Source organism: Palaemon carinicauda, chromosome 19, assembly GCF_036898095.1.
Source record: "Palaemon carinicauda isolate YSFRI2023 chromosome 19, ASM3689809v2, whole genome shotgun sequence".
Classification (NCBI taxonomy): Eukaryota; Metazoa; Arthropoda; class Malacostraca; order Decapoda; family Palaemonidae; genus Palaemon; species Palaemon carinicauda.
The window spans coordinates 17362166-17506344 of record NC_090743.1 but is presented as its reverse complement, the minus strand read 5'-3'; the positions used below and the strand labels follow the sequence as shown (position 1 = coordinate 17506344).

General features: G+C 43.7%; 2 protein-coding genes across 2 annotated transcripts; one reads left to right on the top strand and one right to left on the bottom strand.

Annotated features, from left to right (window-relative positions):
• Positions 1 to 30342: 30342 nt before the first annotated feature.
• On the bottom strand, positions 30343 to 110216 carry LOC137658486 (S-methyl-5'-thioadenosine phosphorylase-like). The gene is made up of 8 exons (XM_068393237.1): positions 110058 to 110216; positions 97393 to 97538; positions 80811 to 80978; positions 68124 to 68275; positions 60761 to 60864; positions 41777 to 41895; positions 41183 to 41273; positions 30343 to 30985 (listed from the first exon to the last, which is right to left on the bottom strand). Exons 1-8 carry the CDS (start codon positions 110070 to 110072, stop codon positions 30944 to 30946), a joined length of 837 nt encoding a protein of 278 aa, XP_068249338.1. The 5' UTR covers positions 110073 to 110216; the 3' UTR covers positions 30343 to 30943.
• A 6202-nt stretch (positions 110217 to 116418) lies between these two features.
• On the top strand, positions 116419 to 130654 carry LOC137658485 (prefoldin subunit 3-like). Its single transcript, XM_068393236.1, has 5 exons — positions 116419 to 116575; positions 127030 to 127157; positions 128340 to 128505; positions 128972 to 129084; positions 129406 to 130654. Exons 1-5 carry the CDS (start codon positions 116507 to 116509, stop codon positions 129503 to 129505), a joined length of 576 nt encoding a protein of 191 aa, XP_068249337.1. The 5' UTR covers positions 116419 to 116506; the 3' UTR covers positions 129506 to 130654.
• Positions 130655 to 144179: the final 13525 nt, after the last annotated feature.

Sequence of the window (144179 nt, the reverse complement as noted above, 5' to 3'; positions counted from 1 at the left end):
AATTATTTAACAGAAATTCCCTAGGGAGGAACTGCGAAGGGGAACCCCAAGGGAACAACATAAAATAAGTATTGCGCCGACAAAAAATTAATTATTTAACAAATTCCCCAGGAGGAACTCCGAAGAGGGGAAAGCATAAAATTAAGTATTGCGCCCATCCTTCCCCAGATGACATCCACGGGAGAAGGGGGGAGCGGAGTAACTGTAATAAAAACAGAATTACAATTATTTAAATCTGCTAAGAATATTCACTAATAGTGAGAACCACTGACCCTCCGAAGGAAGTGTCCCCACGGAGAAAGCTGAAAAATTAAAATACAATTATTTTCACTAAAAATAATTGAGACAAACAATCGGAAGAGCAACCTAACCCGTGCACGGGAAAGGAGCTTCCCCAATAGTACGCTGTTGTTGTTAAGGTGAACGACCTCGAGAAGAGGGAGACCGTAGTCAATCTTTGAAAGGCCACATTCCCTTCGCTCAGAATCCATGTTTCCCATAGGAAAGAAGGAAAATGCAAAGTCAATAGTTGAATGAAGAGGGTCCAGGCAATGACAATTCCCCTGCGGCGGCCGAGTTGACGGTTATATGCCGACGGGAAGACCGATGGACCAGAGAGGGAGAGGTCGTTCCCCACGAAGTGGAACTGTGCTGGCCTTGCTACTATGCAAGTGTCGTTGTCGTATATGTATCACACACACAGCACAAGCACTGAAAAGGAAACTTACCCCATTTCAATACACATATATATACATAAACATTAAGAATGTTTTCATATATATACAAGTATAAGAAAAAGTTAAAAAAAAAATTAATGGCAGTCCAGAATAGGCGAGGGGGGAGAGAGGAAACAACCGCTCTCGATCCGAGCCAAAAGTAAAGTGACTAAATCACAGGTGTGTGAACGGGAGTGGTAGCAAGCTCACCCTCCCCCTACCCCCGCTAACTAGCGGTGTGGGTAGTTAACCCTCGCTAAATTTTAATGGCTCTTCATTTCAGATCCGCCGAAAGTATAACCCCTAATAAATAGCGTGGTTTGTTTTCCCGTTACAGAACAAAGTGTGTTTCATAACATTCAACCCACAAAGCTTTCTTAGACACAAACCATCCATTATTTCAATGCCTGCACATAGAACGGCCACCATAAGTAGAACAACAAAGACATCCTGAAAATAGAAAAAAGAAAGATTAAAGCCACCCATATAAACAGGCTCAAATCCCATCAGTAATACTCAGCAGGAATAGTCGGTGGCTGCTCAGTGCACTGTGGGGAGCACACGGTATAAATTAAAATTCCATATTTTTTAAATCCTATTGCTATAAAATGATGTACTATATGTTAGTATTCTTGCTGGAACAACTAAAAAGTATGAGAAAATTGATCGGCCTTAAATGCGATGCAACAGAACAGGTGTTCTTTGCAGCCAAAGACAAAAGTGAAGTCTTGATAGAGTAGCTTTGCCCATACTTACCACCTGTTTTCAACTACCTCACTAAACTTCAATAGTTGTTCCAGCTCTGCCGATGACTCATTATCTTAAAGGGAAAAAGGTTTGTATGCGTAGGTTGGACAATCCTTTCAAAATAACAACATTTCACAGTCATTATCTTAAAGGACAAAAGGTTTGTATACACGTAGGTTGGACAATACTTTCAAAATAACATTCCACAGTAGTTATATCTTAAAACAATATATGGTCTATTTTACAAGTCTAGGATGGGTCAAACAAATTAATTGGAAATTAGTTATTTCAAAGCACAACTGAATAACAAATCCATATTAGTGCTACATGCTTGCGTTACATTAAAGGAACTGAAATCCTTTAATATGTACCACCGCCAGGTTTCCACATGTAGAAGCCACCAATTAGGAGAGAAACTGTACAGTATTATTAGAGAAAAAGATTAAAATATAAACTAGCCAAGGCTTTATTACAGTAAAAGTACAGTACACCAACTAATTCAAGTTTCTCTCCCCCCAGGGCAACACCATTACGGAATGTCTGGAGTGTGAATCTAAAAATTAATTCTAAAGATCTCAAAAAGGAGTACGGTAATTTAGTGGTAGCAGTCTTTATGCCACTCTAAACATCCTGTAAACTATTCCAAACATATCCTGTAAACTGTAGTCTCAAAATATCCTGTAAACTGTAGCTTCAACATATCCTGTAAACTGTAGCTTCAACATATCCTGTAAACTGTAGCTTCAACATATCCTGTAAACTGTAGTCTCAACATATCCCGTAAACTGTAGTCTCAACATATCCTGCAAACTGTAGCTTCAACATATCCCGTAAACTGTAGCTTCAACATATCCTGTAAACTGTAGCTTCAACATATCCTGTAAACTGTAGCTTCAACATATCCTGTAAACTGTAGTCTCAAAATATCCTGCAAACTGTAGCTTCAACATATCCCGTAAACTGTGTCTGTTTTAACTCCAAAGACATTCCATCTGAAAAGGATGAAGGTAAACAATTTAAACAAGAGTTTTGGTTATGAGAATGGTTGTGTTCAAGTAAAATAAGAATTTAAAATCTAAGCTACAAACAAGAAAAAGGCTGTACTTGCAAAATGTTTAAAACAGAAGGCAGTGGTAAAAAAAAAAAAAAATGGAGAGACTCCAGCCTAAAATTTAAACGGCCCAAATATTTTTAAGTAGTAGACATTGTGTTTTACACAATGTAGCCTTTATAGTTGGTTGGGATGGAGCGGGTCAGTAAAACTCTTTAACACAAACACCAATGAACCTGACCTAACATAGGAGCCGTATCCTTAGCTACTTACCTTGAAAGTGGGGCTATGACCCCCTGCAAAACCCCCTAGACTAGCGTATCTTTAACTTATCCAAAGACAAAGTCAACTGGGCGTTGCTTCCCAACCAGATTAACTCCTGGCAAGGGAACTTAATCACATTTTGTAAATTATAAAACTAGCTTCATATAGCTCAGACTAGGATAAATGTTTACCCCATAAAGAAACTTTATTTGATAATTACAGTAGATCTTATGAGAAAATTTACACCTGTAAAAACCAACGTCATACACCCACAATGACAAAAATAAATGAAATAAAATGACAAATTCGGAGATAATTTGTATTTGTCCCCAATACAAATCTGGAGTTATTTATGTGGCTTATCTTTCCGCAGCAGCTGGACGTAGCCATTAGACTTTTAATTGTGGGGTGGCAACCCTGCCTAACCACTTGAGCGGGTAGGCTGGGAGGTACCCAGCCGCCTCTATATAGACTCTCACAGCAGTGAGACATCACTTTATTGCAGGCAGGACTTCTAGGGGACAAATGATGGGGCCAATTTATCTCCAGGTTTGTATTATTTAGGGAAAAATAAATTTGTAAGTAATTTGTATTTTTCCTAGTATAAAAACCTGGAGCTATTTATAGGGGTATACTTTCGGCGTAGCTGAAAGACGAGCCATGATAATTTTAGTGAGGGATAACTACCCCATCCGCTAGTTAGCAGGGGGGGGTGGGGTAGACTGGCTACCCCGCTCACTCAAACCTCTCGGCTGAGTAACCACTTTGCTTTATGGCAGAACTTCTCTGGGGACATGGTGGCAGGCCAATTTGTATAAATAGCTCCAGGTTTGTATACTAGGAAAAAAGGGATTTTGACGAAGGAAAAATCTATTTCTGGGGAGATACCTGTGACGCCCGGTGAAAAGGGTCCTTCTTATCTCTTTTCTGATATAAATACTTCCAAATATACCAGAGAAAGTTAAAGCATGGAATGCAGAGGTTACTACCCTCGAGCGAGCACCCAAAGGGCGTCGTGTATAAAGAAAGGGCGTATGATAACCACTATTCACAGGTCGTCTTCCATTTAGATCAATCCTTCATCAAAAGGGGGAGCCGCCCTAACGGCACCAACAGAACCCACCTGATCCACTCAGCGACGCCTGCCTCGAGCGCCCTCTACACATCCTTCTACAAAAGAAGGCTTGGAAAGGAAAGGGTCGGGAAAATAACCAGGGAAGGGTTTCACCGGGCGTCACAGGTATCTCCCCAGAAATAGATTTTTCCTCCGTCAAAATCCCTTTTCTGGGTCGACCTGTGACGCCCGGTGAAAATGTACCAGAGAATGCCTTCCAAGCCCACAAAGCAGCAGATTAAATAAAAAAACTGGAGATACTATATTAAGGCACGTAATGTGACAGACATAAACATCAAACCTCATCAAAAATAAAGGTAAAGTAAAAATATATATGAAACTGGAGGTAAAGTATAATAAGTAACAAACTTCCCCAGACAAAACAACAATTCCTTAATAACTAAACAATGCCATGTAGGCACAAGTAAAGTAAATGTACATAACTCCAGAACGTCATAATAGACCAACCAAAAACATAGGTAGCAATGGAATAAAAAATGGCATGAGGCAAAACATAATAAAATGGGTACAAAGACAAGGTAAACTGTACAATACCCTAGGATACCAAAAATTTTATACAATCCAATATTAAGAGCTACCAGCATGAGTAAGTCAACATGACATAAAATAAAAGTGGGCTAATCCACCGACATAACACATCAATGAGGCAAAAACACCGACCAAGATGAGAGGCAACGTGGTGGGAGTGGCAGGGGGGAGGGAGAAGGTTGAGAGGAGGACGAAAAGAAGAAAGGCAAGAAATTAATCGGGGGAGATGATACTCCCAGCTGCAATAGTAGGGAACTTAAGGGCCTGCAAGTTCTTCAAATAGTGGCGTTTGAAAACCATCGGGGATTTCCAACCAGTGTACTGTACTTCTTAAGGTCATCAAAATCCATATTCTGAAACTAATTGATGGAGGTGGCTACCGCCCGGATATCATGTGCATGTGGAAAAGATTCCGGGTTAGCTTGTTTGATAAAATAAAGGATGCCTTGGATGGAAATAGTACCCCCTTGTTCTCTGACAAATAAGGGTCCAGATGAGCGTGACGCAGTCCTCGCTAAAAATGCCCGAAGAGTAGCAACAGGACACAAAGAAGCATCTTGGGGAAGAGGAATAATTTTCCAAGGGGACCACCTATTTTGTGGGTCCTCATTCTTGGCTAAGAAAGCTCTATCTGGAGAGAGTAGAACTTCTCCTGACGGAAGGAAATGTAGGTTTTCAGGATTACGGGAGAGAGCTGCTAATTCCGAAATTCTAGCACCTGAGGCCATGGCCGTGAGAAATAAGGTCTTCCTGAGAAGCGATATGTAAGAGCAGGATTCGTTAACAGTGTCTGACGCGAGCTTGAGGACGTCGGTCAGAAACCACGAGACCTTTTGTGGACGAACAGAAGGTCGAAGCCTAGCACAGGCTTTTGGAATGGATGAAAAATAGGAATCTGCGAGGTCAATATTGAAACCTACATAGAAGATATTTTTCAAAGCTGATTTGATCGTGGTGATAGTACTAGCTGCGAGGCCCTTGTCAAAAAGGGCCCGAAAGAACGAAATGGCCAGGTTCGGGGTCATTCGAGTTTCATCTGAAGATTTTAGAAATTCCGCTAGCTTTTTAACTGCCGAATCATACTGCTTAATCGTGGAGTCTCTCTTGTCCGATTCAATAAAGAGGACATTCTCCGGGTCAATATTTGCATCCTTATGGGCTGCAAACTTCATGAAATCCACAAAGTTAAGGTTTGCGCTATCCTTGAGGAATCTGACACAGTCCGTGTTTGGACCACTTGGGTCAGCTTGGGGAATGGGATCCAGAACGGGCGAAGTTTCAACTCTAGGAGGAGAGGAAACCAGCTGCTTTTTGGCCACTGAGGTGCTACCAAAGCCACCTTTCCGTGGAAGGAGCGTAGCTTCGGTAAAACTTTCATCAGAAGATTCACCGGAGGGAATAGGTAAATCTTCCTCCAACGGTTCCAATCCAGGGTTAGTGCGTCCATAGCACAAGCCTGACGGTCCAGGTTCTGGGCCACGTAACAGGGAAGTTTGTGGTTGAGCTGTGTCACGAACAAGTCTACCTGGAGACCTGGAACCAGTCTGGAGATCCACCGGAATGAATTTACGTCTAGGGACCATTCTGATTCTAGTGGCTTTGTCCTGGATAGTGAGTCCGCTATCACGTTCTGGACTCCTCCGAGGTGAGTAGCTGACAGGAACCAGTTCTTTTCGTTTGCCAAGGTAAAGATTGTGACCAGGACTTGATTGAGATTGGGAGATTTCGACCCGCCTCTGTTTAAGCAGTGAACTACCGCCGTGCTGTCGGAGACTATCCTGATGTGGGTGGAGCATGGAGGGGATAGTCGTTTTAAGGTTAGTAACACTGCCATGGCCTCCAACACGTTGATGTGGAACTGTTTCATCGCAGGGGACCAAGAGCCCTGAAACATCTGGTGTTGATAATAGCCCCCCAACCACTGCGAGACGCGCCTGTGTGAATCGTCACACATGGAGGAGGGAATTGCAGAGGAACCGATTTGGAGAGGTTCTCTGGTTTTGACCATGGTCGGAGGCGACGAACTAAGACTGAGGGGATCTTCGATATCTTGTCTCGTAATCGGGTTGTAGCTCTCTTTCTCCAAACTCGGTTGATGTCTTTGAGTTTGGCCTTCAATAAGAGGTCTGTCACTGAAGCGAATTGGAGTAAGCCTAGAACTCTTTCTAAGGCTCTTCGTGAAATATGCTTGTTCTTGATGAAGTGTCTTGTCTTCGAAGCTATCTCTTTGACCTTTTTGGGAGGAAGAGACAGTTCGTGACTTGTGAGCTATCTCTTTGACCTTTTTGGGAGGAAGAGACAGTTCGTGACTTGTGAGGTTCCAGCGGATGCCTAACCATTCGAATTTGCTTGCTGGTTGTAGGCGAGATTTCTGTAAGTTGACTTGGAATCCTACCTTGTGCAGAAACTGAACCACTTTGGTTGTAGCCTTGTGGCAGTCTTGAATCGTCCGTGCCCAGATGAGCCAGTCGTCCAGATAAGCGATCACCATGATCCCCTGGCTCCTGAGCTGTTCTAGCACCATCTCCCCTAGCTTTGTAAATATCCTGGGAGCAATGTTGAGACCGAACGGCATCACTTTGAACGCATAAGATTTCTTGCCTAGGCGGAAGCCGAGGTAAGGAGAGAAGTTTCTTGCTACTGGGACGTGATAATAGGCGTCTGTAAGATCGATAGAGGTGGTGACGGCCCCACGGGGAAGTAAGGTCCGTACCTGAGAGATAGTCAGCATGCGGAACCTGTCGCAAAGAATGTAAAAATTCAGTTTGGACAGGTCCAGGACCACTCTCAACGCCGATGAATTCTTTTTGGGAACCGTGAACAGACGGCCTTGAAATTTCAGTGACCGTACCCTCTTTACTGCCTTTATCTTCAAGAGGTCCTTGGTGTACTCCTCTAGGATGGGAGTGGGCTTCTGGAAGGAGGAGACTATCGGAGGTGGAGAACCTAGTGCCCATTTCCAGCCCAGGCCTTTTGAGACTATACTGTGGGCCCAAGGACTGAAGGTCCACTGGTCAAGAAACTGGTACAGTCTCCCCCCTACCGGATTCGCTTCATTGCGTGGGGTTGAACTTAGCCCCACGTCCTCCTCGGGAACCTCTGGCTTTAAGTCCGCCTCGCTGGCGGAACTGACCTCTACCCCTGGTGCCGCCTCTAGGGTATCCTCGAAAGGAACCCGAGGTCTCGTACGCCTGATTGAAGGCAGGGGAGGTCATCCAAGATGTTGCCGAAGTCGGTTCGGAACCTTAAGGAGCCGGGAGGAAGACAATTTGTTGAGGAGGGGCGGCTTTAGATGTAGAGGGAGTTGAAGAGTGAGGGCCTGCAGAATGATGAAGTTGGCCCCTACCCGTCTTGTATGGAACATAAGACCTCTGTTTTTTCTTTGAAAAGGGTTGACGAGGCATGTTCTCAAATTTGCGTTTATATGAGAGGCCCCATCTAACCTGAAGGTTCTGATTAGCCCTTGCTGCGTCCTGAAGAACCTTATCGACTTCTTCCTGGGGGAACAGAGTTTTACCCCCAGCAAGAGGAGGCGATGAGTCTGTTGGGCTCATGCCGAATAGAGGCTTCAGCGAGAACATGCTTCCAACTGAGACACAAAACAAAGCAATCGTCGTTAGCACAAGTCCAACAGAAGGATGTGTAGAGGGCGCTCGAGGCAGGCGTCGATGAGTGGATCAGGTGGGTTCGGTTGGTGCCGTTAGGGCGGCTCCCCCTTTTGATGAAGGATTGATCTAAATGGAAGACGACCTGTGAATAGTGGTTATCACACGCCCTTTCTTTATACACGACGCCCTTAGGGTGCTCGCGCGAGGGTAGTAACCTCTGCATTCCATGCTTTAACTTTCTCTGGTATATTTAGAAGTATTTATATCAGAAAAGAGATAAGAAGGACCCTTTTCACCGGAAGTCACAGGTCGGCCCAGAAATACATATTGCTTACAAATTTGTTATTTATTCCAGCATAGATACAAACCCTCCGCTATTTATAGGAGTGACTTACTCTTATGAGGGAGGAAGTCCTCATCAACTGGCCTTGGTCATGACCCGGGGTCCTCTATTTCGATCTGAGATCGATAGTAGACGGGACACTACCCTCGCTAAAATCAAGTGCCAATATGAGGTAATGCACTGATAGTGGCCTGTAAAAGCTTGTGTTTGAGTGGAACTAACAGTGTGCCTTGTCTTTAACATAGGAACTCGAGTACAAAACCCATTGTTATTAAGACTTACCCAATACCCTCCCTCAATAAGGTATTGGGGACGTTACAAAGTATTCTTCTATACTTAGGCGGCACAAGGGAAATGAGTCTTACCTGCAGCAAGGTGAGGTCAGCTATGCGGAGGCTTGCAGAGCTGTTTTCCCCAGAGGGGAGAAGGTGAAAGGAAGAAAGGAGCCAGTCCTTTTTACACATTCACCCCAGACTAATCCGGGTAACTTCAGCCCTCAACCCTCTGCTACTTGTCCATCAAGGAGCCTGAGGTGTTTAGACATTTGTTGTGCAACCACCACAGGACCGATGGAAAAGGTCTCCATATTCTTGTGGGTTACGTCTTTGCAGGTAGTGGGCCGTGGAGGTCGATTGACGCTTCCACAAGCCCACTTACAGTATCTGCGCCACAGTAGTTTCTTGAACGCCAGGGACGTAGCAACGCCGCTGACGTTACGAGCTCTGGGTCTTGGGATGGAGGAGTGTCTAGATTGAGAGCAACCTCAATAGCCTTCCGATCCTAGAGGGCAATTAAACCCTTGAGATCCTCCTCTTGACCTTCCCTGTGCTGGTCAACATGTGATGCCCTTCTTACAATCTCCAATGCTGTACAGAAATCCCTTGATTGTGGTCAGGAAGTTCGTATGATTGGCCCTCATTTTAGTGCTGCCTTAGACGTGTTAATCATGAGGCCCTTATTTTCAAACTCAAACAGTTGGGAGTGGGTGGGTCATTTCTTAGCATTATTATTGATTTTTTAAAGTTTTAAAGTTGGGAAAGGTCTATCGATGAGAGGATGTCCCTTTCTTTCAGTTTGAAGGTGAAGGATCAAGGTTGAGTGATCATCTTTACCAGTCGAAAACTGAATAGGGCATCTTTTCCTCTTGTATATGCTCGAGGATTCCGCTATTGCTGGAATAGAGGTATCAAGTGGAGAGAGACACTTTCACATGACACCAACCGCACAAGACGTTATACTGCCTGGTAGACTGATGCTGAGGAATTCCTCAGATATCTAGACAACCTTTTCGCAAAAGAGGTACTGGGTAGTCTCCAGGCGTACAATCATAGCAAACCTATAGCTTGTGGTAGGTGTCGAAGTGGGTTGTCTGTGATGTGGAGAGGGTTCTCTTGGAAAGACTATCAGGAGCTGCAAAAGGTTTGGAAACCGTTCTGCGTAATGCCATAGCGGAGCTAGGAGAGTCCTTGAGAGGCTGACCGATGTTCTAGCCTTCTTGAGTGCCCTTCTCCAGACAAAACAGGGACAAGACGTAAACGTCATTGTTGTACCTACCGTTGTTGCCCGAGAGCCTTGGGTCTAAGGCTTGGGAGCAACGGCAGCCTGAGATTCAGGAGCATTGCAAACAGATTCCTAGTTGGAGGACCCCGTAAAGTCGGGGCGCGCGCGCAGAAGACTGTCGGCGCGCATGCGCGCACGGAAGACTGATGGCGCGCGCGCGGATGTAATGGTGCGCATGATAATGCTGGCAGGAGGGAGCTGCTGTTCCTCATTAGAGTCCAGAACCAAAGTCCAAGGACTAACTGTAGCGTAAGGTAGAGCTAGTAGGTAGGCAGGTCAGCTGGCAGGACGACCAGATACTGGGATGAGCCCTTTAGAAGGGCAAACATCCATGATGGAAACTGTAAAAGGTCCACGGAAGAGTCCAGGACCGAAGTCCAAGGACTAACAGCGGTGTAAGGTTGCGTTGGTAGATCGGCAGGTCAGCTGGCAGGACGATAAGGAACTGGGATGTGCCCTTTGGAAGGGCAAACATCCACCGATGGGGACTTTAAAAGGTCCACAGAAGAGTCAAGGACCGAAGTCCACAGACTAAGTTGCAGTGCAAGGTTGCACTGGTAGGTCTGCTGGGAGGATGATCAGGAACTGATGAGCAGAGTGATCCTCCGAAGAGGGGTGTCTATGAGTGGCCTCTCTCGCGAACGAGAGAGGTGAACACTTCGTAGAAGAGACTTGACGACGCCCATGAGGGCCGGTGGATCAGATAGCTGACCTTAAACAGTAGCGATCCTCCGAAGAGGTGTTTCTATGAGTGGCCTCTCTCGCGAACGAGAGGGGTGAACACTTCGTAGAAGAGACTTGACGACGCCCATGATGACGCCCATGAGGGCCGGTGGATCAGAAAGCTGACCTTTAACAGTAGCGATCCTCCGAAGAGGTGTTTCTATGAGTGGCCTCTCTCGCGAACGCGAGAGGTGAACACTTCGTAGAAGAGACTTGACGACGCCCATGATGACGCCCATGAGGGCCGGTGGATCAGATAGCTGACCTTAAACAGTAGCGATCCTCCGAAGAGGTGTTTCTATAAGTGGCCTCTCTCGCGAACGCGAGAGGTGAACACTTCGTAGAAGAGACTTGACGACGCCCATGAGGGCCGGTGGATCAGATAGCTGACCTTAAACAGTAGCGATCCTCTGAAGAGGTGTTTCTATGAGTGGCCTCTCTCGCGAACGAGAGAGGTGAACACTTCGTAGAAGTGACTTGCCTAAGACTGTGCTCCGCCCCTGAAGGAAGAGAGACTCAGCAAGGGGGGAGAGAAGTCTGGGCGAAGGCAGAAACAGCAGTCGGAGACGATGAATTTATTAAGAAGTGGGAAATTTTCTCTCGGAAGTGAAAAACAACCTCACACCTGGGAAGGAAACTTTCCCTCGGAAGGAAAGTTGTCCAACCCCTGGAGGCGAACCTCCTGCTTAGCATTCTTAGATGATCTGAAGTGCTGGTCACGTTGTCACGGGAGTACTTTTAAGAGAAGGGATGACGCCCATGACAACGTCCTCTGAGGGATGGCAGTGACAGCAGATTCCCCAAGCATGAACAGAACACCTCTGCTTCGTCGGCACTCTTAGTCGAACAAAGAAAAAACTGCATAGTTAACTGGGGAAAAAAAAAATTTATTATTCAACAGAAAATTCCCTAGGGAGGAACTCCGAAGAGGAACCCCAAGGGAACAACGTAAAAATAAGTATTGTGACCTTCCTTCCCCAGTCAACATCCACGGGAGAAGGGAGCGGAGTAACTGTAATAAAAACAATTACAATCATTTAAATCAGCTAAGAATATTCACTAATAGTGAGAACCACTGATCCTCCGAAGGGAAATGTTCCCCACGGCGAAAAGCTGAAAAGTTAAAATTACAATTATAATTTCACTAAAAATAATTGAGACAAACAATCGGAAGCGCAACCTAACCCGCGAACAGGAAAGGAGCTCTTCCCAATAGTACACTGTTGTTGAAAGGTGAACGACCTTGAGAAGAGAAAGACCATAGTCAATCTCTAAGAGGCCACATTCCCTTCGCTCGGTAATCCACGTTTCCCGTGGGAAAAGGCGAAGACAATAGTTGAATGAAGAGGGTCCAGGCAATGACGATTCCCCTGCGGCGGCCGACTCACCGGTTATATGCCAACGGGAAGACCGATGGACCAGAGAGAGAGGTCGTTCCCCACGAAGTGGAACTCTGCTGGCCTTGTTCCGGTGCTAATGTACGCAAGTGTCGTCGTATATGTATCACACGCACAGCACAAACACTGAAAAGGAAACTTATCACATTTCTATACACATATATACATACACATTAAGAATGTTTTCATATATATACATGTATAAGAAAAAGTACGTTAAAAGACAAAAATTAATGGCAGTCCAGAATAGGCGAGGAGGAAGAGCAGAAACAACCGCTCTCCATCCGAGCCAAAAGTAAAGTAAAGTGACTAAATCACAGGTGTGTGAACGGGAGTGGTAGCAAGCTACCCCCCCTACCCACGCTAACTAGCGGTGTAGGTAGTTAACCCTCGCTAAATTTTAATGGCTCGTCATTTCAGCTCCACCAAAAGTATAACCCCTAATAAATAGCATAGTTTGTATTCCAGTTACGAAACAAATCAAACAATAAGTGAAAAAAATGTACCCGAGTATGAATAAGTATATTTTTGAGTTATAAGCTTCCAAAGATTTTCTGTAATTTTTTTTTTTTTTTTTTTAAAGATCAAGATATTATTATGAACGGGAAAGGTAATACCCCCACGGAGTAGTCTGCCGGCCACCCACAAGTGAGCGGCAATGACCTTCAGAAAGAGCAAAACCTAAGTCCAGCTTCGAAAGGGCCACACTCCCTCCCCCCAGCAGAACATGTAGAGGGGAAAGGCGACGATAACAGCCGAACAGAGGAGTATCCAAACAATGATTATCGCCCTGCTGCGGCAGCCCGATTGCATGGAAGGCCATTCGCCAACGGGATGACCAATGTCCAAGGGAGAAAGGTCAGAAGGGAATGTTTTCCATCCTTGAGAACCTGCCGTACTACGTTGTCTCGCATACACCACACACTGAAAAGAAAACTTACAACATATAACATCAAGTATGTTTTCATATATATAGAAGAAAATATTTAAAAAGACAAAGATTAATGGCAGTCCAAAATAAATGAGGAGGAATAGTAGTAACAACCACTCTCCAAACAAGCAAAAGCAAAGTGAAGCACAATCACTACGACCCACTAACTAGCAGGATGGGTAGTTAACCCTCGCTAAATTTTAATAGCTCATCCTTTCAGCTTTGCCGAAAGTAATGCAGTACCTCTATCAATAGCGTTGTTTTGTATTCCAGTTATGGAAATAATAAAAAAAAAAACACGCACAGAAACTTGCAGTTACTGAAAATTAATTGATGTACAGTACTTAAAAGGAAATCATGTTAACAATAGTAAATCGATACACACTTTTATGCCCAAGCCCCTATAATTCATAAGTAAAATGCCAAAATAGCAAGCAAGTGTCCATTTCTCATATCTTATTCCATACAGTATTATAAACTAAAGCATCATTAACCCAGGATACTCTAGGTAAGGCCACTGCTTCCCAAGTTTGGTTAGGTGATTAACTATGTTAAGTAGTATACAGTTTGGCTTTTCAGGCATGAAAATGTTTGTAATTGCAAATGGAGGCCTGGTTCTAGTGTTTAAGACCGGAAAACTAATAAAAACAATTCAAGGTTATGATTAGAGTGTCAAATTTGGTGTTATTAGAAATTAAAGAATCGTAGGTAAATTATATAATCAGTTTGTAGAAAAGAAGACTGACAATTTTGATAATGATTCCATAGTTACTGTGTTGAGCTAAGGTAGGTTGGCTACCATAACTGAAAAGATAGGGCTTTGAGCTACATATCATCCTTAATTACATTCAAAATACCTTAAAATATAGTGTACTGTACTTGTCTATTTGTGTTGATATTTGAGTAATTTTAAACTGTTTCAGTCAGTAATACAAAACAGTTACCATAATCAAAATGGAGTAACTAATGAAACTGTCAAAACACTAGAGCTTTTGTTTACCAGGACTTCCTGGCGCATAAAAAATGCAGGTTTTCATCCCGTTTTCTATGGAGTCGTTCGTAGCATTGTTCATCATATTACATATACTTTACTTTCTTAATTGAGCTAATAATTTTTTGGATTTTGCTCTGCCCTATGCTTGCTTCGCTCACAATTAAACATTATCTCACTGCTACATTCCGGCAAGTGGACCTTTCATTAAGCTTGTTAGCACTGTGGGTTGGTATTTGTAAGTAAATTACTGTATCAATTATGCAAACTTAAAGTAATTATATAAACAAAGTAAAGAATACACAATTAACAAATGAGCGTATTAAAGCTTCATGCTCCAGGTTCTGTTCGAACATGGACTTCGCTTCCATTTCTAACGATCAGACAAAACATATCAAACATGTTTCTACCCTAACCTTTTATGATTAACATGATCAATAAAATAAGAGCTATGATTATTTTGCATATTCCAGTATTGAAAATGCATAAAGTTTATAAAACAAAACGGACCCTTTATTCTGAGCGAACTAGTTACGGTAAAATTATAGAATGGCGCAACAAACGGTGTGTAGAAAATAGACTGGTATGTAATGTATTCTTGGGGGTTTTGAACGTTTTTGATAACTATTCTTGTCGGAAATCGATAGTTACTGTATTGAGTGAGCTACAGCGGTTCGACTAACGTAACTGAAAAGCTATGGCTTTACACTAGATATCATCTTTAATTACAGTACATTCAAAACACCTTGAAATATAGTGCACCATACTAGTCTAATTGTTATTTAAATAATTTTTCCAAACTTGGTTTCCGTCAGCCATCATCATAAAAATGTCATCATAATGAAAAACCAGTTACCGTAATCAAAACCGAGCAACAACAATAAAACTCATCCAAAAGCTTTTGTTTAGGAGAACTCCAGGAAGAATAGAAAAATGGAGTTTCCATCACACTTTTATGGCATCGTTGATAGCAGTGTTCATCGTATTACTGTACAAAAAATTCCTTACTTGGGCTAATGATTAATTGGTTTTTGCTCTGCCGTAGGCTCGTTTCGCTCGCAATTAAACATTATCTCACTGCTATGTTCTGGCAAGCAGACTATTGTTTTGCTATGCATATTAGCCCTGTGGGCTAGTATTTGTGCGTTAATTTTCAATTCCACAAACTCAAAGGGGTGAATACTCACTTGACATGGGGCGAGTTGTAGCCTCACTCTCCAGGATCTGTTCGAACATGGATTTGGATTCTATTTTCAATGATCAGATGGCAAATATATTTTTCCTACTCACTATATTGTGTTAGTATATGCATTTTTTACCATGATACCCCAGTGGGGAACTGGGATTTTTTTGGGGGATGAGGAGGTGCAAAAAAAAAAAAAAAAAAAGTGATTTGCAGCAATAATAATAGTCAGAAATACAAAAACAGTTAACAACTACAGTAGTTGGAAAAATATATGGCTCTGTAAGTGGCTCAAAATTAAAGTATCACTTCACCACCTTTAGATTTTGCTCCACCGTGCGCTCGCTTTGCTCGCGGAGAAAAAAAAAAATTCAAGCTCCGTATGTACTTGCAAGCAGTGATGTTGAGCTGCGCTCACAATCCTTACAGATCATTATTTCACGGTAAGAGTTCCCAGGTCACAAAACACATATCTTTTGAGGAAGAACTTACCTATATACGGAAGATGTCGAAACTTGCGGGTCACGGGAGGGTGAGACTGATGACAACTACTTTTTCCCAAAAATGTACCTTTATAAGAAGTAACGGCTTATAAAGGTACATTTCTGGGCTCAGGCCATGTCGTTCTGATGGAAGTTCCTTCTTAGTAGCTTCCTAGGTTATATTTCTGGGTCGACCTGTGACGGCCGGAAAAACATAGATTTCCTCCCTTCAGCCGAAGTACTCCCTTTTACAGACAAAGCTTTCCTAGCTAAAAAATGAGGATCCGCAAAATAGGTGCTCCCCTCGGAAGATGATTATTCTTCCCCAGGATCTTTTCTCCGTGTACAGTCACTACTCTCAAGGCCTTTTTAGCTAGAACTGCCACCCGCCCGTCTGGCCCCCTTGGTTATCAGGGAACAAGGAGGTACTATTTCCATTCACGGTATCAGGCAACAAATCCTCTACTTCATTAAACATACTAATCCGGAATCATTTCCCCAGGCTCATGATATACGGACAGAAGATACCTCCAACAATGTCTTCCAGAACAGGGACTTTGATGATTTTAAAAAATATACGGGTTGGAAATCCACTATGGTTGTCAAACGCCACTATCTAAAGATCTTACAGGCCCTTTAATACCCGACGATGGCAGCGGGGAGCCTTATCCCTCCCCATTGATCTCTTCTTCTTCCTTTCTTCCATCTCTTCTCTTCTCTTCTCCCTCCTACCCGCCACTCACACCACGTCGCCACTCTCCTGGGTAGTTCGTTAGCCCTATGATATTTGCCATGTTTAATTCCTATGGTTTAACTGTTATTGTAGTTACCGTTCCTTTAATGTTTAGATATGCTTAGACATGTAAGGTTTGATGCCTTTTGCGATTCGACACTCAGTTGGTTCCTTGTCATAATTATTTAGCCTTAAGTTCCCTATGTCATTTGGCTAGTTGGTAATTGGACGGTTACTTACATTATTATATCATATTACTGTCGTACATGGTGATTGTATTCTCCTCATTATATTATTACTTTATTGGGCTTGGAAGGCATTCTCTGGTACATTTTCACCGGCCGTGCCAGGGCGACCCAGAAAAGGGATTTTGAGGAAGGAAAAATCTATTTCTGGGGAGAGACCTGTGACGCCCGGTGAAACCCTTCCCGGTTAAGAAATAGATTTTTCAGGCAAATCTAGACTGGGGTGTTTCCGTACCTTTCCCTCAACCACTGAGTCGGTTTTGAGTTTAGGACGGGACATCAGAGTATTCGTCTGTGATCGGTAACCGCCTGACTTGGTGACCTGACTTCCAAGTCAGGTTAGGCTACCAATGCAGGAGGCTAGACCTCCCTAAGCCATCCCCTGGAGGCGTTTTATGATAATGCCTTCTCCCCGTGGCATAGCAGACAGTCCTGTGCCGACAGATCCTAAGCCGAAGAATTGAATTCTTCCCTTGCTTAAGGTCTCCGACACTAGATTCTGTTCCTCCATTGAGACAGCGGCCTGGGTGCCGCCTTCTCACTATCAGAATAACCCAATCTAGGGAAATGAATTCCCTGCCCCCTAAAGTTGTCTTTGCTCTGGATCAGAATCTTTTAGGTTAGGTAGGACCTACCAGGTACTACCTCACCTAGAGGACCCTTGCCCCTCCCCTGCTGTCCTTTAGTGTTGGCATAGCCTTCACACATCCTGGCCATCATTCCACAATCGACCCTAAGGGTAGATTGCGGGATTGGCTCGGGTTCTCTGTCAGCCGTCTTCAGAGTCGGCTGCCGGCAGGGATCCACCTATCTTTTAAGTGTTCTTCAGTCCTCCCTTGGACTGCCTTCCATGGCCCTACTAACTGATATTGAGGGGCTATGGTTGGATGGAAGCCAGAATATAATTCCCCCTTCCATATGAACCCTCATTCCGGATGGAGGTCTGCAAGGCTGAGCCTTAGCTTCCCCTTCCATCCATGCTCTCTCTCTGTCTTACCATCTACCCGGGCCAGCTGCCGGCACCTTAGAGCCGCCGCCGGCCAACTCAGACGACGGTCCGGCATCAGGTTGCTCTGCCGCCGCTTGCCATGGATTACCGTTGATCGGTGACCCAACGGCAGCCGGCACATAACGACCGGCTGCCGGCAACTATGCTGACTGCCGACAGCCGGTTGACCAACTGTCTGAGGACATATCCTTTCGCCGGCCGCCAGCGGGTCCGCCTTTATAGACGGATCCCCGGCGGCCGGTGGCCCGCCGCCCTTTACCTAAGAAGACAGTATACCTTCAATAGCCCAGGGTAATACCGGCGTATGCCAGCAGGCGCTACAGTGCTGGCTGCGGAGTGGTCATAGTCACTGCGATATTGATTATTCCGCACGACATATACCGCTGTGCCGTCTGTGCTGTAGCCCATACATTTTTCCAGCCTACAAGGTGCTTCATAGGCAGCCTATTGTGAGGCCACCACACCAAGAGAGCGATTCTCTCTGGCTTGGATAATGATCAATGATCATTTTATTCAATCCCCAATATTGAACCTTAGAAGATGGTGTTTAAATTACACTTTATATCCAAAGGATATCTTCTCCTATAATTCGACTAGAATTTAGTGTTCAATATTAAGGAGGTCATAGCAATGGGCCGGACAGGAAACACATGTGGGTGTCTTTCCTCTTTCCCTCCTAGCTTACCTATCATAAGCTAAACTATATAACATTGTATGATGAAATTAAGAGATATTTCATTGAATACTCATCTGCTTTTCTTTCTTTGCAGGAGCATCATCCCGAGAGCGGGAACCACTTCTGCAAGGTCCGCAGTAAGAGCTTCTGCGGCCATTATATGTACAGGACCCACGCGCGCTGCACAACTACGAAGGCATCTCTGAAGTATTGGACCCCCAAGTATGTGACGTTTGTTCAAAACTGGTTACTGAGGCTTTTGATGATCAAAAGTCTACTAAGTCGAGGGATGCAGCAAGAGAGACGCTGCAAAAATGGGTTAGGGGCTTCCAGAAGAACACCACTGGCCTTTACCTTCCTAATGAAAGGATGAGGGCTTGTTTGTTCCCTAGAGCATCTTCGGATGCAGTTATGCCTCAAGCTCAGCCTGAAATTCCCCTCATACAGATTCCGATAGAATCTGATGTTTCTGATGCCTTGAAGGACATCCAACTGGAGGACGACATGTCGGTAGTTTCCGAGGAGACGGAACGGAGTCTTCTAGTTGAAGAGCTGGATCAGGAGACTGTTTGACCTCCTGAAGGCGACGAAGAGAAAGCCGAAATTGTTTCGGTTTCATCGGCTACGGTGGCTGAGCCTGTCCCGTCGACGACTTCTGCCCCCCCAACTAGACACGATTAGCCATACGCTTCATTCTCTTCTGTCCATGTTCCAGGACATGAAGAAGCAATAGTCCGAGAAGGCGGCTTCACTTCGGACGGAGATGCACCAACTCGTGTCTTCACATTTAGCCCCCAAGAAGCTAAACGTCAAGGAACTTCCCGCCTTTTCTGACATTAATCCTTGGAGGTATGCCGAGCACATGCCCATGTCAGGGGGGAAGATCTTCCTCTCCGACAAACTGGGCACTGTCCCAGTTGATGTTGAGTTTTGGCCCAGCAAGGAGGCCTACACGGATTGTTACGTCCCCTTGAGGACGGAACCCCCCTCTAAAGAGGAAACAGAGCCGAAAGAGGTCATCATACTAGACCTCCCCAAGGCCCAGGCCTTGTTCATAAAAACCTTGAAGGAGAGGGCCTTCACTAGTTCCAAGGTGCCGGCTCTCAGTAAGAAGCACCCATCTTTCATTGCTGCTTCTTCCCGTTTATGGAGAAAGGATTTAAGGCAGCCTTAAAGGCAGTCGAGACAGGAAAACCTTGCCGTACACTTGAAGAGTGTAGACCCTTTCCCCTCGCCCTACCATCTGATGATGCGGACTGGAAGGATGTTTATAACACCTTCTCAGTCGGGAAGCTGGAGGCCGACATTGCCGGACGTCAGTTCGGAGAAGACCTCCCAAAGTTGTCAGACTTCCACCTGCGCAGGGAGCAGGAAACAAAGGAGAGACTTGCCGCCTCTATGTCCTTGCAAACCGGATTAGAGACGATGGCAAGCGTCCCCGAAACCCCAGATATGTATATGGTCTTTGCCAAAGCACATTTGGCAATGGTCACCAAAGACTTATACAACTTCATCAAAGCCAGACGGGCTTGCAGAGAGTTCGTGTTCGCCTCGGCTGCGGTGAGGTACGAACCAAGGAAGCTGATAGCCTCCAACATCTGGGGAAAAGACCTCTTCCCGAGTGAAGTGGTCAAAGAGGTCGTTGATAAAGCCGCAACGGAGAACAGGAATCTCCTCCATAAATGGGGCTTGTCCTCTAAGAGGAAGTCTTCCACTGAAGAGGGTCCCCAACCAAAACGGAAGACCAAACGACCCAGAGTGCCCTCTCACCCTCCACGACAACAACAGCTTCCCGTGGCCACGGTGTGGCACAACCACCTACTACGTTCCAGCTGGTGCCCCAACAGGTGGCGACTCAGTCGCCTGTCTTTACCCCAGCCTTTGAAAGACAATCGACAACCTTTCGGCCGAAGTCTCGAGGTTCCTTTCGAGGTTCCTCTAGACGCCCCTCCAGAGGTAGGGGCAACAAAGGTGAACGTGGCCAAGGAGGCAAGGCCTCCAACCAGCACTCCAAGTGAGATGCCACCGGTAGGAGGGAGACTTCTCCTCTTCCGGGATCGCTGGACCTTCGATCCCTGGGCCCACAGCCTAATCAAGATCGGACTGGGGTGGAGTTGGAATGCAACTCCACCAAATTTTCCTCAGTTCTTCCAACACTCAACCCCCATATTGGAAGAATACGTTCAGGAACTCCTAGACAAGAGAGTTGACGGAGGGCAAAGTCCATCAAATTCCAAGGAAGGCTGTTCTGTGTTCCGAAGAAAGACTCAGAAAAGCTCAGAGTAATTCTGGACTTACCACCACTCAAGTTCATAGTCAACAACAAGGCATACACAGTCTCCCTAGACATGGCGGACGCATACTGGCATGTTCCGATCAACCGCCAAGTTTCCCCCTACCTAGGATTCAAACTGCAAAAAAGACAGTAAGTCTTCAGAGCCATGCCCTTCGGACTAAACATAGCCCCAAGGGTATTCACAACGATTGCGAACGCAGTCATTCGTCAACTACGCCTAAAGGGAGTTCAGGTGATTGCCTACCTAGAAGACTGGCTGGTATGGGCAGCATCCGAAGAAGAATGCACACAAGCCTCCAAGGAAGTGATCCAGCTCCTGGAACACCTAGGATTCAAGATCAACTTGGAAAAGTCTCGACTATCTCCAGCTCAGAAGTTCCAATGGCTGGGTGTCTACTGGAACTTACAGTCACACTGCCTCTCAATTCCATCAAAGAAGAGGAGAGAGATAGCGGGATCTGTCAAGAGACTCCTTCAATCCGACATGATATCAAGAAGGCAACAGGAGAGTGTGTTGGGGTCCCTCCAGTTCGCCTCAGTGACAGACCCAGTATTGAGAGCTCAATTAAAAGATACATCAGGAGTTTGGAGAAAATATGCATCAACCACTCGAAGAAATCTGAAAAGACCGATACCAACTCGTCTGCGATCCCTCCTCAAGCCATGGTCGGAGGCCAAGTACCTAAAGAAGAAGGTACCCTTACAACCGCCTCCACCTTCGGTCACCGTTCACACGGATGCCTCAAAGGAAGGGTGGGGAGGCCACTCTCACCATCGGAAAATCCAAGGAACCTGATCCTCCCTCTTCAAGACCTTCCACATCAACATTCTGGAAGCCATGTCAGTTTTTCTCTCACTGAAAAAACTGAAACTTCGCTGCTCAATCCACATCCGACTAGTACTAGACAGCGAGGTTATAATGAGATGCCTCAATCAACAGGGCTCGAGATCACCTCAAATCAACCAAGTGATATTGGCCATTTTCCGCCTGGCGGAGAAGAGATGGCACTTATCAGCAGTCCACCTTCAAGGGTTCCGCAATGTGACGGCGGACGATCTATCCAGGCTCAACCCGAGTGTCAGCATGGTCCCTAGATGAAAGATCATTCTCCTTCATCTTACGCAAAGTCCCAGGACTGCAGATAGACCTCTTTGCAACGAGCGACAACAAGAAACTACCCCGGTATGTAGCCCCGTACGAGGACCCTCTAGCGGAAGCAACGGACACGATGTCCTTAGACTGGAACAGATGGTCCAAGATCTACCTGTTCCCTCCAACCAACCTCCTGCTGAAAGTCCTCAACAAACTGAGATCCTTTCAAGGGACGGCAGCAATAGTGGCTCACAAGTGGCCCAACAGCGTCTGGTTCCCCCTGATAACGGAAATACGACAAACTGATTCCGTTGCCGGATCCAGTTCTGACTCAGCAAGTGCAGAAGTCGACTGTCTCAGCTTCAACACAGAAAACCCGGAACTTTCATCTTATGATTTTCTCACCTTAGCAGTCAAGAAAAGGTTCGGGATTTCGAAGGACAGTAGTAACCTTTTAGAAGGATACAAGTCGAAATCAACGAGAAGATAATACGAGTTTTCCTGGAAGAAATGGGTTGCCTTTGTCAAGGCAAAGAAACCAAAGGAGATTTCAATGGAATTTTGTTTATCCTTCTTTATCCATCTCCATGAACAAGGTTTAGCAGCCAACACGATTGCTACGTGTAAATCTGCCCTGACCAGACCCTTGCTGTACACCTTCCAGGTGGACTTCTCCAATGAAATCTTCAACAAGATTCCAAAAGCCTGCGCTAGACTTCGGCCCGCAGCTCCTCCGAGGCCCATTTCATAGTCCTTGGATAAGGTTCTTCACTTAGCATCAACCTTGAACAACGAAGATTGCTCTCTGAAAAACTTGACTTAAAAGGTGATATTCTTATTTGCACTAGCCTCAGGAGCCAGAGTTAGCGAAATAGTGGCCCTTTCGAGGGATGATGGCCACATTCAGTTCAAAGACTGTGGAGAACAACCTATTTCCAGACCCAGCGTTTCTCGCCAAGAACGAGCTGCCCACTAAAAGGAGGGGTCCCTGGAGAATCTGCCCTCTGAAGGAAGAAGCATCTCTATGTCCAGTAGAGTGCCTAAAGGTCTATCTTCGTAGAACTTCAGACTTTAAGGGAGGTCAGCTTTTCAGGGGAGAAACATCAGGTTCAACATTGACCTTGAAGCAACTAAGGGCGAAGATCACCTATTTCATTCGCAGAGCGGATCCAGACAGTACACCCGCAGGACATGATCCGAGAAAGGTCACTTCGTCTCTGAACTTTTTCCAAAACGTGTTTTGAGAGCCTTCGCACCTACACTGGATGGAAGTCATCCAGGGTCTTCTTTAAACATTACGCAAAACAAGTACAAGAGATAAAGCACTACGTGGTGGCAGCATGTAGTGCACTAAAACCTGCCACTTGATTTCTGCAAAGAACAGTGCACTAATTGGAACTTTAGTGAAGGGTGTGCATGATGGACTCCTACGGTGTATCATGTTTAGTGATGTGTCTAGTACATGACACTATAGACTGTTCTAAAAACACAGGTGACTTGAGCATAAAAGACTGACACGTGCCATGCGTATTCATATGCAAGTGTTCCTTTCGTAACAACAGAAACAATACTGAAATATTACTATATTTCCCATAGTGGCACTTGTGTTTCCTTTTCAGATGAAACTTTTAATATTTTCTGTTATTACCAATTATTAAGCTTTCACACATTACAGTATTTCCAAAGAAAATTTTTCTTTAATTGTATATGTTACAACCCTTGATTTCTATGCTCTATCTGTTAATAAACACAGTTAGGAATCTTTGCGTCTCATTTCGCCCTCAATATTCTAATACACAAATAAAGGGTGTCAAGAGCTATATTTACCCTCTTATTTTGGGCAAATATTCAGAATAAATGCTATTTCTGTTCAAAAAATTGTTATACTATTAAGTTCAGCCCCTGGTAATGACTGACTATACCAATATGTTTACCTTACTGACTTTACAGTTTCCTACATATACGTAAACCTGTCTAACTTGTCTTCAACGCACAAGCAGACTAAGGGAGGTGTCTGTAACCTACACACATTGGTTCCTTTCAGAATACAAACTATGCTTTATATATATGATGACACTAATATACAACTTGTTTGCTAGATCATTCCTTGAACTCACAATCCTTGGGTTTTTTCCTTGAGTCTCCCACGACTCTTCCCTGTAGGGGGCAGGAAGCACTGACATAGTCCATGATCAGTTGAAAGGTGTATGATGGTAACACCAGGTGTCTCTAGGTCTAGATGACCAAGGAAAATTTTATCTCGAGGTGACAGGCACTATTGAATATCCACAGATACATTAATGCTCTGGTAAACTTCCCTCAGGCCGACATGGCCTGAGCCCAAAAAACGGATTTTGAGCAAAGCAAAAAATTTATTTTTGGGTGAGGTTGCCATGTCGTCCTGATGGACCCACCCTCCTTCGTCGAAGGATAAATGAATCCCTCCCTAATGTACTGTATCTGTAGCACCTCATTAACGCTACAAAGAATAACTAGATGGTGCCACACGGCGTCGTGCTGGCGCTCAATCACAGTACGTGTAGGAGGTTGCCTTAATAACGGCTCTCCTACCATTCTTGCCACCTTCCCCTCTCGAAGCGTAAACGCTATTTATAGGGGGTGTAGATAGCAATGTGGCATGTCAAGAATACGTCCTCTGATCTTATGTGATATCCCTACAAGATAATACAAGGGATACTCGTGCCAGGAGTTAGAATTCTGGATACCTTTAGTAAAATTCTCTGGGATATATCACTGTAGTTAAATATAACCTAGTAAGCTACTAAGAAGGAACTTCCATCTGGACGACATGGCTACCTCACCCAAAAATAGATTTTTCGCTTCACTCAAAATCCTTTTTTGGGGAAAAAGTAGTTAAGTCGTCAGTCACACCCTCCTGTAACCCGGAAGTTTCGACGTCTTCTGCATATAGGCAAGTCATTTTTCAAAAGTCATTGTGTGTTTTGTGACCTGGGAACTCCTAGGTAGGTTAGGCAGGTTTGTTAGGTTCTGTACCCTTTTTGTACTTTTTATATAGAGTAAAACTTATATGGAAAAATTATTTAAAATACATACGGAAATATCTAGCATTACTACCGCTAGTAATGTCACTGTACCGTTGGTAACTCTGTATCATTCGTAACATGGAGAATTTCACCGTTCTCAGTAAATACCCGAGGTTTGTGACCTGTCATACTTCTAGGTTAGGTTAGGTGGATTTGTAAGGTTCTGTAACCATTTTGTACTTATATATTGTGTAAAAATTATTTAAAATTCGTATGGAAATATCTAACATTGCTGTCGCTAGTAATGTCACCGTACCGTTAGTAACCATCATTCGTAGCATGGAGAATTTTACGGTTCTCAGTAAATACCAGAGGTTTGTGACTGTCATACTACTAGGTTAGGTGGGTTTGTTCTGTACCCTTTTTGTACTTTTAATATATTGTGTAACCGGTAATATTACCGTAACATTTGCAACGAGAACAATCACAGTCATCGTTGGTAACACTGTATCATTGGTAACGTTGCTAATGTTAGCGTTCGCAGTAATGAAGTGACACCGTTGAACAAGCGCTTATATTTAAATATTTTAACACAACATATATGACAACAGTGATATTTAACCATTTCAACAAAAAATATATGTTTTCCTGTAGGAAATAACGTGATTTAACCAGTTTTCACCTTCATTTCATCCGTAATAACAGCAACCAATTCGGCAACTTAAAGTTAGCCGAATTGGTTGATCTATTAGTTTGCTGTTGAAATGAAGGTGAAATTCGGTTAAATCACGTTATTTACTATAGGAAAACATATTTTCTGTTCGAAATCACACCCTGTAATACAATACAACTTTACCTTAGTTCCAAGTATTTTAGTGAGGAAACCGAGATCATTTTCTTATAACCCCTTCCTCAACATGTGCTAATTACAGCTTTCCCAGAATTCAAATAACCTAATTACTGTGCAAGAAGATGAGAACTGCAGGATTGCATTATTTTAGAGTAAATGGAGTGTGTTGTAAACAATTACCCAAATTTCAATTGTTAAATAACATTTTGGCCTGTTTTTAGGCCACTTACATGAACCATATATTTTTCCAACTGGTTATTGTGTGCTTATTTTGCATTACTGACCATCAGCATTGCTGCAAATCACTTAATACATCTACCCACCCCCACCCCCCACACCCCAAAAAACCGGTTTCCCATTGGGGTCCCCCCATAACTGTCTTTATATAAGGGGGTCCAAAAACTCATGAACAGGTGGTTTGCCCAAATAATCATGGTCAGAAGTGCATTAAACACAGGATAACACTAGGATAAATATATAGTTCATGTATTTCGCTAGAAATTAAAGTATCATGTTTACTATCGGTGAAATCTGACAAAATGATACAATACCTTCAAAATTCAAGGTAAAACTGTCCAAAACGTGTTTTATTTATGGAAGACTTGGGTAATAACAACAAGCTCATAATACATTACAAAAGATAACTATAATCAATACTGACAAAATAAACAGGAAATATTTTTGTTGACAAAATCATAACGTCTTACCAGAGATACGCATGGCGCCGATTTGTTGATTGTCTTTGACAAGCCATCAATTAACTCCCAAGGATCTGAAGAAACAAGAGAGGAGACTTTCCAGCCAATGATCATTTAGTGCTTGTGGCTATGGCGGCAGCAAAGGCAGTGTTGCCAGGTGAGATGGGTTAGTCTAAAATTCCCCCAAACTCGTGATAAAAAATCTCCAAAACAACCCAAATATCCCCATTTCCACAAATAAATATTCTTCTGATCATGTAGGCTTTACTAATATAAAAAATTATTCACTATACCTCATATAAGTGCAAGAAAACTAATATAATCCATATAAAGGGTTAATCATCTTTGTTTCTTCTTCATAGAGAGGTGTACAAAATATCCCCATCGGACACCCAATATCCCCAAATCTAGAGACAAATTCCCGAATCTAGGGATAAATTCCCATACCTGCCAACAATATCTGGCGGGATGGCCTTGTACTATTTTGATCTCCAGCGAATGACGTAATAACCAGCCTAAAGTTTTTCTTTTTTTTTCAATTTCTGATATCTATTTCTCAGTAAATACGTTTTCAATGCGTAGGAAAATATTTTGAGTAATATCTTATACATCAAGAAGCGAAGGGATTTATCTAGACGTTTTTAATTTGAGGAAAATGTACTTGCGCTAAAAAATATTTGGAAACTTTTAAAACAAACAACTAAACACGAATGGAATCCTTTCAAAGAACACCAAACTCGAGAAATCTATCACTAATGCAATGTAATACCGAACATTTTTTTTTTCGATATACAAAGCAAAAGGGGAATCTGGATAATATTTTTCTTTTTATATCTAGAAGACTTGACATACTAAATAGTAAGAGTGCCAAATTCATAAAAGGAAAAAAAGAAAATTCAAAGAATTCTATTAGACATGCCTCAGTATATTTCTGTTGATCCATTTTCAAGTATCAAACAAAATAAGAGTAAATAAAACTCACTTCAGAACATATGCAGCTCGTTCACAATCTTAAATAATGAAAAGGATGTCATATGGTATCCTACTTGTTATTAATGATTGCCTAGAATAATAACGTGACTGGGTTTCAATAGGCCTTGTGCGAATTAAAGACATAACCCAAGACAGCAAAATGGCTTAATATCAAGCCCTTGAAGACTATGTAATACATATGGAAGAGATAATAGAATATACCATAAAATTCTTGGTTAAACATGGCTCCCAATTGAACAAAGAAACCAAATGCGCCATATCAAATGCACATTATATTGAACTTACCTAAGAAGCTTATAATGATTTATACAATACAATCCACAATTAAGTATAGACTACATGCATATATATATATATATATATATATATATATATATATATATATATATATATATATATATATATGCATAGCTTTTAATTCAATACTTCTCCATTCATCCTCTCCTACTTCGCACTTCATAGTCCTCAGCCATGTAGGCCTGGGTCTTCCAACTCTTCTAGTGCCTTGTGGAGCCCAACTGAACATTTGCTGAACTAATCTCTCTTGGGGAGTGCAAAGAGCATACCCAAACCATTTCCATCTACCCCTCATCCTGATCATCCACATATAGCACACGAGTAATCTCTCTTATAGTTTCATTTCTAATCCTTTCCTGCCATTTAACTTCCAATATCCTTCTGGGGGCTTTGCTCTCAAATCTACTAGCAATTGGAGATTGTTTCATTGTCATAACATGACCCATGTCCATAGAGTGACACCGATCTCACTAAACTGATGTAGACCTATAGTCTGATTTTTTTTTTTAAGTAATTTCGGGCAATTTGATTTCCAAATTTTACTTATCTTACCCATTGTCTGATTTTTTTTTTTATCTTTTACTAAACTCTAATTCTAAAGACCCTGTATTGGAGATCATAGTTCCTAAATACTTACATGATTCTACCTCATTAATCCTTTCTTCTTCCAATGATATTTCATCTTCCATTGCATACTCTGTTCTCATCATCTCTGTTTTTCTCCTATTTATCTTTATCTCAACCTCGTGTGATATTTCATGCATTCTGGTAAGAAAGTATTGCAAATCCTGTGGTGTTCTGCTAACAAGGACAGCCTCATCAGCATACTTTAGGTTTGCTAAATTCCTATCACCAATCCAGTCCAATCCTTCTCGACCATCTCTGACTGTTCTACGCATTACAAAATTCATGAGGTGGATAAACCACAGATGACAACACATTCCCTTAGAGTACTCGGATGTTCACTGTTCTTCATTTTCTTATGGTTTCTGAATTCCTTTGAAGAAAGTTGGTGAGCAGAGGTAAATCTTTAGCTTCTGTTTTACTATTCATTTAAATTTCACAAACTTTTCTTATTCTGTTAAGGGGCTTTAACTGAAAGGTTCCTTATTTTAGTTTTGTGGTTAGTGATCCATTTTAATGTTTGGACTAAAGTATTCCCCATTTGCTTACTCCTGGCTTCCTTTAATCCTAACTTTGGTGACGGTAGTAATTTTGCTATGGGCATTTAAGTCACCCACACTTGAAAATAGGTTTTCGTATAGTTCATTGGGTCTTGTCACTTTCAATTGAAATGCTAATCATGTTTTCCCTTCCGAGTGCGAGGGTACCTCTGGTTACAATCTTCACATGAAATAGAATTTTCATCGTAGGAGAGATGCAAGTTCTTCTATACTCAATAAGAATATTGGTTACCATTATTAAGTGCTATATTCATTGGCCAGTTTTTACCTTCTTATATTTTCAACCTGCTGTTTTTGTTACTCTTGACTTTAATAATTTACCATTTTTATGAAGTCATCCAGCATTTGCTTTCAGCCAGCAGTTTTTTCCTTCAGTATTTTCACTATACATGCCCACACATATATTGGAACAGATCAATCCTTATCCAGGATACATCTGATTTATTGCAAAACTCATGTCTCTAAACTTCAAGTAAAAAGCATCTTAAATATTTCCCACTTTTAAGTATTAGTACCAAAAGCTGTCTGTGAACCCCTGTAACTCTAAAAGAATGTAGATGATTTGCTGTAGTCAATGTTCTTAGAGTGTTCAGCACATCCCATTCTCCAGAAGCCTTATAACTTGTTTTTGTTCTAGGAGATCCCTGGTTGCTGTTAGTAGATTATGGGATCTTGCCTTGAAGGTGTTGTTTATCCAGGACTATAGTTAGTTATACAATGTTGCATTTACATTATTGACATATGCTGTTAGAATCAAATTATAAAGTAGCTTTTTGTGGTTCAGTTGTATTATCTTAATGCCTACGAACTTTATATCCTCAGAATATGTTTTAACTTTTATCTTTTACTCTTGTTCTTTGATGAGGAAGAGATACAAAACTTTACCAAACGCATTAATACTATATTCCACACAGCCTTTCAGGTCTTACCATTTAAGCTCAAGGTTAGATGGCTGGAATTAAGGAAACTTTTCCTTCCTCAATTGATCAAGAAAGGAAAATTCCTCTCTCCTATCTTGCACCTTTTCAGCAACCATAGTCACATTATGTGTATACTGCACCTAAAAGAGAATGAAAGATTCTCATCAAAGGATTAGCCTGCGAAGGATTCAAGCTTGAAACAATTAAGATTCATATGAAAAAAATTGCATGAATCGTTGTGCTTGAAATTTATTAATTAAGAATGATATGCAATGATAGGTTATATTTTCAATTGTTTAGACTTACTAATGACGGAAATTCCCCTACTACTTGTCCTTCTATAATAAATGGAAAGGGTTGGGCAAACCTTTAAAATGTAACACGGAAAAAAAACCCCAATATAATGTATGCATACAGTATTTGTATCCCACTCTTACTGTAACCAGTTGAGAACCCAACTTAACACTGCAATACTCAATTGGCACAGGGATCAACAGCCATCAAGCAATTTGTTTCTATACTTTTCTGCCTGTTGTGATATTTGTTTTAGGTGATTTATATCTTAATTTTTTCACATTGATTGACTAGTCCTAACTATTTAAATTCTACAAAACGTAAATATTACAATATGTAAATCATATGTATTTTAGTTTATAAAATAAAAGGTCAATTATTACAAAAACCATTTTCAAAACTTTATTTGGTAGTATACATATATTGTATGTACTGTATATTATAGTGGATAGTACAAAAGTCAGCATATTAACAGTAGATTAAATTTTCAACTTAAACCTGCATCTTAAAATTGCTGAAATCGAAGATCTGAAAACACTAAACAGGTAACAAAATAATTATTTTCAATCAAAACAATCTATTGCTAAACCTGAGGTCTTTGTGAAACTAAACTTGCCAATGATCATCATAATACTGTTAATAAAATAATCAACTTTAAAGAAGAAGCAACAATAAACTTGCTAATCACTAAAGAATTACCATTGTCAAACCATATACTGTATATGGCAATACAACTTTGGACTTCAATATATATCACAGCTAAAAGATAATTCTATAATACACAAGGCTAAATGTAACTATCAAACAAAAACAAAAGCTATCATGGAATAGGTCTTCAAAAACTAATTACCCATGATAATACTTACTAAAGTCAATACTCTTTGTAAATACATCTTTTACAGAAAAAGCAACGATGTAATGGCACTGACGTGTCTACCACAATTCATCCCGTGGTTGTTAAGACCATACCAATTTATCTTGACAGTTAGTGCTAAAGAGGAATAGGTAACATGACATTCATTTCAACACTTTCCTGAAAAAAAAAATAGTGATTAGTGATATTTTTTCTCTGTAATATGGCTGAAGGAATGGCTCAATATAATATATAAACCTTTTCAAACCCTTACCTCTTTAAACACGTTTATTGTCTTGCTTATAAATATTGATAAGGTACAGTCAACATTGCATACATGTAATAAAAGTTAATATAGTTCAACATATGTAGAATATAAATATATAATGTTGCTGCAGGGCATAACAACAATTGGAATAGCACGAAAGTATCCTTGCGTGTCGTTAGAAGCAACTGGGAATCCCCTCTCCTGTGTAGTTATTTCTTGTGAGATATCAAAGAGGAGGAGCTGGGGGAGAGTGACTGATCCCCGCAATCTACTTTTGGGGTGTCTGAATATGCGTGGATGTAGTACGATAGAGTAAAAGATGTGAGATAGGAAATATGTTTTGAAATAGAAGGATGGATGTGTTGGCCTTGTGTGAGACAAAGATAAAAGGGAAGGATGAAGTGACAGGTATTGTGTCTGGGATTGGAAGAGGAAGAGCAAGAGAGGGTGTGGCTTTATTGCTAAGAAAATAGATGACAGGTAAAGTAGTAAAATGGAAGGAGGTATCATTTAGGTTAATGAGTGTAAGGGATAGGCTGGGTACAGAATGTTGGGCTATTGTTAGTGTATGGGCCAGGTTGTGAAAAAAGTGAAGAAGACCAGAAAGAATTCTGGCATGAATTGACTAGGTGTGTTGAAGGACTAGGTAGAAGGAATTATGTACTTGTGATGGGTAATATAAATGCAAAAGTGGGTGGTGGAGAAGTAAAAAGTGTCACTGGGATGTATAAAGTACCAGGTGAAAATTGAGTGGTGAGAGTGGTAGATATGTGTGTTGAACAAGAGCTGGTGATAAGTGGTAGTTTTTCAAAAAGAAAGACAATAACAGGCATACATGGGTAAGAGTGGCAAATGGAAGAGTGGTAGAAAGGCCATTAATGGAATATATGTTGATAAGAAGAATGTTTGTAAGATAGAAAGATGTGCACTTGTTTAAAGGTATGGCTAACGGTATGTCTGATTATATTTTTGGTTGAAGGGAAATTAGTTGTAGCAAAAGAATGGGGAAATAGATTGGGGGAGGTAAAAGGGTGGTAGTGAAGGTTGAAGATTGAAAAACCAGATGTACATACATACATATACCAAGGCACTTCCCACAATTTTGGGGGGTAGCCGACATCAAACAAAAAGGGGGACCCCTCCTTTCTATGTTCATCCCAGCCTGACAAGGGACTCAACCAAGTTCGGCTGGTACTGCTAGGGTGCCACAACCCACCCTCCCCTATTATCCACCACAGGTGAAGCTTCATAATGCTGAATCCCCTACTGCTGCTACCTCCGCGGTCATCCAAGGCACCGGAGGAAGCAGCAGGGCCTACTGGAACTGCGTCACAATCGCTCGCCATTCATTCCTATTTCTAGCACGCTCTCTTGCCTCTCTCACATCTATCCTCCTATCACCCAGAGCTTCCTTCACTCCATCCATCCACCCAAACCTTGGCCTTTCACTTGTACTTCTCTCATCAACTCATGCATTCATCACCTTCTTTAACAGACAGCCATTTTCCATTCTCTCAACATGGCTAAACCACCTCAACACATTCATATCCACTCTAGCTGCTAACTCATTTCTTACACCCGTTCTCACCCTCACTACTTCGTTCCTAACCCTATCTACTTGAGATACACCAGCCATACTCCTTAGACACTTCATCTCAAACACATTCAATTTTTGTCTCTCCATCACTTTCATTCCCCACAACTCCGATCCATACATCACAGTTGGTAAAATCACTTTCTTATACAGAAGTCTCTTTACATTCTACAAAAACTGTACCAGCAGCAACCATAACTGCATCACTACAATAACCTGTTGCAGCATAAGATGCAAGAGCCATGTCAACAGCACCTGCAACAAGTCTTACAGCAGCAGTCACAATAGCATTAATGTTATCACTAATGACTACCTGTTGCGGTATGTTTCAAAAGACATTAGCAACAAGTCTTAGAACAGTAGCTAAAATAACATCCAAACTGATGACCTGCACCAACATCAGTTGCAGGAACCATGTTAACTCTTCCTGCAGCAAGCTTGAGAGGAAGCCAATAAATCTGAGGAATATTAGCAGGAGCATTGCCAACACTGCCTAAAACAACACAAGCAGAAGCAAAAGCTATGCCAACAGTGCCTGTAACAAGCCTTGCAGCAGGAAGCTTGTGAAGATGCCAATAAAACTCAAATAGCTCCTACACCAAATCTTGCAGCAACAAGCTTGTGAAGAAGCCAACAATTATAATTATTATTAATATTATTATTACAAGTTGGAAAAGCAAGATGGTATAAGACCACAGGCTCCAATAGGGAAAATAGCCCAATGAGGAAAGGAAATAAGGAGACAGATAGAATAGTGTGCCTGAGTGTACTCTCAATCAAAAGAACTCTAACCCAAGATAATGGAAGGCCAAGGTACACAGGCTATAGCACTACCTAAGACTAGAGAACAATGGTTTGATTTTGGAGTGTCCTTTTCCTAGAAGAGCTGCTTACCACAGATTAAATTATGTTAAACCATAATTATAGGCAATGTCTCCTAAATTTTAAATCTCCCTGACATCTCCAAGATAAGGTTAACAATTGTTTTGTATTTTATCACTAGAAAAGTAACTCACTTCGTCTGCTCCTGCAGTAACCAAAATAACATCACTGCAATTACTACTGATAAACGACCGATTGCAACAGAAGCAACAGGAGATATGTCAACAGCAGCTGTGACAAATTTTACAACAGCAGCCTTGCCAACACCTACCTACAACTCTAGTATGAGCAGGAATAATTGCCATTTTAACTGCTCCTGCAACAAGTCTTGAAGCAGCAGCCTTGCCAAAAGTGTCCACAACAATTCTACTAGCAACAGTAACACTAACATAACTGTCCTCACTACTGACTACCTGCCGCAGCTATCAGTTGCATGAGCAATGGATGAATGCTGTATCCTGTCTAAAATAATCCAATCTACCATTTGTATTCATTTTCTTATAACGACAGAGTTGCATCAGCATTTTCCTGCATTTATGAGTGTACAAAAATTTACATAGATTTTGTAGCATATTCAAAAATAAAAGTTTTCAATATTAAACTTACCCGATAATCATGTAGCTGTCAACTCCGTTGCCCGACAGAATTCTATGGAGGGATACGCCAGCTATCACAATACTAGAAGGGGGTGTATTTACCAGCGCCACCTGTGGCCAGGTACTCAAGTACTTCTTGTTGACACCTCCTCAATTATTCCTCTGTCGTGCTTCCGGCAAGACGTTCTGGGATACGCTTATGTTCTTGGAGTATTTTCACGACTTTGGTGAAGTATTTCTCTTTGATTTCGGCTGTCGCTTTACTGGAAACTTCTATATTAGCTTAGTTAGCTTTTGGAATTAATTTGATTAATTTTGGTGACGAGAGAGTATGAACTCTCGTTCACTTTTCAATGGCCGACCCTTCCCTTAGACGGAAGTGTTGGTGTCTAAGAGAGTATAGACTCTCTTTCTTAATTTTGCTTAACAAAAGTTATAGATTTATTTTATATCTCTCCGCCTCTTATAGGCCTCTTCGATTAACTTCCTTTTATTATAAACTCATTAAAATTAATTTTTATATTTGTTTATATTCGACCTTCCTAATAGTAGGCGGTCTTTTACCGAAGTTAATAAACTTTGAGCCCGTCATTTCGGTTTTACCTGTTAACATATTATGCTATTTCCGCCACAGAGTTTGAAAGATTTTCTTTGACAGTCTCGTACTGTTTTCAAAGCTGAACTAACGTTTTGTTTTGTCTCTGCAGTTGTTGACGTTCAGAACGTTCAACTTGCACTCTATCGTTACGATAGAGAAAGAATGTTCACGGTTTCACGTTGCAGTAAGAATAACCGTGTCTAGCGTTTTGTTTATTCTTTCTTAACTTAATGGTTTTGATCCTAATAAAGGAACTTTTCAGTTTTTTTCCTTTAACAATAATATGTTTTAACGATATATATGATTGGGCTCTTCTCTCAGGTTCTAAGTCAAGAGAGAGAGAGAGAGAGAGAGAGAGAGAGAGAGATAGAGACGGAGGGAGAAAGAGGATAAACGTTTCATTCAAGCCTGCCAGGCGTACGAGTAACGTCGTTATCGTTTTTTGCTCTTCTCCCTAGTCTCTTTAGGGGAAGAAACTAAACGTTTCTAGAGTGATCTAGTGTTTAGTCTCTTTCCAACCACTGAATTATCTTTCATTAGATTTTTCTGTTACATTGTAATTCTGTTTTCGCAATTACTAACTTTGAGAAAGGATAGAATTGCGTATTTCAGGTACAAACCACTTAAAGTTTCGAGTTCAGTGAAATAAGTGCAAACAGAAATCAAAGTGATAAGTGATTAGTGCGTGAGGGTACTTTTGTGCGCGCCAGTCGTCCTCCCAGTCCGGGACCTCTTGCAAGCTCCCAAGCCCAGGGGAGAAGCAATGTCGAAGGGCATAAGGGTTCAGCAGGCCTTGATCGGCGCACAGAAGTATTCTCGGTGGTTGTGGGCGTGTCTTACCGAGACCGTCACTCCCACCCGCAGACGATTGAGCCCTTATTTTGCTCGTCTGCAGAAGAGATTAGGGGAGAAAATAAAGGCAGAGTAACGCTGGTCTCAGGTCTCAAGACTTCTTAAACGTTAAGTCCAGACCTATGCCAGACGTACGAAGTTAAAGTTCACAACCCGAATGCAGTCATTGGGTTAGCTCTGACTCTCCTCAGTCATCAGTTGATTACACTCCGCCTAAGAGGAGTAAGGTTCTGCCACAACAGATCTCTGCTGTTAAGGCTTTACCTCAGCAGAACTTAGTGTCTGCCGACCCCAAGTTAACTCTACTGCAGTCCACAACTTTCGGTCTTGATGCGTGAGTGTCGGGCTGAGAGTGTTGCACCTCCTCCTCCGCCTACACTCCCTCCACCTGTTCTCGCTCCGCCTGTGCTCGCCCAGCCTGCACCTGCTCCGCCTGTGCTCGCCCAGCCTGCACCTGCTCCGCCTGGTCGCAGCACCATCTGCCAGGCGTACGATGTTGTGAACTCTACTACAGTCCATGCAAGCACAGCTTTCGGACTTGATGAGTGAGTGTCGGGCTGAGAGTGTTGCTCCTCCGCCTCCGCCTACACTCCCTCCTCCTACACTCGCTCCGCCTGATCACAGTACCATCTGCCAGGCGTACGATGTTGTGGACTCTACTACAGTCCATGCAAGCACAGCTTTCGGACTTGATGAGTGAGTGTCGGGCTGAGTGTTGCTCCTCCGCCTCCGCCTACACTCCCTCCTCCTACACTCGCTCCGCCTGATCACAGTACCATCTGCCAGGCGTATGATGTTGTGGACTCTACTACAGTCCATGCAAGCACAGCTTTCGGACTTGATGCGTGAGTGTCGGGCTGAGAGTGTTGCTCCTCCGCCTCCGCCTACACTCCCTCCACCTACACTCGCTCCGCCTGATCGCAGTACCACCTGCCAGCAGTTCCACCTGCCAGGCGTACGATGTTGAGACACGTGCTGAGTTTGCTGTTCCCTGTGGTGTTCAGCCTCCGCCTTTCTTAAGGCAACCTTTACATTGGGATCAGGAGGATTATACCTCTCTTCCTCCGCCTCCACTTGCTGCTCCACCAGTGATGCAACACTCGGTTGAGGTACAACAACCTCTCCCGTCCATGAGTCAGTTTCCTCAGCTCTTGCTGCAGCGAGCTCAACCCTCCATAAGGCAAGCACCACAACACCTTAGCCTTGCGCCTCAGGAGCCTCAGCTTGCGAGACATTTACCTTGTTCTGCGCAGCCTCTTCCTCATCGCGCTCCGCTCACACCACAGGAACTGGAACTTGCTACTCCGCTTCCGCCAACCGCTCAGCAAGCGCAACCCTTGGGTTCAACCACTCATGCTAGGAGTCAGCCTCCTCCACCCATGCGCCTTCCTTCTGCTTGTCTTTTATTCAGCCTTTGCAGACTGAGCCTCAGGTGTTCCCTCATCGGAGTCTTGAAGAGGAAACCACACTATTGTTGTTCCAGCTCGTTCTGACTCTGCTGTTCAGCATACCATGGTTTAAACCCCATGCAAGCATGCATAAAGCACTCTAGCACTGGTCATGGAATTTCTGAGAAATGTTAAACGCCATGCACACGCTCTGTTTTCCTTTCAGCAGGCTCTGCTTACAGCAGGCTCTGCTTACTACATGCTCAGCATTCAGCATGCTCTGCATTCAGCATGCTCTGCATACAACATGCTCTGCATACAGCATGCTCTGCATTCAGCATGCTCTGCATACAACATGCTCTACATACAGCATGCTCTGCATTCAGCATACTCTGCATACATCATGCTCTGCATACCTTACCGCATGCTTCTCAACACATCTTGGGTTGTTGCCAACTCACTAGACTGTCAAGCAGTTTCATAACGTTGCCTTCTAGTCTGCTGCTTTGCACCAGTGAACCCTCACTCAGAGAACTTAGCTTTTCTAGGATAAGGTCCCTGTAGATGAGAAAGTTCTTTTCTCCCTCCTTCTGATATTCCCTTGAGGACTCTGTCATTTGGAGGGAGCCTTTAGCTGCATAATCTCTTTTTTTTTTTAAGCATAACATGCTTACAGGGAAGGTAATGGTTACACTTCAGCCGCTAATCCCGTCTGTTACCACACCTGCTCCCATAGACCTTGAGCTGTGTTGCATGACATGCAGTCCAAGCTTAGTCCTTGTTAGAGGATTTTTTGTTTACGGAGTCAATGTGTCACGGGGAAGACGTTCAACAACCAACAGAAGGGACTTGTTGTGACGCAGTGCGGCAACCTCAGCAACCCGTTAAGGAGTTGTCTGTACGACCCAGACAGTCTAGACAGATTCGGGTTGTCACTGTACTTCCTCGCTTGCCCATGATTGACAGTTTACAGACTGTGCAGCAGTATCATGATCTTGTGTCCGGCTCCGTCAGACGACTGGCTTTTAAGAGCTCCCTCAAGTCGTCGCTGTCTGGAGATTTTCAAATGGACTATGGATCTGACCAAGGAACTGGGCCTCCTGGTCAATTTTGAGGAGTCTCAGCTCGTTCCATCCCAGACCATTGTCTCCTTGGGTATGGATCTTCAGAGTCGAGCTTTTCAGACTTGTCCGTCGGCCCCAAGGATCTTCCAAGCCCTAGAATGCATCCAGAGCATGCTGAGAAGGAACCGATGCTTAGTCAGGCAGTGGATGAGTCTAACAGGGACACTTTCATCGCTGGCCCTGTTCATCGAGTTAGGGAGACTCCACCTCCGCCCCCTTCAGTATCATCTAGCTGCTCACTGGATAAAGGACATGACGCTAGAGACGGGCTCAGTTCCTGTTTCCGAAGAGATGAGGTCTACTCTAACATGGTGGAAGAACAGCATTCTTCTCAAGGAAGGTCTATCTTTGGCTGTTCAGACCTCCGACCACCGTCTCTTCTCGGACGCATCGGACACGGGCTGGGGTGCGACACTGGACGGACAGGAATGCTCGGGAACATGGAATCAGGAGCAAAGGACACTTCACATCTATTGCAAGGAGTTGTTGGCAGTTCATTTGGCCTTGATAAACTTCAAGTCCCTCCAGCTTAACAAGGTGGTGGAGGTGAACTCCGACTACACCACAGCCTTGGCTTACATCTCCAAGCAGGGAGGGACTCATTCGAGGAAGTTGTTCGAGATCGCAAGGGACCTCCTCATTTGGTCAAAAGATCGAAAGCTCACGCTGGTAACGAGGCTCATTCAGGGCGATATGAATGTCATGGCAGATCGCCTCAGCCGGAAGGGTCAGGTCTTCCCCACAGAGTGGACCCTTCACAAGAATGTTTGCAGCAGACTTTGGGCCCTGTGGGGTCAGCCAACCATAGATCTCTTCGCTACCTCGATGACCAAGAGGCTCCTCTTGTATTGTTCTCCGATTCCAGACCCAGCAGCAGTTCGCGTGGATGCCTTTCTGCTGGATTGGTCCCATCTCAACCTGTATGCATTCCCGCCGTTCAAGATTGTCAACAGGGTACTTCAGAAGTTCGCCTCTCACAAAGGGACACGGCTGACGTTGGTTGCTCCCCTCTGGCCCGCGAGAGAATGGTTCACTGAGGTACTGCAATGGCTGGTCGACGTTCCCAGGACTCTTCCTCCTAGAGTGGACCTTCTGCGTCAACCTCACGTAAAGAAGGTACACCCAAACCTCCACGCTCTTCGTCTGACTGCCTTCAGACTATCGAAAGACTCTCAAGAGCTAGAGGCTTTTCGAAGGAGGCAGCCAGAGCGATTGCCAGAGCAAGGACGACATCCACTCTCAGAGTCTATCAGTCTTAATGGGAAGTCTTCCGAAGCTGGTGCAAGGCCAATGCAGTTTTCCTCAACCAGTACCAATGTAACCCAGATTGCTGACTTCCTGTTACATCTAAGGAACGTAAGATCCCTATCAGCTCCTACGATCAAGGGTTACAGAAGTTTGTTGGCAGCGGTTTTCCGCCACAGAGGCTTGGATCTTTCCTCCAACAAAGATCTACAGGACCTCCTTAGGTCTTTTGAGACCTCAAAGGAACGTCGGTTGTCCACTCCAGGCTGGAATCTAGACGTGGTCCTAAGGTTCCTAATGTCATCAGGATTTGAACCGCTCCAATCAGCCTCTTTTAAGGACCTCACATTAAAAACTCTTTTCCTCGTGTGCTTAGCAACAGGTAAAAGAGTAAGTGAGATCCACGCCTTCAGCAGGAACATAGGTTTCACATCTGAAACGGCTACATGTTCCTTGCAGCTCGGTTTTTTGGCTAAAAACGAGCTTCCTTCCCGTCCTTGGCCTAAGTCGTTCGAGATCCCAAGCCTGTCCAACATGGTGGGGAACGAACTGGAGAGAGTACTTTGCCCAGTTAGAGCTCTTAAGTACTATCTAAGAAGGTCAAAACCATTACGAGGACAATCAGAAGCCTTATGGTGTGCTATCAAGAAGCCTTCTCTACCAATGTCTAAGAACTCAGTTTCTTACTACATCAGGCTTCTGATTAGAGAAGCAAATTCTCATCTGAAGGAAGAAGACCTTGCTTTGCTGAAGGTAAGGACACATGAAGTGAGAGCTGTGGCTACTTCAGTGGCCTTCAAACAGAACCGTTCTCTGCAGAGTGTTATGGATGCAACCTATTGGAGAAACAAGTCAGTGTTCGCATCATTCTATCTCAAAGATGTCCAGTCTCTTTACGAGTACTGCTACACCCTGGGTCCATTCGTAGCAACGAATGCAGTAGTAGGCGAGGGCTCAGCCACTACATTCCCATAATCCCATAACTTTTTAACCTTTCTCTTGAATACTTTTTATGGGTTGTACGGTCGGCTAAGAAGCCTTCCACATCCTTGTTGATTTGGCGGGTGGTCAATTCTTTCTTGAGAAGCGCCAAGGTTAAAGGTTGTGATGAGGTCCTTTAGTATGGGTTGCAGCCCTGTATACTTTAGCACCTTTGAGTTGATTCAGCCTCCCAAGAGGAACGCTGCGCTCAGTAAGGAAGACGATCTTATTAAAGGCAGAGTAACGGTTCAAGTCGACTTCCTTACCAGGTACTTATTATTTCATTGTTATTGTGGATAACTGATTATATGAAATATGGGATACTTAGCTATCCTTTAATCTTGTACACTGGTTTTCACCCACCCCCCTGGGTGTGAATCAGCTACATGATTATCGGGTAAGTTTAATATTGAAAAATGTTATTTTTATTAATAAAATAAATTTTTGAATATACTTACCCGATAATCATGATTTAATCGACCCTCCCTTCCTCCCCATAGAGAACCAGTGGACCGAGGAATAATTGAGGAGGTGTCAACAAGAAGTACTTGAGTACCTGGCCACAGGTGGCGCTGGTAAATACACCCCCTTCTAGTATTGTGATAGCTGGCGTATCCCTCCATAGAATTCTGTCGGGCAACGGAGTTGACAGCTACATGATTATCGGGTAAGTATATTCAAAAATTTATTTTATTAATAAAAATAACATATTTGTAAACTTTAATTGTGAAATCTTTATTTATGATTAAATTAAAAATGTTAATACCGTCACCTTTTCAACTGTGTTTTCCATGAAAATTCTTTTCCATAGAGTTAAATCTAAATAGAACAAAATGCATCACAATTTACCTTGCTTGCTTTAATTCTGCTATCCCAGTCCTCTGCAGCAATCTTGGAAATAACCTTCTTTAGTAAGTTGGTCACTTTCTCTGAATTCTGCCTGCAAATAGAAACAATCGGTTTAATCATTTAATCATCAAGATACCTGTACACTAGACTTATTTCAATTTTATGTTCCTTCCTTGAAATAATACACTACAGTGGTGCATAACAGATGGAAAATGATAATCTTAATAATAAAAGTAAATCAACAAAATTAATTTACAAAAATCTTATATTATGAATGGCAAAAGGATAAAATGGGACAAATACTATACTTTACCATGTTTTACTTAGATCTATTCCATATTTTGAACCTGATAAATAATCATGTGAAAAAATATGATTTTTCATTTAAATCAATAACTTGCACGATTACCTTACCCTAAGATAGTATCTATGGTTCAGGGCCTTATAGCATGGTGCTAGGGCTTAGGGGAACATTCAGCACACAGGAGCAATTGGGGGAAAGGCCTGCAGTTGAAATTGAAGGTAAAGAAGAGAGAACAAATCCTTAGAAGGCCCTTACCCTTAGGAATTACAGGATTAACAAAGGCTACTTACTTCATTGTCCTCAGCACCTTTTCCACATTCACTGGTTCTCCATCATCTTTCCAGCTATCCATGTCTGTTGCCATGGCAACAGCGGCATAGAACAATCCAAGTTCCTTTGCAAGAATGACCTAAAATGGGATTTCAAAGTCAGTCACCCAGATGATAAAAAAATAATGGCATGATGCTATAACCATAACAGTTATGAAAAATTACCTAAAATTGATACAAATTGAGCTTACAAAGAAAAACATAAATGACAAGAATGATTACTGAACCACCTAAAAATTTAGAAATACTGTAATCTTTAACTAATTAAATTACCATATACTGTATACTAGAGTATCATGTGACTTATGAAGACCTAATTTTAAAGGCAAATTTAAGGTGGGTGCATCATGCACAAGATATAAAATTAAAGTATGTACTGCATGGTCAGGCTACGCAATTGACAAAACTTTATGTAAATTTACCGAGGTCAACAAGTATAGAATAAAAAAAACTGTAACCAAGAGTAAAGCATGTAGCATTCACATATTTTCCTTATGAATTATAATCGAAATGTATTTACATCTTTCCTATTGTTTATGTTTATAAGATGATTGAGACTACCATCTATGCTTTCCAAATCAGCTGAATAAGGAAAACTAATAATGGATTTTTTTTCCTCTTGCTAAAAGAGACAATTATCAATTGAACTATCATTTTCATTCTAGCATATAAAGGTGTGCAAATTTCATCAAAAATACTTTTCTCATATTTCATTTACTGCAGAGTTTAACAACATGATAAAGATTAAGGTGTTTAATTCCTGTTGCCGATGAGCGATGATTTTATATTATAATCTTTAGCATTGCAGTGTTTGATTAAAAAAGTTTACTGATTTATTAACCTCTTCTTCCAATTTCTAAGGTAGTTTTTGTACAATTTAGTTTATTTTTTCATAAAACGAATACACCATCAACTAATTTTTGTCTTTGTTTTAATGGCTTTTTTTAATATTGTTTGTTTTCCCGGTTTTAGCTACAACTTATTACTTAAATTTAACTGTATATTTCCTTGCCCATCCTTTCCCATACCAAAAAAGGGTTTAAAGTATTGTAATAATATATCAGTCATATTCTACTTAACATTATTTACAAGAGCTGCAGTAATTGTTTTCGACTATACGAAAGTTGAAAATCAAGTAAAATAGGTATGGTTACCAAAATCCGTTGTTCATAACAAAACACATTTTTCTTTCAGTTGCTTATAGACATATGAGTTACTAATAATACTTGTCTCTTTTGATTTTTTTCTATTTAGTTAACTGAACTAGCACTTGGGATAAAGAGATGGAGGGAAATTACTTTATTATAATTTGGTCTTACAATTGTAACTTGCATGATAACTTTTTATGGTTGAAAATTTGGGGATCAGCCAATAAGCAAGATTGCAGGTTACACGAGTATATAAGGTACTAACTCAACCAAACCCAACTCCATGCTTTGGAAAATGTGCACAGAGCCTTATGCATAAACTTACCACAAAAACTTTAATTCTGTTAATTAAAATCTTCCATGCAACATTAGTCAAATGTTTCATCACCCAAGATAGTCTTTACAAATATAACAAATTTGGAATAATTTGTATTTTTCCTAATTATACAAACCCGGAGCTCTTTACTTAGGAGTATTATTTCGGCGATAGCTGAAACCAGCCATTAAAGCTTTTTCGAGGTGTAAATACCCCCCCCTAGTTTACTAGTTAGCGGATGGGGTAGACCCACCACCTCGCTCACACCTGTACTAGTAAACAACCATCACTTTGCAATAGCGACAGGTGATGGAGGAACCAGTATGTGTAAAGAGGTTTGTATAGTTATAAAATACAAATTATACCAAATTTATAATTTTTTTTTCATCACTATATATAAACCTTTCACTCTTTAGGTAGTAGATTCAATCCAATTGTGGGTGGAAGTCCTAAAACCAGCAGGCTGGTAACTGTCCCAGGGCAATCCGTTTTAGGTGTAGAATCAGCACTGTGATCTGACCAGGTAAGCGTAATTTTGGAGCCAAACTCCTCACTTAAACTGGACACTGCCAGACTCCCCCTTGCTTAGAGAACGTGGAACATAAAAAGTATATAAACATATATCAGGTTACACAAAGGGTATGGTACCTACCTGCTGTCAGGGGAGGTCAGCTTGCAGAGTTCTTCGGATGCTGAACCCAAGAGAGGGGAGGACGAAAAAGGGAGTGGCAAGTCACTCACACGTTCATCCTAGACTTAATCATGGGTAACATCTTCCCTCAACCAACTGCTACTTGTTCTACAAGGAGGCTGAGGTGTTACTGACCAAGTTTCGTGCAGCCACCACAGGACTTAAGGTAAATATAATATCCAGGTCCCTGTCTTGCAGGTAGTGGGCGTCTACCTATTGTTTACCATTTCCACAGCCCCGCTTGTAACACCTATGTCACAGAAAAATTCTTTTGAGTGCCAGGAATGTCTGACAAGCCTTGACTTCATGAGCATGGGGATGACAAATATTAGGTGAGGAGCCTGGTTGCATGGCTCTCTCAATTTCCTGTCTAATATAGAGTTCTTTTGTAATTTTCCTCTGGTTCTCCCCATGCTCACTATGAGCCTGCTGATCTGAGGGCTAGCTCTGGAGGTTCTTTTTAAGCATTTCTTCCTAGCCCTCACAGGGCAAAGTAACAACTGGTCTGGGTCCTTTGATACAGAACAGAGACTCTAAACCTGGAAACGGACTGATTCTAGGATCCGCTCCAGCTGAATTTTGAGTCTTGGCTATGACTCAGAGACGAAACTTACCCCATCCCCGTGAATGGGCAATGTCATAGGACATACCATGTAGCTTGTTGATTCTCTGTGCAGAAGTCTGAGCTAGGAGAAAGACCATCTTCTGGGTCAAGTCATTATCTGGTTTTTGATGAAGACGGTGCTCCTTTCAGTGAACAAAGCATTTCTACTACGTTCCCGGGGGTTGGTCTGATTCCCAAATGATGGCAGATGTGCTAAAAATTCCGCACAAGGAGAGACTATTCCGTTGAGGAAGGAATGTTATCTCTGTTCAGTTTGAAACGAGGCTTAAATCCAAGTGACAGTCTATGACACAACCCCAAACAAGGGTCCACTTTGTCCGATATACTAAAACAGGTTTCTCCATTAGTATCTTGCCATTCTTTTGTCCCTAGTCTCAAAAGCCTTTCTTTCCAAGGAGTTGCTAGATAACCTCCAAATGTGAAAATGAAGCAATGAAATCACATTGATGGAAAGTCTCCACAAGGTTGTTCTAGCAGATCGGCAAGTGGAGGGAGCTCTCTTTGGTGCCTCTGTGAGCAGATGCAGAAAGTCCGGGAATCATTCTGTATGTTGCCACAACTGAGCTACTAGGGTCATCGAGAGATCTTGCGATACCCTGACTATGTTTAGGAGCCTCCTTACTATGCAGAAAGAGGGGAACGTGTAAATGTCTGTCCTGTTCCATAGATGTTGAAAGGTATCTTGCGAGATTGCTGGGGATTCAGTACTGGCGTGCAGTACATTGGAAGATTCCGGTTTAGGAAGGACGCAAACAAGTCAATTATTGGAGAAATTCAATCAAACTTTGTTGGCTATCTGTCATTTCAAAATACCATTCGGAGCCTGCTAATTGGGTCCTCCTGCTCAGATTGTCCACCAGCAAGAGCATTTTGCTGGAATGAAACGGGCTGAAAGGCTACCTTGTTATTTTCCGTCCCTTCGAGGATTCCACAGCTAATTGGTAAAGGTGCCGTGAAAAGTACTTTCTTGCTTGTTTGTGTGTGACACCAACGTAGTGTTGTCCCTAAATGGCACAACGGAGTGCCCTGAAAGGAGCTGTCTTGATTCCAGGAGGTTTATGTGGCACTGCCACTTGTATTCGGACCAAAAGTCTGGATGCCGTGAAGGGCAATAGGTGAGCCCACCACCCCTTCTTTTGATGCGTCTATGAAGAGCAACAAATCCACTCCCCTGACCAGGTTGGTGTCCAACACCCGCCCATTCAGGTACTCAGGTCTCTCTTCTGCTCTAGACCTCCGGCACTGAGGTGTTCGTGGGTCGAGGCACTGAGACCAATAGGTAGCTGCCACTGTAGAGAACAAATGCATAAAGCTGTTGAGAATCAACTTCTCTAGAGAAATTAGGTGTCACAGCAGCAGGCAACTTGTCCAGCAAGAAAAAGGATTGTGCTACTGTACCTCTCTCAGCCACTTTTTTCGTTCCTCGGACGGAAAACTGTCTAGTTTGATTTTCATCCCTAGATATACCATCTCTTGAGAAGGTTGCAGGTGCGACTTTTCATAATTTAACATAATCACCAGATCCTGGCAAAAGGCAAAATGTCTCGGTGAAGGAAATGGGTCTCCCTCATGTCTGCTCGAACTAGCCAATCATCTAAATAATGGAGACGAATGCCATTCTTGTGAGCTCAGGTGGACACTAGGGTGACAACCTGAGTGAACACCTGAGGTGCTATGGACAAGCATCGCACCTTGAACTGGTATATCTGTCCGCTTATGAAGCCCTCTGTTCTGACAGTCTGCCTGACCATCTGGGATGTCTCCATCTTGAACAGTTTGTTTGTCTCCATCTTGAACAGTTTGTTGGACAAACTTGTTCAGGACTGAGAGGCTGATGCCTGATCTACAGCCTCCAGCCATATTTTCTATAAGGAATCACTGGCTGTAGATGCCAGGAAACCTGTCCGAGACCTCTTGGAGAGTGTCCTTCCCTAGCATTGTCTGGACTTCGGCCGGAAGGGCATGTTCCTTCAAGGATCCCTTTGCGTAAAAATCGGACAACATCAAATGTAGAGATAGAGGAGGGTGAGAGAGCATGAAATAAACGATGTATCCCTCTTTAAGTACAGAGACCGACCAAAGTTCAGCCTAGCAACTGGAGTACAGTATCCACCTCTGACATTAATATAATGGGCGACCTAGATCACAGGCAGACATCCATCAGGCAGAGGAGCTCACCCACTCACTTCGCTAGTGCTTAGTGAATAGGCGTGCAGCACTGCACAAGACTCCCTCGCGAGACCAGGGTCTGTGCTCACGACCAAGTGGAATGGATCAAAGTACTCTCGTACGACCTGCCTCCCGTAGAAGCCTGGCGGGAAACGTTATGTGCTCCTACAGGAGTAAGCATTCACTCGTAAAAGCCAATTAAGGCTATGGGAGATGTGTTGTACCAGCCGTCTATCCATGAAGAAATAATTTTTCCCTCAGATATATCGAAACTGGGATGGGCTCTGGGTTACCTGGTCACCCAACTACCCAGTAGGGTAGCCAACACCTCCCAGGGATTGTGTCTGTTGCTCCGCACAAAAGGGTTGGCAAGTTCCATTGAGAGGCACAAGGAACCTTGTCTCTCAAAGGAAAGGTAAATTCTCATTGGTTACTCCCAAGGGGATGAGAGATTGTTTAGCAAGTAAAGATCTCAAGTCAATTGATGTCGAGACTTGCAAATAGTTGCAAGCAACTGCTCTGTAGGGGGGAAATCCTGTCCTCCAACTGCCTTCAATCCAATTAGAGTTTGCCTTGTAAGTATGCTTACAGAATTGTAACACCAGAGCACCCACTACTCTCTGGAGGACAATGGTTTTACAGTGAATCTCCTAAGCAATCGTTGTCGAGTAAGCCGATCGGCAAAACTGGCATTAAGATTCACTTATGCGACGTTCTGGAGTCTAAGTATTATAAATACTAAGATCCCAATGTTAGGAAGGAACTGCTTGAAATGGAAGAAGATTATACTATAAGGAAGATTATTTATGTCTAGTTACGGGAAGGTAGGAGAGTAATGCATAACCTGATTTCCCATAAGGGGTACAACCATCGAATCTAATTGCATGATGGTACATGGACCTTGTCGGCAGTAAAAGATCACTTGCCCACATGCGGTTATACAAACATAACTTCTTTGTCTCTGAGTAACTGTTCGAAAGCGTGTCTGAACTAGCTTGTGAGAATTATGTACTGTATGTGCGATGAATCGCAGCATTATTGCCCAAAGAAATTGGTCACTGGCTAGCTGTAGCATTGTTAATATGTTCATGAGCATGCAAGCACCCACGAAAAGTACATGCAGCTAGCGCACCGATCATACCTACGTTGGTATTAAATGTTTGCCTGGACGCTTTCTGGGCAGGACAAACGTCTCCGTAAGAAAGTACTAGCAGAAAGTGACACTAATCTCTTAGGACTAGAGACTTGCAAAAAATAATCTAGAAAGGGTATGTCTCGCTAGCCTGTTGTAATTGCTCAAAAGAGCTCTCCATTCTCTAGGGAAAACAAGCCTAAAAAAGTAACTCCAAAGGATGTTTCACGAAACTCGGCATCTAGCAAGATGGCATGCAGCAGCCACAAGCGATGCACCGTAAACATATTTATGGCAATAACCCTGAGGTTTTGTCTAGACAAGCGTGCATGTGTAACCGAAGGAGTTCGTTTCAGCCTTTTATTTCAGCCTTTTATGGGGTGTTCACAAATGCCTATGTGCAAACCTCCTCAGGGAAGGGAGTTTGCCATGAAGAAGCGAAGTCTGGCATGTAAGGATTTTTTCCCCCAGAATGCAAAGAACACAAACACTATGCAGGTTTGTCCAGGCTTGCCAGCAAATGCTACAAGTACCAGCGAGCACTGGCAAGATTTAGCGAACACTGCGGGGCATTAACGAACACTGGCAAGTGCTGACATGGAGAGAGCTGACTCTTGCCTGTAAGGATGGCTGGAGGTAATGTGATTAAGTACACGCTACTGAAGTAGCAATACAGTAACCCTGAAGAGTTATATCCTATGAGCAGTTCCTTCCTCATAAGAGGTTGAAATCATGAGGCACAGGTCCTGAAGGGCCTGGCCTCACACAGCTCTAAGAGCTTTGTTGTGCCCAAAGGCTGGATGTCGGCAATAACTCCAAAGAGGCAAAGCCTACGAGACTTGTCGATGGGAGAGGCGGCAAGTGCAAGCAGTCGGCAGGCATAACAATTTACGGCAAAGACCCCAAAGAGAAATTGCTCACAAGACTTGTTTTGTACCCTAAGAGTACGAAAGCAATGAGCAAGAACTGCAATCAGTCACTTAACTCCTTCGTTGCCAATCTCCGAAGAGTAAGTGTGAAACATAGACGAATCCAATACCTGCTGGAGGAATCCCCCAAGAAGAAAACACTCAGACGAAGGTAGACTCTCACACGAGTGGGAAAGGCGCCCAACCCCTGTTACTGGTGTCGGTAATTCTCCCTGCAAGCAGGAAGGTTGCTGGACAGTGGCTGGTGGGGGATAACTCTCCCTCGGAAGGAAAAGTTGCCCAATACCTGGTGGAGGTTAACTCTCCCTCTGAAGGGGAAGTTGTCCAACATCTGGAGGCGGACCTCTGGGTAGCGCTCACTGCATAATGTCAACAAACTTTGTTCAAGTTGAGGGTCCGCATCAAGAGCTGCCTTTGAAACATAGCTAAAGCCAGTTTCTTGGTTCACGCCAAAGGGATCCCGAAGGGAACCATTCTGCCACTCTCTCGTTCCTATGCCAGAGCTGCAGGAACAAAGGTAAGCAGAAGCAGAGTGCAGTAGTAAACTGTAACACCCTCAGAAACCATACCTTAGCAAGCAGACCCAAAAGTACCAAGGAAGGTAGATGGAACCCGTTACTTCTCTAAGGGAAGCGACAAAGTCCACTCCTAAGAGAAGTCTTAGTTACCATCCTGAAAAGAAAACTGCATTTCTAAAACTTTAGGCCAGTTGCTTTTAATCACGATGCGGTTAAAAGGTTTTGACGGGAAAGCAAGACATCTTAACTCTACCGAGACAAATTAAATTACTAGCGCAGGTGTGAAAGGGGTGGTGGTTATACACCTCACAAAAGCTTTAACAGCTGGTTTCAGCTATCGCCGGTATAATACTCCTACATTAAGAGCGTAAGGATTGTATTTAGTGCTGGAACAACAAGTACTATAATTGGAAGAAAGTTCTGTAATTCACTTTGAAATATCTCTAGCCTCTTTTTCCTCTCGCTACCTGAAACATCAACATGAATAAATAGTAGTTGTACATTACAGACAAAAAGGAATTACTTGCATGCCTAAACAATAACTCAAAGGCTTCTATAAACATAGTGGATTAAAAAAAAGTATTGTGCCATCCCTCATAAATGAATTCATTACATAATGAAAAGTACAAAATCATTATAGTTGGTCATGGGAGAGATGCTTTAAACCAGCGTTTCTTAAACTTTTTTGTGCAGCGGACCCCTTTTATTAAAATTACTCATATAGCGGACCCTTTATTATTATAATTTTCCTCTTCAGTTTGAAAGTGTTTGCAGGTCATAATATACTGAAATTACAACTGAATTATTTATTAATGGCTTATCTTCAACATAAATGTTTATATTTTGCTTAACATAATTTCCACAACATTGATAATTTTGCATACAAATTTTCATGAACTTAACAGCAACGCTTCCTCCTCATATCTCACAACCATACTTAATGCGATGAATGATACTGTTTTTGCTGCCTCACTACTGTTGGAATATCTGGCTCGTCTGCTGAGTTTCAGTCGCATGTCGGGTTCGACATTGATTCGGTTGCGCTTCTTCGTTTTAAGATCAACCAGTGTAGAAAATCCAATTTCACAGTTGTACGTTATTGGGAACGGCATCAAGTGTTTCAAAGCAATTTCTGCAAGTCCAGGGTACTCTGGCTGGACTTGAGCCCAAAAATTGGCCAAACTTCTTTCCCTGAATAGGGTCTTCAGTGTCCCACTTGTTGCAATCTCAACAAGATTATCAGCCTCTTTTGATGACAGGTTGACACTGACCTTTTCTATATCTACTTTATCTGTAACAAATGGATTTCTAATCCACTCAAAGCTTGGGTCTGGTTCTTCAAAATATTTTCCTAACTCTGAGTGAAGGCCTTGCAGATGGGCTTTGAAAGCTTGTGTTGTGTCACCATCTAGCTCTTCCTTGGAAGTAAGCAGGAAATCTGCTAATGAAGGAAAAGACTCAAAATCTTTGCGGTCAATGCGGCCGCACCACAAGTTCAGCTTCATTCGTGTTGCCTGTATTTTGTCCTGCACTTTAAAGATGGTAGTATCTTTTCCTTGCAAAGACAGATTCAATCCGTTTAGTGTACTGAAAATATCAGACAGGTATGCCAGTTTTGTGAGCCACTGGGTGTCATGCATTTGATTATAGAGGTCATGACGTTCATACAAGAAAATTTGCACTTCCTCACGAAGTTCAAAGAGACGGGAAAGAACTTTTCCCCGTGTCAGCCAGCGAACCTCTGTATGGTAAAGAAGTTTTGTGTGTTCGCTTCCCATCTCTTCACACAGAACTGTAAATAAGTGGCTGTTCAGTGCTTTCCCTTTGATGAAATTGATAATTTTTACTGCCTCTTCCAGAACTGATTTAAGACAGGTAGGCATATGTTTCACAGCAAGTTGTTCACGGTGAATGCAGCAATGTGTTGCCTTTACCTGTGGTACAATGCTTTGTACCCGACTCACTAGGCCCCTTAGTTTACCAGTCATCGCAGTTGCACCATCTGTGCTGATTCCAACACATCGCAACCAGGAGAGTTCATTTTGGACAATAAAATCGTTAGCTACATTAAAGATAGCCTCTCCTGTTGTGTTTGTAGGAAGAGGACGACAGAAAAGAAATTCACCATGTACTTCCCACAGTAAATGTACCTAACAAAGCACAAAAGATTTGCCTCGTTCCCTATATCTGTGGACTCGTCCAGCTGTAGTGAAAAATACAGACTCTGCTGTAATTGTGACACCAGCTGAACTTTCACATTTTCAGCCATTGACGTTATCTTTTTCTTGACAGTGTCATTGGACAAAGGTATCTTGTTTATTTCTTTACTAGCCTTTTCCCCAAGCATGATCTCTGTCATTATCTTGGCTGCTGGTTTGACCAAAGTCTCGCCTATGGAATGCGCCTTTCCTGTTTTTGCAATTAATAACGACACTTTGTATGAAGATTCAGTGGCCTTTGCATTTTCTCCAGGTATAAAAAAAAATGAAGCTTCCTTTTTTCTGTGAATATCAAGTTCATTACATTTTCTTTGAAAAAATTCTATGGGTTTTCCCACATATTCCTTATGTCTGGACTCAAAATGTCTTCTGAGCTTTGAGGGTTTCATAGCCTCATTAGCTAATGTTTCATAGCACAAAACACACTGCGGGATAGGATCCTCACTGTTGCCTTGCTAAAAAAATCCAAGTTTCAAGTAATCACTGCAGTATTTATGCTTCTTTTTGGCTGTTTCTTGGTGTGTTTGCTTGTGCCCTACAGTGGTAACCGAGGCATCTGTACTGCTTTGGTTTGTGTCAGCGGTGTTCCCTTCATCCATGGCATCTGCGCCTGCCTCCAGTAGCTTGAGCTGAGTTGCCCTGTTAGCATCGTTTCTTTCTTCTTTAAGGCCAGTGCTGTCTTAGTTGTTGTTCTGGAATTCAGTTTTTTCTTTGTAAGTGAGCCTGTCTTGAGCCACAGATCCATTATCCTGATGCTAAAAAGTAAGCTAGGCTGTCTTCTGATGTTTATCCTGCAAGTAACTTGGCGAGGTCACGAGGTCTAGTATTCGAAATTCTAATCTCAAAAAGGTAGGTAATAACGTTTAACAAATGGTATATATAAAATCAGTATGTTGTCATAAGCATCCAGATGATTTTCTTACCTACAAAGAGGAGCACAAGCAACTGCCGTGTGTTCCTCACAGCAGCCTTAACGTCAACTGATATGGAGCGGGCGGCCGCACCACCGGGCATCAGTCAGTACAATGTTGCCAAATCATAAACTCCACTGCCTTCTATAAAGTTGTTTTTTTGTGTGTGTCTTTTTCGGAATTTCGTTGAGGATTTTACCCCAAGGGAGGAAGGCGGCATTACTTAAATTACTTCCATCCCAATGTGACTTGGCCAGTGTAAAAAGCCATCAGGATTTGGTGCTACAAAAATAGGAATTAAGGACGTTTTGGCCGAAAATTTGACTGAAATCGATATTAAAAATGATCCTGCGGACCCCTTGGAATATTCCACGGACCCCTGGGGGTCCGCGGACCACACTTTAAGAAACACTGCTTTAAACAATACCCTGGTGCTCCCAGTGTTCCATGCAGGTTACTGAAGGTGCAAAATTAAAAGAAAACCATTTTCAGTACAAACATAATGCAATATCTCATCTGAGGTCAAATAAACATGAAAAAACTATTCTGATATATCAGCTAACAGGGGAAAGGGCTTATATACAATACTGTATAACACATATTTAACAAACAGTTATAACAATTCTGTGAAGTATCATCTGACTAATAAGGGTGGTGCCATATACAGAAAGATGCACAGTAACACATACCTCTTTAACAACACCATCAATGCATGCTGCAATTTCTACCACCAATTACCCTTACCTACTATATTAATATTTCTTCTTCCTTCTCACCTTTATAACCTAAATGATCAAAGGGGCTAAAGACCACTTCATGTAACTCCCTTCATAGTATTATAGCCACAGTATAAGGGTCCCATTTTCTGTCCTTCACAAGACATTAAAAGACAAAGCAGAATTGCCTAGAAATGTTATTTTCATTAGTAAAATAAATTTTTGAATATACTTACCCGATGATCATGTAGCTGTCAACTCTGTTGCCCGACAGAAATCTACGGTCGGGATACGCCAGCGATCGCTATACAGGTGGGGGTGTACACAACAGCACCATCTGTGAGCAGGTACTCAAGTACTTCTTGTCAACAAGAACTCAATTTTCTCCTCGGTCCACTGGTTCTCTATGGGGAGGAAGGGCAGGTCCTTAAATTCATGATCATCGGGTAAGTATATTCAAAAATTTATTTTACTAATGAAAATAACATTTTTCAATATTAATCTTACCCGATGATCATGTAGCTGATTCACACCCAGGGTGGTGGGTGGAGACCAGCATACATGTTAACAAAGAAGCTAAGTATCCCGTATTTCATTTTATTAGTTATTCAAAAATAACATAAAATAAATAAGTACCTGGTAAGGAAGTCGACTTGAACCATTACTCTGCCTTTATTAAGTACGTATTCCTTACTGAGCGTAGCGGTCCTCTTAGGATGCTGAACGACTCTTAGGTGCTGAAGTATAAAGGGCTGCAACCCATACTAAAGGACCTCATCACAACCTCTAACCTCGGCGCTTCTCAAGAAAGAATTGACCACCCGCCAAATCAACAAGGATGCGGAAGGCTTCTTAGCCGACCGTACAACCCATAAAAAGTATTCAAGAGAAAGGTTAAAAAGGTTATGGGATTATGGGAATGTAGTGGCTGAGCCCTCACCTACTACTGCACTCGCTGCTACGAATGGTCCCAGGGTGTAGCAGTTCTCGTAAAGAGACTGGACATCTTTGAGATAGAATGATGCGAACACTGACTTGCTTCTCCAATAGGTTGCATCCATAACACTCTGCAGAGAACGGTTCTGTTTGAAGGCCACTGAAGTAGCCACAGCTCTCACTTCATGTGTCCTTACCTTCAGCAAAGCAAGGTCTTCTTCCTTCAGATGAGAATGTGCTTCCCTAATCAGAAGCCTGATGTAGTAAGAAACTGAGTTCTTAGACATTGGAAGAGAAGGCTTCTTGATAGCACACCATAAGGCTTCTGATTGTCCTCGTAAAGGTTTTGACCTTTTTAGATAGTACCTAAGAGCTCTAACTGGGCAAAGTACTCTCTCCAGTTCGTTCCCCACCAAGTTGGACAGGCTTGGGATCTCGAACGACTTAGGCCAAGGACGTGAAGGAAGCTCGTTTTTAGCAAAAAACCGAGCTGCAAGGAACATGTAGCCGTTTCAGATGTGAAAACTATGTTCCTGCTGAAGGCGTGGATCTCACTTACTCTTTTAGCTGTTGCCAAGCACACGAGGAAAAGAGTTTTTAATGTGAGGTCCTTAAAAGAGGCTGATTGGAGAGGTTCAAATCTTGATGACATAAGGAACCTTAGGACCACGTCTAGATTCCAGCCTGGAGTGGACAACCGACGTTCCTTTGAGGTCTCAAAAGACCTAAGGAGGTCCTGTAGATCTTTGTTGGTGGAAAGATCCAAGCCTCTGTGGCGGAAAACCGCTGCCAACATACTTCTGTAACCCTTGATCGTAGGAGCTGAAAGGGATCTTACGTTCCTTAGATGTAACAGGAAGTCAGCAATCTGGGTTACAGTGGTACTGGTTGAGGAAACTGCATTGGCCTTGCACCAGCTTCGGAAGACTTCCCCTTGAGACTGATAGACTCTGAGAGTGGATGTCCTCCTTGCTCTGGCAATCGCTCTGGCTGCCTCCTTCGAAAAGCCTCTAGCTCTTGAGAGTCTTTCGATAGTCTGAAGGCAGTCAGACGAAGAGCGTGGAGGTTTGGGTGTACCTTCTTTACGTGAGGTTGACGTAGAAGGTCCACTCTTAGAGGAAGAGTCCTGGGAATGTCGACCAGCCATTGCAGTACCTCTGTGAACCATTCTCTCGCGGGCCAGAGGGGAGCAACCAACGTCAGCCGTGTCCCTTTATGAGAGGCGAACTTCTGAAGTACCCTGTTGACAATCTTGAACGGCGGGAATGCATACAGGTCGAGATGGGACCAATCTAGCAGAAAAGCATCCACGTGAACTGCTGCTGGGTCTGGAATCGGAGAACAATACAACGGGAGCCTCTAGGTCATCGAGGTAGCGAACAGATCTATGGTTGGCTGACCCCACAGGGCCCAAAGTCTGCTGCAAACATTCTTGTGAAGGGTCCACTCTGTGGGGATGACCTGACCCTTCCGGCTGAGGCGATCTGCCATGACATTGATATCGCCTTGAATGAACCTCGTTACCAGCGTGAGCTTTCGATCTTTTGACCAGATGAGGAGGTCCCTTGCGATCTCGAACAACTTCCTCGAATGAGTCCCTCCCTGCTTGGAGATGTAAGCCAAGGCTGTGGTGTTGTCGGAGTTCACCTCCACCACCTTGTTTAGCTGGAGGGACTTGAAGTTTATCAAGGCCAGATGAACCGCCAACAACTCCTTGCAATTGATGTGAAGTGTCCTTTGCTCCTGATTCCATGTTCCCGAGCATTCCTGTCCGTCCAATGTCGCACCCCAGCCCGTGTCTGATGCGTCCGAGAAGAGACGGCGGTCGGGGTTCTGAACAGCCAAAGGTAGACCTTCCTTGAGAAGAAAGCTGTTCTTCCACCACGTTAGAGTAGACCTCATCTCTTCGGAAACAGGAACTGAGACCGTCTCTAGCGTCATGTCCTTTATCCAGTGAGCAGCTAGATGATACTGAAGGGGGCGGAGGTGGAGTCTCCCTAACTCGATGAACAGGGCCAGCGATGAAAGTGTCCCTGTTAGACTCATCCACTGCCTGACTGAGCATCGGTTCCTTCTCAGCATGCTCTGGATGCATTCTAGGGCTTGGTTGATCCTTGGGGCCGACGGAAAAGCCCGAAAAGCTCGACTCTGAATCTCCATACCCAGGTAGACAATGGTCTGGGATGGGACGAGCTGGGACTTCTCTAAATTGACCAGGAGGCCCAGTTCCTTGGTCAGATCCATAGTCCATCTGAGATTCTCCAGACAGCGACGACTTGTGGGAGCTCTTAAAAGCCAGTCGTCTGACGGAGCCGGACACAAGATCATGGTACTGCTGCACAGTCTGTGAACTGTCAACCATGGGGAAGCGAGGAAGTACAGCGACAACCCGAAACTGTCTAGACTGTCTGGGTAGTACAGACAACTCCTTATCGGGTTGCTGAGGTTGCCGCACTGCGTCACAACAAGTCACCTCTGCTGGTTGTTGAACGTCTTCCCAGTGACACACTGACTCCGTAAAAAAATCCTCTATCAAGGACTAAGCTTGGACTGCATGTCTTGCAACAAAGCTCAAGGTCTATGGGAGCAGGTGTGGCAACAGACGGGGTTAGCGACTGAAGCGGAACCATTTACCCTCCCTGGAAGCATGTTATGCTTAAATAAAAGTCCATAGGAGGCTAAGCAGCTTAAGGCTCCTCTCCAAATGACAGAGTCCTCAAGGGAATATTAGAAGGAAGGAGAACAGCACTTTCTCATCTACAGGAACCATATCCGAGAAAAGCTAAGTTCTCTCAGTGAGGGTTTCACTGGTGCAAAAGCAGCAGACCAGAAGGCAACGTTATGAAACTGCTTGACAGTCTGTGAACTGTCAAAAACTGAACTGTCAACCACAACAGGAGCGTGAGGACATACAGCACTGGTGTATAAGTAGCAGACCAGAAGGCAACGTCATGTAACTGCATGACAGTTTATGAGTTGGCAACAACCAAAGTTGTGTGGGGAAGCCTCAACTCCTGCCTGACTAGTGCTGCTGGCGAGTGGCGGTAACCACAGTGTGTTGCGGAGGCTGACACACCGTGTCAAAACACGGCAGCTTGTGGTAGCTCCCGCACGGCAACGGAGTGCTCTGTGTGTGGGAGTCATCATACATCTGGCATGGTTGACTGTGCATGGGTGGAGGAGCTCTCACAACAAGAGTGTGAGAGCAGGAAGCCATGCCGGGCGCACAACCGTGGGAGGTGTAGGCCCACGGGTGCATCGTCAACCTTCTCCGCAGTCGGAGTGTGGGAGCTGGCAACAACAAAAGCAGAGTGCTGGTGCGTGGGAGGGGCTGCGGTGGGTTGAGGATCATGCGATATGGTATGCAGAGCATGCTGTAAGGTATGCAGAGCATGCTGTAAGGTATGCAGAGCATGCTGTAAGGAATGCAGAGCATGCTGTAAGGTATGCAGAGCATGCTGTAAGGTATGCAGAGCATGCGGTATGGTATGCAGAGCATGAGGTAAGGCATGCGGCTCATGCTGCATGGTATGCGGCTCATGCTGCATGGTATGCGGCTCATGCTGCATGGTATGCGGCTCATGCTGCATGGTATGCGGAGCATGCTGTAAGGTCTGCAGAGCATGCTGCATGGGCTGAGGAGAATGCCGCATAGTGCTGGAACCCGGCAACTCCTGATGCGGCAGCTCACGCATGTTAGCAGATGGTGCAGCAAGAACATGCGTCTGGCAGTGAGGACTGCGCATCGGTGGAGGAGCTCTCACAGGTGTGGTGTGGGAGCAGGCAGCCGCAGTATCTGCTGAGCGCACAACCTCGGCGGGTTGTAGGTAAACAGGCTGCATTGTCAACCTTCCAGCATGATACTCCTGTATGAAGGAGCAAGCTGAGACTGTATAGTCTGCAGCATGGATCACTAGGGTCTATGAAAGACAACAACAAACGGAGCTACTGTCCGTTGTGACTGAGGGTCTAAAACAGCTGGTGCGGCAACAGACGGAGTTACTGCCTGTTGCGGTACCACCTAGCCTCTCTTAGGAGGTGTGCAGTTGTCGTACTGCAGCGAGTCCGAACTGACCCAGTGGCTACACCTAGGCCGTTGGACTTGCGCGGAAGGGACCGACTTGCACTTAAAAGCTGCAAGATTTGGTCCATGGTTTCTGCGAGAAACCTCTTCCGCAGACGAGGAATAAATGGGCTCTCTCGTCTTTGTGTGGGTGGGGTGATCACGTCGGCAACGTGTGTAGATACACCCGAAACCACAGAGGGAAACGTCTGTTCGTCGATCAAGGCCTGAGGAACCCATAAGTCCTTCGACATTACTTCTCCCCTGGGCTTGGGAGCTTGTAAGAGGTATCGGACTAGGTGAACGACTGGCACGAACAGACGAACCCTCGAACGCAACACTGTAACACTTTGCGCATATCACTTTATCACTTTTGATTTTCTGTTTGCACTTATTTCACTGAACTCGAAACTTTAAGTGGTTTGTACCTGAAACACGCAATCCTATCCTTCATTAAAAGGTAGTAATTGCGAAAACAGTATTACAATGTAACAGAAAAACATAATGAAAGATAAAGAATTCAGTGGCTGGAAAAGAGACTAAACACTAGATCAAATAAACTACGTTTAAAATCTCTCACCGCATAAAGCCTGGGAACAAGAATAAAACTCTAGAAACGTTTTACCTTCTTCCCCTCTATCGACTAGGGAGAAGAGCAAAAAAAAAAAAAACGAGAACAACGTTACCCGCTTGAACGAAACGTTTATCCTCCTCTCTCTCCCTCCGTCTCTATCTCTCTCTCTCTCTCTCTCTTGACTTAGAACCTGAGAGATGAGCCCAATTATATATATCGTTAAAACATATTATTTGTTAAAGGAAAAAAACTGAAAGGTTTCCCAAATAAAAAGTTCCTTTATTAGAATTAAAACCATTTAAGCTAAGAAAGAATGAACGAAACGCTAGAATCGGTTTACTCTTACTGCAACGTGAAACCGTGAATACTCTCTCTCTATCGTAACGATAGAGCGCAAGTTGAACGTTCTGAACGTCAACAACTGCGGAGACTAAACAAAACGTTAGTTCAACTTTGAAAACAGTACGAGACTTATCAAAGAAATTCTTTCAAAAACATAAAATTAAAATAGCATAAATTCTTAACAGGAAAAACGATATGACGAGCTCAATGTTAATTAACTTCGGTTCCAAGTAAGGACCGCCTACTATTAGGAAAGGTCGCATATTTTTTTTCTTTTTTTTAAGGAAAGTTAATCGAAGAGGCCTATAAATGGCGGAGAGATATAAAATAAAAAGTGAAAGAGAGTCTATACTCTCTTCAACACCAACACTTCCGTCTAAGGGAAGGGTCGGCCATTTAAAAGTGAAAGAGAGTCCATACTCTCTTCGTCACCATAATTAATTCAAATTAATTCCAAAAGCTTGCTAAGCTAAAGATAAAGCTTCCTGAATAGCGAAGGCTAAACTCTAGAGCAAATACATCACCAAATCGTGAACAATAACTCCAGAATCAACAGCGTATCCAAGTAGGTCTAGCCGGAGGCACGACAGAGGAAAAATTGAGTTCTTGTTGACAAGAAGTACTTGAGTACCTGCTCACAGATGGCGCTGTTGTGTACACCCCCACCTGTATAGCGATCGCTGGCGTATCCCGACCGTAGATTTCTGTCGGGCAACAGAGTTGACAGCTACATGATCATCGGGTAAGATTAATATTGAAAATTATTCTTCTCAGATTGCAGCCAATAGCAGAACACATCACCTTAGCAAAGTTATCAAAATCAGTTAGTTCATTACAACATAAAATGAGACTAGCCTTCACCCTCCATACATAGAAATCTTAGATATATACTTAATTCTGTCTTTCGCTTTTGTTTCATTAAACAGTAGACCCAAAACTTGCATGCAAAATTTTAAAGGCTGAAGATCCTGAAAATGAAAAACTTGCAATGAATGCAACTGGATCAGCCAAGTTTCTGTGAGAGAGAGAGAGAGAGAGAGAGAGAGAGAGAGAGAGAGAGAGAGAGAGAGAGAGAGAGAGAGAGAGAGAGAGAGAGAATGGTTAAACAGCGTAGTGTTGTGGTAGAAGGTAAATACTGTACAGTAAAGTACACTGTACTATAGTGTTATTGGTAATATCAATAATACTTTGTTTATTGTACTTTCATAAACGTAATTTTCGCCTGGGCATACAGTGTGCTGTATTTTACAGAATTAATTTCAAATAAATGTGGGAATTGGAATGTATTGGCTGCAGTTAAGGTAGTTATACAGTACTTATTTCTTAGTATTTGGCCAATTTTCATTACTGTAGTTTTCAAAATATCATAGTACTGGACCACATGGGCTCACACTTAGCATAAAATCATTACTTTGAAAATTCAATCACAAAATAAACAGAAAATTATTAAGAAGCATAACAAATTCTTTAGACATTTCGTTTTCAAAACTTTTGTTCTCATACTTATTTTTCCCGACGATTGCCATTTATTAATGCAGACTGATTTTAAATAGTAAAATAATTATTTACAGGTATAATTATATAGCATTTAAAACAGAAAAAGTTACGCATTACACGAACATATGATAGTAACTACAGTAGTTATTGTTAACAAACCTCAGGCACAGTAGTCATGTTAATGACATCTCCTCCCCATTGACGAAACATCAAACTTTCAGCTTTGCTACTGAATCGTGGTCCTTCGATGGTTACCATTGTTCCTACCAATAAAATAATAGTGATTTTATACAATTTAACTATCCATTTTTTCAAGTGAAATTTATGCTGTACAAGAATAAAAGGACAAATTTGACAAATCTATCTTTTTAAATAGAAATCATATACAAATTAATTTAAAAGGATACTGCAACACTGACATTATATTTCAGAACTTACCTTTACAGGGTTAGATGTTGAAATACTCTCCATTTTCATCATTCCTGACTAAACTGTAAAATGTATCCCCAAAAGTTTTCATCTTTTCTAGGGAAAATTTAAACTGTTTTAAAATCTTGACCGGCTAACTAATGGTCCTCATAACTCCAGACCTTTGATATCATGCCTCACCCCATCTCCAAAACATAGCAATAATTTTGTTATCCTCTCATCTAGATAGCAATTCAATAAACTTTAAGATTAATGGAATTGTGGCAGACATGAACAAAGCATTTTAATTACTGTACTTTCTTTAATATGTTATTTTTATTAATAAAATAAATTTTTGAATATACTTACCCGGTGATCATATAAGCTGTCAGCTCTGCTGCCCGACAGAAAAACCTAAGGACAAAATACGCCAGCGATCGCTATACAGGTGGGGGTGTACATCAACAGCGCCATCTGTCGAGCAGGTACTCAAGTACTCCATGTAAACACAGAACCAATTTTCTCCTCGGTCCACTGGGTCTCTATTGGGGAGGAAGGGAGGGTCCTTTAATATATGATCACCGGGTAAGTATATTCAAAAATTTATTTTATTAATAAAAATAACATTTTTCAATATTAAACTTAGCCGGTGATCATATAAGCTGATTCACACCCAGGGGGGTGGGTAGAGACCAGCATTACATGTTTACATTATTAAGAGCTAAGTATTTTGTATTTTATTTTAGCAGTTATTCAAAATAACAAACATAAAATAAATAAGTACCTGGTAAGGAAGTCGACTTGAACAATTACTCTGCCTTTTTAAGTACGTCTTCCTTACTGAGCCTCGCGATCCTCATAGGATGCTGTGCGACTCCTAGGAGCTGAAGTATCAAGGGTTGCAACCCATACTAAAGGACCTCATCAAAACCTCTAATCTAGGCGCTTCTCAAGAAAAGAATTTGACCACCCGCCAAATAAACCAGGATGCGAAAGGCTTCTTAGCCTTCCAGACAACCCAAAAACAACAATAAAAAACATTTCAAGAGAAAGATTAAAAAAGGTTATGGAATTAGGGGAATGTAGTGGTTGAGCCCTCACCCACTACTGCACTCGCTGCTACGAATGGTCCCAGGGTGTAGCAGTTCTCGTAAAGAGACTGGACATCTTTAAGATAAAAAGACGCGAACACTGACTTGCTTCTCCAATAGGTTGCGTCCATTATACTCTGCAGAGATCTGTTTTGTTTGAAGGCCACTGAAGTTGCGACAGCTCTAACTTCATGTGTCCTTACCTTCAGCAAAGCATGGTCTTCCTCATTCAGATGGGAATGAGCTTCTCGTATCAACAGTCTAATATAATAGGAAACTGCATTCTTCGACATAGGTAAAGAAGGTTTCTTAATAGCACACCATAAAGCTTCTGACTGTCCTCGTAAAGGTTTAGTTCGTTTTAAATAGAACTTAAGAGCTCTAACAGGGCACAAGACTCTTTCTAGTTCATTTCCAACCAAATTAGAAAGGCTTGGAATATCGAACGATTTCGGCCAAGGACGAGAAGGTAGTTCGTTTTTGGCTAGAAAACCAAGCTGCAAAGAACATGTAGCCGTTTCAGATGAAAATCCGATGTTCCTGCTGAAGGCGTGTATCTCACTGACTCTTTTAGCTGTAGCTAAGCAGACGAGGAAAAGAGTCTTTAAAGTGAGATCTTTAAAGGAGGCTGATTGTAGCGGCTCGAACCTTTCTGACATAAGGAATCTTAGTACCACGTCTAAATTCCAACCTGGTGTGGCCAAACGACGCTCCTTCGAGGTCTCAAAAGACTTAAGGAGGTCCTGTAGATCTTTGTTGTTGGAAAGATCTAAGCCTCTGTGACGGAAGACTGCTGCCAACATGCTTCTGTAACCCTTGATCGTGGGAGCTGAAAGAGATCTTTCCTTCCTCAGGTATAAAAGGAAGTCAGCTATTTGAGTTACAGAGGTACTGGTTGAGGATACTGATACCGACTTGCACCAGCTTCGGAAGACTTCCCACTTCGACTGGTAGACTCTAAGAGTGGATGTCCTCCTTGCTCTAGCAATCGCCCTGGCTGCCTCCTTCGAAAAGCCTCTAGCTCTCGAGTCTTTCGATAGTCTGAAGGCAGTCAGACGAAGAGCGTGGAGGCTTGGGTGTACCTTCTTTACGTGTGGCTGACGTAGAAGGTCCACTCTTAGCGGAAGAGTTCTGGGAACGTCCACTAGCCATTGCAGTACCTCGGTGAACCATTCTCTCGCGGGCCAGAGGGGAGCAACCAACGTCAACCTTGTCCCTTCGTGAGAGGCGAACTTCTCCAGTACCTTGTTGACAATCTTGAACGGGGGGAATGCATAAAGGTCTAGATGGGACCAATCCAGTAGAAAGGCATCTATATGAACTGCTGCTGGGTCCGGGATTGGCGAGCAATAATTTGGGAGCCTCTTGGTCATTGAGGTTGCAAAGAGATCTATGGTAGGTTGGCCTCATGTGGCCCAAAGTCTCTTGCATACATTCTTGTGAAGGGTCCATTCTGTTGGGATGATTTGACCCTTCCGACTGAGGCGGTCCGCCATGACATTCATGTTGCCTTGAATGAACCTCGTTACTAGAGACAGGTTTAGATCTCTTGACCAGGTGAGGAGGTCCCTTGCGATCTCGTACAACTTCATAGAATGGGTCCCTCCTTGCTTGGAGATGTACGCCAAGGCCGTGGTGTTGTCGGAGTTCACCTCCACCACCTTGCCTAGAAGGAGGGACTTGAAGCTTTTCAAGGCCAGATGAACTGCCAGTAGCTCCTTGCAGTTGATATGTAACGCTCTTTGCTCCGAGTTCCAGGTGCCCGAGCATTCCCGACCGTCTAATGTCGCACCCCAGCCCGTGTCCGATGCGTCCGAGAAGAGAACGTGGTTGGGGGTCTGAACAGTCAGGGGCAGACCCTCTCTGAGGTTGATGTTGTCCTTCCACCAGGTCAGTGATGACTTCATCTTCTCGGAAATAGGGATCGAGACTGCTTCTAGCGTCTTGTCCTTTCTCCAGTGAACAGCCAGGTGAAATTGAAGGGGACGGAGGTGCAGTCTCCCTAACGCAATGAACTGATCCAGTGATGAAAGCGTCCCTATCAGACTCATCCACTGTCTGACTGAACATCGGTCCTTCATTAGCATGTTCTGGATGCATCCTTGGGCTTGACTTATTCTGGGGGCCGACGGAAAAGCCCGAAAAGCTTGACTGTGAATCTCCATCCCTAGGTACACTATAGTTTGGGATGGGACCAGTTGGGACTTTTCCATATTGACCAGGAGACCCAATTCCTTGGTCAGATCTAGAGTCCACTTTAGATTCTCCAGACAGCGACGACTGGACGAAGCTCTTAAAAGCCAGTCGTCCAAATAGAGGGAGGCTCTGATGTCTGCTAAATGCAGGAATTTGGCAATATTCCTCATCAGTTTCGTAAAGACAAGAGGCGCCGTGCTTAGGCCAAAGCACAGGGCTTGAAATTGGTAGACAACCTTCCCGTAAACGAACCTTAGAAAAGGTTGGGAATCTGGGTGGATAGGGACGTGAAAGTAAGCGTCCTTGAGGTCTAAAGAGACCATCCAGTCTTCCTTCCTGACCGCTGCTAGAACAGACTTTGTCGTCTCCATGGCGAACGTCTGCTTGGTGACAAAGACATTCAGAGCACTGACGTCTAGCACCGGTCTCCACCCTCCTGTCTTCTTTACCACTAAGAAGAGACGGTTGTAGAAGCCCGGGGATTGATGGTCCCAGACTTTGACTACCGCTCCCTTTTCTAGTAAGAGAGACACCTCTTGCTTCAACGCTAGTCTCTTGTCCTCCTCTCTGTACCTGGGAGAGAGGTCGATGGGAGTCGTTGCTAGAGGGGGCTTGCGCAAGAATGGGATCTTGTACCCCTCTCTGAGCAACTTCACAGATTGTGCATCTGCGCCCCTGTTCTCCCAGGACTGCCAGTAGTTCTTGAGTCTGGCTCCCACTGCTGTCTGAAGAAGGTGGCAGTTAGACTCTGCCTCTAAAGGACTTGGTACCTTTCTTCTTGCTCCCACGTTTCCCTTCGGCACGAGCACCTCCTCTGCTGGTGGCTCTGCCACGAAAGGGCGGAATAAATCTTGACGCTGGAGTATCCATCCTGGGTCTAGACACGGAAGGCAAAGGGGTGGCTTTGCGTGCAGATGACGCAACTAGGTCATGCGTGTCTTTTTGAATCAAGGAGGCAGCAATCTCCTTGATCAACTCCTCTGGGAAAAGGCACTTCGAGAGAGGAGCAAACATAAGCTCCGACCTCTGACATTGTGTTACTCCAGCTGACAAGAAGGAGCAAAGGTTTTCTCGTTTCTTGAGGACCCCGGAAACGAACGAAGCCGCAAGCTCACTGGAACCGTCCCGTATGGCCTTGTCCATGCAGGACATAATGAGCATGGAAGTTTCCTTGTCAGAAGGGGAGGTCTTCCTGCTCAACGCTCCCAAACACCAATCCAAAAAGTTAAACACTTCGAACGCTCTGAACACTCCTTTCATCAGATGATCTAAATCTGAAGGAGTCCAACAAATCTTGGAGCGTCTCATGGCTAGCCTGCGGGGAGAGTCTACTAGACTTGAGAAGTCGCCCTGGGCAGAGGCAGGAACTCCCAAGCCGAGAACTTCTCCCGTGGCATACCAGACGCTCGATCTGGAAGCGAGTTTCGCAGGGGGAAACAAGAATGCTGTCTTCCCAAGGTGCTTTTTGGACTGCATCCAATCTCCCAACACCCTTAAAGCTCTCTTGGACGAGCGGGCGAGGACGAGCTTCGTAAAGGCAGGCGCGGATGACTGCGTGCCTAAAGCGAACTCAGATGGAGGTGAGCGTGGGGCCGCAGAAACAAACTGATCGGGATACATATCCTTGAACAGTGCAAGTACTTTTCTAAAGTCCAAGGAGGGAGGCGTGGTGTTGGGTTCGTCGATGTCCGTGTGTGGGTCGTCAAGGTGTGCAGCGTCGTCATCATCAGAGAGTCCATCGTCTGAATGCTGAAGAGGAAGCGGCAAAGGAGTAGGCATTGGCTGGTCAGCTGAGTCCGGCAGCACGGGTGCATGCGTGACTGCACTGGACGCAACGTCATGGAACTGTTGGTCAGTCTGTGAGCAGGCAACAACCATAGCTGCCCGGGGGCGCAAAGCGTCTACTCCCGACTGTCTAGTCTGCTGTGGGCGAGTAGGGGTAACCACAGTGGGTTGCGGAGGTTGACGCACCGCGTCAAAACAAAACAACTTAGGTTGTTGTTGTTGTAACTCGCGAACGTCAACGGAGGGTTCCGTGCGTCGGCGAACGTCAACATGCGGCTGGCAGGGTACAGTGCGCATGGGTGGCGGGACTCTCACAGCTGGAGTGCGGGAGAAGGTAGCCTCAGCGTCAACTGGACGCACAACCGTGGTTGGTTGTAGGCTAACGGGTGCAGCGTCAACCTTCTCCGCACGAAAGTCCTGCATTAAAGATGACAACTGTGTCTGCATGGTCTGCAGCAAAGCCCACTTAGGGTTTACAGTAGCAGGTGCGGCAACAGACGGTGTTACTGCCTGTTGCGGTACCGCTTTGCCTCTCTTAGGAGGTGTGCAGTCATCAGAAGACTGCAGCGAGTCCGAACTGACCCAGTGGCTACAACTGGGCCGTTGGACTTGCGCGGAAGGGACCTTGCGTTTGAGAGGTCGTGAGACCTTGGTCCATTGTTTCTTCCGAGAAACATCTTCCGCAGACGAGGAATAAATGGGCTCTCTCGTCTTCTTGTGGGTGGGGCGATCTTGGCAAGATACGTCCGAAACCACGGAGGGAACGTCTGTCCGCTGATTAAAGCCTGTCGAACCCTTTGGTCGTACGACATTGCTTCTCCCCTGGGCTTGGGAGCTTGCAAGAGGTCCCGTACTGGGAGGACGACAGGCACGAACAGACGCACCCTCAAGCGCAACACTAACACTTTCCACAACACTTCCACTCACTTTGTCACTACCCACTGCACTCTTACCCTTCAAATCCCTGACGTCTGCCATGAGTTGGTTACGGTCACTCGCCAATGACTCGACTCTCTCACCCAGAGCCTGGATGGCACGCATCATATCTGCCATCGAAGGTTGTTGAGTGCTAGAAGGGGGATCAGGAGCAACCACTACAGGGGAAGGAATAGGTTGTGGGGCATGGGGAGAGGAAAAATCAACTGAGCGAGATGAACTCCTCCTGACTCTATCTCTCTCTAGCCTACGTGAATATTTCAGGAATTCGAGAAAATCGAATTCCGAAAGCCCAACGCATTCCTCACATCGATCTTCCAATTGACAGGTTTTACCCCGACAATTGGAACAAATGGTGTGCGGATCGATAGAGGCCTTCGGAAGACGCCTTGAACAGTCCCTAGCACTACACTTCCTGTATTTAGGGACTTGAGAAGGGTCAGCCATCTTGAATTAGTCAAAGGGGAATTCAAAATCTATCCAAGTCGTCAACAAATAATCCAAAATTCAATCAAAGAATGCAAGGAAGTATTGAAGATAACCTCTGCAAAGCGAAAGCTAATAACTAGAAATGAGTACTTCACCAAAATCTGTGAAAATCAATCCAGTAAGCAACAGCGTATTTAGTAGGTCTTGCCGGTGGCACGACAGAGAGAAAATTGGTTCTGTGTTTACATGGAGTACTTGAGTACCTGCTCGACAGATGGCGCTGTTGATGTACACCCCCACCTGTATAGCGATCGCTGGCGTATTTTGCCCTTAGGTTTTTCTGTCGGGCAGCAGAGCTGACAGCTTATATGATCACCGGCTAAGTTTAATATTGAAAAATAAAGTTTATACCCCTTTTTCATAATATAATAGTGTGGTGGCCTATTTGGTAATGTCCCTGACTGGTGACTGTCAGACTGAGGTTCGAGTCCTGCTCAAACTTGCTAGTTACTTAGTGGCTGCAACCTATAGGTCTACCTGCTGAGTCATTCAGCAGCCATTGCCTGGCCCTCCCTGGTCCTAGCTTGGGTGGAGAGGGGGCTTGGGCACTGATCCTAGGTATATATGGTCAGTCTCTAAATACAGGGTATGCATAATGAAAACTACACAAAGTTTACCTTTAGGGTGTACTGAATATCCTAGTTCCTTGCAAGTCTCTAAAAGAATCTTTCGAGTATCTTTACAAAATGGAACATCCATAGGAAGATGAAGAATCCCAGGGGGATGACCATCTTCTCCATCATAAAATGTTTGTTGCCTTTTGGTAGTTCTGCAATTAATATAAATTACATTAGTATACCTTACCTAATCTATAAGTAGGTCCAAAACACCAAGCACTACCATTTAAAAACTTTACTGGAAAGAAACAATTACAAAAGTTGACATTTGTGATATTCTACAAATATTTTCACAAAAATATTTCTAATTACCTAAAAATTAGTTTGCAAAATCCCTGAAAATCTATAATTTAATAAAGCAGCAAATACTGTACACATTAGAAAAATCCTTGACAAGACCAGGAAAGAACCAGCCACAGATTTTACATATAAGAGACCTTGGAGGATGTGATGCCCTTCTTACAATTTTCAATGCTGTACAAAAATCCATTGATTGTGGTCAGGTAGTTTGTAAGATTGGTCACGATTTTAGAGTTTCCTTTTAATTCAAGAGGCCGTTGTTTCCAAGATTAAACAGACAGGAGCAGGTGGGTCTTTCCTTAGCATCATTACTGAATTATATGTAATACTGTAGATTACATATAGTTATTGATAGACACCCCTGTGACTGTAAGAATGTAATATCTGATGTTCCTTGGGTTCTTGACGCATTTCTTTTCCAACTATATAAGCATATCATAACTTGTGAGGTGCATAAAAGGGGATGTATAACTCAACTCAGGTTGCTCATTAGGAAAAATATAAACTATAAAAAATTATGTGATTTACTCCTACACATACAAATCCTCTTCCTTTAATAGGAGACTTACCCTCAGGTGGGAGGAAGTCCCTGTAACCAAACAGGCTAGTTTAAAATCACAGGATATCATACACTCTGTCCTTAGAAGAAGCAGGAGTGTTCATTCTAATCCATTTACTCTGAAATTCAGGAGACAGAAATAGGTTTCTGTTATAGATACATGGCCATGGAGGAACCTATGTCCCCAAGGGATATGTTGTTTTCAATGTAAGGCTAAAAAAAAGTGATGGGCTTACTCAACTATCCATTCTCCCCTTTGTCAAGGTAATGGGAGTAAAACTCTTCTATCTTAATCTAAATTAAAATAGTTACTTGGTACAGTAACTTACCTGCATCAAGACCCGATCCCGCAATATTACAATCTGAGGGAAAAGAGGAAAAAAGGCCAGACATTTTTACTCTCATCCTAGACTCAGGTGGCAACAGCTATCTCAGACAAGATGTTTTTTTCCTGTGGGGGAGTTATGTACATTGCACCATCAGCTGAACATCTACCACAGGTCATAAATAAAATGTATCTAGTTACTTATGGTTGCATTCCTGTAAGCAGTAGGCCATGAAGGCTGTCTGGCATTTCCAGAATTCGGCCTTCAGAGCTTGGCCCACTACATTGACCTCTGGTTCACTTGCTGTCTAGGTTTGTGCTCTGGTAATCGTCTTTGAAGCCAGGAGGAGATAGTGTTTTTGAAGATCTTTTTTAACCTGCCAGAGCTGATGAAGAGGTTCTGTAGTCATGGTCTGATGGGTTGAGTCCACTTAATGTAGCATCTTGGTGCCCTCAAAATGCAAAGATGTAAATCATCCAAATTGTCAATTGCTTCCCTAAATAAGGAAATGGAGAGATCCAAATCTATTATTAACAGCTGCATTCCAAGTTTTTGAGACAAACTCTGGAACGAAGGAGAACGAAACCTTTCTCCATACCTCGGAATGAGTACGTAAATACGATAAGGCGTAGAGACCATTTTGAGAGTCGAGTCCTTGTCGGATGCCTGCCTTCAAGGGTCGTAGGGAGTCCTTTTCAGGGACCTCAGAACTCTGGCCATGTTCCACACTAGGGATTTGAGGTCTCTAAGAGGGCAAGACTGCTTACAGCTCTTCATGAGCATTGCTAACTCCTAAAATGGAGACAAGTCCACGCCTCTCAGTCTGAAGCCCTGGCTCAATGCTGAGCAATAGACTTTCACTGCTGAGACTGAGAAGCTCTTCTCCCTACACATAAACACAAGGAAGCCTGCAATCAGTTGAACAGAAGCTCTGGGAGGAGAATTACCCCTTCTGGAGAACCAGTCACAAAAGATGACCCATTTGCCCTGGTAGATTGCCATGGAAGACTTTTGAAGGTATCCAGACATATGCACTCTACTTCTCTGAGATGCTGTACAGCCTCCACCTGTGAAGTGACAGGATGGTCATTGAATTGTTGTGCCTCTGCAGGTGGCGCTGGAAGAGCAAGTTGGGCCAAAAGGGTAACTTAGAGGGTCCAGGTACCATTCTGCTTGGGTCCACTAGGGGGCAACTAATGTCCTCTTGAGGTTTGGGTTAGACAGCATCCTGTTTATCACCCTTTGAATCGAGCAAATCAGTAAAAAAAAAATGTCTAGGCCATCCTACAGATGTTGAAATAAGTACTCTAATGCAGTTGCCTGATCAGGAACTGGCGAGTAATAAATCGGGATCTTCTTGCTGAATTTTGTTGCAAAGAAATCTATAGTTGAAGAATCCCACGAAGTCAGAGGCTCCTTGCCACTTGAGGATTAAGGACCACTTGGATCCGACCATTTGTCCCAGTGAACGTACGGCGTCAACTAACACATTCCTTTTGAGTTGTTCATTGCCCACTCATGAGCTTGCATTGCCAACTTGCAGAGGTGCTGTCAAACCCTACCTCCTCCTTTGTTGATGTATGCCACTACGGTAGTGTTGTTGCTCATCAATGATACAGAGCGGCCGATCAGGTAATGCTGGAATGACTGCTGTGTCAAGAGAGCTGCTTTCAATTTAAAATGGGTGATGTGCAGGCAGGCATTTATGATGAACTTGAACCTTAGATAAGCACCCCATTCTTCTTTTACTGTGTATGAAAAAATTATCTACTATGGGGGAGGACACTCCAAAGGACTTCCTTTCATGAGATTCTCGTCTATAAGCCACCAATCTAGATCAGACGTTACTTCCTATTCCAAAGGAACTAGTTGGTAAGGTGGGTCACTCATTGGTGACCAGTGTCTCTTCAGACAACACCGACGTGACTGTTGATGTAGACTTAAGGGACGAGTCTTTCTAATGATTACAGATGACTTGGTAACTGCTGTCACTGATGTACTGGTAGACATTGATGGTGCAGAAAAGGACGCGCTAATCTTCTGAGTTTTATGACCAAATTGTTCAATGGAAAGACTTTTTCATTTGTCATTTCTACTAATATCCCTAGATATTGTATCCTCTGCTTAGTCGCCAGGCAGGACTTCTGCAGATTTGCCAAAATCCCCAGATTGTGGCAAAAGGAGAGAAATTTGTCCCGATGTTGAAGGAATTGCCTCAAGGAGGATGATAGCAGTTGCCAATTGTTCAGGTACCTCAGTAGACGGATCCCAATGGCATGCGCCCAAGCAGATACAAGTACAGCATAGAATACCTGAGTGAAGACTTGGGTAAGCAGTCAACAGTTCAGAGTTGTACAGTATATTGAATAGGAAGATCTTTTCTCCTTGGATGTAGTACAGTAGAGGAATTTTCTTGACTGATGGACCAGGATCTGGAAACATACCTTTCATAGATCCAGAGAGAGCATACGGTATCATTCTTCTTCCTGATGGCTGCTCTTACAGTACTTGCTGTCTAAATCTGAAATGAAGTCTGTAGCACAAACTTGTTCAAGGTGGAGGTTGATTACCGGTCCCCCACCCCCGCGACTTTTCTACGAGGAATAGTTGACTGTAGAAGCTTGGACTTCTTAGACTTCGAAAAGGCCTCTAAGGCAAAGAATCTCTCTAAGTCTTTTTCTTTCTCCTCCTGCCGTACTCCTGCAACTGGCAGGACCACCACCCCCACACATTCCTCACAGGAGGATGACTGTATGCATTCACAAACCCAGTAAGAAAGACACAAAGAATGGGTATTCGTGGTCAACTTGCCCACAAAGGTTTTGCACTGCCAGCCAGAAACTCTAGAGCAAGATCTCATGCCTACTCATGGTTTCTCCATGCCACTAAAACACAGCAATCAAACAGTCTGAAAGTAGAATAAGAAAATTAAAAAAGCCAAGTTTGGAACACCAAGCATACATCTGTACAACTCAGTGGTTGAAGTCAAAGTGGCTACTCAGTGAGTCAGCAGGAAGGGTAGTGTGACTGTTCAGTGAGCCAGCAGGGAGAGGTGGTGCTGGGCTTCCCTGCTACGCAACAGTAACTATAAACACCTTGAAATAAATCTTAACAGCAGAGTTCCAATTACAATGAAATATGTTATTTTTATTAATAAAATAAATTTTTGAATATACTTACCCGGTGATCATATAAGCTGTCAGCTCTGCTGCCCGACAGAAAAACCTAAGGACAAAATACGCCAGCGATCGCTATACAGGTGGGGGTGTACATCAACAGCGCCATCTGTCGAGCAGGTACTCAAGTACTCCATGTAAACACAGAACCAATTTTCTCCTCGGTCCACTGGCTCTCTATTGGGGAGGAATGGAGGGTCCTTTAAAATATGATCACCGGGTAAGTATATTCAAAAATTTATTTTATTAATAAAAATAACATTTTTCAATATCAAACTTAGCCGGTGATCATATAAGCTGATTCACACCCAGGGGGGTGGGTAGAGACCAGCATTACATGTTTACATTATTAAGAGCTAAGTATTTTGTATTTCATTTTAGCAGTTATTCAAAATAACAAACATAAAATAAATAAGTACCTGGTAAGGAAGTCGACTTGAACAATTACTCTGCCTTTTTAAGTACGTCTTCCTTACTGAGCCTCGCGATCCTCATAGGATGCTGTGCGACTCCTAGGAGCTGAAGTATCAAGGGTTGCAACCCATACTAAAGGACCTCATCAAAACCTCTAATCTAGACGCTTCTCAAGAAAAGAATTTGACCACCCGCCAAATCAACCAGGATGCGAAAGGCTTCTTAGCCTTCCGGACAACCCAAAAACAACAATAAAAAACATTTCAAGAGAAAGATTAAAAAAGGTTATGGAATTAGGGGAATGTAGTGGTTGAGCCCTCACCCACTACTGCACTCGCTGCTACGAATGGTCCCAGGGTGTAGCAGTTCTCGTAAAGAGACTGGACATCTTTAAGATAAAAAGACGCGAACACTGACTTGCTTCTCCAATAGGTTGCGTCCATTATACTCTGCAGAGATCTGTTTTGTTTGAAGGCCACTGAAGTTGCGACAGCTCTAACTTCATGTGTCCTTACCTTCAGCAAAGCATGGTCTTCCTCATTCAGATGGGAATGAGCTTCTCGTATCAACAGTCTAATATACGTAATAGGAAACTGCATTCTTCGACATAGGTAAAGAAGGTTTCTTAATAGCACACCATAAAGCTTCTGACTGTCCTCGTAAAGGTTTAGTTCGTTTTAAATAGAACTTAAGAGCTCTAACAGGGCACAAGACTCTTTCTAGTTCATTTCCAACCAAATTAGAAAGGCTTGGAATATCGAACGATTTCGGCCAAGGACGAGAAGGTAGTTCGTTTTTGGCTAGAAAACCAAGCTGCAAAGAACATGTAGCCGTTTCAGATGAAAATCCGATGTTCCTGCTGAAGGCGTGTATCTCACTGACTCTTTTAGCTGTAGCTAAGCAGACGAGGAAAAGAGTCTTTAAAGTGAGATCTTTAAAGGAGGCTGATTGTAGCGGCTCGAACCTTTCTGACATAAGGAATCTTAGTACCACGTCTAAATTCCAACCTGGTGTTGCCAAACGACGCTCCTTCGAGGTCTCAAAAGACTTAAGGAGGTCCTGTAGATCTTTGTTGTTGGAAAGATCTAAGCCTCTGTGACGGAAGACTGCTGCCAACATGCTTCTGTAACCCTTGATCGTGGGAGCTGAAAGAGATCTTTCCTTCCTCAGGTATAAAAGGAAGTCAGCTATTTGAGTTACAGAGGTACTGGTTGAGGATACTGATACCGACTTGCACCAGCTTCGGAAGACTTCCCACTTCGACTGGTAGACTCTAAGAGTGGATGTCCTCCTTGCTCTAGCAATCGCCCTGGCTGCCTCCTTCGAAAAGCCTCTAGCTCTCGAGAGTCTTTCGATAGTCTGAAGGCAGTCAGACGAAGAGCGTGGAGGCTTGGGTGTACCTTCTTTACGTGTGGCTGACGTAGAAGGTCCACTCTTAGCGGAAGAGTTCTGGGAACGTCCACTAGCCATTGCAGTACCTCGGTGAACCATTCTCTCGCGGGCCAGAGGGGAGCAACCAACGTCAACCTTGTCCCTTCGTGAGAGGCGAACTTCTCCAGTACCTTGTTGACAATCTTGAACGGGGGGAATGCAAAAAGGTCTAGATGGGACCAATCCAGTAGAAAGGCATCTATATGAACTGCTGCTGGGTCCGGGATTGGCGAGCAATAATTTGGGAGCCTCTTGGTCATTGAGGTTGCAAAGAGATCTATGGTAGGTTGGCCCCATGTGGCCCAAAGTCTCTTGCATACATTCTTGTGAAGGGTCCATTCTGTTGGGATGATTTGACCCTTCCGACTGAGGCGGTCCGCCATGACATTCATGTTGCCTTGAATGAACCTCGTTACTAGAGACAGGTTTAGATCTCTTGACCAGGTGAGGAGGTCCCTTGCGATCTCGTACAACTTCATAGAATGGGTCCCTCCTTGCTTGGAGATGTACGCCAAGGCCGTGGTGTTGTCGGAGTTCACCTCCACCACCTTGCCTAGAAGGAGGGACTTGAAGCTTTTCAAGGCCAGATGAACTGCCAGTAGCTCCTTGCAGTTGATATGTAACGCTCTTTGCTCCGAGTTCCAGGTGCCCGAGCATTCCCGACCGTCTAATGTCGCACCCCAGCCCGTGTCCGATGCGTCCGAGAAGAGAACGTGGTTGGGGGTCTGAACAGTCAGGGGCAGACCCTCTCTGAGGTTGATGTTGTCCTTCCACCAGGTCAGTGATGACTTCATCTTCTCGGAAATAGGGATCGAGACTGCTTCTAGCGTCTTGTCCTTTCTCCAGTGAACAGCCAGGTGAAATTGAAGGGGACGGAGGTGCAGTCTCCCTAACGCAATGAACTGGTCCAGTGATGAAAGCGTCCCTATCAGACTCATCCACTGTCTGACTGAACATCGGTCCTTCATTAGCATGTTCTGGATGCATCCTTGGGCTTGACTTATTCTGGGGGCCGACGGAAAAGCCCGAAAAGCTTGACTGTGAATCTCCATCCCTAGGTACACTATAGTTTGGGATGGGACCAGTAGGGACTTTTCCATATTGACCAGGAGACCCAATTCCTTGGTCAGATCTAGAGTCCACTTTAGATTCTCCAGACAGCGACGACTGGACGAAGCTCTTAAAAGCCAGTCGTCCAAATAGAGGGAGGCTCTGATGTCTGCTAAATGCAGGAATTTGGCAATATTCCTCATCAGTTTCGTAAAGACAAGAGGCGCCGTGCTTAGGCCAAAGCACAGGGCTTGAAATTGGTAGACAACCTTCCCGTAAACGAACCTTAGAAAAGGTTGGGAATCTGGGTGGATGGGGACGTGAAAGTAAGCGTCCTTGAGGTCTAAAGAGACCATCCAGTCTTCCTTCCTGACCGCTGCTAGAACAGACTTTGTCGTCTCCATGGCGAACGTCTGCTTGGTGACAAAGACATTCAGAGCACTGACGTCTAGCACCGGTCTCCACCCTCCTGTTTTCTTTACCACTAAGAAGAGACGGTTGTAGAAGCCCGGGGATTGATGGTCCTGGACTTTGACTACCGCTCCCTTTTCTAGTAAGAGAGACACCTCTTGCTTCAACGCTAGTCTCTTGTCCTCCTCTCTGTACCTGGGAGAGAGGTCGATGGGAGTCGTTGCTAGAGGGGGCTTGCGCAAGAATGGGATCTTGTACCCCTCTCTGAGCAACTTCACAGATTGTGCATCTGCGCCCCTATTCTCCCAGGACTGCCAGTAGTTCTTGAGCCTGGCTCCCACTGCTGTCTGAAGAAGGTGGCAGTCAGACTCTGCCTCTAAAGGACTTGGTACCTTTCTTCTTGCTCCCACGTTTCCCTTCGGCACGAGCACCTCCTCTGCTGGTGGCTCTGCCACGAAAGGGCGGAATAAATCTTGACGCTGGATTATCCATCCTGGGTCTAGACACGGAAGGCAAAGGGGTGGCTTTGCGTGCAGATGACGCAACTAGGTCATGCGTGTCTTTTTGAATCAAGGAGGCAGCAATCTCCTTGATCAACTCCTCTGGGAAAAGGCACTTCGAGAGAGGAGCAAACATAAGCTCCGACCTCTGACATTGTGTTACTCCAGCTGACAAGAAGGAGCAAAGGTTTTCTCGTTTCTTGAGGACCCCGGAAACGAACGAAGCCGCAAGCTCACTGGAACCGTCCCGTATGGCCTTGTCCATGCAGGACATAATGAGCATGGAAGTTTCCTTGTCAGAAGGGGAGGTCTTCCTGCTCAACGCTCCCAAACACCAATCCAAAAAGTTAAACACTTCGAATGCTCTGAACACTCCTTTCATCAGATGATCTAAATCTGAAGGAGTCCAACAAATCTTGGAGCGTCTCATGGCTAGCCTGCGGGGAGAGTCTACTAGACTTGAGAAGTCGCCCTGGGCAGAGGCAGGAACTCCCAAGCCGAGAACTTCTCCCGTGGCATACCAGACGCTCGATCTGGAAGCGAGTTTCGCAGGGGGAAACAAGAATGCTGTCTTCCCAAGGTGCTTTTTGGACTGCATCCAATCTCCCAACACCCTTAAAGCTCTCTTGGACGAGCGGGCGAGGACGAGCTTCGTAAAGGCAGGCGCGGATGACTGCGTGCCCAAAGCGAACTCAGATGGAGGTGAGCGTGGGGCCGCAGAAACAAACTGATCGGGATACATATCCTTGAACAGTGCAAGTACTTTTCTAAAGTCCAAGGAGGGAGGCGTGGTCTTGGGTTCGTCGATGTCCGGGTGTGGGTCGTCAAGGTGTGCAGCGTCGTCATCATCAGAGAGTCCATCGTCTGAATGCTGAAGAGGAAGCGGCAAAGGAGTAGGCATTGGCTGGTCAGCTGAGTCCGGCAGCACGGGTGCATGCGTGACTGCACTGGACGCAACGTCATGGAACTGTTGGTAAGTCTGTGAGCAGGCAACAACCATAGCTGCCCGGGGGCGCAAAGCGTCTACTCCCGACTGTCTAGTCTGCTGTGGGCTAGTAGGGGTAACCACAGTGGGTTGCGGAGGTTGACGCACCGCGTCAAAACAAAACAACTTAGGTTGTTGTTGTTGTAACTCGCGAACGTCAACGGAGGGTTCCGTGCGTCGGCGAACGTCAACATGCGGCTGGCAGGGTACAGTGCGCATGGGTGGCGGGACTCTCACAGCTGGAGTGCGGGAGAAGGTAGCCTCAGCGTCAACTGGACGCACAACCGTGGTTGGTTGTAGGCTAACGGGTGCAGCGTCAACCTTCTCCGCACGAAAGTCCTGCATTAAAGATGACAACTGTGTCTGCATGGTCTGCAGCAAAGCCCACTTAGGGTCTACAGTAGCAGGTGCGGCAACAGACGGTGTTACTGCCTGTTGCGGTACCGCTTTGCCTCTCTTAGGAGGTGTGCAGTCATCAGAAGACTGCAGCGAGTCCAAACTGACCCAGTGGCTACAACTGGGCCGTTGGACTTGCGCGGAAGGGACCTTGCGTTTGAGAGGTCGTGAGACCTTGGTCCATTGTTTCTTCCGAGAAACATCTTCCGCAGACGAGGAATAAATGGGCTCTCTCGTCTTCTTGTGGGTGGGGCGATCTTGGCAAGATACGTCCGAAACCACGGAGGGAACGTCTGTCCGCTGATTAAAGCCTGTCGAACCCTTTGGTCGTACGACATTGCTTCTCCCCTGGGCTTGGGAGCTTGCAAGAGGTCCCGTACTGGGAGGACGACAGGCACGAACAGACGCACCCTCAAGCGCAACACTAACACTTTCCACAACACTTCCACTCACTTTGTCACTACCCACTGCACTCTTACCCTTCAACTCCCTGACGTCTGCCATGAGTTGGTTACGGTCACTCGCCAATGACTCGACTCTCTCACTCAGAGCCTGGATGGCACGCATCATATCTGCCATCGAAGGTTGTTGAGTGCTAGAAGGGGGATCAGGAGCAACCACTACAGGGGAAGGAATAGGTTGTGGGGCATGGGGAGAGGAAAAATCAACTGAGCGAGATGAACTCCTCCTGACTCGATCTCTCTCTAGCCTACGTGAATATTTCAGGAATTCGAGAAAATCGAATTCCGAAAGCCCAACGCATTCCTCACATCGATCTTCCAATTGACAGGTTTTACCCCGACAATTGGAACAAATGGTGTGCGGATCGATAGAGGTCTTCGGAAGACGCCTTGAACAGTCCCTAGCACTACACTTCCTGTATTTAGGGACTTGAGAAGGGTCAGCCATCTTGAATTAGTCAAAGGGGAATTCAAAATCTATCCAAGTCGTCAACAAATAATCCAAAATTCAATCAAAGAATGCAAGGAAGTATTGAAGATAACCTCTGCAAAGCGAAAGCTAATAACTAGAAATGAGTACTTCACCAAAATCTGTGAAAATCAATCCAGTAAGCAACAGCGTATTTAGTAGGTCTTGCCGGTGGCACGACAGAGAGAAAATTGGTTCTGTGTTTACATGGAGTACTTGAGTACCTGCTCGACAGATGGCGCTGTTGATGTACACCCCCACCTGTATAGCGATCGCTGGCGTATTTTGTCCTTAGGTTTTTCTGTCGGGCAGCAGAGCTGACAGCTTATATGATCACCGGCTAAGTTTAATATTGAAAACATATTCCTATTGAAAGTTTGTATCTGTATAGGAACAAATATGAGTTGGCCTTGAAAATATGCTTGTTGTGCAAAGTACACCGTACAGATGATGCTACTCTCTGTGTCAATGCTCTCTCTCGAATGTAGTCCAGATGATGAATCCCTTAATCAAAATCTAACTGAAACTAGTGCATACTGTAGTGAAAATTATGGGGGATGAAGATGAACCATACCAAATCCCAAAGTAGGATTGTAAGTAGATAAAGGGCAGTGGCTCCTAAACATCATGACCTTTACACTGAAAGTCTCTTTTTAAATATATAAAACTCATTTAAAATTCTAGATAATTTTCCTCTTCAATTGAGCAAAAAATGGCATATTGAGAATCTCAAGATTTTTGGTGATCAATTGCTTCAGAGGAAATATTTGGATTCTTTTATTCTACCACGATTTGGACATTTTTCTCGCCTGGTCTTCAGGTTCAGAACCTCACTTTCATTTGTTTGCAAGGAAAGTTTACGGTGCATTAAATTCCTTATCACTGATTTGGATAATAATCTTGGACACATTTGTTCAGTTAGTTCTTTGTGCATGTTGCATGAAATTTTTCATAGTTCAGACCATTTTTTACATTCAGAACTTTCCTGGGTAAATATATTACAGTATGCAGTTCATTCTAACAGGCTTGTCTTCATCATAAGGCTTAATATTACAAAGTATTCTAGGAGTTTTATTCCATCTGTGACCAGATTGTGGAATGATCTTCCTAATTTGGTGGTTGAATAAGTGAAACCCAGATTTTCAAACTTAGTGCAAATACTTCTATTGAACTGGTTGACAGAAGTCAGGTCATTCATGAAAGATTGATCTACAGGGTATATAACGGTATTACAAAGCTCCATGCATTTTATATTTTTTTCTTATCATTTCTCATGGGTACATATTAATTACTTCCCTATTTCCTCTCTGCATTGGGCTGCTTTCCTTAAGCCCTTAGGCTTGTAGCATTCTGCTTATCCAATTAGGTTGTAGCTTGGCTAGTAATAATAATTCATTTTACTCTGTAAAACACATATGATCTGAGGGGACTATCAATGTCTCCATACTACTTCCTCTGGAAAAACAGCATGACTATGAAAGGTTTTTTAGTTACTGATGCTGACATCCACCAGTCATTTGTGAGAAAAAGATTATACAATTATGAAATAAGTAACTAATGACAAATATAACACAAGTTGTCATTTGAGTTTGTTGTACCATGATATAATACAAAGGAAAAATACAGTAATATTAATACCATTATATTCACAACAATACCACACTAGATTCCATACCAATACCAAGAATAACATTGAAACAGAGAAGCAATTGAGTACAAATACAAGCCAGAAAAGCTGAAAAAAGTTACAGCTTCTTTACTAAGCAGGAATTAAAGTTACCATAAAGAAAAGAAATGGAAAAATGTGTGCTTGGTAATTCTGTAGTTCTCAAGTCACAACCGCATAAATACCATTGCTACATATGATAATGGTTATAATTATCTCCCCATTTAGAATGTTGTGAAATTGATGCATGTAAATTAAAAGATTTGAATTAAAATTACACCAGTGGAGCAATTTCCAAAATAGACAATACTGTATATCAAATATCTTAAAATTCATAGAGGTAATCCAAAATAATATCTTGAAAAATATGAAAACGTGAATCAATGACAGTTTACTCGACAATCTTACAAGACCACAACAGAAAAACCAAATATCTTCTATGATCAGGCCCAGAAAAATAAAAACAAAAACAACACTAATGCTATTTCTAATTCAATTTATACCTGCGCTGTGCCATGATGTAAGAAATGAGTTTCACATTACCTGTCAATGAACTGATCAATAATCACAAAATCTCCAGGAGCGATGTGTTCCCGCAAAGATCCACAGGCTGTTGAAACAACAATGTGTGTGCATCCTTTCGACTTCAAAGCCCAGATATTTGCTCGGTAGTTAACATTGGTGGGCATTATGCTATGCCGTCTTCCATGTCTTGAATAAAATGTTATTTTCATTAGTAAAATAAATTTTTGAATATACTTACCCGATGATCATATAGCTGTCAGCTCTGCTGCCCGACAGAAAAAACCTACGGGCGGAATACGCCAGCGATCGCTATACAGGTGGGGGTGTACATCAACAGCGCCATCTGTCAAGTAGGTACTCAAGTACTCGATGTCAACATAGAACCAATTTTCTCCTCTGTCCACTGGGTCTCTATTGGGGAGGAAGGGTGGGTCCTTTAATTTATGATCATCGGGTAAGTATATTCAAAAATTTATTTTACTAATGAAAATAACATTTTTCAATATTAAACTTACCCGATGATCATATAGCTGATTCACACCCAGGGGGGTGGGTAGAGACCAGCATTACATGTTGACATTATTATGAGCTAAGTATTCCGTATTTCATTTTAGCAGTTATTCAAAATAACAAACATAAAATAAATAAGTACCTGGTAAGGAAGTCGACTTGAACAATTACTCTGCCTTTTTAAGTACGTCTTCCTTACTGAGCCTCGCGATCCTCATAGGATGCTGAGCGACTCCTAGGAGCTGAAGTATGAAGGGTTGCAACCCATACTAAAGGTCCTCATCAAAACCTCTAATCTAGGCGCTTCTCAAGAAATGACTTTGACCACCCGCCAAATCAAGTAGGATGCGAAAGGCTTCTTAGCCTTCCGGACAACCCAAAAATATTAATAAAACATTTCAAGAGAAAGATTAAAAAGGTTATGGAATTAGGGAATTGTAGTGGTGGAGCCCCCACCACTACTGCACTCGTTGCTACGAATGGTCCCAGAGTGTAGCAGTTCTCGTAAAGAGACTGGACATTCTTAAGATAAAAGACGCGAACACTGATTTGCTTTTCCAATAGGTTGCGTCGAATATACTTTGCAGAGATCTATTTTGTTTAAAGGCCACGGAAGTTGCGACAGCTCTAACTTCGTGTGTCCTTACCTTCAGCCAAGCTTGGTCTTCCTCATTCAGATGGGAATGAGCTTCTCGTATTAACAGTCTGATAAAATAGGATAAAGAATTCTCTGACATAGGCAAAGATGGATTCTTAACTGAACACCATAAAGCTTCAGACGGGCCTCGTAAAGGTTTTTAAAATAGAACTTAAGAGCTCTTACAGGACATAATACTCTTTCTAGTTCATTTCCAACCATACGATAAGTTTGGAATATCGAACGATATTGGTCAAGGCCGAGAAGGCAGCTCGTGTTTGGCTAGAAAACCAAGTTGTAGAACATGTAGCCGTTTCGGATGAGAATCCGATGTTCTTGCTGAAGGCATGAATCTCACTGACTCTTTTAGCTGTGGTTAAGCATATCAGGAAAAGAGTCTTAAAGGTGAGATCTTTCAGGGAGGCTGATTGAAGCGGTTCGAACCTGTCTGACATAAGGAATCTTAGAACCACGTCTAAATTCCAACCAGGTGTAACCAAACGACGCTCCTTCGTGGTCTCAAAAGACTTAAGGAGGTCTTGTAGATCTTTATTGTTGGAAAGATCTAAGCCTCTGTGACGGAAGACTGATGCCAACATGCCTCTGTAACCCTTGATAGTGGGAGCTGAAAGAGATTGTTCTTTCCTCAGATATAAGAGAAAGTCAGCTATTGAGTTACAGAGGTACTGGTCGAGGATACGGATACTGACTTGCACCAGTTTCGGAAGATTTCCCACTTCGATTGGTAGATTCTAAGGGTGGATGTTCTCCTTGCTCTAGCAAACGCTCTGGTTGCCTCCTTCGAAAAACCTCTAGCTCTCGAGAGTCTTTCGATAGTCTGAAGGCAGTCAGACGAAGAGCGTGGAGGCCTTGGAGTACCTTCTTTACGCGTGGCTGACGTAGCAGGTCCACCCTTAGGGGAAGTGTTCTGGGAACGTCTACTAGCCATCGAAGTACCTCGGTGAGTTATTCTCTCGCGGGCCAGAGGGAAGCAACTAGCGTCAACTTTGTCCCTTCGTGAGAGGCGAACTTCTGCAGTACCTTGTTGACAATCTAGAACGGAGGGAATGCATATAGATCTAGATGTGACCAATCTAGTAGAAAGGCATCTATATGAACTACTGCTGGGTCCGGGATAGGTGAGCAAAGTATTGGGAGCCTCTTGGTCATCGAGGTTGCGAAGAGATCTATGGTTGGCTGGCCCCAGGTGGCCCAAAGTCTCTTGCATACATCCTTGTGGAGGGTCCAATCTGTTGGAATTATTTGTCCCTTCCTACTGAGACAATCTGCTATGACATTCAAGTTGCCTTGGATGAACCTCGTAACTAGTGAAAAGTCTAGACCTGTTGACCAGGTGAGGAGGTCTCTTGCGAACTCGTACCATGTCAGAGAGTAGGTCCCTCCTTGCTTGGAGATGTACGTCAAAGCAGGGTGTTGTCCGTGTTCACCTCCACCACTTTGCCTTGAAGGAGAGACCTGAAGCTTTTCCAGGTCAGACGTACTGCCAGTAGCTTCTTGCAGTTGAAATGCATTGTCCTTTGACTCGAGTTCCATAATCCCGAGCATTCCCTACCGCCTAATGTCGCACCCCAGCCTACGTCCTATGCGTCCGAGAAGAGAACGTGGTTGGAAGTCTGAACAGTCAGGGGAAGACCCTTTCAAAGGTTGATAAAGTCCTTTCACCAAGTCAGACCAGACTTTATCTTTCCGGAAACCGGGATCGAGACCGCTTCTAGCGTCTTGTCCTTTTCCAGTGAAAAGCTAGATGATACAGAAGAGGACGGAGGTGTAGTCTTCCAAGTGACACAAATTGGACCACGAATGACAGTGTCCTAACCAGACTCATCCACAGCCTGACAGGGCAGCGTTCCTTCTTCAGCATCTTCTGGATGGATAGCAGGGCTGGGGGTTGATCGTCTTGTTCAGCAATGTCCTCATCAGAGGGTTCCTCATCCGAAACTGATGAGGAAACGGCAACGGAGTGGGCAACGTCTGACTCGCTGAATCCGGTCGCACTGGTGGATGCGTGACGGAGCCGGACACAATATCATGGTACTGCTGCACAGTCTGTGAACTGTCAACCATGGGGACGCGAGGAAGTACAGCGTCAACCCGAAACTGTCTAGACTGTCTGGGTTGTGCAGTCAACCCCCTACCGGGTTGCTGAGGTGCCGCACTGCGTCACAACAAGTCACCTCTGCTGGTTGTTGAACGTCTTCCTAGTAACACACTGAACGTCCACAACCACCTCCGAGAGTCGCTTAACGTCAACTTGCGACTGGCAACCCACACTGGGTCGCATCGGTGGAGGAACCACCTCAACTGGCGGACGCGAGTAGGATACCTCAGCGTCAACAGGGCGCACAACCAACCGGTAGGAAGATTGTTGGCCAGAAGGTTCTTCTCCGTAAAAAATCCTCTATCAAGGACACAAGCTTGGACTGCATGTCTTGCAGCAAAGCCCATTAGGGTCTACGGGAGCAGGTGTGGCAACAGACGGGGTTAGCGACTGAAGCGGAACCATTTACCATCCCTGGAAGCCTTGTTATGCTTTAATTAAAGTCCATAGGAGGCTAAGCAGCTTAAGGCTCCTCTCCAAATGACAGAGTCCTCAAAGGAATATCAGTAGGAGGGAGAAAAGCACTTTCTCATCTACAGGAACCATGTCCGAGAAAAGCTAGGTTATCTCAGTGAGGGTCTCACTGGTGCATAAGCAGCAGACTATAAGGCAACGTTATGTAACTGCTTGACAGTCTGTGAACTGTCAAAAACTGAACTGTCAACCACAACAGGTGCGTGAGGACATACAGCACTGGTGCATTAGCAGCAGACCAGAAGGCAACGTTATGTAACTGCCTGACAGTCTGTGAACTGTCAAAAAACTGAACTGTCAACCACAACAGGTGCGTGAGGACAAACAGTACTGGTGCATTAGTAGCAGACCAGAAGGCAACGTCATGTAACTGCTTGACAGTCTGTGAGCTGGCAACAACCAAAGCTGTGTGGGGAAGCCTCAACTCCTGACTGACTAGTCTGCTGCGGGCGAGTGGCGGTAACCACAGTGGGTTGCAGAGGCTGACACACCGTGTCAAAACACGGCAGCTTGTGGTAGCTCACGCACGGCAACGGAGTGCTCCGTGTGTCTGTGGGAGTCAGCATGCGTCTGGCAGGGTCGACTGCGCATGGGTGGAGGAGCTCTCACAACAAGAGTGTGGGAGCAGGCAGCCGCAGCGTCTGCTGGGCGCACAACCGTGTCAGGTTGTAGGCAAACGGGTGCATCGTCAACCTTCTCCGCAGTCGGAGTGTGGGAGCAGGCAACAACCAAAGCGGAGTGGTGGTGCATGGTGGGGACTGCCGTGGGTCGCGGAAACTAACGCATCGCGTCAAAACACGGCAGCTTGACTCCACCTTCCCACTGCTGATGCGGTAGCTCACGCATGTCAACGGAGGGTGCCGCACGTCGGCTAACGTAAACATGCGTCTGGCAGGGTCGACTGCGCATCGGTGGTGGAGCTCTCCGCAGCCGGAGTGTGGGAGCAGGCAGCCTCAGCGTGAGCTGGGCGCACAACCGTGGCAGGTTGTAGGCTAACGGGAGCAGTGTCAACCTTCTCCGCACGAAACTCCTGCATAACCGCAGCTAACTGAGTCTGCATAGACTGCAGTAAAGACCACTTAGGGTCTACAAAAGCGGCAACAGACGGAGCTACTGTCCGTTGTGACTGAGGGTCTAAAACAGCTGGTGCGGCAACAGACGAAGTTACTGCCTGTTGCGGTACCACCTTGCCTCTCTTGGGAGGTGTGCAGTCGTCGGATGACTGCAGCGAGTCCGAACTGACCCAGTGGCTACACCTGGGACGTTGGACTTGCGCGGAAGGGACCGACTTGCACTTAAAAAGCTGCGAGATGTGGTCCATGGTTTCTTACGAGAAACCTCTTCCGCAGACGAGGAATAAATGGGCTCTCTCGTCTTTGTGTGGGTGGGGCGATCTTGGGTAGATGCGCCCAAAACCACGGAGGGAAAAACGTCTGTTCGTTGATCAAGGCCTGTGGAACCCATAAGTCGTTCGACATTACTTCTCCCCTGGGCTTGGGAGCTTGTAAGAGGTCCCGGACTAGGTGAACAACTGGCACGAACAGACGAACCCTCGGACGCAACACTGTAACACTTTGCGCATATCACTTTATCACTTTGATTTTCTGTTTTGCACTTATTTCACTTAAATCAAAACTTTAACTGATTTCTACCTGAAACACGCAATCCTATCCTTCATTAAAAGGTAGTAATTGCGAAAACAGTCGTACAATGCAACAGAAAACATAAATAAAGATAAAGAATTCAGTGGCTGGGAAAGAGACTAAACACTAGATCAAATAAACTACGTTTACAATCTCTCACCGCACATAGCCTGGGAACAAGAATAAAACCCTAGAAACGTTTTACCTTCTTCCCCTACAGCGACTAGGGAGGAGAGTAAAAAAAAACGAGAACAACGTTACCAGCTTGAACGAAACGTTTATTCTCCTCTCTCTCCCTCCGTCTCTATCTCTCTCTCTCTTTCTCTCTTGATTTCGCACCTGAGAGAAGAGCCCAATTATATATCGTTAAAACATGTTATTTGCTAAAGGAAAAAACTGAAAGGTTTTCCAAATAAAAAGTTCCTTTAATTTAGAATTTAAACCATTTAAGCTAAGAAAGAATGAACGAAACGCCAGAATCGGTTTACTCTTACTGCAAAGTGAAACCGTGATACACTCTCTCTCTATCGTAACGATAGAGCGCATGTTGAACGTCCTGAACGTCAACAACTGCGTAGACTAAAAACTAAACGTTAGTTCATCTTTGAAAACAGTACGAGACCATCAAAGAAATTCTTTCATAAAACATTAAAATTTAAAAAGTATTAAATTCTTTAAAGGTTAAATACGATATAACGGGCTCAATGTTAATTAACTTCGGTTCCAAGTTAGGACCGCCTAAGGTCGCATATAAACAAACATAAAAATTTATTGTTATATGTTTATAATAAATGGAAAGTTAATCGAAGAGGCCTATAAAGGCGGAGAGATATAAAATATAAAGATCTATAACGTGTTAAGCAAAATTACCAAAAACCTAAACACACTTCCGTCTAAGGGAAGGGTCGGCCATTTAAAAGTGAAAGAGAGTCCATACTCTCTTCGTCACCATAATTAAATCTATCCAAAACGAGTTCAAGTTTTGAAATGAAGATAAAACCCCTGCATAGCGAAAGCTCAAAACTGGAATAGTGTACTTCACCAAATCGTTGTGAAAACAAATCCAGTTAGTAACAGCGTATTTAGTAGGTCTTGCCAGTGGCACGACAGAGAGAAAATTGGTTCTATGTTGACATCGAGTACTTGAGTACCTACTTGACAGATGGCGCTGTTGATGTACACCCCCACCTGTATAGCGATCGCTGGCGTATTCCGCCCGTAGGTTTTTTCTGTCGGGCAGCAGAGCTGACAGCTATATGATCATCGGGTAAGTTTAATATTGAAAAAAAAGAAACAATAGAAAAATTCAAGGAGAAATAATTAAATTAATCCAACAAAAAAAGTAAATCAGAAAAATTTTATATTTTTTCTAAAGTAACAACAGCAAACAAACATAGTAGTAAAGCATCTGAAATGTACCACAAACATTTTAATAAACCCAGTATCTAGCTCACAAATGCAATAAAATTTCAGAATACTAGCGACTACCAAATGGGAAGTAAATAACCTTAATCATTCCTTTTAAATATCTGTTGGTTGTAAAAAAATTATTTAAATAAAAGAACTCAGTACATGTACAGTCACAAAATACATCAAAATCTGAAAATTACTCTATTTGTCATTCATTAGGTATTCCATGTTGATTAGACATTAGTTGTATCTGCTTTGCAAACCACCAGAGTTTGTGTTTCATTTGAAAAAACACAAGACATCTCTATTTCATTGTATCTCAGTGATTATTCCCTATAACATTTGGAGTAAAAATGGTAGGTCATGCAGGAAGGAGTTACACTAGAAAATTTCAATTCCAAAAGAAAACACTCACTTATACACCAGATTCACCTCTTAAGTATAGTGCCTAGGTAGTAAGTCATTACAGTACTGAACTGTAGAACTAAGGTTATTCTATATACCTCTAAGACTAATTAAATTCATCCATTAATAAAGCTAAAAGAAAACCAACTCTTAATTAAAAACATCCCAAGTCACTACTATAGTAACTAGAGGTCAATAAGTTAATAAGTGAATCAGGATTCTTCAAGATAATGTTTAGCAAATCCACACTCGGTAAGCTCCGATTTGCAGCTAAAACTCTTTTCAAAGATAAACTCCATTTGGCCCTGAGTTGTATCATTGCATGATGATACAGCAATCAAATGTTCTCTCTGTAAATGGAGGATTGTATTTTTCTCCTATATTTAATGAGAAATTGAGTGTAGCTTGTTCTTTACATCTACCATATATTGGTAGACTTGAACAATTATCACATAAATGCATAGCTAAGACAGAGGAAGTCATCTCCAGTTAATTTTGATGCGCATGTAGAATTATACAACTAAGTCTCAAACCATACACCACCATATAAACTCAATACTCCACAAGGGAAGTAAGACTATTACAGTGAAATAGAAATATGATATTTTAATTATAAAATAAATTTTTGAATATACTTACCCGGTGAATATATAATAGCTGCAACTCTGCGGCTCGACAGAAAACACACTCAAAAAACTCGCGAGCGATCGCTATGAAGGTTGCGGGTGTGCCCACCAGCGCCAACTGTCGGCCAGATACCACTCTTGCATGTAAACAAACCCTTCAATTCTTCTCGTCCCGCTGCGTCTCTATTGGGGAGGAAAGGAGGGTCTTTAATTTATATATTCACCGGGTAAGTATATTCTAAAATTTATTTTATAATTAAAATATCATTTTTAAATATTTAACTTAGCCGGTGAATATATAATAGCTGATTCACACCCAAGACGGTGGGTAGAGACCAGAGTTAATTAAGTTTACAGCGTATAAGCTAAGAGTTTTTTTTTTTTTTGACAGTTATCAATATAACAAAACCAAAATATATAGGTACCTGGTAAGGAAGTTGACTTAGACGATTACTCTGCCTTGTAAGTCTGTCTTCCTCACGGAGCCCAGCGATCCTCTTAGGATGCTGAAAGACTCCCAGGAGCTGAAGTATCAAGGGCTGCAACACATACAACAGGACCTCATCAAACCCCTAATCTGGGCGCTCTCAAGAAATGACTTTGACCAACCGCCAAATCAACCAGGATGCGAAAGGCTTCTTAGCCTTCCGAACAACCCATAAAAACAATATTAAAAACATTTCAAGAGACAGATTAAAAGGATATTGGAATTAGGGAAGTGTAGTGGTAGAACCCTCACCCACTACTGCACTCGCTGCTACGAATGGACCCAGTGTGTAGCAGTCCTCGTAAAGAGTCTGGACATCTTTCAAGTAAAATGACGCGAACACTGACTTGCTTCTCCAAAAGGTCGCGTCCATGATACTTTGCAGAGATCTATTTTGCTTGAAGGCCACGGAGGTTGCTATAGCTCTAATCTCGTGCGTCTTAACCTTAAGCAAAGATCGGTCTTCCTCACTCAAGTGGGAATGGGCTTCTCGTATTAAAAATCTGATAAAATATGACAAAGCATTCTTTGACATAGGTAAGGATGGTTTCTTAACCGAACACCATAACGCTTCAGATTTACCTCGTAAAGGCTTAGTACGAGCTAAATAGAACTTAAGAGCTCTAACGGGACATAATACTCTCTCTAGTTCGTTGCCTACGATCTCTGATAAGCTAGGAATATCAAAAGATTTAGGCCAAGGACGAGAAGGCAGTTCATTCTTGGCCAGGAAACCAAGTTGAAGAAAACAAGTGGCTTTTTCTGTCGAAAAACCGATGTTCTTGCTGAAGGCATGAAGCTCACTGACTCTTTTAGCCGAGGCCAAGCACACCAGGAAAAGAGTCTTAAGAGTGAGATCCTTCAGGGAGGCTGAATGTAAAGGCTCAAACCTGTCTGACATGAGGAACCTTAGGACCACGTCTAAGTTCCATCCAGGAGTAGCCAAACGACGTTCCTTAGAAGTCTCAAAAGACTTAAGGAGATCTTGTAGATCTTTATTGTTGGAAAGATCTAAGCCTCTATGCCGGAAGACCGAAGCCAACATGCTCCTGTAGCCCTTGATCGTGGGAGCTGAAAGGGAGCGAACCCTTCTCAGGTATAAGAGAAAATCAGCGATTTGGGCTACAGAGGTACTGGACGAGGATACAGATACTGACTTGCACCAGTCTCGGAAGATTTCCCACTTCGATTGGTATACTCTAATGGTAGAAGCTCTCCTCGCTCTTGTAATCGCACTGGCTGCCTCCTTCGAAAAGCCTCTAGCTCTAGAGAGTCTTTCGATAGTCTGAAGGCAGTCAGACGAAGAGCGTGGAGGCCTTGGTGTACCTTCTTTACGTGGGGCTGACGTAATAGGTCTACTCTTAGAGGAAGACTTCTTGGAAAGTCTACCAGCCATCGAAGTACCTCGGTGAACCATTCTCTCGCGGGCCAGAGGGGAGCAACTAACGTCAACCTTGTCCCTTCGTGAGAGGCGAACTTCTGCAGTACCTTGTTGACAATCTTGAATGGTGGGAATGCATATAGGTCTAGATGAGACCAATCTAGAAGAAAAGCGTCTATATGTATTGCTGCTGGGTCTGGGACTGGAGAGCAATAGATTGGAAGCCTCTTGGTCATCGAGGTTGCAAAGAGGTCTATGGTGGGTTGACCCCAAGTCGCCCAAAGCCTCTTGCACACGTCCTTGTGGAGGGTCCATTCTGTAGGAATTACCTGACCCTTCCGACTGAGGCAATCTGCTAAGACGTTCAAGTCGCCCTGGATAAACCTCGTTACCAGGGAGATGCCTCGATCTCTTGACCAAATGAGCAGGTCCCTTGCGATCTCGTACAGTGTCAGGGAGTGGGTGCCTCCTTGCTTGGAAATGTATGCCAAGGCTGTGGTATTGTCCGAGTTGATCTCCACCACTTTGTTTCGAAGGAGACTCTCGAAGTTCATCAAGGCCAGGTGGACTGCCAAAAGCTCCTTGCCGTTGATGTGCATGCTCCTCTGACTTGAGGTCCACAGACCTGAGCATTCCCGACCGTCCAGGGTCGCACCCCAACCCAAATCCGATGCGTCTGAGAATAGAACGTGGTTTGGTTTCAGAACTGCTAGGGGAAGTCCCTCTCTTAGACTGATATTGTCTTTCCACCAAAGCAGGCATGCCTTTACTGTTTCGGAAATCGGGATTGAGACCGCCTCTAGCGTCTTGTCCTTTTTCCAGTGAAAAGCTAGATGGAACTGGAGAGGTCGAAGGTGTAACCTTCCTAGCGAGACAAACTGCTCCAGGGATGATAGAGTTCCTACTAGACTCATCCAATTCCTGACTGAGCAACGTTCTCTCTTCAACATCCGTTGGATCACCAGCAGGGCTTGATCTATTCGGGGGGCAGACGGAAAAGCCCGAAAAACTGGACTGCGAATCTCCATCCCTAAATACAGTATAGTTTGGGATGGAATCAGCTGGGACTTTTCCATGTTGACCAAAAGTCCCAATTCCTTGGTCAGATCCAAAGTCCAATGCAGATCCTTCAGACAGCGATGACTGGACGAGGCTCTGAGAAGCCAGTCGTCCAAGTAAAGGGAGGCTCGGATTCCCGATAAATGGAGGAATTTTGCCACATTCCTCATAAGCCTCGTAAACACGAGAGGAGCAGGACTTAGGCCAAAGCACAGGGCCCGAAACTGGTACACCACATTGTCGAAAACAAACCTCAGAAAAGGTTGGGAATCTGAGTGAATGGGGATGTGGAAGTATGCATCTCTTAGGTCGAGAGAGACCATCCAGTCTCCCTTTCTGACCGCTGCTAAGACTGATTTCGTGGTCTCCATGGTAAACTTTGTCTTCGTGACAAAGACGTTCAGAGCACTGACGTCTAGCACCGGTCTCCAACCTCCTGTCTTCTTCGGTACTAGGAAGAGGCGGTTGTAAAACCCCGGTGATTGAAGGTCCGAGACTTTCACCACCGCTCCCTTCTCTAGCAAAAGAGACACTTCTAGTTTCAGGGCTTGTCTCTTTGATTCCTCTCGGTAATTGGGAGAGAGATCGATGGGGGAAGTCGCTAGAGGAGGTTTGTGTACAAATGGAATTTTGTACCCCTCTCTGAGCAACCTCACAGACTGTTGGTCTGCGCCTCTCTTCTCCCAGGCTCGCCAGAAGTTCTTGAGTCTGGCACCTACTGCTGTCTGAAGCTGCGGGCAGTCAGACTCTGCCACGTGAGGACTTGGCTCCTTTCCTCTTTCCTCTCTTTCCCTCGGCACGAGTACTTCCCCTGCTGGGAGCTCTGCCACGAAAGGGCGGAATAAACCTGGACGCCGGAGTGTCTATCCTTGGTCTTGCAGAAAAGGAAGTCGAAGGAGTCCCTTTGCGAGCAGAGGACGCTACCAAGTCATGGGTGTCCTTCTGCACGAGCGACAAAGCTATGTCCTTAACCAAAAGCTCAGGGAACAAAAACTTCGATAAGGGAGCAAAGAGTAGCTCAGATCTTTGACAGGGAGTAACTCCTGCCGACAGAAAAGAGCAAAGAGACTCTCGCTTCTTAAGGACTCCTGAAGTAAAAGAGGAGGAGAGCTCATTGGATCCATCGCGGATGGCTTTATCCATGCAGGACATAATGAGTAAGGAGACATCTCTATCAGCCGATGAGATTTTCCTACTCAAGGCTCCCAAACACCAGTCAAGGAAGTTGAAAACTTCAAAAGCTCTAAAAATGCCTTTCAGAAGATGGTCAAGGTCCGAGGCTGACCAACTAATCTTCGAGCGTCTCATGGCTAGGCGGCGGGGAGAGTCTACAAGGCTTGAGAAGTCGCCCTGGGCAGAGGCAGGGACTCCCAAGCCGAGAACTTCTCCCGTGGCATACCAGACGCTCGATCTAGACGAGAGTTTAGATGGGGGAAAGGCAAAGGCCGTCTTCCCTAAACTCCTTTTGGTTTCCAACCAATCGCCTAAAAGCCGTAAAGCTCTCTTGGATGAGCGAGAGAGTACAAGTTTTGTAAAGGCTGGCATGTCAGCAGGTACGCCTAAAACAAACTCAGACGGAGGCGAACGAGGAGCAACAGAGACAAAGTGTTCGGGAAACAACTCTTTAAAAATTAACATGACTTTCTTAAAGTCCATAGATGGCGGAACTGTTCTTGGTTCATCAATATCTGAAGGATGATCCTCAGGCTGAGGGTCAGCAACGTCCTCATCCGAAAGTTCCTCATCTGACAACTGATGAGAAACAAGCAAAGGGGTTGGCAATGCTTGACACGCAGCGTCCACCCGCACTGGTGCATAAGTGGCGGACCAGGACGCAGCGTCCTGTAACTGCTTGACAGTCTGGGAACTGTCAACAACAACAGGTGCGTGAGGACGCACAGCGTCCACCCGAGACTGCTTAGACCGCCTAGTCTGAGCAGTCAAAACAACTCTAGATTGCGGAAGTTGACGCTCAGCGTCAAAACAAGTCAACTCCGATGGTTGGCGAACGTCCTGAACGTCCCCAGGCGCATCAGCAAGTTGCCTAACGTCCAAATGCAGCTGAAAATCCACACGAGATCGCATCGAGTGTGGTTCTACACCAACTGCTTGACGTGACTTGGCTACACCAGCGTCAACAGGACGCACAAATGAACGTTTGGGTGGCTGAAGGCCAGGATCTCGATGAGATACACGGCTAGGCTCAACGGAAACCTTATCGGCATTGTAGTCTTCCATAAGGGACGCAAGCTTAGACTGCATGTCCTGCAGTATAACCCATTTTGGGTGCACGGGAATGGGTGCGGTAACCGACGGGGTTAGTGTCTGAGACGGCACAACTTTGCCTTGCTTAGGCGGCGAGCAGTCATCCGATGACTGCAACGGGTCCGAACTGTCCCAATGACTACATCCAGGACGTTGGACCTGTCCTGAAGGGACCGACTTCCGTTTAAGAGGCCTAGAAACCTTGCTCCACGGTTTCTTGCGTGAAAAGCCTTCGGAAGACGAGGAGAAAATGGGCTCTCTCGTCTTATGGTAGGGGCGATCTTGGTGAGATACGCCTGATACCATAGAGGGAACGTCTGTTCGCTGATCAAGGCCTCTCGAACCCATAAGTCGTACGACATTACTTCTCCCCTGGGCTTGGGAGCTTGCAAGAGGTCCCGGACTAGGTGAACGACAGGCACGAACAGACGAACCCTCGGTCGCAACACTGTTCACAACACTTTGCGCACTAATCACTTTCCCACTTTCCGCCGTGGCACTATGACACTTAAGTTCCTTCACGTCAGCCATGAGTTGATTACGATCAGTTGCTAACGCTTCAACTCTTTCCCCCAAGGCATCAATAGCACGTAACATGTCTTGCATAGATGGTTCCTGAGTGCTAGTAGGGGGGTTAGGAACAACCACTACAGGGGAAGGATTAGGTTCAGGGGCATGTGGAGAGGAAAAATCTACAGACCTAGATGAACTCCTCCTTACCATATCTCTCTCTAGTCTACGTGCATATTTATCGTATTCGAGCCAATCGAATTCCGAAAGGCCCACGCATTCCTCACACCGATCTCCCAATTGACAGGTTTTACCCCGACAATTGGAACAAACAGTATGTGGGTCGAGAGAAGCCTTTGGAAGACGCCTATTACAGTCCCTAGCATTACACTTTCGAAATCTAGGTACTTGAGAAGGGTCAGCCATTTTGAATTAGTCAAAGAAAATTCCAAAAACAATCCAAGTCATCAACAAATAATCTGATTCAATAAAGAGTTCAAGAGTTTATGTTGAGGAAAAACACCTGCACTGCGAAAGCTCAAACCAAAATGAAGTACTTCACCAAATATGTTGAGAAAACTCCAGGGCCTACAGCGAGTATGAATACGTCTTGTCGTCAACGTCGACAGAGAAGAATTGAAGGGTTTGTTTACATGCAAGAGTGGTATCTGGCCGACAGTTGGCGCTGGTGGGCACACCCGCAACCTTCATAGCGATCGCTCGCGAGTTTTTTGAGTGTGTTTTCTGTCGAGCCGCAGAGTTGCAGCTATTATATATTCACCGGCTAAGTTAAATATTTAAAAGTGAAATTTTCAGGTTTTTAGGACATACGTCGGCAATAAACTCGCTTTAAGAAGGAAGTCATATGAAAGTCCAACAAAGTTCACAAAAATGAATTAATCTAAATCTTTCTCTCTCTCATCAAGGAACTAAAGTGTACCCTATTCTTGACTGAATTCAACTGTGTACTAGCAACAATAAACTGGATCCCTACTGCTAAGCCTCCAAGCCTTCCAGCAAGTAACAGCTCATACCCTTGGGAATGCCCATCTAGGGATATAGTACTGTATGTATATCCATGAAAATCATAAATCAACTACAATTTTTCTCAAACAAGAAAGGTCTACTGTATACATATAGACACCACCGCTAGAGATATTGGATCCTTTGACTAGCCAAACAGTACTATATTGGATCTGAGTCTGGTTATGACTCAATTTTCCTTGTCTACACACATACTGAATAGTCTGGTCCATTCTTTACACATTCTCCTTTGCCCGCATACACCTGACAACATTCAAGTTAACAAACAATTCTTCTTCGCTCAAGGGGTTAACTACTGTACTGTAATTTTTCATTGGCTGCTTTCCTCTCATTAAGGTTAGAAGAGACTTTAGTTATGGTAAGCTGCTCCTCTAGGAGGAGGACACTCCAAAATCAAACCATTGTTTTCTAGTCCTAGGTAGTGCCACAGTATCTGTACCATGGTCTTTCACTGTCTTGGGGTAGTTCTCTTGCTTGAGGGTACATTCTCATTTGCGAGTGGTCGGGGAAGAGCGTTGGACTGGCGAACGCCGAAGGCTGGCGAACAGAGAGTCATAGGAGAATTCAGTGACACAGGCGAGGGTCAGGAACCAGCGGGCGAATGACGAGACTGATGAGACTTGTGAGACCAACGATCTCTGGGCGAAGGAGAGTGCTGAGGAGTGGGCGAAGGAGAGTGCTGAGGAGTGGGCGAATGGCGAGGTCCTTGACGATTCTCCAAAGTGATCGTTCAGCAGCAGATGGTGAGGAGTCAAACAGACGTCTCTTTGCCAGAGGCAAAGGAGAGTGTCTGAGGCGACAAGGAGGGCCACAAACTCTAAGTTTGTCGCTGGCAAGGACGAGATATGGGAAGGTTGATCAGAAGGAAGGTCTCTGGCAGGCCTACAAGAGGTGTCTCTATGGGGGTTCTCCCTCACGAATGAGAGAGGTAATCACCCGCAGGAGAGGCTTGTCTTGGACTTTGTTCCACCCCCTAAGGAAGATCGGCGAGGGGGGGGGAACGAAGCCTTTGGCAACGGCAGCAGCATCAGTAGACGAAGCTGGGCCGGAATCAACAAGCGGGGCATCAGGGTTGTGAAGGTCCCCTCTAAGCAAAGCCAACGGATCCACCTTCGAGGAGGAAGAACGTTGCCTCTCAGCATCCAGGTGAAGGAGCTGCAACCGCGCCTTCTTTGAAGAAGGGCAAGACAAACCAAGGGACAGCCACACCTGAAAAACATCAGAAAAGAGTAAGGAATACCCCAGGGGGAGAGTGAGGCCACTCAGCTAGGGGAAGCCGCACCGTTTCTCGAGGACCAAGGTTGTCCTGGCATTAATCGGCCAGCACTACTATTCTACGGTTCCTAAGAGGAAACTGGTTGAACAGGAGCTTTGGAGGAAGGTCAGGGGGAAGGAAGAAGCAGCTTTGGATTTCTTGGACTTCGAGGAAGACCCCGAAGGCAAAGTATCCCTCTTAACCTCCTTCTTCTGTCAGCACTCAAACCATTCCCACTGGGAGGCAGACCACTACCGTCATTCAGGGAAAGTGTTATCTCTATCGCAAAGTTGCCCTCTACAAGCGGGACATAACAGTAAGGATCAGTATCCACAAAAGCCATAAAAGTCCCGCAGGAGCGACCCTCAGGTCCTGGACAGGTTTGCATATCAGTGGCCAAGAAGACACATACACACACACTGTAAAGAGAAAGCAAAATAAGGATTAGAAAAGGCAAGTCACTAACTGGTGAGGGGAAGAGCGGTAACGTCTGATCTCCACCTGAACCAAAAGCAAAGTGTGTCTTACAACCCAGGTGTGTGAGTGAGAGGTAGTTACTAACCCCCACAGGGGGTGTGGGGGTTATTAACTAGCAGGTGAGCGGTTAACTCTTGCTAAAATCTAATGACTTGTCTTTCAGCTTTGCCGAAAGTAATACCCCTATATAAATAGCGCTCGTTTGTATTTAGCAATGGAATAACTTTAATCAAAGCTGCTAAACAGCAATGGAAACAATATTCTCATAAACATAACCCAATTGACAATGTTTTCTTACCTGGCAAGTAATACACAAGGAACTCCATCAATCTTCCCTTCCAATAGCACATCAGAGGGATCCCCGAATGGTGTTGTCACTTTACATTCTTGAACATCTTCAAAAAGCTTTGGGTTATTGAGTCCAGAGCCCCCAATGATACCAATCTGAAATTTAAGTACATTATATGAATATATAGAAACTTTCTTTCATTACTCTGAATAATTCTTAATTTACCAGTAGGGAACTTTCCTCCAAATCATCTGGCATACAGTATTTAACCTTATATTTCTATTTCTATAATCTGTTCTAATAGTCAATTTACAACAACTTATACTTTTTTCCATTTCTTGTTTTCTAATAACTTTCCTTCCCCAGTTACTTATATACAACGTTAATTCAATTTTTTTTCTGTCTACTTGAATACCTCACCTCCAACTGTCTAATATTTCTACTTTCTAAAATTTTCGAGATTGTCTGATACAGTCAATGGGTCATGATGATTTCAAGCTACATTCACTGTATGATAAATTTCAGCGGTAAAATGCAACATTACTATCACTTGAATATGTGTGAGGGGGGGGGGGTTAGCATGGAGTCACCTAAAGGCAATAACTTTTCCTGCTAAATCCTGGCTTGACCACAGATTATATTCATTGTACAACATGACTCCTTTAAGTTGAACTGAAGGGCTCCCAAACTTGAGAGCACAATCTGACATGTAACAAGTGAACTTGAAATTGGGTTATATACAGGGCTGCCGAAACGTGGAATTTACATCATCGATATGGCTAATCTGCTCCACATCTTGATAAAGTGTGGAATGTGGAATCCGAGTGTTGATAAATTCCACACTTTGATGATGTATGTCGATTAAAATGTAATAAAAAGTTATAAATAATTAATATGAGTGTTTTATTATTTATTTTCCCTGTGATATCTATATAAAAATTACAATAATTGTAAAATCTATGAAAGTGTGGATGCTATGGGACTAGGATGCTCAGTGGAGTACAGCGCTTGATGTTGCCGACTCACTGAAAGACCGATTCTTGAATCAGTGTTGAGGGAATTAATTGCAATTGCCGCACAACAGTTGCCTTTTGACGAATTGATTCGTCAGCTCAAGAAAAATCTAAAAGTTTATTCTTTTTCATGTGAGTATCTTTTTGCAATTTCTGTAGACAAAATACTGTGAGACTTAGAGAGGTGAAACTGGGACTAATCAGCGACACCGCTGAGCGTGAAGTTGCCTAGTGTGGAGAATCCGGCAGCCCTGGTTATATATACAGTAATGCCTCGGCTATCATGGGTGTTCTATTGCAGGCACCCCTTTGATAGATGATGATCCACAAAGTAGATACAGAAATACATGGTATGTTTTCATTATCTTTTTATTTGTATTTCTTTTTATTTTCATTATGAATTTAAGCTTTAATCATCCCTCTTAACAATCTCATTAACCTTAAAATATCAATAATAATTATGAAATAAAAAACACAACAATTATACATCTTTCCCAATGTTTACATTTGTAAGATGATCACGAGTACCACCAATGCTTTCCAAATCAGCTGATTAGGGCAAACTACCACAGGATTTCTTTTCTCTTGCTAAAAAGAAGCCATTTTTACTACTTGAACTTTCATTTTTACTTTACCATATAAGAATATGAAGTACTGTATTTAGTAAAAATACTTTTCTTCAGACCTTGTAGTTACTGGTTGTGGCAATCGATCATGTAACTTCCAGATCGCGGACATAAGGTTCCACACACTTGTAAACAATCTCAAGGTTCCAGATTGCTGTAAATAAACACAAGGTTGCCCATTGCTATATAAGCAATCATAAGGTTCCCAATTGCAGTAACCGAACACAACGTTCCCGATTGCAGTAACTGACCACAAGGTTGCCCATTGCTATAAACAATCATAAGGTTCCCGATTGCAGTAACCGAAAACAACGTTCCCGATTGCAGTAACCGACCACAAGGTTGCCCATCGCTATAAACAATCATAAGGTTCCCGATTGCAGTAACCGAACACAACGTTCCCGATTGCAGTAACTGACCACAAGGTTGCCCATTGCTATAAACAATCATAAGGTTCCCGATTGCAGTAACCGAACACAACGTTCCCGATTGCAGTAACCGACCACAAGGTTGCCCATCGCTATAAACAATCGTAAGTTTCCTGATAACAATAAACAATAAAAAAAGTTTCTAATCTTAGCAAGCTATCGAAAGGGTTCCGATCGTGGTAAACCACCTTCACGGTTTCTAATGGTGGTAAACCATAGGAGGGTTCTTGATAGGCTCAGTGGATTACTCTCCAAGGTCACTGAACTTCCTGAAGAGGACAAGAACCTTGATGAAGGTGGACTCTATCTCCCGATTCTTTATCTTCAACAGCACATGACCAAAGTTGGGTGCAGAAGGGTCACCACCTGAGGCTCAGGTCAATCGAGGTAAGATCTCCTTTGATGACTTCAGACGACACTTCTCCAAGTTCGTCAAGTTCCTTAATGAGCGCCAAGATCTTGAGGAAGGTTGACTCTATCTCTGGGTTGCATGTCTCAGCAGGCAGAGAACCCTTATCAGTAACTAAGTCAGGCAGAGAACCCTTATCAGTAACTAAGTCTAAGAAATGCAAAGAGATCCTCCTGGAGGGGGGTTCCGCACAGAAGGACTCCCCACCATCTTAACTAAGCACTGGTTGGGACCTAGAACAGAACTGAGCCGGTAATCCTAGCATGAGAAGCAAGTGTCGAAGTGTGACATGTCTCATTTACTACAGTCATTCTCCAAGAACTCTTGAGGAGAGTGTTCTTCCTCCCCCAAGAGCATCTTAGACCTATTGTCTTTGGACCTGAACCAGGAGTCAGAAGCAGCACAGTCCAACCCTATTGAAGCACTGTGAGAAGCTGTTTGCTCCTTCCAGGAAGATTTCTTTTGTCAAGATGTCAAATGACCTTTATCAGGCCTGAAGAATCAGGAAACAAAAATTCCCTCCTTCCTTCTCTTTCAAAGTTTTAGACAATTTAGCCAGTAGGGTCCAAAGACCAGCAGTCGGTCTTGAAGAAGCACGGTCTCCACAGGACTGAGACTTCTTAAAAGAGGAAGGAGAGGAACAATGTTAGGAAGACCGACCACATAGGGTCTCAACCAATGGTAATTGAAAAGTTTGAACCTACTGTTCCCTCTGAGTTACCTTTTAGACAGAGCAAGACCAAGATCTGCCTGTTCATGCTTGTGAACGTTTAATGCCTGATTGGGGAAAGCATGATCTTGGCAATCGTAAACATGCTCTGGGAGAAAGGGTTCGAGAGGAGCGTCACTTTTGGCACTCATGTCATGACTGGGGCGATCGTTACTCCGAACAAGACTTAGAAGAGTGAGCTGTCATATCTCAGGGGGAGTGAGACCGCGCTACATGAGACTTCCTCTCTTGTGGTAAGCGAGAATGGGAAGCAGGAGACTTCCTATTCCAAGGAGGAGAGGGAGAAGCAAGAGATCCCCTTACTCAGGGACACCTCAACCAAGACAATTAAGGTGATCGTGCTCATGGAGATCTAGGCTACAGTGATTGCTCACATGTAGATAGGGCTGAATTTGTTTGCGTCTCACACGGACCCCAAACAGGATGGCAAGAAGAGCATGGATTCTCCTTCTCCTTATGGTGAACAGCGATTTAGGTAGATCGAAAGCATCATCAGTAACCACCTCCTTCCATACAGCTCTCTTGGATGGATGCCTAGTTACCAGTTTCTTGGAGCATGCCGAGGCAGGAGAGGGACCAAAGTCTTGACCAGTAACACTCAGAATCAGTTTCTTATGATACTGATCCTCGGAACCTTGCATTTGATAATGGAAACTTGCACCGAAATCTCTTCCCGAGGTTCAGGGTTCGTTGCAATATTACTCACTCCATCAATAGAAATCTCAAAAGACTCCAATCAACCAGTCATTCTGTACCTTGGCAACTTCCTCCTCTTTTTCTTCCTCATGGCAGCATACAACATATCTGAAGTAGAAGAGAGCGCAGCAAGAGAAAAGGCAGAAGGAGAGTGGGGCCACTTAGCTTTCTTCTTGCCATTCTCCATAGCAGTCGAGGGTTTCACAACAGTTGACAACACCTTTGCTAAAGCAGGGATTTTCTTAACAGGAACATGTGCATCACAAGGGGTTTCGTCAGGTACCTCCTCCACAGGGGAACTGGAGAAGAGGAAGCAGCAGATATTGGTACATCCAAAGCAAAGGCCACAGCTTACTCAGATCCAATTCATCGCGAGGGTTGTCAACAAAAGATACAGCAGAGGTAGATGATTGAGAGAGAGAGGGATAGGTGTATTGCCCTAACTTGGGGAGGACCAAACAACTACCTTCTCTTAACCACTTCCTGAGGGTAGAGAGCAGTCTCTTTTCCCCCTGACAGGTTACCCCCAGAAGATCCAACCCCAGAAGAAAAAGCAGAAGAAACAATGGGCTTTGTTCCTGAAGGAGAGAAGAAAGAAGACTGTGTTTCTTAGATTTCTTCTTCCTCTTCTCTGCAAACTCCAACCACTGCAATGGAAGCCACTACCTACACTCTGCAAGAGGATGACTGCGAGCAGTCATACCCCCAACAAAAATACACTAGCAGTCTTGCCCCCTACAAAAACTACAAAGTCGATGAGAGTTCATCAGTGGGATTTTCACGTAATGCCTGCAACGGTGGCCTTCCTTACCTGGACACTCCTACATGTCTGGTTTAGGGGGTGGCCATTAACATGAGTAACCAATTACTCTGGAGAGAGAAAATGATAAAGATTAAACAGCCAGGATAAGAGACGCAACGTAGTACATGTGTACACAGCCACAGCTGAAGTCAATGTGAAGCTAGCTACACCACCTAGCGACCAACTAAGTTTACCTTGTTTAAAGTCTGGCAGCCATTTCATTTCACCAAAATCATACTCCTTTTAAAGGTTAATGGTTTGTATTAACTGTAGGAATAAATAGGTTAACCAAATCATTTGCATCGGAACAGTTCAAAGCACAGAGCCTTTGTAGTTGGTTGGGATGGACCAGGTCAAAGTACTGTAATTAAAACATGGATAAATATTTACTATAGCACAACATTCCTAATGAAGAAATTAAAAAGTGTTCGTATTGTATTTATAAGTACTTTACACTGTTCTGATGCAAATAATTGGAGGAACCCCATTGTTTTCAAATTTTACAAGTTTTGGTTTTATTATAGTTACCAAAAATTTTATCTGCCTAAAATACAGTGGAGCTTTTGTATACCAACGGCCAGTTGCTCCAGTGTGGAATAAAAATAGACATCATCTAACCTAAACTTTCCCCCTTAACCTAACCTACAAGCTGTGTCCTTACCAACTTACCTAACGGGGGAGCCAACACGCCCCTGCCGTAATCTAAGTTAGCCATAATCAAACATACAAGTGAGCACTATCATACATACACTCCAATACAATACTATGAAATTAGTTTCATGAATTATGAAATGTGATTTAGTGTTACCTTGCCAGGTGTGGTCAGTTTAGTTGGGGTGGGGGGTAAATGTAGTTCGTTGGGACAGGGTAAGATAAGAGTAGGGCACTCTAAGGGGTGTCCCAAGGGGATTAGCCCCCTGTGAGTAAATATGTAAGAATATGGCTCCTAGGTTAGGTTAGGTGGAGAATCTTAGGTTAGGTAAGGTTAGGTAGGTTAGGTTGGGTGGGGAACCTTAGGTTAGGTGGGGAACCTTGGGTTAGCTTAGGTTGGGTAGGTTACGTTAGGTGGGAAACCTTCGGTTAGGTGATGTTCTTATGTCTGTTTGTAAAATGTGGGTTTTCACTCTGTCCCAACAAACTACAAAGGCTCCCAGTTGAGAACTTGGGAAGCAAACACAAGGTTGAGAAGTCTCAGCAGTAGCTTAATTGGGAAGGATGGTAGGTTAGGTGGTGTTCTTGTGATTGTTTCCATTTTAATATGGGATTGTCATTTTCGAAGGAAACGGCCATTTTTTCTTATAAAAAAGTTGTTTTTCAATAGAAACTTTGGTATTATTACAGTTTCATCCATTATGGGAAATGTATTATAATAATATGTTTCCCTAGTACAGCACGTGATAACCGAATACTTCCTCTTAATACTTTATTGTCGCTAATGCATACTTACGGAGAAAAAACTATTTCAGGTATTGAAGGTCTTGACTTTTTCTAAGTTCAGTGTATATCTTTCCATGGCCACGCAAGGTACCTCTTGTTAGTTTGTATATCTGTTTTCATCCTACTTGGCTCCTCCCCATTGCGTAATGTGACAATATTTGCTTGAATGCGCATTTGCTCCTCCCACTAATGTCGCTCCTCCAATCAAAATACTACTGGGATCTTTTCAAGGGTTATTATTGGACGATTCATTTTGTCTCTTATTCTTGTTTCAAGGATCTGTTTTTCGTGCAATATAACATTGTAACCGATAGTATTTTGTTTTTTTCCTATTTCATTATGGGAAAAACTCCTGATTGTCATTTGTTTTTGGGTTGGAAACCTGCCGGTTAAGTTTTCTCGTTACTTAACTGTCATGGATCCTCCGGTGCAGGTGTGCGATATATGTCGTTACAGTGAACCCTCGCTACTTCGCGGTTCGACAATCGCGGATTCACCACTTCGCGGGGTTTTCCCATAACCCATATATATATACATATCGCGGATTTTCCGGAAAATTCGAAAATACCGCGAAATCTGAAGATAACCAAATACGATATTTTGTTACCTGTAATTCCATTAATACTGTAATTAGTAATATCTGCTCTTACTGATTGTTCATTGCATTACATATGATATATAATTCAGCACAGAAAGAAATAAAACACGAAAAGAGAATGTGATCATACGATAATTCAGTACGTAGTAAAATTAAATCGAACATGAAACGCAAATCAGATGCAGTCATACCATATTAGAATGGTGTGTACTGTAATGGATGTGCTTCTTTTCCATGAATCTTTTGTATGTATACGTACGTAGTACAGTACTGCATCCAATAATATTCTTTGTTGCAAAAATCACATTTCGAATAAGTACTGTAAGCGTACGAGAGAGAGAGAGAGAAAGAGAGAGAGAGAGAGAGAGAGAGAGAGAGAGAGGCGTAAAATAGCGTACGTACGTAAATTTTTATTATTATTGTTATTATTATTATTATTGTTGTTGTTGTTAATAAAATTATTATTGTTATTATTATTAATCATTATTATTATTATTATTACTGTACAGTATTATTATCATTATTTATTATTATTACGGTACCCTTGTACTTAATCTACGTACGTTCAGTATGCGCGGGGCATCTTCTATGAGTAACCAACGCACCATGTACTGTAAGACGGGTTGTGATTGGTTCAAGCGCTGATAGATGACGAATCAAAACTCAAGTTTTGTTATCTAGCCTGTGATTGGTGTTTTGCCCGCATCTTCAACTTCCAGCATCACAGTTCTCGCGGGTCTGCATCGTTCACTTTCTCTTTCCGCGTATTGCTGAGTAGACGTTCTTAACTTTGTGAAGTTTAATCTGTGCTGTGTGCGACTGTTTTAAGTTGAACTTTTTGTTGAACTTTCTGTTACAATGGCTCCCAAGCGTTCTGCTTCTAGTAAGGCTGGTAGTGAGCCTAAACGCCACCGAAGAATGATGACGATAGCTGAGAAGGTTACGCTTCTCGACATGTTAAAAGATGGTAGAAGTTACGCGGCCGCCGGCCGCCATTTTGGCATCAACGAATCCACCGTTCGCTACATCAAGAAGGACGAGGCGAACATTAGAAAGACTGCTGCAATCACCTTTAGCAGATCAGCGAAGCGAGTCGTTACAACGCGTAATAAAACGATCGTACGCATGGAAGGTGCTTTAGCTGTGTGGATTGCCGACTGTCGGAAGAAGAACATAGCGTTGGATACGAACACCATCCGAACAAAGGCTTTGAGCTTGTATGAGAATTTTGCGGCAAAGGAACCTCATGACGACGATGGCGACCATGCTGAAGAAGATGATGATGTAGATGATCCTCAACCAGGGACCTCCACTGATTCCCAGCGTCAGAAACAACGTTTTTCCGCCAGCAAAGGATGGTTCGCGAAGTTTCAGAAACGCTTCGCCCTGAAAAGCGTCTCCCTGCATGGGGAGTCTGCTTCCGCTGACACTGCCGCTGCTGAAACTTACGTGAACCAGACTTTCAAGAACATTATCGCTGAAGGTGGATACAAGCCGGAATAAGTGTTTAATATGGATGAAACCGGCTTGTTTTGGAAGAGAATGCCGTCGCGAACTTTCCTGTTCAAAGAGGAAGCCAAAGCCTCTGGCTTTAAGGCATTCAAGGATCGCGTTACCCTCGTGATGTGTGGCAATGCTGCTGGATTTTTGTTAAAGCCGGGGCTTATTTATAAGTCGAAAAATCCTCGCGCTTTGAAAAACAAAAATAAGAATCTCCTTCCCGTGTACTGGATGCATAATCAAAAAGCATGGATTACGAAGATGCTGACCTCCAACTGGTTCCACCAGTGTTTCATCCCGCAAGTCCATGAATATCTCTTAGAGAAGGGCTTGCCATTCAAGATCCTTCTCCTTATGGATAACGCTGGTGGACACGCAACTGACCTGTCGCGTGAGGGCGTTCAGGTTGAGTTCCTGCCACCCAACACCACGTCATTAATTCAACCAATGGACCAGGGGGTTATCAGGGCGTTCAAGGCCCTCTACACGAAGAATACCTTGGCGGACCTCGTTGCGTGTGTGGATGCTGCCCAAGATGACGAGGATGAAGACTTCAACTTGAAGGCGTACTGGCGGCAGTACACCATAGCCACGTGCCTGCAGAATATTCAAAAGGCACTTCAAGAGATGAAACCTGCAACCGTAAATGCGAGCTGGAAGAAGCTGTGGCCCGATATTGTTTACGACGACAAGGGATTTACTCCGTCGGAAATCCAACACTCTGCAATACGGAAATCTGTGCAGTTGGGTGCCATAATTGGGGGTGACGGGTTTGGCGACATGACGACTGAAGACGTCGACGAGTTGTTGGACTGCCATTCCCAGCCCCTAACTGACGCAGACCTCGAAGACCTGACGAAATCGGCAAGTGAGGAAGAGAGTGAGGGTACCCAGGAAGAGACCCAAGAAAATGTAGAAGAAACGGGCTTAACATTAGAACGGCTCGCCAAGTTCTGCAACCATATGAAGGAGGCGAAAGAAATGTTGCAAGAGTGGGACGAGGATATGGTTCGCTCGATGCAATTCTGCAACAAGGTCGATGACATCACGACTCCCTACAGGATGCTCTTGGATCGAAAAAAGAAGCAGCGGCAACAACTTCCGATCACAATGTTTTTTCAGCCTCGCAAAAAAGAGCCAGTTCCTCCTGCTAGTACGCCTTCGGAAGAAATTGAAGAAGTTGAAGAGGTGTCCCAGGAAAAGACACCTCCGTCTGAAGAGACATAAAATACTATCATTGACTGCACAGTAGAACACATCATCAGCTTCATCATCATCATTTCTACTGTGCAGCAAATTCATCGCCATCGTCATTCAAGTTTTTCTTGAACTTCTTTCGTGGTGAGTACAGTAACAATCTTTATTTTTTACTTTAACCTGTTTTATAGTTTAGTAATGTACGTACTGTATGCATTAAGTTAAAGGGAAGGTTTTAAAGTCTACATGTTGTAACCTATCATATTTTTTTGTTTAAAATTTACATTTACGTACGTTAAAACAATCTCTCTCTCCTCTCTCTCTCCTCTCTCCTCTCTCTCTCCTCTCTCTCTCTCCTCCTCTCAAATTGTTTTCCTGCTTTGCTACGTACAAGTACTGTATAATTTATATTTGTAAGGTAACATATTTTGTAAATGCTTTTACTGTAAAATACTGTATGTACTGTATCATTATTTATCACTATCATCATGCGTGTTAAATGCCTTGTTTGTTCTGAGCGTGGTTGTTTACTGAGCGTACCACGCCGTCGTTTCAGGCGGCGTCATAAAGAAAAAGATTTCATTTGGAAGTCCTAAGAAAAATACGTAAACTAAAACATTGGTAATAAAAAAATCAACATACAGTACTGTATAATCAATATAATCGATGCAAAAACTAACCATACGTTACATATATGTGTACACTAAATGAGTTTTGTTTCTTCATTATGATCAGAGATGAACGTAAACAAAACATTGGTTGCCATTTTTTATCATGCTTTTTAGGTGTTTAGGAAACACATGATATAAAATCGCCTTTAATATTTGTGCCTGTTTTAGTTTAGGGTGCTGTAGTACATGCATTAAGTGTTCTGTACATTAAAGGGTGGTTTGTTAACAGTACTACGTACAAGGGAAGGTTTTAAAAGTCCGAATATACATGTTAAATAAATAGGTAAATATGCTGTCACTACTTCGCGGATTTTCACCTATCGCGCCCGCGTCAGGAACCTATCTACCGCGATAAACGAGGGTTCACTGTATTCTTATTTTGAAGTGATCGGCCGATTTCATGGTAATTATAATGGTACCCCAGACATTGTGAATCGGTTTCTTCGAGAGCATTTAGTGTTACCTACAAGTGTTTCGTGTGCTAAATGTGATTCGCCTTTACTTTTCCGTGAAGATAGACATGTGTGGTATTGTAGTAAATCAGTGAAAATACCTAAAACGAAGAAAAGGCGTTTGTGCAATTATAGTGTTAGTGACTATAAGGGAAACTTTTCTTCACGGGTCCCACCTTCCCCCAGTGGAAATTAATTTTATTTGTCAATCACTGGGTTGCATAAGTGTTGGGACCACCATTTTGTAATTAAGGGCCTCAGTATATCTCCTTCTACTAGTGTAGACTGGAGAAGCTTTTGTTCAGAAGTGACTGAATTTAGTTTTGATAACCAAGAGGCTATTGGTGGTGAAGGTGTAATCGTTGAGATTGACGAATCTCATTTTGGAAAACGGAAGTAATGAGCGTGGAAGGCCTGCTGAGTGACATATGGGTGTTGGGGGGTATTGAGAGGCAGTCCAAAAAAACATTTATTGTGCCTTTAATTGACCCATTACCACGGAAGCGTGATGCAGCTACCCTCATCCCTTTAATTGAGAAGTACATTAACGGGGCAGCATTGTTGTTAGTGATAAGTGGCGGGCTTATAATTCTCTGCAGTCTCTTTGGATACGATCACCGTACTGTGAACCATTCTGAAAATTTTGTGGATCCTTCAAACCCTGACACCCATACCCAAAACATTGAACGTCTTTGGCGGGAGCTGAAGGAATGGATACAACGGCCTGGTAACCGTTGTGAATACTTCAGGCAGTATTTGTCTCGTTTTATTTTTATACACAAATACCCTGAGGAGGAGCTGCTCCATCATTTTTTTATCACGGCCAGCAAACTGTATCCTCCACAATCTGAGGCACAACGGGTTCCAGTAGCTTTTGATGATTCAGAAGAGGGTCAACCACAGCCTTCCACATCATCATCGTCAGGTTCCATTTAAGGTAAGAAGTGACTTAACAAAATATATATATTTAAATATAGCCCGGGGTAAAGGGGGGGGTCCGGTAGGGGTACAGGGCCCCTAGGCTAGGTTAGGTGGGTTTATTAGGTTCGGTAGTGCCCTGAAAATCACTGTGACCTTAAGGGGGGGTCGCAGGGGGGGCGGAGCCCCCCCCCCCGGTAGGGGTACAGGGCCCCTAGGCTAGGTTAGGTGGGTTTATTAGGTTCGGTAGTGCCCTGAAAATCACTGTGACCTTAAGGGGGGGGTCGCAGGGGGGCGGAGCCCCCCCCGGTAGGGGTACAGGGCCCCTAGGCTAGGTTAGGTGGGTTTATTCGGTTCGGTAGTGCCCTGAAAATCACTGTGACCTTAAGGGGGGGGTCGCAGGAGGGGCGGAGCCCCCCCCCGGTAGGGGTACAGGGCCCCTAGGCTAGGTTAGGTGGGTTTATTAGGTTCGGTAGTGCCCTGAAAATCACTGTGGCCTTAAGGGGGGGTCGCAGGGGGGGCGAAGCCCCCCCCCCCGGTAGGGCTAGGTAGGGGTATAGAGGGAGGGGTGGTGGAACATTAATTAGTGCAAATATCATTGGATGCCCCCTCCCCCACCCAAAACCCCGGTTCCCACCTGGGGTCCCCCATAATTGTTGGGATAAAGAAGGGTATTTCTGCATTACAACATATGCAACAAAAACAATAAAAACATGGTTACAAAAACTGATTTTTCTGGAAAAACTTGTTGTTTTAACTCCATAGTAAATCTCTAAATCGGATGGTTTGCAGTCAAAATAAACGTTAAATTCGTTGAAACTACACTATTTCTGATGCAACAAATATATTTTTATTCCAGTGTCCACATAATGGATGAAACTGTAAATTTACCGAAACTTTTCCCCATCCGTAACTATAATAAAACGCATTTTCTTAACCAAATTTACACCATAAAGAAAATTGCTTTGACAAGTAATGTTTGTCTGTCTCACACAACTACATATATCCAAAAATTGGCAATAAATAAAGCAGGACCATTTATTATGAGCCAATTATTCACGACTGACAATATAAGGGAAATAACCACCACACTGAAAGAAACAGGCCATATTATATAAAACCGGCTTTTGCCTACTTATCGTGTCAAGCTAATCAATTCAATAGAAGATTAAAGAACATAACATAATAAATAAGTACCTTTATGTTGACCATTTTGTATCCGTCAAGACCTTCGTCCAATTGATGGCAACAATAAATAACCACAATATTGAGAAAAGACAATTCACAAAAGTTGCAAAGGCCGCCTTGATGTCGGTAGATGTTACTACTGTTTAGTGTTTACAACCAGAGTTGCCAGTTTGGCCTTTTTTCAGGCCATAAACCCTCAAATTTGGCCTTTTTAAAAAATTGGTCGGCCTTTAGTAATATGAAAAAAGGCGGACCTTAAATACTATATATTTGGCCTTTTTCTACTCATGGATTGGCATTTTAAAGCTTCTGTTGATTAGAAGTTGACCTTTTCTCATTTAGAAAACCTAGCAACCCTGTTTACAACTTTACACTTTTACAGGTTCAGGTTCTGGGGTGAGGCATAGCCTTTACAACGGCGCCTCTAACTTTTATCTTCTTGTATTGTTTTGTCTTTTCTTCCACATTATGTTTAATACTTCTTTTTTCTTTTCTATACTGAAATACACTTTATAGGCTTCAGATTCCTCGTTGCTCTCTCCACAACACTCTGATTGTAGGCACACTACTAGATGAAGCGTATCATCATCATTATTATTATTATTATTATTATTATTATTATTATTATTATTATTATTATTATTATTATTATTATTACTTACTAAGCTACAAACCTAATTGGAAAAGCAGAATACTATAAACCCAGGGGCTCCAACAGGGAAAACAGTATAATGCGGAAAGGAAATAAGGAAAATCAAAATATTTTAAGAACAGTAACAACATTAAAATAAACATCTATATAAACTATAAAAACTTTAACAAAACAAGAGGAAGAGAAATAAGATAGAATAGTGTGCCCTCAAGCATGAGAACTCTAACCCAAGATAGTGGAAGACCATGGTACAGAGGCTATGACACTACCCAGGACTAAAGAACAATAGTTTGATTTTGGAGTGTCCTTCTCCTCGAAGAGCTGATTACCATAGCTAAAGAGTCTCTTCTATCCTTGCCAAGAGGAAAGTGGCCACTGAATAATTACAGTGCAGTAGTTCAACCTTTGGGTGAAGAAGAATTGTTTGGTGTTGACAATTGTATGACAGAGGAGAATATGTAAAGAATAGGCCAGACTATTCGGTGTGTGTGTGTGTGTGTGTGTGTGTGTGTGTGTGTGTGTGTGTGTGTGTGTGTGTGTGTAGGCAAAGGGAAAGTGAACCGTAACCAGAAAGAAGGATAGTATCTCAACGGGTGGTTGGTGGCCTGGCCAACTACTACCTATAAAAGAAAGCACAGCTTGTATACTTTAACTTCTAACTTCTATGACCTTTCTTTCCAATATACCGTTCTTTCATAGCAAAAAGTTTTTTCCGTAACTACAATAAACCCATTTGCTCTACCAAATTTTCATCATATATGGAATTGTGTAGGATTTTTGTTTTTATTGACAAATCCCACGATCAGAAAATGAAATTTCCATAAATAGTATCACGAATTTACCTATGATTTATTTCTTAATGACATTATACACACTAGCAAAATTAGTAAACATGAAAAAAAAATCGTTTAAATCAATAACTATAGTATATTTCGCGTTTATCTCCTAACGTAAGGGGAAAATAGCCCAATGAGGAAATAACGTAAGGAATCAGATAAAATGGTGTGCCCGAGTGTTCCCTTAAGCAAGAAAATTCTTTGCTCAATGCAATGGAGATGGGAAAAATTAGAGGATGGACGGAAGCACTGACACTGAAGAAAATGAATGAAAACGGTATATCAATCGTTAATTGACGTACAGGGACAACAGAAAACATTGAGATTGAAGGAAAATTAAACAAGACACCATATTTATTTGGAACCAAGATATTTTTTATTGTTCTATTTTTATTTTCCGGTCCCATACAGCAGGGGAACCCCACTCTCTACGGGACCTCCACTGTCGTTTTACCTTGTTCGTTCAGAGTATTTAATGTTTCATATCGCGTATTGTTCATTTACTGTTAATATATGCAGTATATATATGACATTGATAAGGAATATTAAAGTTAAATCCCTGATATTCGTAGATGGGGTTATGTTTCCCACAGAAAGTGAAGGAGCAGAATGAAAATAACTTATATAATTTGGAGATCTTAATAAGTTCAGAATTAGTACCCATCCCCCAAAAAATATCTGGTCTATCAACAACTAAAAAAGTGAAGAAAAAGAAAGAATATATTAAAATACAAGCGAAAATGGGCCAGTAGGTATAGTGAAGAAATATAAGTATCTGAGAGAACACTGTAGTATAATAATAAAGGAAGAATAAGAATTAAATATCAATAAGAAAACCAGAGGATCGTGTATAGGACCAAAGAAATAAAAAAAAAATATGGAGTCGGAAGTAAAATACGAAAAATTTCATCAAAAGTAAAAAAAGAAAATATATGAAACAGTGGTTGTTGGTACAATACCTGCTAATGTAGAGACCTGGAGTGAAATAAGGGATAAATTAAAGATATGAAAGATCTGGAAATTAAAGCTTAAGATTTCCATCATTTATTGATGGTTACAAGGAAAAAACTAAATTACATTAATAATAATAAGCTTTAAAGCTTTACACACATCTATAACTGATAGAGTGCCCGCAAACTTATTTTGCGGTGTGAAGAAGTCGGAATTTAGAAACTCTATTGTCTTAGAAAAGTTGGAGATTATAGGCCCAAGGGCTCCAGCAAAGAAAATAGTCCAGTGAGGAAAGGAAATAAGGCAATTGATTAATATAAAATATCCTAAGATCAGTACCAACGTTGAAATAGATTTGTCATATATAAACTACATAAAGAGAGACTTGAGTCAGTCTGTTCACGTTTGAACTTCTGAAGTTTTACCGATTCAACTGCATACCTGATTAGGAAGATCATTCTATAATATGGCCAAAGCCGCAATAAACCTTCTAGGATACTGTATAGTGTTGAACCTTATGATGGAGACAGCATGAGTTTTAGAATATTAACTCTGACCATCCTTTACATTCAGATCTCCCTAGACAATTCTATCCTGTTCGTAATACTAGGCAGGCAGTTAATTTTAATAGCCAGGCCTTCTTCATCATGAGGCTCAATACTACACAGTATTCTAGAAGTTTTATTCCAGCTGTTACCAAGTTGTGGAATGATCTTCCTAATCGGGTAGTTGAATCAGTAGAACTTCAAAAGTTCAAAATTGGAGCAAATGTTTTTATGTTGACCAGGCTGACATGAGTCTGTTTTCGTTTATATATATATGACATATCTGTTTTTGACGTTGTTGATATTTTGTATAGGACATATCTGTTTTTTGACGTTATTACTGTTTTTAGAATTATTTATTGTTAATTTATTCTCATCATTTATCTATTTCCTTATTTCCTTTCCTCACTGGGATATTTTTCCCTATTGGAGCCCTTCGGCTTATAGCATCTTGCTTTTCCAACTAGGGTTGTAGCTTGGCTAATAATAATGATAATAATAATAATAATAATAATAATAATAATAATAATAATAATAATAATAATAATAATAATAATAATAATAATAATAATAATAATAATAATAATAATACGTACAGGATGGTACAGGCTACGAAGATTTGAATGCAAAGGATGGTCAGAACTATAAAAAATCTTATGCGACATGTATATATATATATAAAAAAAAAACTAAATGATCGACGGTGCCAAAGATTCATAACTAGACCAGGAATAAGAAATTTAATGGTCCTCAAGATTTGTCCTACAAATTAAGATGAGAGTCAGCAACTGAAGGCCAGACAGAAAAAAAAATACTCGAGACAGCGTAGAATAAGAGAATTAAAACATTTCTCCAAAATAGATTGATCACTACAAATCTTAAAAGACTTTCTCAATGAGCCAATTGTTTTACGCTATTGAAAAACACATCATCGTGTATATTAAAAGTAAATTTACGATCCAGAATCACACTTAAAATTTCTAAGGTCCTAGATCGAGTTAAAGAAACATTAACAATGGATCCAGATATCTACATGCTGGCTAAGGAGCCACTGTCCTCGATCTACTTACAACCATACTTTGAGTTTTGTTAGGATTCACCTTTATGCTACATAATTTGCACCACGCACTTATTTTTATCTAGATCTCTATTAAGGGATTCAACAACTCCAAATGTACTTTCTGGATATGGAATTTATGCAAAGCGTAACATCATCTCCACACGCAACAATCTTGTTTTCTAGGCCAAACCCCTTAACAGGCTTATACAGTATGGAAAGTAATGGACCAAGAACACGACATTGAAAAGGGCACTAAATATATTACAGTTTTATACTCATTGTGGTGTCCATCAAAAAATTCAACAATAATGCGGAGAAAAGGTCTACCACCTCAAAGAGTTTGAAAACGAGGGCTTCATGGCAAAGGCAACACTACACTAAAGGCCAGTCAAACGAACTTCTGACCTCAAAATAGCAAACTAGGGAACAGATTATAACCTCCAGCATACTCATCTAGCGTTTTGCCAAAAAGACATTAAAATTTTTTTTTAGATAATATTGGAGTTATGGAAATTGGGCGGTAATCTACAGGGCTAAAGATACCACACAGATTTAACCAAATGGAGTAACATTACAAATTCTCCAGTTGCAAAAGGTAACATGTCCTCGCCAATTTTCGGAAAATTACAATTAATTTACGAGTGAAACAATTGACAGTCGTTATAAAAAAAGATAAAGGAAAATAATATTTAGGTCTACATCTCCATAAGCATGGTGCTTTGATGTTTTCATTTCACGGGACAAACAAACTAAACTAGTTAGATTATCCAAGGAGAATAGGAATGGCGGATATCGAGTTTCTCATTACTGTCAAACACATCAGCTAAATGTGTTTCCTTTTCCTTTGGACAGTGGCTGATATGAGTCATCTGGTTAATGGATAGAACGTGTATAATGAAGTAATATGGTATGAGTAGGGGCGTATGTTTAAAAATATGTTTCAGGAAACATCAATAACAACGAGAAGGCATTTAATAATAAAACAATATACATTTCCATCAGAATGAGTCAAAAGAGCTATGAGAAACCTAGTCCTATGCTATACCACATTGGATACCTCTCTCTGGTTACGGCTATCTTTTCTTTGCCTACACATACACCGAATAGTCTGGCATTTTCTTTCCAAATTCTCCTCTCTCATTATACACCTGACAACACTGAGATTACCAAGCAATTCTATGTTTCAATGCCTTCCTCTTCGTAAAGGTAGAAAAGACTCATTAGCTATTGTAAGCAGCTCTCCTGGGAGGGCACTCCAAAATAAATTTCCATTGTTCTCTAGTCTTGGGTAGTGCCATAGCCTTTGTACCATGTTTCATTGTGTTTGGTTAGGGTCCTTTTCTTGAGGATACACTCAGACACACTACTATTCTATTTTAGTTTTCTTCCTCTTGTTTTATTGAAGTTTTTATATTCTGTATATGAAAGCTCTATTCTAATGTTATGGTTCTTAACATATATTTTGGTTGTTAATTACTCCTTTTGTAGTTTATTTCCTTGTTTCCAATTTTCACTGAACTATTTTTTTCCCTGTTGGAGCCCTTGGGCTTATAGCATCTCGTTTTCCAACTAGGTTTGTAGTTTAGCTTGTATTAATAATAATAATAATAATAATAATAATAATAATAATAATAATAATAATAATAATAATAATAATAATGTTTTGGTTAGGAGTATTCGTTAATTCTTTAGAATAAGGTAAGGTCTTTAAAAGAAAATATACGTGACCTTTCCTTGTCTCATCAGTCATAAAGGATGATAATATTATCAGATGAGCATACTGAACTGTTATATAAATAATAGATACCAGCAAGCCTTGTTATAATCTATTGTATTTTCTTAACTCACAGCTGTCATATTACTGGAATTCTGCAGTCCCTATTATGCCTTGTCTTTTCTTGGGGGAATCTAGCGACTATTTTCAAAAACGCCCCGAAGGGAATACTTTCAAGAGTGCGAGTATCAAGATTTTTATTGTTACATTTTTATCAAATAAACTATTCTATCAATAGAAAATTGAACTGTCTTTAAAGCGTTTCATTCACATAATATCAAGAAAAGGCACTTCATATGTAAGGATGTTTCAAATATATAATTTTCCTTTAATGAAGGCAGTGGTTTCTTGACTCCAAGCTTTCTTTACCAGTAGTAGCAACATAATTTACAATACACACTCCACATTTTTTAATATATTTATACATCTATATATTTATTCAACGTATGAAAAATATCAACAACCACAAATGACTACATTTATAGCAATAAATAAAACATAGGCATGTATCCTAAAGGAAGTCATGACAATAAACTGCATTTATTCCAGACGACAACGCCGCTACCACAACTGAAAGTCCGACATTTAATCACAAATAAGACGTCCATCCATTGCTCATTGCATCCCAAACAAGAACATCATGGCAGGGGAAGACAAACCTTTGGACGAAACGAAAAGTTACACGGGCATACCCGAAGCCCAATTTGTAGTAAGTAATTTATGACTATTTCTGCATTTATTACTTGCAAATTCCCGGCGAAATGGCTTTTTTTTACTTCGTAAATGGCTTCGGAAAATACACCTGTGCCAGGCCAAGTTGGGAGTCTCTTCCCCTCAGTGGGTGTGGACCTACAAACTACGTGTGTCACGACAAGCACAACAGTTATAAAGAATGGATTACAGTTTATGAGGTTAATTAGGAGTTACGTCTCCAATGAGTTTCGTGTTGTTTGTTTTTTCTATGTTGTGGAAAGTTATCCACAGAAATTATATGAGTCAATCCTATTACCGGTATGGGGTTAGTCTTTAAGATCAGCAATATTTGTTAGTTTTCATAAATTTTCATTAGAGTTGATTGGATTTTAAATCAGCTTAGCATAAAATAGCCATTATATGACGTGAGGTTAGCTTAGGGTAATATAGGTAATGTAGGTAGTAGGTTGGCCAAGGTACCAGCCACCCTTTGAGATACTACCGCTAGAGAGTTATGGGGTCCTTTGACTGGCCATACAGTACTACTTTGGATCCTTCTCTCTAACTAAGGCTCATTTCCCTTTGCCTACACTTACACTGAATAGTCTGGCCTATTCTTTACTACTGCACTGTAATTGTTCAGTGGCTACTTTCCTCTTGATAAGGGTAGAAGAGACTCTTTAGCTATGGTAAGCAGCGCTTCTAGGTGAAGGACACTCCAAAATCAAACCATTGTTCTCTAGTCTTGGGTAGTGCCATAGCCTCTGTACCATGGTCTTCCACTGTCTTGGGTTGGAGTTCTCTTGCTTGAGGGTACACTCAGGCACACTGTTCTATCTAGTTTCTTTTCCTCCTGTTTTATAGATTATAGAGGAAATATTTATTTTGGTGGTGTTACTATTTAAATATTTTATTTTTCCTTTTTTTCCATTCCTCGCTTCGCTGGGCTATTTTCTCGGTTGGGGCCCCTGGGCTTACAGCTTTCTGCCTTTCCAACTAGGGTTGTAGCTTAGCAAGTAATAATAATATCCTTGAATGTATATTTTATTAAAAAAAAAAAATTTGGGATGCATCGCCCCTGAGGTAAATTATTACAGCACAATACTCTAAATGAAGAAAATAATTGTAAATATGGGGTGTTTGTATAATAGCGGTCACCTGTATGTATTGTTACGGCTAACTTGGAGTACGGCAGTGTAAGGGGGGTCGCAGGCAAGGACACGGCTTGTAGGTTAGGTTAGGGGGGAAAGTTTTTGTTAGTTGATGTCCATTATTAATCCACACGGTAGGAACTGGCCGCTGATATACAAAGGCTCCATAAGTATTTACCCACTGTAACACCTCCTAAAGTCTCAATCTTATGATTGTTTACGGCAAGATAACACTATATCAAAATTCATTAATCCTAAAACTAGCTTCATAATATTGTATTGCAGACAAAGATAAACCATAAATAAAATTGATTTGACAATTAACAAAAAAGTTTGTGCGTCCCAACAAACTACATACGCCTTGAGTTTGAACTGTTCTGTTGCCAATAATTGGGGAAACATATTTTAGAAATTTTTAATGTTATAAATTCATGTAGTTAAGACTGAAAATCCACATTCCTAAATGTAAACAAACACAAGAACACACCTAACTTAGGAGCCATATCCTAATCCACCCTTAAATTGTTAGCTTTCCCTAAGACTAAGTCTCAACTTGGTGTGTGTATTTGCTTCACTCCTGAAACTTTTTTTTTTTTTTTTCAGGCGTATATTCTAGTTTAACCCCACCATAAAACTTGATAAACATGTATGTCTGACGATTAATGTCATGAAAACCATTGAAAATACATGCAAACATACCAGTAACCCTTTTTATTTCTTCCAAAAGGGAAATGCCCCCTTGCTTTGGATGCCATTAATATGGACGTCTTTTTTTTTCTTTTAATAAGAATCCAAGAGAAACCATTTCAAATTTGTGACATAGTTGGGGGAGGAGCTTGTATAGGAAGTGTGGAGCTAGGCGATTGGTCAAGAGAAAAGCAAATGACAGGGAAGCCAGTACCAGAGCTAATAATACAGAAATGGGGAAATAAAGTTTGAACAGGAGAACCTTCATGTCAGGAATTTTATAAACTGTTCTCAGGGCCTTCCTTTGTCGTGGCGACGAAAAAAAAAAATGCGAAGAAAGGGCATTTTTACAAAAGTAGATTATTCTTAATTGCTGAACTAGACAATGAGGTTAAAACTGTTGGTTTAGTGGGGTTATATTTAATTATTATGGTAAAAATCATTTACAAATATTGTATTTAAAATTAACTTAAACTGCTTTGGATGCTGTATTCAGCAAGAATCGGTTAATATATGATTTCTAGTTAAAATACAATAACTATTTTTCCAACGAGAAATCTTGTTTTATATATTTCAGACCATGAAGATTGTTGCAAACCACCCATTTATGAAACAATATAAGGGTAATTTTGGTGGAAAACCAGGTTATTAGAGTGGTGGAACACCATTAATGAGTGATTTGCAGCAATAGTGGTGGTCACAAATGCATAACAACAGAAGATATCCAGTTGGAAAAATATATGGTTCACGTAATTGGTGTGGTTAAAGTGTTTAACATAATTACCTAAAGTCTAATTTATATTAGATCCCTTAAATGTTCTTTGCTCTCCCGTGGCTCGTTTCACTCATAATTAAACATTCTCATAAGCTCGTATGAAACTGACAAAAGGTAATGGATTTGCTGCACACGCCATTTAAAAACATAATACTATACAGTGGGCTCTTGAAGGTAGTACGGTATTCAATTACTGTATTTGCAGAAGGCCAGATGTCAATTTGTATTTTCCCCTATGAATTAATGTAAATTGAAATTATCCATTCCAGACCACAAAAATTACTCATTATAAATAGTACTGAAATTATATCCTTGTATTGTAGTTCTCAGAACTTTATACTTTTCGACATAATAATTACCTTCTTGGATTGCATAGTCTGTATTCTTACTAAGAAAATATTATGAATAAACAAAATACTTATGATTGAGGTTTTGCTGAATATACTGCACACTAGAGATGAATATGCTTAAACTAGTGTACACAACCCGTCAGAAATGATGGATAGAACCCTCCAACCAGAGGGACGGGGAGGATATATTTATATAGCCAGACACTTGTTCTTTATTATATAAGGGAGATTTATCCATTAGTACTGTACCTACCTTTGAGTGGCTTTATGTTGTTGGTGATAAGCAGATTGAGTGATCTGTAATTGTTCAAGCGTTGCTAATATGTTCAGTCTGTATAAAAAAATCCCAAATTGTTTGTCTAAGGTTTGAATTATGTTAATTGAGAAACATTTGACCTACTCTTTGAGATTTCACTGTATAACTTGAAACTAGATGGCAGTAAACTGTGCATTTTCATCAAATCAGGGTAAAACTTACTTCCATTGTATGAAAATTCTGATTTTTAGGTTTTTTCTGTACGAGGTACAGGTATAGAATTCTATAGCATCTAAATTAAAATCATAACTTACAATAAAATATAAACTTAAAAATATAAACTTAGCTAAGCCCAGGACCTGATTTTCCACCAAGAAGTTATTGACCCCCTACCCCCAGGTACCTCGGGTACTGATTATCATTCAGATTTATTTCCCTAAATTTACCCTTTATAATATTTTAATGTCTTATATTTTCAATATTAAACTTACCCGATAATCATGTAGCTGTCAACTCCGTTGCCCGACAGAATTCTACGGGAGGGATACGCCAGCTATCACTATACTAGAAGGGGGTGTACTCACCAGCGCCACCTGTGGCCAGGTACTGCAGTACTTCTTGTTGACACCACCTCACTTTTTCCTCTGTCGTGCTTCCGGCAAGACATTATGATCTTGGAGTATTGTTCACGGCTTTTGGTGAAGTATTTCTCTCAGATTTCGGCTGTCGCTATACTGGAAAACTTCTATATTAGCTTAGATAGCTTTTATTTAGTTCTGATTAATGGTTAACGATCTTTTTGCTTGATTTGGAATCCCCCTTGGCTAACTCTTTGATTCAAGATGTCTGACATTTCACAAGCCCCACCCCATAGACGATGTAGGTCTTGTAATAGGCGTATTCCGAAGGCCTCGGTAGATCCTCACACCGCTTGTTCTGACTGTAGGGAAAGACCCTGTCAGTTGGAAGATCGATGTGAGGAATGCGCCGGACTTTCGGAACTTGAATTTGTCCGATTCTTGAAATATTCAACCAAGTTAGAGAGAGAGAGAGTTAGGAGGAGTTCTTCTCGCTCTTCACTTTTTTCCTCACCTCATGATCCCCTACCTTTTCCTCCCCCTGTAGTGGCTACCCCCGAACCTACTATTTGCCCTCAACCTGATATGTCTGTTGTTTTGCGTGCCATTCAGGCTTTAGGTGACAAAGTGGAATCGGTGGTTAGTGATCATAAGTCTCTTATGGCCGAAGTCAAGGAACTTAAGGTCAAAAGTGCAGTGGGAGGTAATAGTGCCAGTGCTGTGACAAGTGCTAGTGTCAGTGCAGTGCCAAGTGCTAGTGTCAGTGTCAGTGTGGTGCGTGAGGGTACTTCTGTGCGTGCCAGTCGTCCTCCCAGTCCGGGACCTCTTGCAAACTCCCAAGCCCAGGGGAGAAGCAATGTCGAAGGGCAAAAGGGTTCGGCAGGCCTTGATCGGCGCACAGAAGTATCCTCGGTGGTTGCGGGCGTGTCTTACAAAGACCGTCACTCCCACCCGCAGACGATTGAGCCCGTCTTTTACTCGTCTGCTGAAGAATTGTCAGGGAGAAAACGCTGGACTCAGGTCTCAAGACCTCTCAAACGCAAAGTCCAGACCTCAAGAGCTCAACCTGGTTGCAGTCATTGGATTAGCTCTGACTCTCCGCAGTCATCAGGTGACTGCACTCCTCCTAAGAGGGGTAAGGTGATGCCGCAACAGACCTCATCTTCTGTTAAGGCTTTGCCTCAGCAGACCTTAGCGTCTGTCGACCCCAAGTTGACTGTGCTGCAGTCCATGCAGTCACAGCTTGCAGTCTTAATGCGTGAGTGTCAGGCTGAGAAGGTTACGCCTCCTCCTGCGTTCGCTCCGCCTAACCGCAGTCCAGTCTGCCAGGCGTACGAAGTTGAGGCTCCTCAGGATACCTTACTGCGTACTGAGTTGCCAGTTTCCAGCGGTGTGCAGCTACCTCCGCCTTCCTTAAGGCAACCTCAGCAATGGGAGCAGGAAGCTTATGCCTTTCTTCCTCCGCTTCCGCTTGCGGTTCCACCAGCGAGGCAACAATCTGTTGAGGTACGACAACCTCTTCCATCCATGAGGCAGCCACCTCAGCACTCGCTGCAGCGACCTCAACCCTCCTCAAGGCGAGAGCCTCAACACCTTAGCCTTGCGCCTCAGGAACCTCAACTCGCGAGACAAGAACTGCGTTCTGCGCAGCCGCTACCTCAACTCTCGCAGCTCACACCTCAGGAACCTCAACTCGTTCCTCAGGAACCTGCTACTGCGCATCCGCAACCCTTACAGCAAGCGCAACTCTTGAGTCAAGACACTCATGCCAGGAGTCAGCCTCCTCAACCCATGCGCCTACCTTCCGCTACTCTTTTTGACCAGCCTTTGCAGCCTGAACCTCAGGTTTTATCTCATCAACAGAGACTTGAGGATGAAACCACAAGCGTTGTTGCACCCGCTTGTTCAGATTCTGCTGTTCAGCATACCACTGTTCCATTACCTCTCACTTCGCTACACTCTGGTGATGAGGTTTCTGATGAGGAAGCTGCGCACCTGGATCCCTCATCAGACGTGGAAGAATCCAAGTTTTCTCCTCCACCTATTGACTTTCGTAAGGTCCTGGCTCTTTTCAGAGAGGTATACCCGGACCATTTTGTCTCTGCTACCCCCCGCTCTCCGCCATCTGAGTTTTCGCTGGGCATGCAGCCTGTCAAGTCAACATATACTAAGCTCGTCTTTGCAAGGTCCTCTAAGAGAGCTTTAAGAATTTTAGGGGAGTGGTTGCAGTCTAAGCAGCAACTAGGGAAGACTTCCTTTATGTTCCCACCGACTAAGCTCACTTCTAAAGCGGGCGTATGGTATGCCACAGGAGAGGAACCAGGCTTGGGAGTACCTGCCTCTGCCCAGGCTGACTTCTCGAGTTTGGTCGACTCTCCTCGTAGAACAGCAATGAGGCGCTCTAAGGTTTGCTGGACCTTCTCCGATCTAGACCACTTACTAAAGGGTGTATTTCGTGCCTTTGAGATGTTCAATTTTCTAGACTGGTGCCTGGGGGCCCTTAGCAAGAAGACCTCCCCTGCGGACAAAGACTCGGCCATGCTTTTAATGTCCTGCATGGATAAAGCTATTAGGGATGGATCTGGCGAGCTTGCTTCAATTTTTGTGTCAGGAGTTCTTAAGAAAAGGGAGCAACTTTGTACCTTCCTTTCTTCCAGCATCACACCTTGTCAAAGGTCTCAACTCCTTTTCGCTCCGCTTTCTAAGTTCTTGTTTCCCGAAGAACTTATCAAGGACTTGTCTGCGGCAATGATTCAGAAAGACACTCATGATCTTGTGGCCTCTTCAGCTCGTAAGACTAAGGTTGCTCCCTCAGTCCCCAGGACTTACCGCACCCCAGTTGCTGATACGCCTGCTACGAGGTTTATTCCGCCCTTTCGTGGTAGAGCCCCCAGCCGAGGAAGCTCCCGTCCAGACTCTTCCAGGAGCAAGTCTAGGAAAGGTTCCAAGACTTCTCAAGGCAAACACTGACTCTCCTCCTCTCCAGACAGCAGTAGGAGCCAGACTCAAGATCTTCTGGCAAGCTTGGGAAAAGAGAGGTGCAGACGCCCAGTCTGTCAGGTGGCTGAGGGAGGGTTACAGGATACCATTCTGCCGCAAACCCCCTCTGACCACTTCTCCCATCAACCTCTCTCCCAACTACAAGGAAAAGGACAAGAGGCTAGCGTTGCACCAGGAGGTGTCGCTCCTGTTACAGAAGAAGGCAGTGGTTATAGTCCGGGACCATCATTCCCCGGGCTTCTACAACCGTCTCTTTCTGGTGGCCAAGAAGACAGGAGGTTGGAGACCGGTGCTGGACGTCAGCGCGCTCAATGCTTATGTCACCAAGCAGACGTTCACTATGGAGACGACGAAGTCGGTCCTAGCAGCGGTCAGGCAGGAGGACTGGATGGTCTCGTTGGATCTGAAAGATGCATACTTTCACGTTCCTATTCATCCAGACTCCCAACCTTTCCTGAGATTCGTTTTTGGAAAGGTTGTGTACCAATTCCAAGCCCTGTGTTTTGGCCTAAGCACAGCTCCTATGGTGTTTACGCTTCTGATGAGGAATATTGCAAAATTCCTCCACTTATCCGACATCAGAGCCTCCCTTTACTTAGACGACTGGCTGTTGAGAGCCTCCACGAGTCGTCGCTGTCTGGAGAGTCTCAACTGGACTTTGGACTTGATCAAGGAACTGGGTCTGTTAGTCAACTTCGAAAAGTCCCAGCTCATTCCCTCCCAATCCATTGTTTACCTGGGAATGGAGATTCGGAGTCAGGATTTTCGGGCTTTTCCATCGGCCCCAAGGATAAGCCAAGCCCTAGATTGCATCCTGAGCATGCTGAAGAGGAGCAGTTGCTCGGTGAGACAGTGGATGAGTCTCACAGGGACCCTGTCATCGTTAGCCCTGTTCGTCGAGTTAGGGAGACTCCACCTCCGCCCTCTTCAATTCCATCTAGCAGCTCATTGGGACAAGGATTTGACGCTCGAAGCAGTCTCTATCCCGGTCACCAAAGAGATGAAGACCACTCTCTTGTGGTGGAAGACCAACCTCCTTCTCAAAGAGGGCCCATCGTTAGCGATTCAGACCCCCAATCTTCATCTCTTCTCGGATGCATCAGACTCGGGCTGGGGCGCGACCTTGAACGGACAGGAATGCTCGGGAACGTGGAACAAGGAACAGGTAACGCTCCACATCAACTGCAAGGAGCTCCTGGCAGTTCATTTGGCCCTATTGAACTTCAAGTCCCTCCTGCTAGGCAAGGTGGTGGAGGTGAACTCCGACAACACCACAGCCTTAGCTTACATCTCCAAGCAGGGAGGGACCCATTCGAGGAACCTGTACGAGATCGCAAGGGACCTCCTCATTTGGTCAAGAAGTCTAAACCTCACCCTAGTAACGAGGTTCATTCAGGGCAACATGAACGTCTCAGCAGATCGCCTAAGCAGAAAAGATCAGGTCATCCCCACGGAATGGACCCTTCACAAGAGCGTGTGCAACAGAATTTGGACCTTGTGGGGTCAGCCTACAATAGATCTGTTTGCCACCTCCATGACCAAGAGACTTCCTTTGTACTGTTCCCCAGTTCCAGACCCAGCAGCAGTTCATGTGGATGCTTTTCTGCTGAATTGGTCCCATCTCGACCTTTACGCATTCCCACCGTTCAAGATCATCAACAGAGTCATTCAAAAGTTCATCTCGCACGAAGGGACACGGCTGACGCTGGTTGCTCCCCTTTGGCCTGCAAGAGAATGGTTCACAGAGGTACTACAATGGCTGGTCGACATCCCCAGGACTCTTCCTCTAAGAGTGGACCTTCTACGTCAACCTCACGTAGACAAGTTGCACCCAAACCTCCACGCTCTTCGGCTGACTGCCTTCAGACTGTCGAAAGATTCGCTAGAGCTAGAGGCTTTTCGAAGGAGGCAGCCAGTGCGATTGCCAGAGCAAGGAGGGTATCCACTCGTAGAGTCTACCAATCCAAGTGGGAAGTCTTCCGGAGCTGGTGTAGAGCCAATGCAGTTTCATCCACCAATACCTCTGTAACCCAAATAGCTGACTTCCTATTACATCTAAGGAATGAGAGATCCCTTTCGGCTCCTACGATTAAAGGGTACAGGAGTATGTTGGCTTCAGTTCTCCGCCACAGAGGTTTGGACCTTTCTTCCAACAAGGACCTTCAAGACATCCTTAAGTCTTTTGAGACTGCTAAAGAACGTCGTTTACCCACTCCAGGCTGGAATCTAGACGTAGTCTTAAGGTTCCTTATGTCGCCTAGGTTCGAACCTCTCCAGTCAGCTTCCTTCAAGGACCTTACCCTCAAGACTCTTTTCCTCGTCTGCCTTGCAACAGCTAAAAGAGTCAGTGAGGTTCATGCCTTCAGCAAGAACATTGGGTTCACATCCGAATCTGCAACATGTTCTTTACAGCTCGGATTTTTAGCTAAGAATGAACTTCCTTCACGTCCTTGGCCTAGATCGTTTGAAATTCCTAGCCTTTCCAACATGGTAGGTAACGAGCTAGAAAGAGTTCTTTGCCCTGTCAGAGCTCTGAAATATTATCTTAATAGGTCAAAACCTATACGAGGACAGTCAGAAGCCTTATGGTGTGCAATCAAGAAACCTTCGATGCCCATGTCCAAAAACGGACTTTCGTATTATATAAGGCTTCTGATTAGAGAAGCCCATTCTCATATGAAGGAGGAAGACCTTGCTTTGCTGAAGGTAAGGACCCACGAAGTGAGAGCCGTAGCCACTTCGATGGCCTTTAATAAGAACCGTTCTCTGCAGAGCATAATGGATGCAACTTATTGGAGGAGCAAGTCAGTGTTTGCATCATTTTATCTTAAAGATGTCCAGTCTCTTTACGAGAACTGCTACACCCTGGGACCATTCGTAGCAGCGAGTGCAGTAGTAGGTGAGGGCTCAGCCACTACATTCCCTTAATCCCATAACCTTTTTTAACCTTTCTCTTGAATGCTTTTATTGTTGTTTTTATGGTTGTTACGGTAGGCTAAGAAGCCTTCCGCATCCTTTTGATTTGGCGGGTGGTCAATTCATTCTTGAGAAGCGCCTGGGTTAGAGGTTGTGTAGAGGTCCTTTAGTAGGGGTTGCAGCCCTATATACTTTAGCACCTTAGAGTTGATTCAGCCTCCTAAGAGGAACGCTGCGCTCAGTAAGGAAGACGAACTTAATAAAGGCAGAGTAACGGTTCAAGTCGACTTCCTTACCAGGTACTTATTATTTCATTGTTATTCTGAAATAACTGATTATATGAAATACGGGATACTTAGCTATCCTTTAGTCATGTACACTGGTTTTCACCCACCCCCCTGGGTGTGAATCAGCTACATGATTATCGGGTAAGTTTAATATTGAAAAATGTTATTTTCATTAGTAAAATAAATTTTTGAATATACTTACCCGATAATCATGATTTAATTGACCCGCCCTTCCTCCCCATAGAGAACCAGTGGACCGAGGAAAAAGTGAGGTGGTGTCAACAAGAAGTACTGCAGTACCTGGCCACAGGTGGCGCTGGTGAGTACACCCCCTTCTAGTATAGTGATAGCTGGCGTATCCCTCCCGTAGAATTCTGTCGGGCAACGGAGTTGACAGCTACATGATTATCGGGTAAGTATATTCAAAAATTTATTTTACTAATGAAAATAACATTTTATGTCTTTTACAGGATGATGTGGATGCATTCATGAGCAAGGAGGACAATGCCAATAATGCTCAGGCTGTGATTAAGAGATTGGATGAGCAACTTAACAAATATAAATTTATGGAATTGCACTTACAAGCCAAACGCAGAAAGTGAGCCTCTCTTTCTCTCATTTATATGGTTTTTCAGAAGTTTTCTAGTCTTCATGTTTTATTGCTCTAATTTCAAACGTACAGCAACATTTCACTCGCTACAAATATACTGTAGTGTCCTGTTTAGGTACAACAGTTCAGAGATTAAATTTTATTGTCGGTACTGTATAGTTTCTTTCAATTTTTGAGGACCTAAATTATGAGATCTGAATAATGTACATTTGATACCTATATTGTAATTAACTTAACCAGTATGTAAAATCTGAATGATGTACATTTGATACCTTTATCACAATTAACTTATGTAAAATCTAAATAATGTACATTTGATACCTTTATCATAATTAATTTGTGTAAAATCTGAATAATGTACATTTGATACCTTTATCCTAATTAATTTGTAAAATCTGAATAATGTACATTTGATACCTTTATCATAATGTGTAAAATCTGAATAATGTACATTTGATACCTTTATCATAATTAATTTGTGTAAAATCTGAATAATGTACATTTGATACCTTTAGTTATTGTAATTTTGAAGAAATACTATGCCAGACTGGGGTTCAGGTCCCGCTCAAACTCGTTAGTTTTTTGGTCGCTGCAACTTCACCATCCTTGTGAGCTAAGGATGGGCGGTTGGGGGAGCCAATAGGTGTATCTGCTGAGTCATCAGCAGCCATTGCCTGGCCTTACCTGGTCCTAGCTTGAGTGTTGATCATATGTAAATATGGTCAGTCTCTAGGCATTGTCCCTTGCCTCTGCCATTTATGAGCAGCCTTTAACCCTTTTACCCCCAGGCTATTTGGAAATTTCCAACCCTTAACCCTCAGGGGGTTATTTTTTTCCTAACACATTTTGCAGTATATTTTCTTTAAATTGCTCTAACAGCCTTAATTTTTGTCATAGAGAGGTCAGGTTGGTCTCATTCTCTTGGAAAATGCCTGAATTTTTTCAAAAAATTATCCAAAATATGAAGAAAAAAAAATTTATCGCATTTTTTTGCAAGGACGTACCGGTACGTCCATGGGGGTAAAGGGATGGCTTTTATGAAACGTACCAGTACGTCCTTTGGGGGTAAAAGGGTTAAACCTTTAATATTATACTTTTTATGCCGGTTGGCTTCAGCCTTATAAGAGGGGCATTTATTGACCAAAAGTAATTTTTGTTTTCTAATTCCAGGTTAAAGTCACAAATTCCAGATATTAAGAGTACCCTGCAAATAGTGAAAGAAATGAAAACACGAAAAGATGCCTCCGATGCCATCGAGACAAACTTCCTTTTATCGGACCAGGTGTACATGAAAGCTAAAATTCCACCCACTGATCGTGTCTGCCTTTGGCTTGGTGTAAGTATTTTCTGAGACTTAAATAATGGTCCTTTACCAGTTTATATTTATATAATGAATTTTTTTTCTCTTAAGTAAAATTTTTGTTTTGAGGTAGATTATGAATATTATTTATTACAGAAATTGGATTATATGTGTTAGAAAAACATTACAAATGAATTTTGTACTTCAATGTGTAAGAAATATAGTAGGCAGTAAATTAGGTAATAAGGGTTAATTTGTAATTTCTGACGGATTTTTCTCAATTCCCTTTAATTTTCATACAATAATTTTGGGTGGGTATTAATGTATATATGATTTAAAATTTGGGGTATACGCAATCATTTTAATACTGTTCTGTATTTCAATTCAAATGTCTTCGTAAAGTTTCTTGCGTGGAATTTTACAGATGAGAAGTCGTGTTGTATTGCTTCTTTATATGGTTTTTGAAGATACTTCACAATCCTTTTTTTCTTTTTATTTACAGGCTAATGTTATGTTAGAATATGATCTTGAAGATGCAGAATGTCTATTATCCAAAAACTTAAACAATGCCTCAAAAAATTTGAAACAAGTGGAGCATGATTTGGATTACTTAAGGTAAGTTTTTCAAAGATTGGTTGGTTATTCTTTGTTTTGTAATTGGCAATACACAATTTCATGTACCTAGCCTTTAATTGTATTCTAATATTTTCAAGGTATCAATGTATTTTAGTTGGTTTAACCTTATTATTTTACTATATAGTTTTTATGGAATTTTAAATGTCTAATTCACTGACGTAAATATTAGATGTCAATCTTATTCCAGATGATCTTTGTCAAAAACTGCTACATCCATATGCTAATTGATTTGAATGGTTTTATATTTTTAAAAGTGCCATATACTGATGTAGTAATTGATTTGAATGGTTTGATTTTCAGAAATCAAGGAACAACAACCGAAGTTACAATGGCCCGCATCTTTAATTGGGATGTTAAAAGACGTCGTGTGCAAAGAGCCAAAGATGAAGAGAAGGCCTAAAAATAGTGGCTGTATGCCTTAGATATTCGTTTGTTTTGTATTATTAATAGGTCGAACTATATTGTAACATCACATTGTGATTTTTTTCTTCTACTTTTGAAGAGAATATTGAGCTAACATTTTTCTTCTATCACTTTTGTTTTATGTTTTTCACTTTTTATTTCATTACCCTACCTTACATACTTTTGATAGTAATTATCAAAAATGAAATAATTACTGTATTTAATCCCTGCTTGCCAATTTTGAAAGGCATACTTCACAACACTATCAGTGGAGGATGTAATTTGCTTTGCAATTTATAAATTTGAGACCCCAATTCTACAGTAGCACCCACTGCAGCGATTATTCATGAATACAGTATAGATGCCGATTACTGTAGTTAGGTAGTATAGAAAAGTATGGTAACATCAATAAATGTCATAACTTGCGTAATATCATCTTGAATCATAACGTAGTAAGAGCAGGGTAACCTTCACCTGGTCTTCTCATTCAGACATCATTTCACCCTATAAAGTGGATTGTGTATTAAAACGATTGATTGGCATTTAACATGGACTTTTTCCCTTGTATTTTGCAAGTTCCAGTAGCAGTATGGTGTTGTCACCAACTGCATGTATTTGCATATGCAGTATACCGACTGTATTTGGTGCACAAAGTATGACTGAAATCTGGAGGTACTTAGACAAATATGAAATTATACTATACTGTACTCTATTCGTAGATATGTGGTCAACTTGAAGACGTTTTGAAAGTGGTTGGCTAAGTTATTATTGATGTGACTAATATATCCAAAATTATTGGGTTACCAATAGATAAAGTATTTATATTCAAAATTTTGTGATGCTATGCTTCCTATTAGGCTTTCTATAAGTATATAATAATTGTAAAATGATAACCCCTCACCTTGACTACAGTATATTACACTGGAGCATTAGAATTTTTGCAATTTGCTTGTTCAGCAGATGCTATAAACTAGGAAACACTGTGTTGCCTTTGTTACGATCATTGACAAAAAAAATAAACATGCTTTGATATTCCATGTAATTTTCTAAGCCAAATTTTAATTTTGTTATGTAAGGAATGTTGCTTTGTGAACCATCACTGCATGATATCAGAAAACTGTAACAATTAAAGCATGTTCTGCCCGATTTTGAGAGAATCATTTTCAACATCCTATGTGTCCTATTAAGATAATACTGTATCAAGAAACAAAACGAAGACTGCTTATCCATGATTTGATTACAAACTGAAGCTGAACCTAAGAAGCTGTTCAAAGCAGCAATGCTGTGTAATTTGGTTTCCTGCTTGATCAACTATTATCTTTATTGACACACTAAGAAAATACCACCCACAAGACTGTGACATAACTAAGAATTAACTTTTCTTTTGTTGTATGATGGAAACATTTCTTTTTCTCCATCCCTTCTAACAATAAAGTTTCAAAATTCAATGTGCATTTTTAGATACCTTATATAATTTCTGAATTTCTATTTCATATTGTAATTGAAAATATGACTTCATAGGTATAAATTAATAAAATTCGTGTTATTAGGTGCTAGAGGAAGTAAATTCAATAACAAAATTGCACATAAACCCACAGCATTTAAAAGGATACTTTCTTGGCAAAAGCTTGAACAGCCATAAACAAAACTCACGTCAGCTGACGAAGGGAAATATGAAAGCAACATCTGAGCACCTACTAATCGGTTCTTTCAGGACAGGTATAAGTCCCCAACCACACTCACTTCGATGATGTAGATCCCTTACCCACATCAAAAGGACATCATTACCTGTTTACCGTCATCGACTGCTCCACTCGTTGGCCTGAAGCCCTTCCCGTGGCAACTGGTTGGGGTCATTTTTCATTTGCCTACACATACAACGAATAGTCTGGTCCATTCTTTACATGCTCTCCTCTGTCCTCGTATACCTGACAATACTGAGATTGCCAAAATTCTTCTTTGCTGAATGGGTTAACTACTGCACTGTAATTGTTCAGTGGCTACTTCCCTCTTGATAAGGGTAGATGAAACTCCCTAACTATAGTAAGCAGCTCTTCTAGGAGGAGGATACACCAAAATCAAACCATTGTTCTTCCACTGTCTTGGGCTAGAGTTCCCTTGCCTGAGGGCACACTGTTCTATCTTATTTCTCTTCCTTTTGGTTTTTAATGGATTTTAACGTAAGACAAATCTATTTTTGGGTGAGATAGCCATGTCATCCTGATGGAAGGTCCCTTCGGCAGCTTCCTACTGTATATTACATCTGCAAGTGATATTACAAGAGAATTACTGTCAGGTATCACAGGGTTCTAACACCTGGAACGACTATCCTAAGACGTCGTGTATAATCAGGGACGTATCCGTAGATAACCATAGACATCTGCACCCCTAATAGACTTAACCCAGTCTAGGAAACTAGGGGAAATAAAGGTGAGGAGCCATTACATATCCTCTCCCCACATGGTATTTCCGTACGTACCTGATGGCTTTATTCCTTTGTTCGCAGAGTTCCTACTTTGTACATAGTTTTTTGAGTGCGCCTTTTTCAGCTTTTTTGGAGTAATTCCGTTAGAACCTCTGGGAATGGTTATTCAACTTTGTTAGGCGATGAGGGAGCTGGGCCTGTCGCGTACCCTACCGCCATTTATTTCGTGTTCACTCAGTTTTAATTTACTAGTATCAAGTTAGCTAGCCTAATTTTAGCATTACGATGCCTTGGACTCTGTTTTGTGAATACATTTACCATGCATTAATGTTAGTTTAGCTTAGAGTGGTAAAGTTTTAGTTAGGGACGGGCTCACCGATGGCGATCAGGTCTTTTTTACTGGACTCGTTAGCAGTGGCCATATAGTTTATATATGAAAGATTTATTCTGTTAATATTCTTAAAATATTTTGTTAATTACCCTTGCTTGAGGGTACACTATTCTCTCCATTGTTCATCTATGAAATATGACAAATTCGAAGATAATTTGTATTTTTCCTAACCATACAAACCTTAGCTATTTACAAAGGGTATTACTTTTAGCGTAGCTGAAATGGCGAGCCATTAGAATTTAACGAGGGTGTATTACCCCCGCGCTAGTTAGCGGGGGGGTAGGGGAGTGGTAGCTAGCTACCCCTCCTCCCCCTCACACACAGGTGAATACTCACTTTCACTTAGAGGTAGGACTTGTCTTGGGGGACAGGGCTGGCGGGCAAATATGTGTAAATAGCTAAGGTTTGTATGGTTAGGAAAAATACAAATTATCTTCGAATTTGTCATTTGTTCCGTAACCGAAATACAAACCACGCTATTTACAAAGGGTGACTTATCCCTTAGGAAGGGTGGAAAGTCCCCAGCCATACTGGCTTTGGCTTTACCCGGGGACTCAGAATCCGAGTGAGTCGCACTCGAGAAAAGGAGTCCCTGCACCTCACAAGTTCCTTGCACCGCAAGGAACCATGTGGCCTACGTAAGCTTGTGTGTGAAGGAAGAAGTGTGACCCGTCTTAGGCAGTTGACCTGGAGTTCCAGAAGGAACTCTGGGTTAGGACGTTCCCAATACCACCTCGTCAGGGTATGGGGGACGCGACAGTATTGACTCAATACTCGGAACACAAGGAAGCATGGTTTACCTGCAGAGGTTCGAGGTCAGCTATGCAGAGACCAGGATGCTGCTTCCCCGTAGAGGGGATGATGAAGAAAGAAGTAAGGGCCAGACATACTTCTTTCGTTCATGCAGACTAAAACCTGATAACAATGCCCTCAACCTTCTGCTACCTGTCCAAAAAGGAGCCTGAGGTTAGACCAGCTGTTGTGTAGCCACCACAGAGCGATAGAAAACGTATCGAGACTCCTGTGGGTCACGCCCTGCAGGAAGCGGGCTGCGAAGGTCATCAGACGCTTCCAGACTCCAGCTTGTAGCACCTGCGTCACAGAGTAGTATTACTCGAAGGCGAGGGACGTTGCGATGTATCCAACATCGTGCTGTAGGGCGACGTGACGGGGGAGGGTCTGAAGACAGGTCGAGATGAATGTCCTTGAGTCCGGGCTGAAGAGGTATACTGGTGACTCTCCCCCCATGTCCTCCTTGTGTTCCCAAATCGGCTGCAACTGAGGCCAAACTGCAGCTGTTCCCAGCGCTAACCTCTCGATTCCTGTACTGGCAAGAAAGAGAAGGTCTTGGGACATCAGACACAGAATGGAGACTCAAAATCTTGAATGAATCGGACCGAAGGGTCGGGACCCTCAGATTCTGAGTCTAGCCAACAACTCAGGAGCGAGCCTGAATGTTGCCTTCCCCTCTTCCTTAGAAAGGGGGGGAGTAGTAAGAGACCAAGAAGATTGCTTACACACTGGCCGTGGCCAGAGTGAGCAGAAGACCCAAGGCGGAATACAATCCGAGGCCTGTCGTAAAAGGGTCTTGAGAAGATCTCTTAAAGGACTAAAAGTCCGAGCCATGCTCCAAGTTGGAGGTCTTCCTCCGACTAGGGCAGGGACGATCGTAGCTTCGCATGAGCGAGAATAGATCCAGCGGGCAGGAAAAAGTTATTCCTTTAAGCCTGAAGGTCAGGGAAAGGCTGAGCGACAGGCTTCATTGCCAAGAGCGGAAAGGAGTTTCCTCCCGCCGAAAGGCAATAAGACCGTTATTGCTGGAGAAGAGGCCTCACGGGAAGAGGTATATCTCCCACGGCACCAACCACCTTAGACTCTTCACTTTGCCTGGGAGACCCCTGTGGATGACTATCGCAGATGACGCGACCTCCGTACCGCGACTGTAGCGGGTTGTCTCTTCTAGAGGAGGAAGCGTAGTGTCTCCAGGCATGAAGCCGAAGCGACGCCCCGGTTCGGGAGAGATGTCGCAGTGTGGTTGCTTGAGTAGTCTGCGCCGTGGGAGAAGCTCTCCCGGGAGTTCCGTCAGGGGAAGCAGAGGGTCCAGAAACCGTTCTGCGCATAGTCCCAGTGGAGCTCTCCCATTGAAAGGTTGACAGACAACCTGGTTTTGTTGAGACCCATTGTCCGCAGACAAAAAGGAGGGAAGACGCAGGCGTCGAAGTTGTCCCACCATCACCGGAATGCATCTTGCCAGAGTCTCGGGGTCTGAGACTGGGGGGAAAACTAGCGGAAGCTTGAGGTTCCAAGCTGTCGCGATCAGGTCCCCCAGACCAGCACTTGCTGGTTACCCAAGGTCAAAGACCCCTAGGTACACTCTCTCTATGAGGCTCTGCTTGGATAGTCTGAGAGAAACATTCCCCTGCCTGGAATGAGAGAGCCGATGGTGGAATTGAGAGAATCTCAATCATCCCGGTATCTCTACTGCAAGATGTGAAGGTGTGAAAATGCGTCCCCTGCTGGTTAGCATGAAGTCGACACGCAACGGGGCGACTTGGCAGGAGCGGTAGGACTGAAGAGGGGCCAGACTAAGGCCCTTAAGCCTGCCTGAATGATGGAGAGGTATCCTTCAGGTCTTGACCATAGGCCTGGACCGGAACATGCCCCCCCCCTTTCCTTTGACGAGTCCGAGAACCGCATCAAGAATGTGGGGAAAGGACGAGAATATCCACTACCATCAAGAGGCTCCATAGGTCAACACCCATTGCAGGTTTAATAGTTCCGCTGGTCCCATAGGGCCAGGGAGTCCGGTTAAACATTGCCTGAAGCCACCGGAACTTGGATCGCCCCACATGGAACTTATCCTGAGGCGACCGTTCGGACTATAAACGGGTCAATGAGGAAAGAAGAACTAGGAAACGTTCCAAGGTAGGGCTGAAAACTCTGCTTGACTGAGAACAGGTACTGCGACTCTCCTCAGTCTTGCCACAGTCAACCGAAAGGAAGGCTCGGAGGATGTGGTAACAGAATCTGGCGTCCCCAGGTGGTCACCCATCCAAGTACCGACGTTGCTTAACCTCGCTGGACGGACGAGAAGCGGGGTTTCCAACGTGGTAAGGCGGTTGACTCAATATCATGGCCAGATACTCCAGATGTTGAGGCAGAGGAAGAGAAGGCTCCAAGCAAAATACCATGAGCCCACACTCATGGTCAGCATTCGGAAGCTTTTCCCGGCGCTGAAGAAGGTCGAAACCCGAGCCTACCGGAGTTGACCAGCCCTCCAAACAGCAGAGGAGGCGGAAGTCTGCACCTGAGCGGCCAAGAGGAAGGCAGGGAGAGTTCTCTGGGGAAACAAACCTGCTATGCCACGGCGGGATAGCCACACTGCATCATAAGCAGGAATACTTGCAGTTTAGGCTGAATTCGACGAGCACCCTGGAAGATGGATGGAATGGAAACTGAAAGTACCCGTCCTTCCGATCCAGGGTTAAAGGAGTCCTGTCGCCTCGTTACCAGTCTGATCGATTCTGCTGGTCTACGCTGGCCGAAGTTTGTTCGACAAACTTGATCAGGGCTGAGAGGTCGACTATGGACATCCCCTCTCAGATCCTTCCTTACAAGAAAGGATCGACTGAGGGGGCCGGGGGTGAAGCCGTCGATGATCCTAAGGAAGACCTTCGCCTAAGGTATGGATCATTCTGCCCAACCGGGCAACTCTGCTGATGCTATGGCATAGAGGTTCAGAGACACTGAATTCGCTGACAGAGACGGCAGGCGCGATATCCTTGGCTACTCACAGAGATTGTGCGGGAATGGGCATCGGGAAGCTGTCATTCGGATGAGTAACCTTAAGCATCCTCCCAGCGAAAAAACCTGCAATCCTAGAGTTCGTGAACTCCTTTTAGGACTATGCCCCCCCGGGGGAGTCTCCCGTGCCATCTGTTCCTGACAGGAGGAAACTGCAATTGGACACCTTGTCCCAGTTGTCGTAGCCGATAACTTAGGCCGACGTGGTTGAAAGAAAAGGGAGCTGGAGCCCTGCAGAGTCTGGAAGAAAGCGCCTTGGAGGAGTGAAACCGGAAGTCGATTTACTCCGCACAGCAGATGTTTAAGTCTCTGTCCTTGGGCAAAGACAAAACTCTTCTCAAGGATGGAAGGGTGTCTGAGGTCGTTGACCTCCACAGATGAGACACCCGAAGGAAGCCTTCAGTCAGTGCGTCCAGATGGTAAAACATCGAGCTTGTCCGCAAGTAGATACTTAACGACGAAAGGCCAAGGTGCCTGAGCTCGAGAGGAGGAAAGTACCCTTGATCTTCCTGTAGCTTCCTTGAACCAAACCTCGGGCCGTAACCGAGGAGGGAAAGAACCTGGTAAGCTCCCAGAGGAAGAGGTAAGCAGTCACCCCTTGTCCGATGGAGAAATCTTCAACGGAAAGCCCCCCCGCCAAAAATCCTTCCAGGGCGGGAGAAGGAGAGAGTACTCGTGCAGGAGAGGGGACCCTCGAGACCGACCTCTTGGGAACCAACTTCGCCCTGGGGGAAGTCACCACGAAGTCCACTCCTCTCTTTCTCTTCAGCGTAGGAGAGACAGCCGCTGGTTTGTTACCCTGGCCGGTGAGTGCTGGTTTCATAACCCTCATTAACGCCCGTGCCAGCGGATCAAACCATGTCTGCTGCTCCAAGGACACAGAGTCCGAAATCCTCGCTAAGGTGAAAGGGATCGGGCGATCCTTTGGAGAGGACACGACGGTTCCTGCCTGAAAAGAAGGTGGGAAGAATGCTGTACTGACCTGTCTTCGTCCTGCACTACCAACCTGTGCTTGGATGGAGGTGATCCCGAGTGCCGCCTAGGAGCACGCGTCCCTGCTGCTACCACCGGCTGTGGAATTCGCCGCGAACTATGGTCGCGCGAGGGCGAACGGTCGCGCAAAGGCGAATGGTCGCGCGGGCGCACAGGCGAGTGGTCGCGCGGGCGCGCAGGCGAGCGGTTGCGAGGGCGCGCAGGCGAGCGATCGCGCGGGCGCGCAGGCGAGCGATCGCGCGGGCGCGCAGGCGAGCGATCGCGCGGGCGCGCAGGCGAGCGATCGCGCGGGCGCGCAGGCGAGCGATCGCGCGGGCGCGCAGGCGAATGGGCGTGACGGCGAGGGATCGTGCTGCCGCGTAGGTGAAGAAGATCGCTGGCGGTAAGCGATGGCGAGCAGCATGTGTAGGTGAATGATCGCGTGATAGGGTGCGATGGTGATCAGCATCCGCAAGAGGGCGAGCGTTCAGGGTTGTGCGATGAGGAGCAGCATGCGTAAGCGGGCTATCGTGCAGGGTTGTGCGATGGCGAGCAGCATGCGCAGGTGAATGATCGCGTGAAAGGGTGCGATGGTGATCAGCATCTGCAGGAGGGCGATCGTTCAGGGTGGTGCGATGAGGAGCAGCATGCGTAAGCGGGCAATCGTTCAGGGTTGTGCGATGGCGAGCAGCATGCGCAGGTGAATGATCGCGTGAAAGGGTGCGATGGTGATCAGCATCTGCAGGAGGGCGATCGTTCAGGGTTGTGCGATGAGGAGCAGCATGCGTAAGCGGGCAATCGTTCAGGGTTGTGCGATGGCGAGCAGCATGCGCAGGTGAATGATCGCGTGAAAGAGTGCGATGGTGATCAGCATCTGCAGGAGGGCGATCGTTCAGGGTGGTGCGATGAGGAGCAGCATGCGTAAGCGGGCAATCGTTCAGGGTTGTGCGATGGCGAGCAGCATGCGCAGGTAAATGATCGCCGCAGTTGAGGGTCGCGCGATGGCGATCAGCATCCGCAGTTGAGGGTCGCGCGATGTTGAGGGTCGCGCGATGGCGATCAGCATCCGCAGTTGAGGGTCGCGCGATGGCGATCAGCATCCGCAGTTGAGGGTCGCGCGATGGCGATCAGCATCCGCAGTTGAGGGTCGCGCGATGGCGATCAGCATCCGCAGTTGAGGGTCGCGCGATGGCGATCAGCATCTGCAGTTGAGGGTCGCGCGATGGCGATCAGCATCCGCAGTTGAGCTAGTAGCTGGCGAACCATGTTCCTTCAGAAGTGTTGGAGAACGTTGGCGTGCCAGCTGTAACACACGTGGGCGATCCGGAGATCGCTGGCGAGCTGATGATCGCTGACGAGCTGACGATCGCTGGCGAGCTGATGATCGCTGACGAGCTGATGATCGCTGACGAGCTGATGATCGCTGACGAGCAGAAGGCTACGCGTGGAAGCCTGCGCAAAGAAGAAGAGTCCTTGACCCCGACCTGAACCGAAGTTCTAGATCGCGAGGGCGAACGTGGGCGCACAGGGCACGTAACAGGAACCACAGGGAAGATCATCTTGAAAGCGCTGACGAACAGGAGAGCGCTGACGAACAGAAGGGCGCGCAGGGAAACCCTGACACGCAAGGGAAGAACCCCCGTGGGGGCAACCCTTTGCCCCGAAGGGATCGTTGTCCGCCGGGAGACTGATGTCCGTCGGAAGACCGCTGTCCGTCGGGAAGACCGTTGTCCGTCGGGAAGACCGTTGCCCGTCGGAAGACGAGATTAGACTGCTGTCCATCTGCACCAAGACGGAAGATCGAGAAAAAGAAGTTGTAGGCTGCAAACGGAGATTCAAAAAGGCGCCTCAAGCACCCTTATAGGGAGATGAGAGGCCCTTACGACGAGGCGGACGGAGGGCTTTACGGCGAGGGAGGCCAACAGCAACAGCAACAGAAGAAACCTCCGAAGAGGAGTCTCTATGAGTGTACTCTCTCGCGAACGAAAGAGAAACACTTCGTGGAAGAGACTGGTCAGCCAGTGACCTAAGAGGGGCAATCCTCCGAAGAGGAGCTCCTGCAGTTGCCCAGCCCCTTGAGCGAAACTGCAGGTGCGACCGCTCAGCACCAAGAGCATAGTCGCACGAAAAAAAGGCAAGAGAAGAACCCCCCAAAAGAGGAAAAGCTCAAGCCTGGACAGGAAAAAACTTCCCTCGGAAGGAAAGTTATCCGCCCAAGGAGGCAAGCCTCCTGACTGTTCTAAAATGAACTGGAGAGCTGTCCGTCGACACGGGAGTACTACCAGTAGAAGGAGACACGCCCCTGACGACAATACAAGGGGGGAGGCAGCAACAGCCGAATCCCCAGGACTCAACCAGACAGCTCACACCGTTGCTATATTACAGAAACGAACTAGATCGGTAACTGTAAAAAAATAAAACAAATAATATTAGTACACATTCATTCCCCCGGGAAGGCTCCGAAGAGGAATCCCGAGGAAAAGGAACAAGAATTACACAACAGGCACGTGCCCTCACAACCACTTACACTCGCGGAAGGAGAGCTGTAACCAAAACAGAATTATAACAATTATAATTATGTAACTATGTAATTATGTAATTTAAAAATGAATGAACACTAAAGAAAAAACGAAAACCCCGAAAGGAATCGTTCTACAAGCTGAAAAATTAACAACTACAATTAGATTCATAAACTAATTGAGACAAAATGTACGGCGTAGCAACCCCACCCACACGGGAAGGAAGCTACAAGGGCGTAGTAAAACATAGTAATAGGGTGAACGACCTCAAGAGAGAGAGAGAGAGAAAGACCGAAGTCAAACTCGATCGCAACCCATAAAATTAGGCCGTGGTGGCCTAACTGCCGAGGCCTCCACGTAGATATCGTACACTACACACACACATCTGAAAAGGAAACTTACTGATTTCTATACTCAAATATATATACAAACATGAAAACATGTTTACATATATATTGAGTAAAAGAAAAGTAAGCGATTAAGTAAAGACAAAACAGACAATGGCTGCCAAGCGAGGACCAAGACAGAGACGTCTGTCACAGTCCGAGCCAAAAGTGAAAGTGAGTATTCACCTGTGTGTGAGAGGGAGGAGGGGTAGCTAGCTACCACTCCCCTACCCCCCCGCTAACTAGCGCGGGGGTAATACACCCTCGTTAAATTCTAATGGCTCGCCATTTCAGCTACGCTAAAAGTAATACCCTTTGTAAATAGCGTGGTTTGTATTTCGGTTACGGAACAAATCTATTTTATCGTTGTCACTGATCTCGATATCTTATAGTTATTCATTACTTTTGATAGCCTATATAGTTTATTTATTTCCTTTCCTCACTGGGCTATTTTCCCTGTTGGAGCCCTCAGGCCTATAGCATTCTGCTTTTCCAAGTAGGGTTGTAGCTTAGCATTTAATAATAATAGTAATAACATCATCGTCACGCTCTGCTCGATAAACTCTTGCCTTTTTGCAGACTAAGCTTTATGTATGCCTTTATGTTGCTGTCCAAATGATGATGATTTTTACCATTTTTTACTATAGTATATACGGTAATATTGGTCGTTCTTAAAGGGATATGGATGTAATTTAGACAATTGCATTATACTGAGGCACAGAGAGTTCTGTGTATAAAAATATGGGAAGAAATAAAAGAGAAAAAATGACAAATTCGAAGATAATTTGTATTTTTCCTAACCATACAAACCTTAGCTATTTACAAAGGGTTATTACTTTTAGCGTAGCTGAAATGGCGAGCCATTAGAATTTAACGAGGGTGTATTACCCCCGCGCTAGTTAGCGGGGGGGGTAGGGGAGTGGTAGCTAGCTACCCCTCCTCCCCCTCACACACAGGTGAATACTCACTTTCACTTAGAGGTAGGACTTGTCTTGGGGGACAGGGCTGGCGGGCAAATATGTGTAAATAGCTAAGGTTTGTATGGTTAGGAAAAATACAAATTATCTTCGAATTTGTCATTTGTTCCGTAACCGAAATACAAACCACGCTATTTACAAAGGGTGACTTATCCCTTAGGAAGGGTGGAAAGTCCCCAGCCATACTGGCTTTGGCTTTACCCGGGGACTCAGAATCCGAGTGAGTCGCACTCGAGAAAAGGAGTCCCTGCACCTCACAAGTTCCTTGCACCGCAAGGAACCATGTGGCCTACGTAAGCTTGTGTGTGAAGGAAGAAGTGTGACCCGTCTTAGGCAGTTGACCTGGAGTTCCAGAAGGAACTCTGGGTTAAGACGTTCCCAATACCACCTCGTCAGGGTATGGGGGACGCGACAGTATTGACTCAATACTCGGAACACAAGGAAGCATGGTTTACCTGCAGAGGTTCGAGGTCAGCTATGCAGAGACCAGGATGCTGCTTCCCCGTAGAGGGGATGATGAAGAAAGAAGTAAGGGCCAGACATACTTCTTTCGTTCATGCAGACTAAAACCTGATAACAATGCCCTCAACCTTCTGCTACCTGTCCAAAAAGGAGCCTGAGGTTAGACCAGCTGTTGTGTAGCCACCACAGAGCGATAGAAAACGTATCGAGACTCCTGTGGGTCACGCCCTGCAGGAAGCGGGCTGCGAAGGTCATCAGACGCTTCCAGACTCCAGCTTGTAGCACCTGCGTCACAGAGTAGTATTACTCGAAGGCGAGGGACGTTGCGATGTATCCAACATCGTGCTGTAGGGCGACGTGACGGGGGAGGGTCTGAAGACAGGTCGAGATGAATGTCCTTGAGTCCGGGCTGAAGAGGTATACTGGTGACTCTCCCCCCATGTCCTCCTTGTGTTCCCAAATCGACTGCAACTGAGGCCAAACTGCAGCTGTTCCCAGCGCTAACCTCTCGATTCCTGTACTGGCAAGAAAGAGAAGGTCTTGGGACATCAGACACAGAATGGAGACTCAAAATCTTGAATGAATCGGACCGAAGGGTCGGGACCCTCAGATTCTGAGTCTAGCCAACAACTCAGGAGCGAGCCTGAATGTTGCCTTCCCCTCTTCCTTAGAAAGGGGGGGAGTAGTAAGAGACCAAGAAGATTGCTTACACACTGGCCGTGGCCAGAGTGAGCAGAAGACCCAGGGCGGAATACAATCCGAGGCCTGTCGTAAAAGGGTCTTGAGATCTCTTAAAGGACTAAAAGTCCGAGCCATGCTCCAAGTTGGAGGTCTTCCTCCGACTAGGGCAGGGACGATCGTAGCTTCGCATGAGCGAGGATAGATCCAGCGGGCAGGAAAAAGTTATTCCTTTAAGCCTGAAGGTCAGGGAAAGGCTGAGCGACAGGCTTCATTGCCAAGAGCGGAAAGGAGTTTCCTCCCGCCGAAAGGCAATAAGACCGTTATTGCTGGAGAAGAGGCCTCACGGGAAGAGGTATATCTCCCACGGCACCAACCACCTTAGACTCTTCACTTTGCCTGGGAGACCCCTGTGGATGACTATCGCAGATGACGCGACCTCCGTACCGCGACTGTAGCGGGTTGTCTCTTCTAGAGGAGGAAGCGTAGTGTCTCCAGGCATGAAGCCGAAGCGACGCCCCGGTTCGGGAGAGATGTCGCAGTGTGGTTGCTTGAGTAGTCTGCGCCGTGGGAGAAGCTCTCCCGGGAGTTCCGTCAGGGGAAGCAGAGGGTCCAGAAACCGTTCTGCACATAGTCCCAGTGGAGCTCTCCCATTGAAAGGTTGACAGACAACCTGGTTTTGTTGAGACCCATTGTCCGCAGACAAAAAGGAGGGAAGACGCAGGCGTCGAAGTTGTCCCACCATCACCGGAATGCATCTTGCCAGAGTCTCGGGGTCTGAGACTGGGGGGAAAACTAGCGGAAGCTTGAGGTTCCAAGCTGTCGCGATCAGGTCCCCCAGACCAGCACTTGCTGGTTACCCAAGGTCAAAGACCCCTAGGTACACTCTCTCTATGAGGCTCTGCTCGGATAGTCTGAGAGAAACATTCCCCTGCCTGGAATGAGAGAGCCGATGGTGGAATTGAGAGAATCTCAATCATCCCGATATCTCTACTGCAAGATGTGAAGGTGTGAAAATGCGTCCCCTGCTGGTTAGCATGAAGTCGACACGCAACGGGGCGACTTGGCAGGAGCGGTAGGATCTGAAGAGGGGCCAGACTAAGGCCCTTAAGCCTGCCTGAATGATGGAGAGGTATCCTTCAGGTCTTGACCATAGGCCTGGACCGGAACATGCCCCCCCCCCTTTCCTTTGACGAGTCCGAGAACCGCATCAAGAATGTGGGGAAAGGACGAGAATATCCACTACCATCAAGAGGCTCCATAGGTCAACACCCATTGCAGGTTTAATAGTTCCGCTGGTCCCATAGGGCCAGGGAGTCCGGTTAAACATTGCCTGAAGCCACCGGAACTTGGATCGCCCCACATGGAACTTATCCTGAGGCGACCGTTCGGACTATAAACGGGTCAATGAGGAAAGAAGAACTAGGAAACGTTCCAAGGTAGGGCTGAAAACTCTGCTTGACTGAGAACAGGTACTGCGACTCTCCTCAGTCTTGCCACGGTGAACCGAAAGGAAGGCTCGGAGGATGTGGTAACAGAATCTGGCGTCCCCAGGTGGTCACCCATCCAAGTACCGACGTTGCTTAACCTCGCTGGACGGACGAGAAGCGGGGTTTCCAACGTGGTAAGGCGGTTGACTCAATATCATGGCCAGATACTCCAGATGTTGAGGCAGAGGAAGAGAAGGCTCCAAGCAAAATACCATGAGCCCACACTCATGGTCAGCATTCGGAAGCTTTTCCCGGCGCTGAAGAAGGTCGAAACCCGAGCCTACCGGAGTTGACCAGCCCTCCAAACAGCAGAGGAGGCGGAAGTCTGCACCTGAGCGGCCAAGAGGAAGGCAGGGAGAGTTCTCTGGGGAAACAAACCTGCTATGCCACGGCGGGATAGCCACACTGCATCATAAGCAGGAATACTTGCAGTTTAGGCTGAATTCGACGAGCACCCTGGAAGATGGATGGAATGGAAACTGAAAGTACCCGTCCTTCCGATCCAGGGTTAAAGGAGTCCTGTCGCCTCGTTACCAGTCTGATCGATTCTGCTGGTCTACGCTGGCCG

What these genes read in the sequence shown, in the direction of transcription:
- LOC137658486 (XM_068393237.1), bottom strand. An exon ending in ATTGATCAGTTCATTGACAG is followed by an intron (nt 68,276 to 80,810) that starts GTAATGTGAAAC and finishes TATTAATTGCAG; the next exon opens with AACTACCAAAAGGCAACAAA. An exon ending in ACATGACTACTGTGCCTGAG is followed by an intron (nt 41,896 to 60,760) that starts GTTTGTTAACAA and finishes ATCCCATTTTAG; the next exon opens with GTCATTCTTGCAAAGGAACT.
- LOC137658485 (XM_068393236.1), top strand. Translation starts at nt 116,507, where the DNA reads ATGGCAGGGGAAGACAAACCTTTGGACGAAACGAAAAGTTACACGGGC. An exon ending in TACCCGAAGCCCAATTTGTA is followed by an intron (nt 116,576 to 127,029) that starts GTAAGTAATTTA and finishes TGTCTTTTACAG; the next exon opens with GATGATGTGGATGCATTCAT. An exon ending in CATGATTTGGATTACTTAAG is followed by an intron (nt 129,085 to 129,405) that starts GTAAGTTTTTCA and finishes TTTGATTTTCAG; the next exon opens with AAATCAAGGAACAACAACCG.